This window comes from Epinephelus fuscoguttatus, linkage group LG11 (genome assembly GCF_011397635.1).
Source record: "Epinephelus fuscoguttatus linkage group LG11, E.fuscoguttatus.final_Chr_v1".
Classification (NCBI taxonomy): domain Eukaryota; kingdom Metazoa; phylum Chordata; class Actinopteri; order Perciformes; family Serranidae; genus Epinephelus; species Epinephelus fuscoguttatus.
In genome coordinates, this window is record NC_064762.1 from 42060386 (window position 1) to 42182281 (window position 121896).

General features: G+C 40.7%; 2 protein-coding genes across 6 annotated transcripts; one reads left to right on the forward strand and one right to left on the reverse strand.

The window, feature by feature from the left end:
* Positions 1 to 33021: 33021 nt before the first annotated feature.
* On the reverse strand, positions 33022 to 89498 carry meis2b (Meis homeobox 2b). The gene is made up of 13 exons (XM_049590703.1): positions 89189 to 89498; positions 88622 to 88854; positions 87977 to 88118; positions 87707 to 87757; positions 87453 to 87503; positions 87207 to 87353; positions 76592 to 76706; positions 61281 to 61420; positions 46352 to 46428; positions 43861 to 43919; positions 42587 to 42676; positions 41925 to 42021; positions 33022 to 33699 (listed from the first exon to the last, which is right to left on the reverse strand). Exons 1-12 carry the CDS (start codon positions 89198 to 89200, stop codon positions 41963 to 41965), a joined length of 1176 nt encoding a protein of 391 aa, XP_049446660.1. The 5' UTR covers positions 89201 to 89498; the 3' UTR covers positions 33022 to 33699; positions 41925 to 41962.
* A 1317-nt stretch (positions 89499 to 90815) lies between these two features.
* On the forward strand, positions 90816 to 99298 carry LOC125897406 (uncharacterized). 5 transcript variants are annotated; one of them, XM_049590730.1, is made up of 8 exons: positions 90816 to 90891; positions 92543 to 92685; positions 92845 to 92936; positions 93425 to 93454; positions 94905 to 95888; positions 96405 to 96563; positions 96840 to 96932; positions 97486 to 99298. In XM_049590730.1, exons 5-8 carry the CDS (start codon positions 95511 to 95513, stop codon positions 97765 to 97767), a joined length of 912 nt encoding a protein of 303 aa, XP_049446687.1. In that variant the 5' UTR covers positions 90816 to 90891; positions 92543 to 92685; positions 92845 to 92936; positions 93425 to 93454; positions 94905 to 95510; the 3' UTR covers positions 97768 to 99298. The 5 variants fall into 5 exon arrangements, with proteins under 5 accessions (XP_049446687.1, XP_049446686.1, XP_049446684.1 ...); XM_049590729.1 differs by lacking the exon at positions 93425 to 93454 and having other exon boundaries at positions 92540 to 92685; XM_049590727.1 differs by lacking the exon at positions 93425 to 93454.
* Positions 99299 to 121896: the final 22598 nt, after the last annotated feature.

The window sequence follows — 121896 nt, forward strand, 5'->3', positions numbered from 1 at the left end:
TTAGTGGAATTTCTTGCTTTATCAATGGGGTTGGGACCATCAGTTGTGTTGTGCAGAAGTCAGGTTAATACACAGCCGACAGCCCTATTGGACGACTGTTAAAATTCATATTATGGCAAGAACCAATCAGCTAACTAAAGAAAAACGAGTGGCCATCATTACTTTAAGAAATGAAGGTCAGTCAGTCCGGAAAATTGTAAAAACTTTAAATGTGTCCCCAAGTGGAGTCGCAAAAACCATCAAGCGCTACAACAAAACTGGCACACATGAGGACCGACCCAGGAAAGGAAGACCAAGAGTCACCTCTGCTTCTGAGGATAAGTTCATCCGAGTCACCAGCCTCAGAAATCGCAAGTTAACAGCAGCTCAGATCAGAGACCAGATGAATGCCACACAGAGTACTAGCAGCAGACCCATCTCTAGAACAACTGTTAAGAGGAGACTGCGCGAATCAGGCCTTCATGGTCAAATAGCTGCTGGGAAACCACTGCTAAGGAGAGGCAACAAGCAGAAGAGATTTGTTTGGGCCAAGAAACACAAGGAATGGACATTAGACCAGTGGAAATCTGTGCTTTGGTCTGATGAGTCCAAATTTGAGATCTTTGGTTCCAACCGCCGTGTCTTTGTGAGACGCAGAAAAGGTGAACGGATGGATTCCACATGCCTGGTTCCCACTGTGAAGCATGGAGGAGGAGGTGTGATGGTGTGGGGTGTTTTGCTGGTGACACTGTTGGGGATTTATTCAAAATTGAAGGCACACTGAACCAGCATGGCTACCACAGCATCCTGCAGCGACATGCCATCCCATCCGGTTTGCGTTTAGTTGGACGATCATTTATTTTTCAACAGGACAATGACCCCAAACACACCTCCAGGCTGTGTAAGGGCTATTTGACCAAGAAGGAGAGTGATGGAGTGCTGCGGCAGATGACCTGGCCTCCACAGTCACTGGACCTGAACCCAATCAAGATGGTTTGGGGTGAGCTGGACCGCAGGGTGAAGGCAAAGGGGCCAACAAGTGCTAAACACCTCTGGGAACTCCTTCAAGACTGTTGGAAAACCATTTCAGGTGACTACCTCTTGAAGCTCATGGAGAGAATGCCAAGAGTGTGCAAAGCAGTAATCAGAGCAAAGGGTGGCTATTTTGAAGAAACTAGAATATAAAACATGTTTTCAGTTATTTCACTTTTTTTTCTTAAGTACATAACTCCACATGTGTTCATTCATAGTTTTGATGCCTTCAGTGAGAATCTACAATGTAAATAGTCATGAAAATAAAGAAAACGCATTGAATGAGAAGGTGTGTCCAAACTTTTGGCCTGTACTGTATATATATATATATATATATATATATATATATATACTTAATCATGGAAGTCTCTAGAATCATCCAAACAACAAAAATATTACACTGGATGTATAGTTTTTTCTGTATGCAATCATTTGTCCAAGCGGCAACTATTGTTGCCAGTGGGCACATACCTTGTTAGTAGATAATAATGTTAGCTAACATTACCAACATTCAAAAGGGCTAATATTTGGTAACAATACAGTTTTTGATAGTATTAGCTTTAACATTTGGTAACCAACATTACTAGTGTTTGGTAGCTAGTGCTAACTAACTACCTAGCTAACTAACTGGCTAGCTATTAGCGCTGCCAATGTTAGAGCTGACTGTGTTGCGCTGTGTGGTAGATTAGAAGGACTGAATGATGTCAAATACAGGGAGAACATCTTTAACACTATTGTACATGAACAGGGATATAGAATTGGAATTGTCTGGTAAAAAAATATCTATTTCATTATTATCATTATTTATTGCGTTAATTTCAAAAAATGGTGGCCCCAGTGGCCATGGGAGCAAACTCTTTCGTGTTTTCCACAGAGATAAACCAGGAAGATTAGAGAGGTATACTTTGGCAGAGGTTTTGGACATCCTTGATGCAGATGATCCCTCTGCAAAAATCACAAGTATTTCAGTTGTGCCAGAGTCTGAGAATAATGCCCGCCAAACAGACTGTGACAGCGATTTTTCTGATGATAATGATGTGACCTCTGATCCCAAATGCCTACCATCTAGGCTGCTCAAAGGAGACTGCTTTGTGTCTGATGGTGACACGCAACTACCCATCATTGATGATGGACAAGAACCTGAGTAGCTATGTTTCCATCCAAAAGTGATTCGAATCATTGGGAAATGCGCATTAAAAGAAATACGAATCCTGTGTGTTTCCATTAAATGTACGGACTTTGGTGAAAACTACGAACTCGCACGAGTTTTCCGCAGAACCAAAAACAAAACAAGTCTCGCATTCTTCTTCTTCTACGTTTTCTGGTGGTTGGCAACCAGCTTGTAAATGTATTACTGCCTTATTAAGGCTAGAAATGTTCTTATTTTGTCCTCCGTCCACACAAGTCTTGTATTGTTGTTTTCCGCAATGTTTTTGCCTTGTGAGTGAACCAGAAACACCGGAAGCAGTTGGGGTGAAAGTGCGCTACGTCAGACTTAATTCGAACATAACTGTTTCCATCCCCCGTTTTGCGAATCAACATCTTTTTCTTATCAACCAAAACCCGGCTATAGCGAGTGTATTTTAGTTTGTGCAAATCAGGGGATTTTAATTTGAAATTTGGCATTTCCAAGTTTTTTGATGACAAAATTCATGAATTCAATTGTTCTCATACTCGTTTTAAATAAAAAAAAGTCTTTCTCAATAAAGACAGCTGAATTACATGTTGTTTTTTGTGCTCTAATTTACTTTTCACCATTAGAGGGGTAGATACAAGGTATGTGCCCATTGGCAACTATAGTTGCCGAACATTCAAATGAGATTTTCTAGAACAGAGAGCACAAAATGGAGGAAATAACTTTAGAACATGTTCATATGGGACTCAGTTAACATGATTATATGCATAAAAACATTGAGAAAAAATTGGGCACAAATGAGTTGAAGTAGCTTCTGTCACAAAAGTCTTCATAAACATCAGACTGAGTGAATGTTTGCATAATCTCACAAATGTTTTAATTTCTGAAAATGACAGGAACTTGTTCGTAAGCCTCAGTTGTATTATTTCATCTGGTATCGTACCTAACACCAAGGTGAAGTTCAACTGACTGCACTATACCCCATTGGTCTTTGAAATACTTCTTCCATTTGGTATCAGAGTTCAATTGGCTAAAAGGGTTTTCCACACTTTTTAAAGACCTCTTCTATGGCTGACCTGCATCAATTGTTCTCTGGGATTACGTTCAATATTTGGTCCTGAGTATTAGATTGCAGATCTTTCACAAATTCCTGTAAATTCTCAATAGTAGAAAGAACTACAGCTTGGCTACAATGGAATCACACATATCTTTCTTATGACTGGACATTAGAGCAACTGTTACAGCATTTTGGCACTTAGATGAAGTTGAGGGTAGTTCATTTATGAACTGAGAATTGTTAAATTCTTCTGTGTCATAGTTGGAAAGGGTTTCATGAGGCACACATATGTTATCAGTTAAAGCATGTATCTTAATAAGATGTCTCCTAAACCCAGAATAACTAATGAACTGCAAACAACAACTTGTCCCACCATGTTTTAGTCTTAGACTTTTCCCTGGATACATTCCATGAATTAGTTTTAGGTGCCTGAACAAAAGCAAAAGTGTGCCAAAGGATGAAGTACAGAGGAAACAATTTAACATTTTGGCTGAATAAACTAGTTACTGCTTGTTTAACAGTCTTGCTCTCAGCTCTTTGATTCTTGGGGTTTCTTCAGTTCTACCTCTGTCAATACTGTACACAGTTGTCTGCAAAAATGTGGACAGGTTTGGAAAGAGAATCATCATACTTCAAACTGAAGACAAAATGAGACTTAAATAGCTCAACAAAAGCCCCCAGGGACATACATAACTGACATGGAACAAGCTTTTTGTCCAAGACAACGTAAAAGGCGAAAACCTGCGCTTTTGAAGTCCCTGTGGCAAGAAGATATGGCTGAGAGCCTCCTTTGGTGGTCATCAGATGATCCTCAAGGCACTGACATCACTGAAACACAATAAAAACATCACCTTAAATAATTTGCTTAAAAAATGTTAAAATCACCGCAGTATTTTAAATGAAATAGTGTTATTCACAAACCTTTTGAAGTTTCACCAGATGATCTGTTGCCTCTTCAATGCTTGGGCCGTTTTCTTCCAGTTGGTTGTGGTGTGAGAAGATGCAGCAGGACAAGAAGAGATGACATATCACTGTCCTACTCTGGAAATAGAGTAAATAACACTAGTTATCTTAAAATGGCCTGTTTTGTGCAACTCTATATTCTGTCATAGCTTGTATTTGTTTTATGATAATCTTTCGAAATAAGAAAGTAGAAGTGTGCTATTTATAACAATGTTTGTTACAGACCAGAACATTATTTATGTTAAATGTTAAATAATAAACTTTTATGCAAACAGATTTCAGTTATTTAATAATACAGTTTGTTCTTCTGGGAAGTAGTCAATAAAATTCTTCTGCATCCTGGACATTTTTTTCATTTTGATGATGTACCTGGATCATCAGTGGTGTCAGATCCTTCATTTAAAGTAGATGTCAGATGTCGTTTTAGAAGTGAGGTCTCCTTTAGGTTCTTCGTCTCCTGGATGACTTTGTCTTTAAAACTGGTGTTCCACTTTTGCAGGAACCTTGATGTGGCCTGTTCTCCAAACATCAGTGAGAAGTCTTGCAAAATCTAATTAAAAAGGAGAGGGCAACTATTTCAGCCACCTAATGTAAACCTAATATTTTAATACAACTTTTACAAATTAATTTTTAATACCTACCAGTCCTTTAGTGCAGAATTTGTTGACGGTATTGGAAGGTTTCTCTCATCTTCTGGAAGACTAAGTCACGGTCTGTTGTGTGGTGGAGAAGAGATATGGCTTCCATACAGTCATCTGACGTATTGTGGTAAGCGAGTTGTGTCATTTCCGGTGTTTCTGTGGCAGCGTCTCTGTACTGCTCTGGTGGATTCTAGTAGCCTGTTTTCTCACTTCAGTTGCTTTAACGTTGCTTTAACGTCTACTTCAAGTCTTAACCCACACTAGTTCTGTTTAAGCACTTATAGCTCTCCTCCTTTCTACGACTTTCTCGCTAATCTCTTAGCTGTTGTTTGCACGTTACTAGCCTTGGTAGCTACATTAGCTTTAGAGTTAGCGATGGTTTCTCCCTCTGCTCTCTCTTGCTCGGTGTGCCAAATGTTCAGTTATGCCTCTGCCTCCTTTAGCGACAGTGGTAATTGTAATAAGTGTAGCTTATTTGCTGCGTTGGAGGCGAGGCTTAGTGAATTAGAAGCGTGGCTCCGCACCATGGAAAACCATTCAGTAGCTGCGGTAGTTAGCCAGCCCCCTGTAGCCGGTGCAGAGCCACATAGCATAGCCTTAGCCTCTGCTAACTGTCCTCCGGTAACTCCCGTTCAGCCGGGAGGTTGGCTTACGGTTCGCCAGAAGCACAGCTCCAAGCCGAAGCCCACAGCTCACCACCAGCCTGTTCACGTTTCCAACCGCTTTTCCCCACTCAGTGACACACCCGCTGAGGATAAAACTCTGGTTATTAGCAGCTCTATTCTGAGAAACGTGAAGTTAGCAACACCAGCGACCATAGTCAAATGCATCCCTGGGGTCAGAGCGGGCGACACTGAATCTAATTTCAAACTGCTGGCTAAAGCTAAACGTAGATTCAGTAAGATTGTTATTCACGTCGGCGTCAATGACACCCGGTTACGCCAATCGGAGGTCACTAAAATTAATATTGCCTCGGTGTGTGAATATGCAAAAACGATGTCAGACTCCGTAGTTTTCTCTGGACCCCTCCCAAATCTGACCAGTGATGACATGTTTAGCCGTATGTCATCATTTAATCGCTGGCTGTCCAGGTGTGGGTGTGGGTTTCGTTAACAATTGGCAAACTTTCTGGGGAAAACCTGGTCTTATTAGGAGAGACGGCATTCATCCCACTTTGAATGGAGCTGCTCTCATTTCTAGGAACCTGGCAAACTTTATTAGTAATTTAAATCCCTGACAACCCAGAGTTGAGACCAGGACTCAGAGTCGCAGTCCTATACACCTCTCTGAGCTTCTAGTTCAGTTACCCAGCCATAGTTTTCATAGTTTTATACAAACGGTGTCTGTCCCCCGACCACCTAAATTATTTAAATCTAAAATTAAACAAAGAGGAGTTGTGCATAACAACCTCATAAAAATTAAAACCTCTTCTGTGACAGAAAGACAAAACAGGAGAATTAAATGCGGACTGTTAAATATCAGGTCTCTATCGTCTAAAGCAGTGTTAGTAAACAAATTAATATCAGATAATCATATTGATTTACTCAGTCTCACTGAAACCTGGCTGTGTCCAGATGAATATGTTAGTCTAAATGAGTCCACTCCTCCCAGTCATAATAATACCCACATTCCTCGAGGCAGCGGCCCAGGAGGGGGAGTTGCAGCCATTTTTAACTCTAGTCTGTTAATCAGCCCTAAATCTAAACTAGATTATAATTCATTTGAAAGCCTCGTTCTTAGTCTTTTACATCCGACCTGGAAAACCTCGCAGCCACTTTTATTTGTTATAGTGTACCGTGCTCCTGGCCCGTATTCTGAATTTGTATCTGAATTCTCAGAGTTTTTATCCAGTTTAGTTCTTAAATCAGATAAAGTTATTATTGTAGGCGATTTTAACATTCATGTCGATGTTGATAATGACTCCCTGGCTACCGCGTTTATCTCATTATTAGACTCCATTGGCTTCAGTCAGGGTGTACATGAACCCACTCACTGTTTTAACCATACCCTTGATCTAGTTCTGACGTATGGAATTGAAATTGATAATCTAAAAGTCTTTCCACAGAATCCCTCGCGATCGGATCATTATCTGATTACTTTTGATTTCTTTTTACTCGATTACACGCCACTCAGCAACAGTTACTATACTAGATGTTTATCAGATAGTGCTGTCGCAAAATTTAAGGAAAAGATTACTCCGTCATTAAATTCAATACCAAGTCCTCAGTAACAGAGGTTTCCTGTACCGACTTTGATCATTTTGTTGATAGCGCTGTAGGCTCGCTGCGAACAACACTTGACTCTGTAGCTCCTCTTAAAAAGAAGTTAAAAAAGCAAAGAAAGTTCGCTCCTTGGTATAACTCTCAAACCCGTAAGTTAAAACAAATATTGCGAAAATTTGAAAGGAATTGGCGATTAACAAACTGGACGAATCTCGTTTAATCTGGACAGACAGTCTCAAAACTTATAAGAGGGGCCTCCGCAATGCCAGAGCAAACTATTACTCAGCATTAATAGAAGACAATAAGAACAACCCCAGGTTTCTTTTCAGCACTGTAGCCAGGCTGACTGAGAGTCAGAGCTCTATTTAGCCTTGTATTCCTTTAGCCCTTAGCAGTAATGATTTTATGAGCTTTTTTAATGACAAAATTCGAACTATTAGAGGCAAAATTCATGACCTCCTGTCCTCAGATAGTACCTATCTAACCTCAAACACAGCTGTAAAACATAATATATATTTAGATTGCTTCTCCCCAATTTCTCTTCAAGAATTGACCGCATTGATTTCTTCATCTAAATCATCAACGTGTCTCTTAGACCCCATCCCAACTAGGCTACTTAAGGAGGTCTTTCCTTTTAGTTAACACTCATATATTAGATATGATCAATATATCCTTATTAACAGGCTATGTACCACAGTCTTTTAAGGTAGCTGTAATTAAACCTCTACTAAAAAAGCCCACCCTGGATCCAGAGGTGTTAGCCAACTATAGACCAATATCTAATCTTCCCTTTATGTCAAAGATCCTTGAGAAAGTAGTCGCAGACCAGCTGTGTGATTTTCTCCATGATAATAATTTATTTGAGGAATTTCAGTCAGGATTTAGAGTGCATCATAGCACTGAGACAGCACTAGTTAAAATTACAAATGACCTTCTGATTGCTTCAGACAAAGGACTTCTCTAAGTACTCTGTACTTGTTTTATTAGATCTTAGTGCGGCGTTTGACACAATTGACCATCAAATTCTACTGCAGAGACTGGATCACTTAATTGGCCTAAAAGGTTCTGCACCGAGCTGGTTTAAATCTTATTTATCTGATCGTTTTCAGTTTGTTCACGTTCATAATGAATCGTCCTTACATACCAAAGTTTGTTTTGGAGTTCCGCAAGGTTCTGTCCTCGGACCAATCCTATTTACTCTATGCTTCCTCTAGGTAACATCATTAGAAATCACTCTATAAATTTCCATTGTTATGCGGATGATACACAGTTGTATTTATCGATGAAGCCAGAAGAAAGTAATCAATTAACTAAACTCCATAACTGCTTTAAAGACATAAAAACCTGGATGAGCACCAATTTCCTGATGTTAAATTCAGACAAAACTGAAGTTATTGTTCTTGGCCCCAAACAACTCAGAGACTCTTTATCTGATGACATAGTTTCTCTAGATGGCATTGCTCTGGTCTCTAGCACTACCGTAAGAAACCTTGGAGTAATATTTGATCAAGATTTGTCTTTTAATTCTCATTTAAAACAAACCTCACGGACTGCATTTTTTCATCTGCGTAATATTGCAAAAATTAGGCCTATCCTGACCCGAAAAGATGCAGAAAAATTGGTACACGCTTTTGTTACCTCAAGGCTGGATTACTGTAACTCTCTATTATCAGGTAGCTCTAATAAGTCCTTAAAAACTCTCCAGCTAATTCAGAATGCAGCAGCACGTGCACTAACAGGAACTAAGAAACGAGATCATATTTCTCCTGTTTTAGCTTCTTTGCACTGGCTCCCTGTAAAATCCAGAATTGAATTTAAAATCCTACTGTTAACTTATAAAGCTCTAAATGGTCAAGCTCCGTCATATCTTAGAGAGCTCAAAGTGCCTTATTATCCCACCAGAACTCTGCACTCTGAGAACGCAGGGTTACTCGTGGTCCCTAAAGTCTCCAAAAGTAGATCAGGAGCCAGAGCCTTCAGCTATCAGGCTCCTCTCCTGTGGAATCATCTTCCTGTTACGGTCCGGGAGGCAGACACCGTCTTCACATTTAAGACTAGACTTAAGACTTTCCTCTTTGATAAAGCTTATAGTTAGGGCTGGCGCAGGCTTGCCCTGTACCAGCCCCTAGTTAGGCTGACTTAGGCCTAGTCTGCCGGAGGACCCCCCATAATACACCGGGCACCTTCTCTTCTTCTTCTCTCTCTCTCTCTCTCTCTCTCTCTCGTATTCTATTACTGCATCTTGCTAACTCGGCCATTCTGGATGTCACTAACTCGGCTTCTTCTCCAGAGCCTTTGTTCTCCACTGTCTCTCAGATTAACTCATATCGCAGCGGTGCCTGGACAGCGTGACGTGTGTGGTTGTGCTGCTGCCGTGGTCCTGCCAGATGCCTCCTGCTGCTGCCATCATTAGTCATTAGTCATACTTCTACTGTTATTATACACATATGACTATTGTCACACTTGTATACTGCCAGATATTAATACATACTTTCAACATATTGTACCACAGTAGCCAGAACTATAATATTATTACTTTCAATAATGTTGTTGTAAGCTACTGTCATTACCTGCATCTCTCTCTCTCTCTCTCTCTCTCTGTGTCTCATTGTGTCATACAGATTACTGTTAATTTGTTATGCTGATCTGTTCTGTACGACATCTATTGCACGTCTGTCCGTCCTGGAAGAGGGATCCCTCCTCAGTTGCTCTTCCTGAGGTTTCTACCGTTTTTTCCCCCGTTAAAGGGGTTTTTTGGGGAGTTTTTCCTTATCCGCTGTGAGGGTCATAAGGACAGAGGGATGTCGTATGCTGTAAAGCCCTGTGAGGCAAATTGTGATTTGTGATATTGGGCTTTATAAATAAAATTGAATTGAATTGAAATTGAATCTACCGTTTGCTGGTCACCTGTGGTAACTACAGTGCGTCCTGAGGATGTGGGACCTACTTTAAGCATCACTTTCTTCAGGGATGGAGAGGCTGTTCTCGACTGACTGAATATCACTGTGTTGGACACAATATGCACATTTATGATGCTTTTAGTGCTAATACACAAAAAAATAAGGAATCAGCAGCTGTTATTGTTTTAAACATGGACTGCAGTGCAAACTTACATATCCCTTGCTTGAGTATGGGTCCTTCAAAGCCGGAAACCGTGACACAGTCCCAAGGGCATGGAACTCCTTTGTTGCTTTACTAACATGACTCCTGCATAAGGAAAAACATCATTTCTAAGGATTGCTGTGTCCATTAAAAAAATGTAAAAAAGTCAAGTCTTATTCTGTGTTTGTTTCCATGCTTTTCATAGACTTCAGCTCCGCTTTCAACACAGTAATCCCCCAAAAAACTGGTCCACAAACTCCACAGCCTGGGATTAACTACCTCACTCTACACATGGATTATATAATTTCTCACTGGCAGACCACAAAAAGTCAGGATAGGCAAGCACACTTCCTCCAGCCTCATTGTGAACACTGGGGTGTGTAGTGTAATGTACTGATTTACTGAAGACATATACTGTACCTTTTAGTTGACCTTTAAAAGATATGTGTTGAAGCAATATAATCTGTGCAACTGACAAATTACACATATTTCATGTATTCTTATGACACACACACTCACTGAGCACTTAAGCATTGTGGTGGAGAAGTACCTAGGACTCACTGTGAATCATTTCTAAAAATAGCATGAGGATGGGTTCAGAAAACACTAGTGGAAAATCAGGGGAATTACAGCTTGTCCTGAGAATGACCCTAGTAAGAGGAGGCAGTCTTAGATCTAGGAAAAACATTACTCAGCAGAAATATGACACCATTATGGTGGGGAAAAAGTGACTCAGCAGAGGTGGGATATCGTTACGATCAGAGCCAAGTGGGAAGGATTAAGGGAAAGAGATGACTCAGCAGAAATTCTACGATAAAAGAGCGAGCGCAAACAAAGAAACTTCAGTCTCGCTCCGGAGCTTGACTCATTGAGTTGTGATGTGTTTGTTGCCTGCGAGCACATTAAACTCAGTTGCATCTGATTCTACGTGTCTCCAGTGATTTTTTGACCTCTGAGTATTTGAGTTTTTGATATCTAATGGAAGACAAAGAAAGTCCGCTTTGGGAGGGAAGAGCGAGGTCGCGAGCTTTCTGGCACGGCTCGAGACCTTGACTTTTTTGCTTCTACATAATTTGGCGAGCCAGCCAGGAGGACGAGGAGGTCGGATCCTAAGATCGGGGGCGCTTGGCTGCACATCAGACGTACAGGTGGCCACCAGATAAGGTAAGCAGAGCCTTTTTTCTGCCTAAACCGGGTGCGTCTGAGGTGCAGTTAGCCACTCAGGTCGGAGGTATTTGACAAATTCCTCTCCTAAAAGAACCTAAAATGTGATGTAAAAATTACTAACTAATAACACAACATTGGAACATAGCTGATATATTGCTGGAGACAACTGAATCTAGTGCAACACAGTGTGTGTGTGTGTGTGTGTGTGTGGAAGTTAGAGAGATAAACATGGAGAGTGAATGTGGGAGTGAGTGAGTGAGTGTGTGTATGTGTGTGTGGAATGTGGGGGAGTGAGCTAGAGAAACCAAGCAGGCAAAAGAAAGAGTGAATGTGTGTGTGCTGAATGTACGGTAATAAATGTAGTGAGGAATGTAGTAAGAGTAAAGTATTTAAAGTATTAAGAGTATTTAAAGTACAATAAGAGAAGAAAAGAGTACTCAAAAGCACATACGTGGATACCGCTGCGAACTTGCCAACACTCCCTTTAGCCTGTAGGGCGGGGGTGTTGATGCCAGCCGGCAGGCTGCGTGGCGGAGTGCTGGTAGTAAATTCATGGATACCGCTGTTGGCTTGCCTAGTACACCTGAGTGGGTGTGTCTAGGGGAGACATCAGGTCTGCATAGGCGATTTACTCTAAAGAGATTAAAGGCCTAAAAGCTTCTGTGGATACCGCTGTTTTGAGGAAAGTGACCTCCCAGCCAAAAAGGAGGGGAGTCACGTAGACAGAACAGGTCTGAACGGACAGATAGCTGATAACGTTGCAACCAGAGAAACGAGAAAAAGACAAAAATAAGTCAAAAAGTTAAACAGATCGATCAAAAGTGTAAAATTGTAAAAATCTAACTGTAAGCTATAAAGTTCTTGTACATATATTGTAGTATATCTAGAAGTAAGTTGTAGTAAACACAATATAATCTATTCAAAGTAATGCATGAAGCGTTGTATAAAGTGTTGTAAATACAGTAAAGTGTTAAATAAAATGTAACTGTAAAAGACCGACAAATCATTGGGAGACTGACTTAACAGATAGTACAAAGGAGGGGGTGAGGAATGCAGCCAGCAGAGTGAGGAACACAGCCAACAGAAGTGGGCTTATGCAAAAGCAAAGCTTTGTTAAAATTTGATATTTTGGTTCTGACCTATTGGGTTAAAGGTCATTACAAAGAAAAGAAAAAGACATTTTGGGGCCTGAATGTTTTATCATAATCTGGTATCTGTGTTTGTTTTATGTGATTTGTTTCAAAGTTTTGTTACATGAGGTAGTTATTAACAGTGTCTCAGTGAAACAAAACCAGACAAGGGTAACCTAACGGTGTCAACAAATTGTCTGGGGACTGAAACCTAACGGTGCCAACGAAAAGTCCACGTTTCACTGATTGAACCAGTTGCTCGGGTGAACCCCATACAAACTGGGTGGCTGTATAGGGGACAATAAAAAATAAATATCTGTTACTTTAATTTAATCTTATAGATAAATAAAATAAGTTATAAGTATAGTTTCATAAATAAATAGAATAAGTAATAAAATTATAAATAAAATAAGTTATAAGTATAGTTTTATAATAAATAAAATAAGTAATAAAATAAAGGAAAAAGAAGTTGAGATCAAGCTGTTAAGAGCTGGGTGGAAGAAGGTGACAGCAGTAGTGATGAAAATTGGGCTGAGCAACATTGTGTGACTGATGGCATAGTAGATACCAGAGGCATAAAGAACACATTTCGTTAGAAAGAACCTACATAGACAACGAGGGTGAGAAGCAGTGGCAAGACGAGCAAGACATTTGCTAAAACTTTGGATAGTTAATAAATTTACCAACTGAAACAAGTGAAGGGCAAATTTCAGGTATACAGTGGGAGACGATTTTAATTTGTGGACTCCCCGCTCTTTAGATCCACTGCTGCAATATTTGTGTGATGGTTATAAAAACAGACCTGTAGCTTCACTTCCTCTGAACCAGGTAATATTTCAAGATTTAGAGAACAGAGTGGAATTTAATCCAAGATTGCAGATTGTTGTCGTGCCTAGAAAAGCTAATTTGGGAGGAGATTGGTCACATAAATTAGAACATAACCTCTGAAGAAAAATAATACAAAACTGCCTTCACAGTAGGGAAATTACTAGCACTGATACATACAAAAGAAACAGACGAGCAACCACAAAATTCCCAGAGTGAGTAAAGTTAAACAAGGCTTCATGGGAGCCAACCAAGGACAGATGGAAAAGGGTTTCTGACACCTATAGAGATAGTGATGACATAACACCCAGGTAGGAGAAACTGAATCCAACGCTGTGTGACTAAATGGCACAAAAGAACATCTAAAAATAGGAAAAAGAAAAAGAAAAAATCGTTGGCCTAAAAAGATGGAACCTTCAACCTGGCATGTTGCGACAAGGTGGATACAGAACTAAGACACACTGAGGCAAAAGACACTAAGGCGAGTTATAAGAAAAAGAACAAAAGGATTAAAATTAAAAAAAAAGGGAGGTATTGGGGTGGTTTAGACAGACAGGGGGTAGGAAGCAAATGGTGCAAGTAGAGTACTGTAAGCATCCACAGGACCCACAGGACTCACAACCACCGCAAATGGTGCAAGCAGAGCGCAGCAAGGACACACAGGACCCCCAGGCACCGACGGATGTGACACCCACAGCCCCACCCTGCCAGCATCACCACCACCATATCCACTAGACATATCACCATCAGAGACGGCACAATACCCACTACGCTCAGTAGGGGGGGCAAGAGCAGCAACAACAATGGTCGGCCAAGTGGAGGGAAGGTTCTCAGTGACCTTGGCCAGGGATATAAGACCGAGAGCAGATGAAAGAAGACGCTCCCCACACGCAGAACACTGACAATGCAATGCCTCACATTACCACTACTGTTATCCACAATGAGCAGGTGGAAACAACGATAGCCAGAGGCCCCGAAGGGGCAGGGTCGAGGCGAACCTAGGGGAGGACCAGCAGGCTGAGGAGGATGGAGAAGGGGACCGAACCTTCCTCCAGGACCCCAGCCACCACAACAGCAAACCTATCAGCCGAGCCGCACAATCAGGCTCCCAGGAAATGAATACAGGATTTCCAGGAGTGAATCCTGCAGCGCCTAACAAGCTGTGCTGGGGTTGTTACCAGCCCGGCCCCCGACGCAAGGGAGTGTCCGGTCAACCCATGGGAAGGTCCAGCAGAAAACTGGCTGAAAACGAGACAGGGTGCCCATGATAGGGTTGCCCGGAGAAGCCTGAAGGGGAAGTAATGTCACCAGTCATTTCATTACAGCCACACAACGAACCAACTATACCTGTTGTCATCCACGAACAAGCATATTCCTGTATGGTGGACACAGGGGCTACATATGGAAACACACACAAAAAAAAAAAGACTCTATACACCCCCTCTCTAAGTCATCCATCAAGACCATAGGCTTCTCTGGGAAATCACAAGTCATACCAATGACAGAGCCTGTTTCAATGCTCATCGCTGGTAAAGTCATCTTTGCACCCCTACTCTACTCAACTCATACGCCAGTGAACCTTCTAGGCAGAGATATATTGTGCCCTCTCAAAACTAAGATCATGAGTACTCAAGATGGACTATATTTAGACTTCTCTGACAACCCCCCACAAAGCATGATGCCACAGCTGCCCGGGAACACCACAGAGACATCACAGGCGTCAGGTCTACTGGCTCCAACTGACATCAGAAGAGTCTCACCTCAAACAGACATGGACTCAGTGGGAACCATGGGTCAGGTTACATTTTGATACAACACATACTCCCAATCTGCCACTGCATTGCACGCTCATGTATGACGCGGACCAGACTCATGTACATTGTAAAGAATGCAGGGACACAGGGCAAAAAATAAATAAATAAATAAATAAATAAATAAATAAAAATAAAATAAAAAAGAAAATAAAAACCATGCCTGATCATTAGTGAAGACATGTATTCAGTACCTCAAGGTGTGGCGGCAGCCATCTGCCTCCCAGAAGAATTAGTAGGATGGTCACAGGTGCCAAATTCTGCACCACACGTTACATTGATGATAGCAGAAAGTTATGAGTCTCATCATCTGGGTCCAATGGTCAGACGTGCACTGCAGGTGCGAGAGTGGTTACCCACCAAGAACAAATACATCCACATTTCAGATGACAAACAATACATCAGAATCTCAACTAAGACAGGTGATGAAACAGTCGCAGACAAGGTACATGTAGATGGTACTACTCCCACACAGACAGCAGTCACAGAAGAACACGCACAATTGTTGAGTAAAGTTCCACCACATCTATGGACAGCACATAAAACTGATGTAGGATAAGATCAGCGCAACCTGTTCGCATCACACTAAAACCACATAATAACCTATCATACCAGAGGCAGTATCCTCTCCAGTAGCATGCCAGTGACGGTATCCAACCCACAATTGAAGGCTTGGTAAAGGCTGGAGTTCTGGTCAAAACTAGAAGTCCGTGCAAAATGCTCATTTTTCCAATCAAGAAACCAACTTCTTCAGAATAGTAGCTAATGCAGTGGTGGAAACAAAGACGCCACATATGCCAGATTCACACACGTTGCTTTCAGACCACCCGACACACAGTGGTATACAGTCATTTATTTATGTTTTGTTTCTTTTCAGTGTACCGCTACACCCAGACTCTCAATATTTGTTTGCGTTCACTTATGAATGTCAGCATTATGACCTAGCTAATTTGAACGTGCCAAGCACTGTATTACAGTATGCAGATGATTTGCTTGTCTGTTGCCCTTCAAAAGAATAATGTCAAAAGATTCCATTGCAGTGCTCATAGCATTAGCAGAGGGGGGACACAAGGTTAGTAAAGACAAATTGCAGTTCTGCCAGCAGTCTGTAGAGTACTTGGGCAGACAGTTGAGTGGGGATAAAGTGCATTGCCCCATCTCAGATAGAGGCAGTAAGTAAGGCTTCTCAACCGCAGACGGTGGGCCAAATGTTGTCTTTTCTCGGCATGACAGGATACAGTCGGCCATGGATTTGTGACTATGCTATAAAAACTGCTCCACTCAGAGCTTTAGTAAGAGCAGCAGGACAGACAAACAACACAGCACAGCTGTCCTGGACGGAGGAAGCAGAAGGTGCGTTCCAAGCCTTAAAAATAGACATGCAGTCCGCTCCAGCGTTAGGCACTCCTAACTACTCCAAACCTCTTTATCTCTACGTAGCAGAGAAATCTGGGTTTGTGCGTGTCGTCCCAATGTGAGACACACCCACAGGTAAATAACCACTAGCATATTATAGCACTAAGCTCGATAACATAGAGGCCGGTTTGCCTCCCTGTTATCAGGGCTAGCCGCAGCTGTCTTTGCATTTCAAAAAGCATCCTCGTTAACAATGGGACATCCTGTAACTTTGTACACCTCTCACCAGCTTTGGCCCTGCTGACAAGTCCCAGATTCGTTTTGACACAGGCCAGACGCACAGGATATGAGGTTATCCTGTCCACTCCTGAGCTCGACATTCAACGTTGTACCATCATTAATCCAGCCACCAAAATGGTTCTACCCACAGAAGGTACACCACGACGGTCTTCATGGCACAGACAAATTTATGCACACTCGCAAAGATTTACATAATCAGCCCATTTTAACTGACCTCACATTGCTCGTTGATGGCTCCTGTTTTCAGGACGCCACAGGTAGTCATGCAGGTTATGGAATTGTACAGCTCAATAACGATCAGAATTTTGTGACTGTGCGATCATGTCATAATCAATTTGCTCAGTCCTGCTCCCAGCTTGCAGAGATAAAAGCTCTAACAGCAGCATATAGATTCGCAAAGGAAAGTCACTGAATGCATATACAGATTCAGCATATGCATATGGAGTGTGCCACATCCACGCAAACATTTGGAAACAGAGAGGGTTTCGTGGAGCAGACGGCACCCCAGCTACACATGAGGAGGCCATTGTTGACTTGTGGGAGGCTGTGCTCCTCCCCGAGGCCCTAGCTATAATCAGATGTCCAGCCCACCAAAAGACTGATTCATTGGTAGCCAGAGATAATAACCTAGCTGATAGCTAGCAAGATAGCAGCCAAACAGGCAGCAATGGGTGCAGTAATGGCACCCATGTTAACCATCCAAGATTGTGAAACCCTCACTACCATGCCTTCTCTTGTAGCCGCAAAACAGAGTAAGTGAAGCTGAAAACGACTGTGGATCAAGCGTGGCGCTATCAGAACACAAGCACGGGGGCCAACAAATGGTCTCTGGCGAGACAGTCATGGCAATTTTGTACTACCAACCTTGTTGCTGCGACATGCTATAATTTGGGTGCATGGTAATGACCATTGCGCAAGGGGGGAGATCCTACGGAAATTGCAAGCAACATGGTGGTCACCATTCATGGCAGCCACGGTAGATAGAGTACTAGGCGAATGCGAGATCTGCGCAAGATACAACATCAGGAGAGTTTTTACAGCCCCACTGGCGCACATACCACCTCCAGACGGTCCTTTCAGACACCTCACGTTAGACTACATAGGCATGGGAGCACAATCCAGAGTAAGAAAAATGAGATACGTCTTGGTGGTCATATGCGGATACAGCTGATGGGTAGAAGCAACAGCTACAGCCGATCAGATCATAGAACACTTGCACAATTCCCCTGCCGAGAAGTCTTCCTGAGATTTGGGATGCCAGATACCATATCATCAGATAACGGAAAACACTTTGTATCTAATGTAATACAAGAAACACTGAAGCAACTAGGCATCAAACAAAAGTTCGGCTGTGTCTACTACCCTGAATCACAGGGGCAGTAAAAAGAGCAAATGGGATTCTGAAAACAAAAATAGCAAAAATAGTAGTAGACAGTGGGGACAAGCTTAACTGGGTGGATGCTTTACCGCTTGCACTAATGTCAATGCGCTCACAAGCTAGCAGAATCACGCATCTAACACTGCATGAAATGCTTACGGGTTCACCCATGCCAATACCATATTTGAGGGGTCCCTACGAAGGGCCCCCATTGGAGCAACTGCAAAATGAAATGTTTGACTATTTACGAAGTCTAACCCGTATCCATAGGGCTATCTTCCAGCAGGTGAAAGGCACCACCGAGGACAGAAGGGTCGAAATCCCAGAAGACCTTCAACACATACTTCCTGGAGAGTGGGTGTACGTCAAGGTGTTCGAAAGGAAGTGGGACCAGCCACGCAGAAAAGGTCCATACAAGGTCATATTAGCTACACCAACTGCCTTGAAAGTTGAAGGTAAGGATGTTTGGTTCCATCTTAACCACTGCTGCAGAGCTAACAACCCAAAGAGGGTGTCGACAGAGAGCACCTCAGAGGAAAACACCCCATCCTCCGTGGCTGACGATGAACCTCATGAGTCGCCACCTGGTAGCCGCAGGGCTGATGATGAGGGTCCAAGCGCAGAGAGAACAGAGAGAGGAGAGAGAGGAGAGGCATGAAGAGAGCAGGGAGAAGAAAGCAGCAGCTCAGAAAAAGGCGAGGTCAGAAGCATAGAAGGGTTAGACGCAGACCCAGGAGACTCAGACAGAAGCAGAACAGACTCAGGAGACTCAGAAAACAGAGAAGGAACAGCCCAGGGAACAGCCCCCAATAGACCAGCACAGGGAAAGGTTGAGAGCACAGGCAACATGGGGGGAGGAATTAAAGTGGGAATAATAATACTATTAACCCTATTGCTCATCCTAGTAGGAGTAGAACAGAGTGAAGGGGCAGAACCAGACAGACAAGGCCAGGCACAACTAGGCGAGTGTGCAGTAGCACTAGGGACCATGGCCGCAAAACAGGGCAAGATACCTTACAGAGAGATCATGCAGTTGACTTACTATAAGTCACATGCTTATGATGGTGTGTTAGTGGAAGGTCCAGGAAATGTTAGGTTGCATGGCCGGTCTATAGGACCACAATGTAGTGTAGAAGGGATGGTGACAGCAAGAGTCTGGTGTGATAATGAAAAATGTGCCAATGTAGACACCTGGCACACAGTAGAGAACTGGCTTAGCAATGGATCAAACTAAAACCGAAACCCCATAGAAGAATCAGAAATATGCCGGTACAAGACACCGAACTAATTAGAAGTACCACATGGAGATCTAATATGTTTTATCAGTGGTTAGAGTACTCCGTCAAGCAGGTAACTAACAGCTCGTGCATAGCCTGCCACAGAAAATTAGGCCTACCTAGAGTTAGGCCCCTCCCCATGAATACAGGCGAAGACGGAAACCTGACTTAAGCTTTAGAAAACATACGAGATTAAGAGACCAGCAGGTACAACACTCTAATTGGAACACAAAACCTCATCAATTCTTGACTGGTTAGAAAAGTTCTCTGTTGGAAAAATCTCCTATGATCTATAGGAGTAATATTTGGACTTGTTCTATTCTTTTGATAATTTGTTGCCCTTCCCTAGTACAGATCCTGATAAGAAGGGCCATGAGAACGCCACGGACAATTTGTTATGCTGATACAACAGCAGGAAAAGCTCCCCGAGAAAGGCGAATTGTGGAAACTAGATAAACTGTGGGTAAGATCCTATGCACCCAAAAGATTGAACAACGATTTATATGAAACCATGACTGACAATATGGACGTATGTGAGAATATGGCTGATAGTATAAACTTATATGAGCCAATGAAGGGGAACCTGGAAGGGGAATACGAGGTTGTATAGAGGGAGAGCCGATTCAGGGTAGGAAATAACCAAATAATTGGCAATAGATTAAGGAAAAACCTTGCTGTTACCAAACCCATACTAACAATCAACTGATTAACATTATATAGGTTATCTATCCTACGGGGCAATTAGGAGGAAAAGGAGGGAAGTGAATTGAACTAAACAATGTCCTTTCCAACACATAGATAGGTGCAGAGCATGGCCAGCAGTTGGAGATCCCTGTATCCAAAGCAGCAGAATCCAGGGTTGGCCTACCAAGAGCGCCCAGCCATGCCAGAGGACCAGCCCCCATTTGAGCCCAGGCTAGGGATGACCTACAGCGACAACTGGTCAACCACCATGAGCTGCAACAGGAGGTCGAGATGCTGAGGGACCAGATGGCGTCCTACCGGCGCCTGCGGATGACTGGCACATCCACCTATGAGCCCGACGGATAGTAACTAGGCAGCATTAACAGCAAAGATAACTATGTACCTTGCTTACTGCGACCTGTATATGAGAAGGTTATTGTAATTAATCATGCATGCAATGGGAAATGGCAGCAAGAGCACCCAGTATAACTCTTGTATCCACACACCACTACATTAATAACATTCAGAGCAATCAGATTACGGGAATTATTACCGAGACTGTTTTATGTGTGATGTATACTGATAATGGTTCTGTAGTATGGGACTTTTCAAGTCCCACAGCAGGGAATATATATTTTTCCTCTGTTATGTTTTTGATTCATGTTGATTATTGTATGGGACTATGTAGCCCCAAAGGGAGGAATGTAGTATAATGTACTGATTTACTGAAGACATATACTGTTTTAGTTGACCTTTAAAAGATATGTGTTGAAGCAATATAATCTGTGCAACTGACAAATTACACATATTTCATGTATTCTTATGACACACACACTCACTGAGCACTTAAGCATTGTGGTGGAGAAGTACCTAGGACTCACTGTGAATCATTTCTAAAAATAGCATGAGGATGGGTTCAGAAAACACTAGTGGAAAATCAGGGGAATTACAGCTTGTCCTGAGAATGACCCTAGTAAGAGGAGGCAGTCTTAGATCTAGGAAAAACATTACTCAGCAGAAATATGACACCATTATGGTGGGAAAAAAGTGACTCAGCAGAGGTGGGATATCGTTACGATCAGAGCCAAGTGGGAAGGATTAAGGGAAAGAGATGACTCAGCAGAAATTCTACGATAAAAGAGCGAGCGCAAACAAAGAAACTTCAGTCTCGCTCCGGAGCTTGACTCATTGAGTTGTGATGTGTTTGTTGCCTGCGAGCACATTAAACTCAGTTGCATCTGATTCTACGTGTCTCCAGTGATTTTTTGACCTCTGAGTATTTGAGTTTTTGATATCTAATGGAAGACAAAGAAAGTCCGTTTGGGAGGGGAAGAGCGAGGTCGCGAGCTTTCTGGCACGGCTCGAGACCTTGACTTTTTTGCTTCTACAGGTGCCACAGGGGTGTGTGCTCAGTCCAGTCCTGTTAACCTTTTTTATTCATGACTGTGCCCCCATCCACTCCTCCAATACTATAATGAAGTTCGCAAACGACACCACTACAGTGGGACTCGTCACGAACGGCGAGGGGACCCATTACAGAGAGGAGGTCCAGCATCTGGCTGAGTGGTTCTGCAAGAACAACTTGGTTCTGAACACCACCAAAATGAAGGAGATCAACCACACACACCCCCAATTCACATCAACGGTGAGGAGGTGGACACGGTAGACAACATTTGATTCCTGGGTCTCCACATCACCAAAGACTTCACATGGTCCCTGAACACCTTGCACCTGGTGAAGAAAGCCCAGCAAAGGCTTTTCTTTCTCAGGAAACTGAAAAAAGCTGGACTCTCCTCTCAGCTCCTTGTGAAGTTCTACAGGAGCACTGTGGAGAGTGTCCTCTGTCAGTGCATCACTGTATGGTATACCAGCTGCACAGCACAGAACAGAAAGGACTTGGCCTGGGTTTTAAAACAGCCCGGAGGGTCACAGGAGCTGTGCTCCCAGACCTGGATGCTGTGTATGCTGGAGGCCTACAGAGAAGAGCCACCAGCATCAGCACTGACAGAACCCACCCTGGATACCGCCTGTTTGTCCCCCTACCATCAGGGAAACGCTACCGAGCAATCAGGTCTTGGACTAACAGACTGAGGAACAGCTTCTTCCCCAGAGCTGTAGCCTCCATCACCCCCACAACCACCCACCCACCCATGCACACACAGTCACATGCACTACACTTCCAATAAGCCACTAAGGACTCAGCCATACACTGTAGCACCAGTGCACTTTAAATCTGCTGCGATATGGACACCTGTGCAATATCTGCCTTAATTTTGTATATCTATATACACTTGTATTTATATACATATATTTGTGTGTAAATATATGTATTTATATATATATTACAAGAGTTCATACCCACCCTTATTTATAAACACCCTCTGTATTTTCAACACTGTGTGTTGTTTTACTGTGTTTACATTTATTTTATACTTATTCTAGCTACAGATGCAGCCACTTCAAATTTACATTTGGTCCGTGGTGGGACCGTGACCGATCCGTGACGGGTCCTTGTCATCACCTTGATGGGCTCATAGCTCTAATAAGATCTCCCGCGATGAGGAAGAGAAAACTGGGCCGACCGGTAACGCCCCTAAGTTTAATTTGTGTAAAGACCAGTTGCAGTGGTCTGTCTGCCCACCAGGAGGAGCAGTGAGTGTCAAAGCCGAAGCGGTTTACTGCGCCTCTTATTACTGAGAGAGCTTCCCACACAGAGCATATTTGATGATTAGCAGGCTACCATATAAATATTATGCTTCAGTGTTTTGTTATTCAAAATAATTGCATGAAAATTAATGCGCTGTGGCTGGGAACTGAGTGATATGCAGCAAGAACAAAACTGCGTTTGAATCATTAGTCTTAGCGACTGGGTTTATCTGCATTGGTAATGATAATAATGTCATATAGTAATAAATATAGTAATATATATTATATAATACCATTATTATGGCTACGTAAATATAATTTATGGTGCTGTTAGAGCACTCCACTCTGTTTACAGAATGTGCGAAAGACAAGAGCATTTTTTTAACCTCAGCGAAAATGTTTTTCAAAGACTACATGCTACTACAAATATGGACTGAAGCAGAATCTTTAGTTAGATAAAAACAGCTTGTGAATATTGGAAATAATTACATAGGCCTAGATCTTTTCTTTTTATAATTATCATTATGACGTTGGGACTGTTCAAGGCTCTGCACACACTCTGCCTCACTGAGCTGCTGTAATTTGTGCAACGGATGCTTCATATAATAACATAACAATATAGGCTATTATTTATCGTGTTATGTCATCATGTCATTTCTGTCTTTACGTGGTCAGGCGTTAACAATTCTCCTCTGCTCTCTGTATGGCGCACACAGACACGTGCGCAGACACACCTGACCCTAGCCCGGCGCAGTTTGTTACCTGACATAGTTATTATTATTATTGTTATGGACAGTGTGTAAATAACCATCAACATGCTGCAGGCAAACAGCAGCGTAGCACAGCACTGTATGCACTTGGAGCCTGTGTTGCATTCAGGCGGTGTCACGTAGATAACAACTTCCAGCACTTAAGTGACTTTTTACTTTTATTTTTTTCAATAAAACTGTATTTTCCTAAATCTTGAGACACCCCATATGTAAGCTAGACAGACCTTTCACCTGCTCATTACTGTGCACAAATGTACGTAGTCCTAAAGAGCCCTTCTGGTGCCAGTAGATCAGAGTCCTGCACGGGTCCAGTTTTCAAGATCCGCCCTGACCCGACCCAGCGACGTACAAACCCGCACCCAAACCGCAAACCCGCGCATCAGGCCAATTAGTACCGCAACCCTGTCCGACCCGTTGAAACACGACCCGCAACCCGTATATAAAGTAATCATTTTGGGTCACATTGGCTGAATATTGAACAGCATATTGCCACAGTTAAGGTGCCAGTGAGTAAACAACAACCTGAAGTAAGCAGCTCTCACAATAAAAACCTTCAGTTCCATCATCAACCCTCTGTGTTCTTCTCCCATATGAGTGTAAAAGCACTCATTTGTTACGTTTAACTTAATGCTTTTAAACTTTTAATCTATGTAAAGGAACTTTACATGTGTAATAATATTACTTTCTGTCCAGAGCGACGTTCAGCAGTTACGAGCCGTCACGTGTTTTTAGAATCCATCGAGGAGAGGAGTAATCCATCAGGGAAACACTTCAGAAACATTATAAAGTGATAGTTGTACGTTTTATCCACTTATTTCTCAAATACCTAAATAATTATTTACTGTTTTGGAAGCGGCGCTTATTAGACGGTGGCAGCCATGTTGATTCTGTCGTCCAATCACAAATTGTGTTATTAGATGGTGACACGAGTGTAAACAGCTGAACCAGTGACCGTTGCGAAATAGCGGAGGCGATCCTCAGAGAGTAAATAATGACCAAGATAGTTATCTGTAGTTTACCGAACTAATGACTGATGTGTTTATTTAAAACCCGCGATCCGACCCGCATGTTATTTTTTCCACCCAGATCCGAACCCGGGAAAAAAAAAATTTAAAAAAAAAACCACATGCAAATCAGCTGTTTTTGCGGATCGACCCAGTGCAGGACTCTGCAGTAGATAGAAACATTCCAGCATGCTGTGCTTTGCAAGCCTACAAAAACGTTTCGCTCCTGTGGATTTTTTTTGTGTGCATGTTTCACCATACTGCAGGCTGAAATTGGCATTTCATCCTCACATGCAGCCATAACAACGGTCAAGCTGCACGTAGCCTGCGGAGTTTAACTGGAAAGCAGTGAAGTAGCCTTTAACTAAGGTGACATAATGTGGTCCTGTTTGTCTTGGAAGATGAGAGAGCTCAAACACATAATTAGCATTACCATGAACCTTTTCATTCCTTCTGAATGGGTGAATGTTGCTGAATAGGTTTCAGTCACTCAGATCATCCAAGTGCGCTATACAAACTTTTGATGCAAACATCAGTGTAGCCAGATCTCCCAAGACAAATAAGCAATCAGACCTGTGAAAACAAGCCCAAAACAAGGGAGGGAGAACAGGCTCTGATTGGAGGGAGAGCTAACCACGCCCACTTAGGAGACAGGAAGAGTAACCGTTTTCTTAACATTGGATAAGCCTACAGTTAGGTATCTCCCTTCATCCAATATCTCTGACATTAGAAAACAGATGGGATATCAAATATAGACTGATGTAGTACATTATATACACAGTAAACCTCTGGTAATTAAAATTTGCACACACAAATAAACATCATCCTGAATTCACAAATTCTTTGTTTATTATTGCTTGTTATGCACTCATCTAACTTTTTTCTTTTAGTTACAGGACTGACGTTTTCCTAACCAGAAAAAAAACACATTACCCTGCTCTGCCTCTGATTGGCACTTACTCCTTGCCATCAGGTTCAGAGCCAATTAGTAGCAGGATGCGGGTGGGTAAAAACTCTGCTGTCTCCTGTGTGTATGGGGAAAGGGGAAGGACAGAGGGAACAGGCAAGACAAACTATGCTACGTTTAAATAACATATCGAAAATATCTGCTTGACAACTTTTTATGGAGCTGGGAACAAGCCCAAATAAGCAACTACACTACACTAGAAACAAGCCCCCCCAAAAAAACGCGACCCGCGACTACCAATATTTGTAATCGACTTTACAGAAAAACAAGCCCAAAGTCGCTTATAATAAGCGGACTTGGCAACACTGGCAAACATTCATCAACACATCATCACTGTCGATGTCTGAACTACCTCATAAAAGGGACATTTTACGATTCCAGTCAAATCCAATCAAGCTTTATTTCTTAAGCACCTTAAAAACAACCACAGCTGAAACAAAGTGCTGTACATCAAGAGTAACAGTTCTTAACTCTAATAACAATTCTTCACATTATAAATCAAAAAAATGATTTTGTCTCGTAATGAATGTTATTGTTATTTTAAAATTTAAGTCTCTTAATGAGCAACTTTTTCGAAATGATTTGAGTAATTATTTTTAGGCACTAAGTTACTTTCAGAATGTTTCTCATTACTCTGAGAAACTAAATCAATATTTTTGGAGACCTGGGCCAGTACTAACAACATTTTAGGTTTTCCTTAATAACTAATGTGTTTATAACACTGATGCTGCAGCAGATAAAGGTGGTCATTTTGTTTGGCTGGGAGTTGGCTGGCAGTTGGCTGGCTTCCGGCTAGCGTGGGAAATTTGAAGTGGCTGCATCTGTATAGTTCTAGTTCATCCTCTATGTTTTTTACATTGTTTTATAATCTTAGCTATAGTTCTATTTGTTTATTATAGTTCTGTTTTTTTATTATAGTTCTAGTTTTTTATCCTTTTATCTTCCTTATTGCTGCTGGACTGACTGTCACCAATGAAGTTCCGTTGTATTTTTTTACAATAACAATACAGCCTCTTATGTTTTATGTTATGTTATGTCTTAGAGTTAAGATGCAAATCCCACAATTTTTCTCTCTTTCAGTATTGGTCCTCTGATATGAGAAACTTCTCCTGGACTGTAGCAGGACAATTAGCAAAGAAGAAGTAAACTTCCTCTAATTTCATGTTTCTTCTTTGCCCCTCGTTGTACCTTTAGCACTGTCTTGGCCATCTAACATTAAAAGGATTGAGAATAATAATGTTTAGTTGTTAAGATTACAATCATTTTAACCCCGGGTTTTCATGAATCACCAGCACTTTTTAAACAGGAATTGTGCAAATTTGCAGGAAAGCCCAGTCAGTCTTCTCTCAGCATTGGCAGTATAAAAGCAAAATTGGGAGTGCAGCAAAATGCCTACACCTACCTACTTTTGCTGATACAGAATGTGCCTTTTTCGGGGCAATGGGAGGCGTGAGCAAGTAACAAAACGTGTAGCTCAGTGTGTGACGTAAACAGTGACATGGGAGGGAAACCACGGCTGGTCTGTCCTTCTGCGATTCTCTTGTAAGTCAGCCCATCCTTCACTGTCCCCATCAGTGGTCTCTTTGTTTGTGAGGGCAAGGAGGGCACGCAATTCCTTGTCTCCCCAGTTGCTCATCTTTACAGTGTCTGTCAGGTTTGCATTTCCCTCTTGCTACTAGCTGCTCATTCCTGCTATCAGCTGTTTTCTAGTCCACTGCCAGTGGATCGCACTTGCGGCCTTATCAACAGCTCTTCCCACCAGTCATCAGCAGCCCCTCCTGTGGCGGAAGGCTGCCTCGTTCTTTTTAAATCAAAAAGGTTCCGCCAATATGTCTACGCTACGAGGTGGAAAATTGGGCACCTCGGATCAACTTGCCAATCCAGCTCTGTGTGTCTAAACGCTCGCAGCTTGCTGGCAAAACGGCCCAACATTTGCTGAAAATCTGGCAGTTTAAAAGGGGCTACTGTGAAACTGCTGTTGAGTTGTTAGCTAATGTAGGTTTGTGGTTACTTATGCTAGCGCCAAACACTGCTGCCTACACTTTACCAGAGCTCCACAGCGTACGACTAGCAACCTGATGAACCTGACTCTCATCTGTTATACTGACAAACACTCTAACAACAGATAGCCTACATATGGTTGCAATGCTAAATAAAGTCGTAATCCAGAGTTGTTTTATTTAATCGTAGCGTTAGCTCATCGCGTTAGTGTTACCGTTACTTCATCAACACTCTGTGTCTTCACCATCAGTGTGTACACATTAGTTTGCAGAGGGAGAACATATTTTTCTGGGTTCAACAGAAAAATGACTGCCTAAACTTTATCTCCTTTACAGCAGAGCGAGCAAAATGTCAAAGACCAAATTCAGCATACTCTGAATAATAGGAATACAGAGCTGCCTATGTTCAATACCAAATTCAAAACAAGCATACATAGCTTATTGTACCAACTTCAACAAAAATGCTATGTAAGCTGTAGGCCTACCTACTGAACATTTTATAATAGTTAAGTTAAAGGAAGAAGCAAAAAACAGGCTCAATCTTACCTCACTATGAAGTCCAATTTCAGATTACTGTGCGTGGTGTGGAGTCATGGAGCAACGGTTAAACAAGAACTCCAGGAGAGGGGTTAATTTACGCTCCTGAACACCCACTGAATGAACTCCAAAATATTACTCTGACAATTAGCATCTCTCAACACAAACCAGAGTTAAAGTTAAAGAATAAACTCCACAAATTTAACGCTTTCACACTTTTTTGCCAAACTACAAGATTTTTCACTCCAAAAATTTGCTGTGTAGGATTGGCTCTAGCTGGAAAATTAATTTTACTCATTTTGCTATGTCACATCAATCACCCATATAATCTACTGGTAAAGTTAATACTCTGATGAATGCTCTGTAATGAACAGGAATGGCTCTGTAGTGCAGGAAAGGGGAAAAGGAACAGGTGTGTCCACGGTGTGACTGCCATGATGTTACCTGCCTGTTTCCTATTCTGAAGGTGTTAAAGTCCTGGATTGAGGGCCGGCTGGCACCAACGATTCTGTCTGCAGTCCTAACTGTCCATTAAAGACTGTCCCTGTCCTGATTGGTGTTGATCTAAACCACACAGTGATGGATGTGTGGAGAACAGACTGGATCATTAATTAGCAGCTCCTGAGGCAGGCTGAACTTTCTGAACTGGCGCAGAAAGTATATCCTTAGCCTGGCTTCTTTTTATGTCGGACATGCACATGAAGTCCTGGAAAACTGTGAATCCCAGAAACTTGCAGGATTCCATAGCATTAGCGCAACCCTGAGGCTGCCACCCATGGCACCATCTACTCCATGATGCCATCTGGAAAAAGAAAATGAAGCAGAAAAACTGCATTTGGAACCACTAATAGGAGGGATAAGAGGAAGATGATGAGAAAGAGAAGAAGAGGAAAAGGAAGATGAAGGGGAGAAAAGAAGAAGGAGAAGAAGAATAAGAGGGGATAGAAGAAGAGGAAGAGGAGTTGAAGAAGAAGAACAACAACAACAACAAAAGGCAGAGGAAGAGTAGAGGAAGCAGAAGAAGAAGAAGAGGAAGGGAAAAAGGAAGAGAGGAAGAAGATGAGAAGAGGCAGAACAAAAAAAGAAAACAAAATATTAAAAGAAATAAGTTTCCACAGCTGGTATGTCAGTAAAAGTTATCTGTGAATACACATTAGTTGTTAATGTGGATCATTAGTAGATCTGGATCATATTAGTGGCTTATAAACTGTCTGTAGTGCTGTGTACATATTTTCACTGAAAGAGACAACTGTTTCCTTGTTGAGTTCACCATTTGATATAATGCAGTACTCTGCCTTAATGCCACCAGACTTTTAAAGATGATGACAGGGTGTATTGAGAAAACCGACACATCACACATGGCCATCAGCTTCCTAAGAAGCCTAGACACTGCCATCTTGGCCACTTTCTGAACTCTGACCTTTGACTTCCTGTATATATTGGTCCAAATAAAGCTGATGTGAAGGCCTCTATCCACACCTGATTTTCCTTATTCAAGATTTAAACAGCAAGTGCGCTCAGCCAACCACCCTTCCAGGGAGTAAACGTCCATCCACTTGGGGGGCTCAAAGAGTGACCTGTGATTCACAGGGAGAGGATATACAGTACATATTTTTAACTGTGTTTGACAGGGCTGATCCAGAGCTTTGGTCACACTATGTCTGCAGACATTACCCCCATTCCTTCTGCCTGCCACTAAATGCATAGTGAAGTGATCAGGGGGAGCTCGTGTAACTGAACACTTTCCACTTGAACAATTACTGCCATTAGTGCAGGAGGGAAATAGATGGTGAGCAGATTTCAATCTCTGCTCAAAACAAGACGAATACATTGTTTTTCACTGACTGAGGCAGTTTGTCATGACATGATTTAGATTTAGATCTCTGGAGGTCTGCAAGGGCAGACAGATGGACAAATAAAACAGAAAGAAGAGTGACCCAGAAAACAAGAGGCATATACACAGCATGTATTAGGTAATGGAAGTGGGTGATGTCACCAGGAAATATGGGACAGCGGCTGTGTAACCATTTACTTAAGTACTGAACTGAAGTTTTGAGGTACTTGGGTTTTTTCATTTTGTGTTACTGTATTCTTCTTCTTCACTATATTTCTGAGGCAAATACCGAACGCTTTACTCCTCTACACATATTTGCAACACATTCTCACTCCAACCACATTACAAATAAACATTTGGTCTTTCCAAGTTGACATATGACGTGCAAGTTACCCTGAGTGTGTTGGTTGTTTACATTCTGAGATGGCAGCCTGTTACATACGTTGTGTTTTCAAAATACACTTCCTTGTGAATGATTCATAGTGCCAACTCGGAACTACACCTGTATTCAAAGAAGAACTCACATTCAGTGATGCCAGTTACTCTAGGCTATATGCCCTCAAAAATGAAAACCCATCTCTGTCATGACTTTTTTTTTTGTTTGAAAATAGTCAGTAGTCAGTAGCAATGTATAACGTAGCATGCTTATTTTGCATAATGGTACCTTACCACTTCATCTGTCCATGATGTCTGTTTGAGAGCATGTTGAGTGTCTGGCTTTTTCCCAGCAGACAAAATGACGTATTACGTGTTGCTAACAACATGAACAATGGCTGCTCAGATGTCCCAGTAAGATAGTGAGCAAGTATGAGCAATATCAGGAGCCCGAAACTGAAGCAGCAAAATGGAATTAAGCCACCATTTATCTCAATATTTCAGCTTCAGCTCCGAGCTCTGCATTGTCAATAGTGGAAAGAGGAGATTGTTATTTCAGCGGTGGCATGGCAGAGGCAGTGCCACCTGGATGCCACCAGGTTTTTTAAACTTCACTTGTAGTTCCTGTGAAATTATTTTCTGAGATGTATCCCCGGCCTAAATTCAGCTTCAAAGCCTCCTCTCCGGTGAGTAAAATGATGCTGGAGGAACGGTTTCTTTATCTCTATAATATTTCTACAATATGAAATTTTGAGAGTGTGTGATGATCATGAAGTGAAGTACAATATTCCTGCAAATCACAAAGTATAAATGTAAAGTCAAATGTATTTGATATTTTGTGCCCTACAGTTTTCTGTTATATTCCTGCACTGCTTCATGAAATTTGAAATGCTAGGTTATATTCTCTGATAGCTTGAACGCCCTGCTAATGTTAGGAGGGACTCTGTGTTAACGGCAGAATTTGTGCATCATTATGATGCAGCTTTCTGTCGGAGCTCTGACCCATATTTCAAACGGATAGGCGCTTGTTTCCGGCAGCCTTCAAAACGCATTTATCCTCAGCACAGTCGGCAGGGCTGAATGAATTAGGCCTGTTCGAGCGGCGCTCTTATGCGCTCCCAGAGAAATGAGAGAATACCATTCCGCTTTGTATTGCTCTTTATTTTCATCTTCCTCACATTAGCCGGGTTAAATTCTACTATTTGTTTGCAGAGAGGAAAATGAAGGTTATTTTCAAAATAATGGATCCATTAATGGATACAGTTTTAGTAATTATTTTTATCCGTGGAAAATATGATAGAAAGAGGTCCATGACTGTTGCCGTTTTCACAACCTAATTATGAACTGGAAAAGCATTTAAAACAGACCTATTGTATACACGCAGTATAAGCCTTCAATAAATGTTCCTTTGGTTTGATTAGTGCTCAGTATGCCGCTGTGTTTTACTGCGTTATTTGCTTCGTATTTTTTCACATAGGAATATCGGTAGGAGAAAAATATTTCGTTTTTATGGTTCATTTTTATATTTTACCTAACTATACCTAACGAGAAAAAGTGGAAATGATTTGATAAAGACCCGCGAAGAGGCCCGCAGCTCACACTCACCAGGACCCAAACATGATTTGCTTACGTCTGATTAGCGCAGTAAGTGATTACTTCCTCTATGTGACAATTTAAAAGGTAAATATGTTTGAAGAATATTCTGAAATTTGACGACAAATTTCAATCATTTAAAAAAGTCGGATTCAACCAAATATGATGACCAGTAAAATAATAATTCTTATTAAAATAAAGAAATTAAATGAAAAATAATTTAGACAGTAGGCCTAAAGCTAAAAAACGAAATCCTCCGGACTGGAATGTATATGCGGCGCGTGATTGTTGTCAATTAAAATGAATATTTATCAGTGACGATGATGAGGGCGCATTCGGCCCTCTGCCGCTCTACGACAGTCCGCTCCGGCTGCTGCTTCCCTCGTCAATACAAAGCGCAGAGGATCGTTACAGGCTGACAATGATAAATGTGCCTTTATTTATTTATTCTTCCTAGTTTCTGTATTTACTCATTTTCTCATGTGATGCAGAAGGCAGTCTGTCCTGGAAAACATCGGGAGCCGAAAGTAAATATCAAAAAATCATCAGCGTTTGATTGAAAACGAAGGGATTTATTCCATTCTAAGGAAACAGGACTCACCTTTCATTTTTCATTTCTCTACATCTTTTTTTCTGTCGCCGTCACAGACACACGCACACAGCAGCACAACGAACCACACGGAAACAACAACATGAAGGAAAAGCTGCCGCAGCCTCCGACTTCGCTCTCGTTTTCTTGAACTTTGTAACTAGGCCATCCATCATTCCTGTCACCATCAATCGAATAACGGGACAACTGCAATCCCATCTCATATCGAACCAGAGCCGTCTACGTGACCTGCTCCACCAACAAATGTCGTTGCCTTGTTTTTGTTTTTGTTTTTTAACGCAATTTCTCCAGCACCTTCACTGAGCATTCTGGTTGGGAGCTTTAAAAAGTGAGCCAGCAGGAAAATAATGAGGCCGACCTGCTCTGCACTTTCAAACACTGTGATGAATCCTTGTTTCGTCTTCCTTAATGAATTTTTATTTTGGTTTTAGTGCAGACTTCTTCTCTGTGTTTTGGTGCTAAAAACTATTCAAAACATTGTCAAAAAATGGAACTCAATCCGCAATCAGGTCAGATTCCCTCAGGAGTCTTTGTACCTCCAGTTTAGAAGAACAGGAAGAGGAAAGCAGAAGAAAGAGGTGCAGTGCTTGGAGAACAGAAACAAACACTCGGTTAAAGTTGGGGTTAAAAAAAACATGTCAGTGAAGCTCACTCTGACATCTAGTGATCACAAGCGCAAACATGGAGAGAACCAGCTAAATAAAAAAGCACAAATCTGTACAGCACAACAATTACAACGCTCACCGAGTCCTCATATTTAAATCAAAAAAAGATATTCAGTGTTTTTTTCTTTTGTTCTTTAAAGGAGAAAAGTGTGTGTGTGTGTGTGTGTGTGTGTGTGCGTCTTTGTATAATTTATTGGAGGAGGATGGGCATATAGCGTTTGGGGTAAAGCTAAGAGGTCAAATAAGAAAGAGAGGAGAAAGTGATCTTCCCTGTGGTCCGCCATTGTAGAAAAATAAATAAATAATTTAAAAGGAAATGGAGCAGATGTGTCAAACTGCTTCTCTTCACTATGAAGTCCTTTAAGTCATTTTATTCTCTGTGCAGCCGGTTAAGCTTCGAGTCTCTGCTGACTTTCAAGTCAAAAGTTTGTGGGCGGCCTCTGGTGCAGAGCATTGGCGTTTCCATGGTGATCCTCTACATGCGCGCACCGTGGGGCTCGGGCAAGGTGAGGTGAGGTGGGAGTGGTCAAGTGGTGTACGGTCAGGTGGGTTCGACGTGGCAGCTGCAGAGGCAGTTCTGGTAGGCCTACTGAGCTCCACAGACAGATGGGAGAAGATCCCTGAGCCAACCATGGAGGCCTGGACACACAGACAGAGGAAAGGGAACAGAGGGTTAGGACACAGAAGTCCAAAGACTTAAAAGACTTTCTAAAAAATTATTCATGGGGTTAGTGGATAATAGTTAAAATAGAGAAGTTTCTCAGCAAAATCAATAACATCAAGCAATAACATTTTTGACATTTTGCATGGAATTTAAATAACCTACAATATAATAAAATAATCTGACCACTAAGTATCACCACAGCTTTTGGATAAATTGTGTTGGTTAAACTCAATAAAATTCTTAAGCTCAGAGCAAATAATATTGGTTGTACTAAAATAATTGGGCTTGTCAGATTATAAAATACTTAAGGCCAGAGTTGGAATTGCTTAAAACGATGCATGCAAATTGCTTAAAACGATGCATGCAAATTGTTACCTTTTTTTTTTTTTACTTATACTGTGTCATGCAATACAACTATAATTGCCTGGTCTTACACATGAACACAAACCACAACACACACACACACAGTACATTTCAAACAGTAAAAACAGCACTACCAAAAATGATAAAAAAAAAAAAAAAAAAGGAAATTCTAATTTTTTTAATTTTATTTTTATAGCACATTTCGACAACAAGGCAATATCTCCCACAAAGTCCAGAGACAGTTGATAAAGCACACGGGCTGCATAATTGAAAATGACAAACTCAGTATATTTGTATATGAGTTGTACCAAGTTCAAACAAAAAGTTACTTTTTTCTTTGTTTTACTGAAATAACTTCAAAGGCCATACGTATAACAATGATCTATGTATTCCCCTGAAAAAAAGATTAAAGTCTACACCTAGAGACATTTCAGACTATCCTGACCTCCTCTCTGGGAAACACAAGTTGAGAGACATCAGATTAAACACTTATTAATGTCCACGTTTCCCTTTTATTCTGGGTTTTCTGGTTAAACATCAAAATGAACATCTTTGATAGTGTGCATAGTCTTGTCAGACCATTTCACAAACACTTTTCAGCCATCATATTTTGTCAATGCCAGAAGAAAATGGGAGTCAAATCCACCTCTCCCAAATCCCACAGTTTACATTATTAGCAGCTTTCTCTCACTTAATAGAAATCCATCAATAATAACAGTATGAACAGCAACTCTTCAGTAAGCAACTTTGAGTCTTTGGCCCTTTTAGATGGGACAGATAATTTAGGACTATATTTCTGCTGAATATGTGTAAGTCTGTCATGTTGTTAATATAAGTCATGGGGCAGGATCCCGCCTATTAATTCTGACCTCATACTTCAGAAGTCTAACTTCACTGTGAACCCCAATCCATTCGTGACACAAAATTTTAATGTAGAGGCTACACAAATGTCCCAGATTGTCAAAACAACATAGAAAATGTATGTTTACTTAACTCATTCCTTGTGAGCTTGACATAATGTTTTTCAAGTCAACAATTTTTTTTTTGTTGTAAAACATTATCATTGTGTACTTAACATATTTTTTTAAGTTCAATAGAATTTAAAAAATGTTGTAAAAATGTGTAGTCATTTTTTATGTTCATATGACACAGAATTAATGCTCAAAAAAGTTATGTTAAACTGACATAAAATTCAAATTTGTGCTCAAACTATGCATATTAATTTTTTATGTAAAAATCTGGAAAACATCAAGATTTTCCTAACTGAATTTGTTCATACTCTGCGAATAAGTTTAGAACTACCTTAGACCATACAGGCACAAATGATGAAGGCCCGGCTCTTACAAAATGTAAAACACCTTTGAACTAAATGCATAACATAGGCCCACTAAAACTGCATTCATTACAAATGGCTTTAATAGACAATGACATTAATTTACATTAATTTTCCGCAATATTAATTTACTAATTCATTGGCCAAATGTATTAAAAACAAACAAACAATGAAACTGACACCCTTCCATCCTTAAGTTAATCTCATAATTAAAATATTTAACAATAAAAACTGTCCCAGTCCCAGCTTAGAGTGACTTTATAAGAATATCGATATTGACATGTAACAGTTTTGTTTTTTCTTGTTTTTATTTACTTAGTCTATAATGATCAGCTACTCCCACTTATTTCTAGTTGTGCATATATACAAGGTATATAAAAGATTCTGATTTACCTCCAAGCAGGTGCTAAGATGGCATATGAAGCCTTGCTGGAGGCAGCCTGTGTCTTCAGGAGAGTGCACATCTTCAGAGACTGACATAACAGGTTTGAAGAGAGTGAATAAAGGCTTATCAAGGTGTGAGAGTATGCTTAACACAAATAACAGGAACGAGCCTATCAACTTCAAATGCTTCAGATTCACCAACGTGCATGTTGGCACGAACAAAAATTGGCCGGTGCGCAGGCCTCATGAATCTGACTGTAATTTTTTTGCTTATTTTCTGCATACAGTATTTCCATGCACAAATTAGTGAATGGAAAAAAAATCTGGTCCTCTAATTAGGATCCAGGAGTTAACATAAAAAAGTGAAGCTTCCAAGTTCCAAGATTTTAAGTTGTACAAGTTCCCTGATTAGAAGGTTTGAGACTAAGTTGGGAAAAAGATGCAGGTGAACAATACTGGAGAAGACATCTGGACAAAGTTTGTCGTCTCTTAGCGCAGTCGTTCATGTGAAGCTAAACTGCTAAATAGAAGCTACCAGACCACTATTGGACATATTGGACAACAGGTACTGTATATTTCACATACAGTACCTGTTAGCAGGACAAACTGATCTGCTCTGCATAACACACCAGGGTTCCCTCACAAATAGACAAGATGTACATTTTTATTAGCCTTTGGAAGCCTTCTGAAACACGCTGAGGCAAGTCTGATGGAATTACCAGAATTGTCTAGAGCAGCCATGATCAGCCGGGGTGGCGGCCTGGCAGAGATCTGCACTCTACTGAGTGCACTTTTCTAGTTTTAAGGAATGGATTGAGATGGTGACAGAAAGGGTTTAAACAAGTTACATACAGAGAAAAGAGGAGAGAAGATATTTTCAAACAAGTCTGGGGCTCCTCTCTGGCCCTATGACAGAGAATGTCTGACAAAATTTGTACTGGCAAGGGGGAGAATGAATTGGTAGATTCTGATGTAACTGGCACTTTTTCTTCCGTTCTTTTGTCTTTATTGGAGTGTTTGTGTGTTGCCCATGATGGTGTGTCCTGCTGAAGCTGTATTCAACAGGTGCACACAGCCTGGGTTCATTAAAATGTCTGTGTTTGTGGAATTAGTTCTGTTTACTTTTAAAAAAAGAGGGGACACTAAGCATGTTGTGAATGTCATGAGGTGTTCTGTAAAAATGAACCATTTCCTTTAATATGATCACTGCCTTCAAGAGCTCATGTATTATCTATTAGAGAATATTCTATCAAGGGCTTAACCGTGAAATTCTAAGTTACCTGACAACAATTTTTACCTTCATTTTGAAAGAGGGAAGCAGATAAAGTGAACCTCTTCTGTGGGACTGTTTTCATCATGATTTTAATGTTGAATTGTTTTAATGAGCAAGGTGGGTGATGTTTCTTTTGAGCTCTTTATTGGTTAGATGTTGATATAAATATACTTAAATGTTAAAATGTGTAGGCTTTCAGTTTCACAAAAGAATTGTAACTGCTAGAGGGTGAAAGGTAAATTAAGATTTTTTTTTTTGTCAAACCAGTGTGTCAATTCTGCATTTTCTTCAAAATTCTGACTGTCTCAATTCTCATTTTTTCATCTTAAAAACTTATTTTGGTCTTAATCCTTTTTGCATCATATTGCATCTTAAATGAACTGATGTGCAGTATAAAGCATATGGTGGAGTCAGCTGTATTGTGCAGCAGAGTAAAATAGTGCAGATTCAGTCATGTATTCCATAATGGTTAAATGTTATGTCTCAGGCTTTATCGTGCATGGAAAACCCTCATATTACTCCAAACATGGCTCTCTTTCTTCCTGCAGTCCTGAGGAGATTTACTGCCGCAGTCAGCATACGCTCTCGCCACAGATCAAATTAGGGGAAGAAAAAACATCCGGCTCTACTGAGCTATTACTGAAACTAGTCAATGATCATTCAGTGAGAAATAATTTGATTGAATACTCTCCAAAAATATGAAGGCAGCGTTTCTTCAGGTTGAGAGCCTGATGTCTCTATGCAGATCTAGATATATATTTTATTTATTTTTTTAGATGAAGCATCACAATCTGCTCTTTGAACTTCATTAGCAAAGCCAGGGGAATTACCAGACAGGGAAGAGGGAAAATTGGCCTCAGTGAAAAAAATGAAGCAAATGCAGCTCCTATTTACATATAAAGAGCTCTATTAATCAAGGTAAGTGTCATTACAGCGTGGCTCATTGAGCAGTGGAGAGTGGGTGTTAAATAAAATTCTCTGTGCTCGGGTGCCTCCGGCAGGCGATATGTCTTGATTTGAGAACTGTCAGCAGGGCTGGGGAGCTGATAGAGGCTGGTGGAGGAGGAGAAGGTGGGGGAGGGGGAATAGTACCCCGATTCTTAATCAGATTGCCAGGGGAGAGGAGATGGAGGAAAATAAAAATGGAGGAAGAGGAGGACAGAGCGATGGAGAGGGAAAGAGGAAGTGATGTGGAGACAGGGAGGAATGTGCTTCACACACAGTCATTTTGATATTTTTCTTTTTTATTCTCTCCAAAGTCAAAGATGCACACAGCTGACTTCAGAACCAGTCTATGGACCAGGTGGCACAATCTTAGCTCTATCCCATATGCTAAAAGCATGTGTTTTCTCAAAACAAAGTGTCCTCTCGCCCTGAGCATTACTCACAGCACTACAATGGTGCTTTAGCATGTTTTCTCTCAGACAGTGTCTTACCTATGTGAAAGGAAAATGATTACAAATTGGGTTTCATTTTCTTAGTTATGTTTACCATTTCTATCACTCATAATAACAGAGCCCGGTCTCACTCCAAAATTGTCGAAATCTGGCGCGTGGGCAGTGACTTGCAGCATCAGAACAAAAAATGGCATCCTTAAACGCTGGCATGATAGGGGGAAACACGGTGGGACAAGGATGAAAGTTAAGGCTGTCAAAGTCCATGTGGGGCGGGCAGGAGGGGTGGTGGATGGGTCCAACAAACACTGACTTTCACCCAAAAGAACGGTGTTTGCATCCTTTATGATTCTAAAGCCAAACCCTGTTCTTTTTTCCTAAACCTTACCACGTGCTTTTGTTGCCTAAACCTAACCACGTGCTTTTGTTGCCTATAAACCCAACCATGTGTGTTTGTTGTTGAAGGGAAAAAAAAAATAAAAAATTGCAGTGTTGTACCAATTTAGTGCGTTTATTTTGAAAGAAACTGTATGTAAATGTTAAATTTCTAAAAAAAATTTCTAAGAAATTAAAGTATCTTGAAAGAAGACAATGCATGTAACAGTCACTCACGCTGACAGAACTGTTCCAGAATGTCAACAACCAGTGCACCCATATGTCAACATGGAAAGTCTATGACCAAGCATGTCAATATGTGATGAGATCTGAGTGAGAATGTGTTGGAAAACAGTGTAGAAACTCCCTGATCAACTGAGCAGTTATATTTGCTGAATATAAAATTAAACATCGCAGAGATGCTGTTTCAAACCTTCTCTACACTGTCAGGACTAAACTGTGATAAAGAAATAATATATTTTTTAAATTTGCCAGCTTACAAAGTAATTTACATGGACTAAAAATCTAAAAATATTGGAATCTCACAGTTAAAAACACAATATGTGTAATTTTCAACTATAGAACTTCCCCAGCTTGCTAAAAGCTTCCAAATTCCCAGACGAAACCCCCTCTGTGGTGAACTAAAAAAATGGATTTTGGAGGGTGGTAAATAAAACACATGCATATTATTTAAATTTTAATTACATATGTTATTCAGTAAGTGAAATAATTAATTATCAGTAAATTATACATACTCTGCCTCTTTGTTAACAGTAACAACTGCAACATAAATATATATAAAAAAATACACTCTACGATATTGTATTATGCTCTGCACTGCAGGCTAAAGTCAGTTTCATTCGTGGGAGTAGAGTGTGTTGAGCTGCACTGAAACACTGCATACTTCTCCTGGTTCTCTGTTTGCCAGGGGTTATCATTTGAGCATGGTGTGGTCAATTAGTCAATTACCAAAGCTGACATGATCAGTATTGTCTCCAGGCAGGAAGATGTGCAGTGGTTAGCACAGTCACCTCACAGCAAGAGGATTCTCGGTTCAAACCCACTGGCATGACCAGCCCGTGTCAGCGTGCCTCTCACCCATGTTCTCGCACAATGTGAGCTAAGACAGGCTCCAGCCCCCCTGCAACTCTGAACTGGATAAGCAGTTACTGAAAATAAATTGAGTGTTGCCTCCTGTGTATGACAATTTTTCAAGTCAGGCTAACCTTCCCTGAATTCATTAAATTAAATTACCTGGTTAGTCATATTAATACGTAGATAAATAATTGTCTACTTACAATCAGGAGCCAATATTACTCACTTTTTATAAGCTACCAGTTGTATGAGGTATTAAAAACATTTGGTTGTATTTACCTAATAAGTTTTAGTGTGTCATAGCTGTTAAATTTAGGTACTCTTTACTCAAGACATGAGATTAAGGCCCAATCCCAATACCCCCCCCTTGTCCACTACTCCTTAGCCCTTGGCCCTACCCCTAGCCCTGGCCCACTACCCCTTGGCCCTCGAAATGAAGCAACGAGGGGTAGGGGTTGAAATCTTTCCCTACGAATTGGGACACCACTCACTACGTCACCATGTCAGTTATGTTCACGCATACGTAACTATTTTAGACAGGAAGCCGTGAGCATTCTACATTTCCAACCGGCATCTACAATGGAGTCTCCAGTTGAGTTCATCCTAGCAATTGCGTTTGCTGTATTCATCGTGCTTCATTTGATGAACGACAGATGACAAAATGATATGTACAACAGGGGACTTCTGCTAGCTAGCTAGCGAGCTAACCAGCTAACATTAAGAGGCAGCATAGTTATCCTAGCTGGTGTGTTATTGTAATGTGAAAAATCCGACAATTTTACACAACAGGACAGATGGCAGACGCCAGATAGTGCAAGCTAGCTAGCTAGCTAACAAGCAACCTGAAGACAGTAACGTTAGCTAGCTGGCAAGCTTTCTGTCAACTCCAATCTAGACATTGTGAATAGCAATAAGAAATTGTTATACTGTTCTCTACACAAATACACAGTTATTCGAAAACGTTTTTACAAAAGTTCCATGTCTATTATACGTACATGTATGAACTTTTTTCCCCGTTTCTTGCTCGGTGGTAGCCATGGTGACGTCTACCCCTCGCTGGCAAGTCAGCATCTGAAATACCTCACTCCGAAGGGCTAGTTTCATACCCACTACCCCTCGTTATGCCCCCTACCCCTACACGCAAAAAGGAATTGGGACACCCCTACCCCTTGTGGAACGCGCAAATCTAGGAGTAGGGCCAAGGGGTAGGGCTGGGGGGTCGGGGGTTATTGGGATTGGCCCTAAATGTACTCAAACAAACTGAGTGCAAATTGTAACCTCATATTTATTGAGTAGATTCTATAGATTTGTTTTAGCAGTGGTGACTTTGGCCCTGTGTTGCACTCACCAAGTTAACTGAAGAGATGCGGGACAAATATGACATGGTTACAAACAAAGTTAATAAAATCAGCTGCTCCAAAAATCTATAGACTATCTTTATTATTCTAAGCTGTTATTATTACTGATAAAAATAGGGTAAAAATAAAGAAAACAAGCTGTAATTATCATAAGGTTTCCCTTAAGAACCAAATTTTAAATAACAATGTACCATATTGCCTTAAAATCGAACCACAAAGACAAAAGCAAAGACTGATGTTGTGAAAGGACTGCTGTGAATCTATATTTGTTGAGTTAACACGAACGTCATGACAGCAAACATCCAGGTCACAAAGTCATTTTTCAAGTCTAGATTAGATTGTTAAGGAAGGGGCAGTGAATGGGGGATTTGGTGCAGTCCAAAGACATGCAGATTGGGGACTAGGTTAATTGGTGACTCTAAATTGTCCGTAGGTGTGAATGTGAGCGTGAATGGTTGTTTGTCTCTATGTGTCAGCCCTGCGATAGTCTGGCGACCTGTCCAGGGTGTACCCTGCCTCTCGTCCGATGTAGCTGGGATAGGCTCCAGCCCCCCCGCGACCCTCAAGAGGATGAAGCGGTTAGAAGAATGAATGAATGAAGACAGACAGAGACTGGATTACTTACTTCACCCTGTCTTTTAGGCTTGCCTCAGTGGAGAGGATTTACATGTAGTGCCACTGCCCATCCATGCCCATGTTCATACCCATGCCACCCATTGGTCCTGGAAAATGTATAAACAAGAGCAACAAGATGACAGACCACTCAGAATATGGTAGAACTCTGAGGTTTCACAGAGAACATTATTCTCTACAGCTGCTGGCCAGCAAAGGTGTAAGTAAGATTCAGCATTGATGCTAACAGAAAGATAAAAATGCCTTTACTACAAAGTTAAAGGTGGTATAAACATATCTGCCACATAAAGGACACACTACTTCCTGCATTGGCACCAAACAATACATCATGCAGTGTATAACTGTCATCATTATAAGCATAAAACTTTTATTTCAAAGTGATTAACATTTAAAAAGACCAACCACAGGCTGTTGCCTTTAGGTGATGCTATAATGGTCATGGAAATGGTGCAACCAGAAAGATACAGATATATGTAAAAACAGATGAAACCTACATGGATTGTGTATGCACATAGAGGAGCACTTCAAGAAACATTGAGCTCTTCCCTAATTTAATCAATTGTTTGAAAGTCAGCTGACTACAGGCAGAAAACAATTAGGCCCTATAGAAATTTTGCCCTTGATGATCTGATAATTGTGTGGGTGATTGCTCACCTCCAGGTCGGAGACCCATGTGCTGCTGCCCATCAAGAACAAAACCTCCCATTGGCTGGCCATCTGGACTGTACGCTGTGCCCTGACTCACTGTGAGAGGAGGAGAAGCAAGACTGTGAGAGTGAGCTGCCCAGAGTTCCCACTCTGATCACTCTGATGCTGTACACAAAGTCATGCCCACATCCTGCACCTCCTTCATGCAACCCATAGTCTTTTCTGATACATATTCTTTCTCACTTTTCACTGCTGTTATCCACTCTGCAGCTGCAGTTGATTCGGCAAGAGATATCAGGAAGACACTTTGCATTTAATTTCACCTGAGCAGTTTGTTGAATGAAATGAAGTACCGTAAAACTTCACGTAAGAGCCCAGGCTATTTGCTTAAGTCAGTGAACTCAACAGGCAAATATTTGGTGGCGTCTTTATGGGACAGGCCTTTAATTCCTTTCATATAAAACTGTTGCTCAGCAAAGATGGGAAATACTCAAAAACTAATCAAATTGATTATTTTAACCAATATGAATATTACTGATTATGAATATTAAAAAAAAGTCTTTGAATGACATATAATTTATGAATCATTCATTTGATCTAGGTCTGACAGACAGCACTTCAGAGAGAGAGAGAGAGAGAGAAAGAGAGAGAGAGAGTTACTCATTTTACAGCACTCAAGGGTTACGGCAACCCAACATAACGACACCACTTTATCCTGTTAAGACAATACTCACAACTTGGAATATTTTTAGGAAAAACCCTTTTGACTGTTTTCATCAGTGGACCCTTACAGACTAAAGAGATAGGAATAACTCACTTTATGATTGCTTCAGAAGTAGGGAGTCACCACTATTTTTTCATCTCTCCTGTTTACAAGGCTAGCAAATCTCAATAAATTACTGTCTTTTTGGTGCTCATGGTTTCAGTAAAATTAACTGAATGATTGCATCGTGGAGAATCTAACCAAGCTAACACTGTGTAGCATCTCAATACTGACAAAAGTTCAAACCTTTGTATTTGCATGCATGATCTAAGCAGCTAACTAATGTTAGCTCAAGTGTGTTGCCAACAACCCTGTTATATATGTCCAAAGAACTTCGGTAAAACAAAACTGCTTGACAACCAGACCAGGCTTCTAATTGAGGCAGGGCCTTTATTTCTCAAAATGTGTAGTCACACCAGGCTAGGAAACAGGGACTGGGTGTTTACTTGGAACTAGGCTTTTAATTGAAGTTTTACAGTATTAGGTACAGTGAACAGTCACTGAACTGCAGTGTTACCTGCTCTGTTGGACTGGTCAATCATAGGTTGGACTATCCTCCTCCTTGCATTTATAAACCTGAAAAAGGAAGAACAATATCATGTCAGCTATCATACAAAAAGGTACATTTTTAGTGGAGATAACACATTCATGGAAAAACAAAAATCTTATAACACATCTACTATGTACCGAAATTAATCACTTGCTACTGTTAAGCACTCCTGACTTTGGAATGTATAAAAATGTTAGCATGTTAATAAGGATAATTGATAGAGTTGGTAAAAACAGAGATTCCACTTCTTCTGATAATGATGAATATTAAAAAAATAAAAGAAGTTTCACATTTTTTTTTTCTTGAATCTTTAAAGTTCTTCTAAGATTTGCATCTGTTCCACCCCACCCTTCCCTGTACCTCACTGGTCTCCTTGTCATGATTTACTGTTGAGTAAAGAATGCTCCTCCTTCATCTCAAGTATACAGCATTAACAAAAACTGTCAGTTTCATTGGGCAGCTTTTGAAGAACTGGAACACTGTGTGTCTCCAGGGATTTCACTAATAATCTAGTTTATTCCTAATGACATAATCTGGGGCCTTATCTTAAAAAAATGTATTGATTTGGGTTTAGCCTTGTAGCCCTAGGCACTGATGATGAGGTTAACTGCTTTGCCAATGTTTTGCCATTGACACCATGCCTTAAATCCATCAAACAGGCAGTGCTGGGAGCTTGCATGCTTTGACATCTGTATTGGATAGAGCCTCGAGTTAAGCCTGTGGTCATCTTGCTCATGGATAAGCGGTAGGGGGCTGTGTAATTAGGCCTGTTGGAAACCTGATACATTTAAAAGCAAACTCTTAGGAGGATTTGAGAGGAAGATAAGAGCAATGTAGCAATGTAATTCTAATTAATCTAAGTTTAAACCCCGTCACAGGCTGCCCCCAAAATGATGACATGCAGAACTGTGCCATCTGAAACTAAATCCATATTGTGTCATTTTTTTGATTGGAGCTGTTTCTAGCTAAGCGGTCTACAAAAGCAGCTAGTCTGGAGCATGTTTTAATCTTTCTTTTGGCCGATAACTGATACCGGTATCAATATATCAACTTTTTTCCTCTACCTTATTTAAGTGATCATCAAGTCTCTTCTGTGGTGGAACTGACATTATATTATGCATGTACACTCTTATCTTGATGGCCCACCAGCAGATAAAGACATGAAATGTGATACTTTTCAATGTATGTAATTTTCATTCATTGTGTAAATTAAAGGTAGGGTCTGGAGGATTTTCCAGTTGCTGTTTGTAAACACACATTCAAATTTGGCCCCTCCTATCAGGCTCAAGTCTCCTGGGTGTACGGAGCCTGGAGGTACGAAGAAGGCTTCACAGAAGAGGTTCAGGCAAGGCTCGCACTGGTGCACGCTCGGACACGCTCGGGCACGGCACCTGTGCTCTCTCATTGGCTGAGGAAATCTCTGCCCAGAAGCGGTCCGAGCTCACAAAAACATCAAAATACAGTTAAAGGGCAGGAGCTCTGCAAACAGAGTCACCACCACACGAGTGGAAGCCCATAGGTGATGATTAAGCAGGATTTCATTTGTATATGTCTATATTTTGTTTTGTTTGAAAATCTTCCAGATCCTACCTTTAAAAAGTTAGTTAATTCCAATTGTTCATTTTAGAGCCAGTATCGGCCCATACTGATGATGTGCCAATGCCAACCTGCATTCTTATTTAAAATGTTATCATGTAACAAGGCAGTGCTACTAGACATGGTCTAGGACAGTTTAATTTATGATTATGTAATTTAGCACCAGTTACAAGGAAATAGAAAGTTTAATTAGTACGCTTTGAATCAGTTCATTGAAATAAATTGAAAAAGTCTTTTTGTCAGTGCACAACAGGTCAGCTGATTCAAAAATGTGAAATTTACAGGCAAGCACACAATTCAACATAAATGAATGATACAGCTTAAAGAAATTGAAAAATGGATGAATATTTTTTTGGGTTTAACATTTATAAACTCAACAAAATATACTCTAAAAAACTATAAGGAATTACAGACTTTAAAAAAGATGTGAGCTAAAAATATATTTGTCCAATATGTCCACAGGTACTTAGGACTCGGTACTGTCCGAAAGGTATCTTTGATTATCTGTAACTGAATGTACTGATATCAAACACCTGCATTAGTCTGACAATGAAGAAAGGATTGATTTGATGATCATGAGCCAAGATTTAAAATTATGATAAGCACATTTTTTTTTTAATTTTTTATGACAGTGTGAGATAGCCCAACTGCCAGACAGAGTAAGTCAGTGCTTAATCAGTATGTATGTGACGTCCATGTCTTCAGTAACTCCAGACTGAGGTTAGAATAGAATATGTACTCTCAAGTCTTTTTTTTTTTTTTTTTTTTTTTAACAAAATGCATTTCACAAACCAAGACACATGGTTTTGTGCATGTGTGAGTATACGTAAGGGCAGTTAAATCTGGTGTTGGAGTGACTTACCAGTTGTTCACTTGAAGGATGGTGAGGCCTGTGTCTTGTGCTAGCTGTTTTTTCTGTTCCTCTGAGGGGTACGGGTGCTGGAAGAGACAGAAAGATAGTTCAATCAATTATAGCTGTCCAAGTAGATTTTCATCTGTAGAGTAACAAACCTCTTGATCTTCTTTAAAATAATAATTCATTGTGGTCATCACTATACGCTGATTTTCCATTCAGGTATAAAAATCTGCTTTCAAAAACGTGTTTTGTGTGACATCTGATTATTATTATTTTTTTGTTTGTTTGTTTGTTTTTTTTGTTCATGATCTGGAATGCATCCCATGTCCATTAATTTAAGTGTAAATAGTAGAAACATATGAGAAGAATCAACACTTACTCTGGAATCTGCAAAGGTTCAGACCAGCGCAGGATGACAAAAAAGGGATTTCAGCTCTGAACCTTTACATCTAAAAACAATCGCCTTACCACAGAACTACTGAGCTAATCAGCTCACCATGTACAAGCATAAAAAATACCCAAAAACATGCCTAGAAGGTTTTGACTAGATAAATTATGAATTGAATGATGTTCTGTTTACTTGAGGTAAATATATACCATTGGTATTACTTTACACATATTGCACATTTGAAGATTGGCAATTTGAGTTTGGAAATTGATAAAGGAGCACAAAATATTGCATGTTAAATTTTTAAACACAAAGATTTACAACAAACGTGCAGCAACATGTAGATGCACACACCTTGTGTGCATCTGCAGGCACAGGTAGTTTACTGACAACCTCCCAAATCCCTAAATTGAGAGTGGTGAAGTGTCCTAATCACTGCGCCACCAAGAATACATGGCTTTTAACCTCTTTAACCCTGTAAGACCCACTGTTGCAGAATTACAACAATTTTTGTTATCCCCAAAAAAATTTTTTTTTTTTGTGGTTCAACCACATTATCATACTCATTTGGTCCTATTGTTCAGTCTCAGAATGCTACTGGGTCATACATTTGTATATAAGGCCTGCCCTCAGGTCAAGAAGTCACACAACCTCCAGATTTTTGAGAGAGCATCATCCCCTCGATTTACTGGACTGGATTTATCTGATTGAAGTAAGTAAAATGCTTTAAAAACAATTTTTTGTGTTTATTACAGTGTCTAGAACATGTCCATATGTCGTCATTGTGGAAAATGTGCCTTACATTTTATTCAATTTCAATTCAATTCAATTTTATTTATAAAGCCCAATATCACAAATCACAATTTGCCTCACAGGGCTTTACAGCATACGACATCCCTCTGTCCTTATGAGCCTCGCAGCGGATAAGGAAAAACTCCCCAAAAAAACCCTTTAACGGGGAAAAAAAAGGTTAGAAATCTCAGGAAGAGCAACTGAGGAGGGATCCCTCTTCCAGGACGGACAGACGTGCAATAGATGTCGTACAGAACAGATCAGCATAACAAATTAACAGTAATCCACATGACACAATGAGACACAGAGAGAGAGAGAGAGAGAGAGAGAGAGAGAGAGAGAGAGAGAGAGAGAGAGAGATGCAGGTAATGACAGTAGCTTACAACAACATTATTGAAAGTAATAATATTATAGTGATAGTTCTGGCTACTGTGGTACAATATGTTGAAAGTATGTATTAATATCTGGCAGTATACAAGTGTGACAATAGTCATATGTGTATAATAACAGTAGAAGTATTTAGAGCTTGTTTTGTAATTGTTGCAATATTACAACGTTGGGTGAATATGGTAGTCAAAACAACCCTGTTTTGAGAGGAATGTCTTGAGAGGAACTTCAATTTAAATTTTCCCAATATAACTTTAAACTACACATGATTTACACATTCTAGCCTTATATTAGATTACATATTATTGTATTAGAAACTAGTGTGCAAAGATATATTGCCATATCTAATCATTTTCATTTACTTGTTTTCATTTAATGATTTCTAACCACCTTCAACACTCAGTATTTTCCCCTTATCACAGAAAGCAGGACTTTCTAACAAAGAAATTCTGTTTGTACATGTCTGCCCTTTGTCTTGGCTATTGATAAGAAAATGTTCCTATCAATTCATAGTCAAAGCAGTTGTGGGGGATGCTTGGGGGAGGACAATTTTTCCATTGTTCTGGAACAGGTGTTGATGTTCAGGAATGTAAGGTGTTGTTGTAAGTTGGAGGCTACCTGCATACCTATTAGTATGATAATCAGAGTTTACAATTGGTCAGCTATACACTATTGTGTGACCAGTTAAATGTGTGAATAGGTTACTTCAGTGCAATGTGTAAACACTTCATACTGAAATCAATCTCCCCACCATCCCCTCTTTTTCTGTAGGTTATCTAGAATCTAATAAGCATGTGTGCTGTTTATATATACATTTGTTTCAATTTTATTTTTTCCATTTCAGAATGCGACCAGCAAGGAGAGATCCTCGGTACAGAGTGCAGGATGTGATTAGGATCGTCCAAAATGGAGAGAGTGATGTGGACATTGAGTTCGACGACACTGATGCGAGTGACGAGGAGTCAGATAACGATGCCTGTGTGGACAAAGAAAACCAAGAACCTACTGATTGCCCAGCCAATGTGGACATTGAGCCCCAATCAAATGAACACATCAAGCCCCGTGACAGATATCGCTGGCAAAAAAAGGATTTTATCAGTCCCAATACTGATTTTTCTGGTCTAGCTGTCACAGACGATGCAACTTTCCTCCACACACTGCTGCAATACTTCGAAAAGTTTGTCTCAGAAGACATGATTCAAGGCTTCCTGAATCTGGTGATACCGAACAAACATGGCATTGTTTTTCTATTATTCCTTATGGATTTCGCACCAAAGCAACCTAAATACACAAAGTCCAAAATCGCGATGAGTGGTGACAAGTCACGTCGTGCCGTTTTTCGAGGGGAAAAGTGAAAGGATTACTCGCGATCTCATGCCGAGCCGTCAGTGGACACGTAGCTGGTTTATAAAAGGTAGGAGTCTCACTCCTACCACTATTTTTGGCTGAGATATACCACCTAGAAAGTAGGATCACAACTTTCACGTTTCATATGGCTTTATTTGGTGATATTTTATGGTGTTTCTCTCATTAACAACATCAGCTATCATAATCACGCCTGATTTCAATAAGGTACGATGTTTGAAGCTGGCTGAGTGTTGTTTGATCACTGATAGTACTGTTTTGAAGCGGAGTGAGCGCTCTGTCATCTGGAGCTCCGCCTGGATCTTTTCATGGAAAAAACTCTGTAAAATGGTCATACTTGGAGCAATTTTCTTCAAACTTGGAACAAATGTTCATTGATAGTGTGCCTACAGTCCCACTGTGTTATTTACCTGCTCAGATGAAGCCACAGAAAGTTATTCATCCTGAAAATCATTTTTTATTTTATTTTAGGCAAAATTTTCAAATTTTTACTGACTTCAGAGGCCCATTAGTCTGTCTCTGTATTACCTAGAGTGTTTCTAACACTTTCACAAGAAACTTCAGAGAGTTTGCTTTCTGGCAAGACCTCATGCATGCATGTAGTCAGAGCAGTTCAGAGGCTACAGTCATTTTAATTTGGGTATGTCATTTTAGGCGTTTTCGCTACAAAATACTCACCGTACAACTTGTTGTGCAAAACAACAACAACAACAACAACAAAAGTGCATGGTTACGTTTGGCCGACACATAGGTGGTTGGGTTTAGGAAAAAAGGACAAGGTTTGGCTTCACAATCTTATGGGAAGCAAACACCAGCCTCTCGGGTGAAAGTCGGTGCCTGTTGGAACCATCCACCACCCCTCCCTTTTGCCCCCTTAACTTAGGTCGCTGTCCCGCTGTGTTTCTGTGATGCCGCCTGGCGCTGTTATCATGAGCAACCTGCCGTGTATCATGCCTATGTAAAAGGACAGCTTTTTTCATTGGTGTCTGACACCAAAAGTCACTGCAAAAATGCTGGTATTCTATGACTTCGGAGTGAGACCAGGTTGTCCACGACAGTGTTGTCTTACCATGTTGAACAGTTAACATAAACAATGTGTGGATAGAGTGGTTTACACAGTAAACAACAATAACACTGGACTTTTTATAACTAAACTAGCATATGGGGGTGTTACGGCCTTGAGCCATTGGCATTGTTTCTCCACTCTGCGTGTGTGTTCTATCCCGCTGTGTTGCAGCAGAGTGTCTCCAGCGGGCGTGTCCTTCCAGCACCTGGATGGATTCCCCGGAGACTGATTGGTGCGGCGGGTTGGTGCAGGGCTTCGCCATTCAGAGGGCGACGGCGCGGGGAAAGGATATAAAAGGCTGGTGTGCCCTGCAGCCGCTGGCAGACACCTTAGAAGCTCTATTTGTGTGGTTCAGCTTTCTGTATAGTGTGAGCGTTAGCTCTTGATTTGTGTATTACCCGATTTGCCTGATTTGACTGCCAGTCTCACAGCTGAATCATCAAATTGTTGGTAAAATGTGGTTATGAAACAGTATCATTACATTTGGGCAATATGGTGCTGCTGAATGTCTAATTTTACATTGAATTGCTTGGTTTCTCCCAATAAATCATGATATATAGTGTTTTGGTATACATTTATTGATTGGAGCACTCACATACCACTGGCAAAGCACTAAATGTTTTTTGAATGTACGAACAATTCTCTGTCAAAATCAGCAGAGGAAGGTGTGTAGAAACAGCTGCTCTCACTCTTTTTCTCTTTCTCTTTCTGAGGAAGTCTAAAGTTCTTTTTACAACCATGAAAAGCAACTGACGTGTAATGTCAATTCCCTGGCTTCGTTTCAGTACAGCACCACACCAGACACACCCCTTTCACACAACAAACTGTGCTGGATGGCTCATGTCTTATTATAAATTATAAAACCAAAAAAACAATACAAAAACATAATTCAACAACTGAACAATAGGCAAGACTTGACCAATCTAATTCAACTATGTAAATTCTTAGTCTGGGACACGTCACTAGTATCACAGTTAGTAGCTTTAGAACATTTACCGAATATTTTATATCACAGTATGGGCATGTGCTGCAAAAATTCAGCTCTGCAGGATGTACAAGTGATTTATTTAGAAGTTTGCTTTGTGAAATATAATTTTTACATTTTTAATTTGTTGCAATAAGCAATCATTACCAAATGTTATGTTTCAACTGAGTTCTGACCCTTGATCATGCCAACTGAATTTCATACTTTGTGTGTGTGGCCTCTTCAGAGAGTTCAGAATATTTACCTCTATGTAAACAGGGATTCTCTGTTGCTTGGTACAGTAAAGTCACATTCAACAACAGGTGAAGAGATAGAAATTAGAGATATTAGGCCACATTTTAAATAACTCAAACATTTCAAGAATCAGCGATGTAATTTCAGAATGAATGGTGTTGTTTCTGGAACCAAGGAAGCGCAGAGTTCTGCAGAGCGAGCAGCATGTCATCCACAGTGAGCCTGTGTTGCAGTTCATTGACTGCAGTTAATACTGGATATACAAACATTACAACCGAGCCCTTTTTCACTTCCATGGAGTCAACAAGCTCGAGTGGAGAGCCTACAGGATAAGCGCAACTCTGCCATTGCAAATCCAGGTGTGTAAGTTTGCAATCGGAGCTTAGGACACTAATAACGTTACCACCAGCAAAATACCTCCCCTAATTAAATCAATGCTCTACTTTATAACAGTGATTGCGGTGATTAGAGCAAGTGACTAATGCGCCTGTTTGGAAATTAATACCTCCACTTAATGTATTTCACTGTGTTTCTTATCATGAGTAGATGTGACAGATGATTTTTTTTAGGGGCCCCAGGCATACGCCATCTTGCTTTTCTTTACAATCTTTCTCTAAGTGGAAATGTTGAAAGTCTATAAACAGTGGTAGAGGAAGTGCTCAAAACTTTTTGTCTGAAGTAAAACTATTCACTGTTAAATAAAGAACAATGATAACAAAAATAACAGGGCTACAGCATTGTGCACCGCTACTTGGACACCACCAATAAAAAGAAATGTCAAGGCTTTAGCCAAAAACAATTTGTATTCAGTCAGGAACACATAGAGCAGATTTGCCCTCAAGTGCAGGCTCTTGTACTAAAAAAACCCCTCCCACTCAGGAAGTGTAGGCCTACTCATATTCTGTGCCAGTCTCCCTCATGCACAGTTATTCCTGGAAGTGAGTGCACAAGTTGGCTCCATGACTGACCATGGTTTGGCCCCATGGTTTGGTGAACACTTCACGCTAAAAGCGCGTGCCATTGTGTGACAGTATTTGACATTGCTTGACAAATGATCGGGTGGGATATAAAGAGCCACAATGGTGGCCTTTGTTTAGGGTCCTGATAAGGTTAGGCCCCCTGTCAACCCCCAAACCCTTCTTGCCTTGCTCTCTCTCCCCCGTCCTCTGGCCCTGATCCCTTCGCTGGCTCTGTGCGTGGGTGTGTGATTGTGTGTGATTGTGTGTGTGTGTGAGACAGTGGGAGGAGGGCGGCAGATGGTAGACAGAGGTGATCCTTGTACTGAGAGCAGGGTCGTGGGCCAGTCCCCATTCTGCCGCTGTCAGGCCAGCAGCCGCCTCCTGTGGTCACCGGTGAAGGATGAGCTTCCAAGCACTTCATTTTTAAACTGCCTTTCAGACGAAGTGCGCACACACACATACTCACACACACACAAACATGCATATGTCATTAGACTTGCATATGCAGACACTCATAAATGTGCATTCATCCACAAAGAACCTAAAACAAGGGCGTACAAATGCAAATACACAGATGTAAAGCACATGAACTGTACGATACAGCAGTGATTCCCAATCAGGGAATCACAGACAAAGAAAAATACACATACAACAACAATCAGTCAGTGTCTGCAGGGTTTCTCAGGCTTTTTGTGGGATTGTTGCAGCCTATAATTCCTGACTTCATGACAACTTTTCTAAAGAATTGTGACAGACATTGTAATGATTTTAGGCTTTATTTTTTGGACAATGAAATTGCAGGAGCAGGTAAAATTGCTTAAATAGTTTCTTAGTTTCCTTATTGTTGTATAGCTCATTAAAAAATGAAGGGAGCATGTTCCAATAAGAATAAATCCACACTGCTCAGAGTCATGGTGCTTACTACACTAACATTACCACTAACCATGTATATTTAATGAATTCACCTTGATTCTTTCAACCCCTGCAATGGATGTGGATGCAGCAGCCTCTGTCATGGTGATTTGTCTTGTCTGTTGTTCACATGTTTCAGTCATTCCCCTGCTGCTACACATGGTGCAAAACAGTTTACCCACCAGTATCAGTATCAGGAAAAGGCCTTGTCTTTAGCTGTAATTTTGTTGGTAAATGTGAGATGTTCCTGTTGCACATCTGCATCTTCACAACCAGAGACAAGGAAGAGAGTTTGGTTTTTGTTTTTTTTTCCCCGTTAAAGGGGTTTTTTTGGGGAGTTTTTCCTTATCCGCTGCGAGGGTCATAAGGACAGAGGGATGTCGTATGCTGTAAAGCCCTGTGAGGCAAATTGTGATTTGTGATATTGGGCTTTATAAATAAAATTGAATTGAATTGAATTGTATGGGCAACTGCTATCACTGGTGTAACTCACAGGCAACAACACTGGTTGTTTATAAAGTTGCACTGATTGGACAAAATTTCAAGGTCACACAGAATTCATGGGGATTGGTAGAATATGCGTTAAATGTTGTGATCGCGACATTGCAACATCCTGGAGGTGCTGAATAGTGAGAACAGGATAGACACAAACACTCATGTGTACTGAGGATGAATTTAGGGGCAACTTGAAGCATCCCTCCCAACTCATTGGCTGAAAGTTGAGTGACAAATTACTCTAAACTCCGCCCTTAAACAAAGCTACAAACCACAGAAAAGGTCTCTCCTGTCTGTCCCTCTGCAGTCTCCATTTCACACACCAAACAGTTACATGATGTTCACTAGGCGGAGTCTTGCTTTGACTCATTAACTATCACCTACAATTTTTAATCAAATGAAAACATATCTCAATGCAAAGATCAGTAATCTCATAAAAACAAACACTAATTAACATGAAATACATAAATATTGCAAAACATAAAATTCCCAGAACTTAACAACCGCTGTCTTGTCTTAACAAGTACTTTTTACATGTTCTGCGGTAGTTAGGATCCATGATATAGTCAATTTTATTACTTTTTAAATTTTCATTCAATCAGTGCATTGTACAACCTTTACGGTATGTAGATTTTACAAATATATAACCAATGAAAATAGTAAAATAAAGCTTGTGACTAAGGCCTCTAGTTTCCTGGTGTGATGCAGGGTGGCACAGGGTGGCGCAGGGTGGTGAACCCCGCACAGAGCTAGTTTCGAGCAGCGCAACCCGAGGCACGCTCAGTTTGGTGGTTTGGCAGACCAAGGTGCACTAAGATGGGTGTGGTGGCGCAGCAGGGGGAGGTGTCGACACGTCCAGCTTTGCGCAGTGACAGTTTTGTGCCAAAAGGCTTTGCCGAAGGTGCGCTAAAAGCTCGCCAGCTGAAACCAGGTCTACTGTCAGCGCAGGCAGAGCGCAGCCAGTGTAAGCCAAAGTTTGGCTGACCGGCGGACAGTGCACACACGTCACCAAAAACTCACAGGCAGGTTTCCAGAATGTCAGGCACATTAACAATGCAATAAATATCCATACAAACCACTATTCAATGCAACTATCTGCAATCAGCACATAAATGTATCTCTATATCGACTGTCCCGTCACATCTGATGTCAGATCAAAGGGGATTGGCAGCATTTGTAATGGAAACCCAACCTGATTTGATTAACACAGCTGCAAACTAATGAGTTCACATCCCTCTCTGCCAACCACAAACAGCCACAGCATCAGATAGGGAGCATATATTCAGCATCTGTCATCTTAGAAAAGTCAAAAGAAAAGAAACAGAGTGAGACTGCGAGAGAGAAAGAGAGAGCGCACACGCACAAGTGAAACGCTGTCAACAAATTGTAAGTTATGTTTGGTGTCTTAAGGGTTTACGTGCTTTATGTGATTGCCGATACAAATGTTAAAATGTTCTTGCTTAACGTGATCTACAAAGATGGAGTACATTATTGCGAGGAGGAGGACTTAGAGAGGGTGTACCATCAAAGGACATCCTCAATACCATGAGTTGCCACTGGGGAAAACTGACTGCAAGGGTGAGCAGTGTTACTGAGGGCCTGAATGCAATGCAGTCATTCTAATCAATGACGGACAAAACACAATTCTCGCCATTCGCTGGTCAGAAAGCTTCATTTTGGTAAAATATTAATAATATAATGTATATATAATGTAGCAAATATATGTTGGGCAGTTCCAGTTCAGAAGAAAAGGTTTTTCACTATTTAAGGTTTATGTTTTTTGTTCACAGGTTGTAACACACATCACATATGTTTATATGAATGTTCATAGTGTCAGTGTTCCAGGACCATGGTTGATAGGACACTCTGAACCTTTGTACTGTCAAACTACAATTATTGCTTCACAGTTAAATGCCTCTGCCAACCACTCAAGCTGCAGCTACAGTTTACATCCATGTCTGTCCAGACTCATGTGTAGCCATGACAGTAGACAATGCCTCAAATATGGATGTTGCTGCAAAGAAGCTAAACATTCTAAAACATGGATGCTTCATATGCATCCACCCAGAGGATCTATAGAATGAGCACAGTTTCAAGATAAATATCCCCAATTCAATATCTGACTAAATCTTTTGTTCTATCCCTGAGATTTGACATGAAATAATGGACAGAAAGTGTTTTTGCAGAACATTATGAAGCTGGCCTTTGGCTTTTTGAATACATAATGCCATCGCTTCATCAGTTTATCAGTTTAACATTTGTGTAAAATGTTGTCATAATTAATGTATAAATTCTTCAGTTATGGTCAAAAATGTATTTTGTGAGGTCACAGTGACCTTTGACCAACAAATTCTAATCAATTCATTGGTGAGTCCAAGTGGACATTAGTGCTAAATATTAAGAAATTCCTTCAAGAATTTTGAGATGAGATCTTGAGATGTAGCATTCACAAGAATGGGACAAATGGAAACTGAAAGCATAATGCCTTGTGCCGTGGCAGTCACTGGTGCAGAGACATAAAAATGTATCAGTAAATGGATTGTGCTTGCATAGCGCTTTTCTAGTCCTCCAATCACTAAAAGCGCTTTAACACGACATGTCACATTCCCCCATTCACACACTGGTGACCGATGCTCAGTTTTATTTATAAAGCCCAAATAACAATTTGCCTCACAGGGCTTTACAGCATACGACATCCCTCTGTCCTTTGGACCCTCGCAGGAGAAAAAACTCCCCCAAAAAAACCCTTTGACAGGGGAAAAAAATCCACCCATGCTACCATACATGGTGCCACCTGCTTCTCAGTAACCATTCACCCACACCCACTGGAACAGCCATCAGGAGTAATTTGGGGTTTAATATTTTGCCCAAGGATACTTTGACATGCGGGCTGGAGGAGCTGGGAATCACTATCTAAAAAGAAATCAAAAGCTAAAGGAAAGCTAATCTCTCCCCTTACAATTCAGTCTTAAACTCCAAAACACACTGGATGCTCACCAAACTAGCATAACTAGCAGGCTGGAGGATGATGTCACTTATTGAAAACTGGCTCAGTAGTTAACTTGTCACTACAACTAACATTGCTGCTCTCTGAAGGGAGTAGTTAACAGCATGGTAAGAGATTTTAAGTTTCCTCGCAATTTCTCGCATTGAATAGTCTTCTTTTCTAAGCACAACAATAGACTGACAGGTCTCTAAAAGAAGTTAATTCTTTCTGGCCATTTTGAGCCTGTAAACAAACAAACAACTGCTGATACTTAAGATACTAAACTAAACTAAAGAATGCCATGCTCCCTTTTTGCTCCCTTATTAGTGCAGGTTTTCAGCTGCTCAACACAATTGCAAGAGGGGTTTTCTAATAATAAATTAGCCTTATAAAATGATTAACTTGGATTAGCAGCCATACCAGGAGATTGATACAGAGGACTGACAGTTAAATGGACCTGCATTTGTCTAGCACCTTTCTAGTCATCTAGTGACCACTCAAAGCACTTTTTACACTAAGAGTCACGTTCACCCATTCACACACACACGTTCATACACTGGTGGCCGAGGCTACCATACAAGGTGCCACCTGCTACTCAGTTTTTAACACACTCACACACCGATGGAACAGCCATCAGGAGCAATTTGGGGTTCAGTATCTTGCTCAAGGATACTTTGACATGCAACCTGGAGGAACCCGGGATCGAACTGGTGGTCTTTCGATTGGTGGACGACCCGCTCTACCTCTGAGCTACAGCTGCCCCAGTTGCTGATAATAGGCCTCTATGCAATAGATCATTCTTTAAAAATCACCTGATTAGTATTAGTATGTTTAGCAAACTATGCTAGTGACATAAGTGACATATATCACGTGACACCACATTACGTTTATAACAAACACACTTAAGCCAATCCATTATGTTTTTTTCTCTAAACCTAACCCTGTACCTTTGTTGCCTAATCTGTGGAAGGTTTACCTAAATACAAAGATGTTTTTCACTGATTCTAAGTAGTGCTGCACGATTAATCTAATCGCAATTGCAATCGCGATGTTGGGCTGTGCGATTACATAACCGCAGAAAAGACTGAGATTTGCCATTTAATGTAGGCTAAATAAATGGTAACATGTGCCTGTGGACGTGATTGCCTCTCCTATAGTGTGTGGAGTTTGTTGACATCACACCCACAAGCTATCCTGGTGTGTGCAGCATGTATGGTCAGGTGACCACGCGGCGTGCAGCTGTGACCAACATAGACGCTGAAGAACAGCATGAGCATGACCATGAACAGGCTGAGTTGGTGGCGAAAAAAAAAACCCAACGTTACATGGTGATACTTTGGATTCAGGTACGGTAACGTTGAACAGAAAGACGTACTGTGTAAAAGTTTAAAAGTTAAAGTCGCCACGTGCTGCGGCAACACGACCAATCTACATCAGTACTTAAGACAGCACAGAGAAAAGTAGGAAGAATGCATGCAAGAGAAAGCCAAGCTGAGTAATGTTAAAGACAAAGAGACAACTGAAAGCCGCCAGAGCCTCATAAAGAAACAAAGTACAATTATGCAAACATTTGTAAGTGTCACGCCATATGACAAGACCTCAAAGAGACACAAGGATATCACAGTCTCCATAACAAACTATATAATAACAAATGAAAAACTGAACAATTTTGCTCGGGTTCGTCCCACTTGACATGCTGCTGTGTTGTGTTACAGCCTATTTCACTTGCTGGAATTTGTCATTTACGTGACAACACCTGAACGCAACACAGGCAACTGAGTGTGTGTACGGTGCTGTGCTGCGCTGCTGTGCGAGTAGCGTGTTTGACTGTGCGTTAACAGCAGTCTGTTGATGGTTATTTACATAAAGTACTTTGCAAGTTAAAGGACAGTGTGCAAACACCTTTTTTCTTTTTGTCTGGACTCTATGCTCCTATGCACCTGTCCACAAAAGTTTTTCAGGGTGTGCATCAGCCAGATTTTTGGTTATTTACACTGTCCATAACAATAACTATGTCAGGTCAGGTCAGTGCCCCCCTGATATAATGTAGGGGAAACACTGAATCAAGCAAGAGGACTGATGATACCGATGATACCATTTATTTATTATATTGTAATCTCAATCGCAAATCGCGATATTGTCCACCATAATCGCAATCACACATTTTTGTCAAATCATGCAGCACCAATTCTAAGTTTATTCTAAAAAGAGACTGTGTGCATTAAACAAGCAGCAACTCAACATTTCCTGTGAAAATAGAGGTTCATTTTGAAAAGACATAATGTGTGTGACGAGAGTAAATTGAAATGCCATCCCTGAGCTTCCAAAAGTGACACTGGTGGAGTGCATACAGTGTCATTATTTGACTTGTAGGGCCACAGACCGAGTGTTGGTACTTAATGAGTTGGCATGAAAACAGGTTGATTTATTTATTTTGAGGGCTCCACCTTCTTCTCAACCTATTTTTTTCATTTTGCTATAGCAGTTCCTTTTTTTCCCTGTAGCTATCCATGTACTGACAACCATCACTTGATTACTTTCATAGTGGTGGGGTAAAGTCTGAAACATGTGTCTTTTGTCTAAACCAACTTAGGGACATTTGTCTGGTATGGATGTTGCAGAACCTGAAATGAAAGAGCAAGCTGTGTTGATTCTAGTAGAATATGTCTGATCATGAGGAAAAGGGATGAGACTTCTGAGGCAAAATGTGCCTATTTGGTACTAAACCTTCTGCAGAGTCAAAAGTTTCGAACAAAAACCTGTGGCACAACAAGGAGAACTATGAATTTTTTATTTTTTTTTTACTAAATTGTTGAGGATTTTTTTTACATTGTTTAAGTGTCTCAAATGCATGAATGTCACATGGAAAATTATATACGTCATCTCATATGAGAAAACAATAATATTTCAGCTGACTTCGACACAAAACCTGTGACTTTCACTGGAATCCAGGTTTGGAATCAATCCTTGAATGTGGATAAATGCAGGGTTGCATGGCAACCAACAGTTATGACCAGGCTAATGGGCCGATAATGAATAATATGATGAATCAAAACCTTTCACAGCTGCTTTCTCTATAGCTTCCTCAGAAGGGGATCTTTTAAGGGTCTTCAGAATGGACAACAAAAGCAGGGGGCTACAGCTCGCGGTGGACAGAAATACCCCCCCCCCCAGCGGCCTTCCAACTGCGGGCCTCACACTGCAACATCTGACAAAACATAATCCCGCTCTTTTCACACCCTCAACGACTGATGAATGCTTGATCGCTTGGGTGTTGCAATAGGCCTTTCAGGGGCCAAAGCCCCCTTGCACACTTTTCATAGACACATCCTGCCATGGCAAACACTTGTGCTTAACAAATTAGGCCTGAAAAGGGAATGGGGAACAGAGAGGGGATAATTCAATTATCCTCCTTTTTCATCTGGAAAAATCTAAAGGTGGGCTTTGGAAAGGAAGGGATTACTCCGAGTACAGGACCTGTATGGGCCTTTTACAACCTAAACAACTTAGGCCCTATAACACATCTAAGAGCGGGAGTGGTAGAAAAACTGATGAGGCAACAGCAGTGGTATCTTTTGGACCTTGGATAAAAGGTAAAGCGCTCCTTGTGTGGACTTGCTCACCCCCTCTTACAGAGATTCTAATGTTGATTTCTGTACAAACCCTAGACTGGTATTTCAAAGAACCAGTTATTTTCAAGGACCTTTAGGCAGATTTGTCTTTGCTTTCTTCTCTTACAAGAGAACAAGGATGAACTTAGTTACAAGGCGCCTTCTGGAAATCTAGCCTGGGCCCATTCCTGGCTGTTAGATGATGGAAGGAGTGGGGTTAGACAACATTAATGTGCAGCATTACAGTCTGTTCTCATTCACGAATACCTCCACTCTGTCAGTGATTTTGGCGTCAGACACCTGACACCAAAAGCCACCTTTGCAGGGGTATGATACGCCACTGGACGGCATCAGGTTGAAACACTCCATGTAACCACATACGGAGCTGGAAAGTCCCTGTAGGGTGGGCAGAAGGGATGATGACGGGTCCAACAAATCCCAGACTTTCACCCGGGAGCCCGGTGTTCACTTCCCATATGAATGTAGAGCTAAACTATGTTGTTTTTTTCTGAAACTGACCACATGATTTTGTTGACATCCCAGTGTTTGCAGTGAAATCCCAGAATGTCAACAGCAGGTGCGGGAGGATATCTTGTGCGTAATATGTAGACATGAAAGGCTACTGACAAAGCGGCGATATGTTATGTCCTGGGATGGGAATGTGTTGAGCCTTAAGAGAAATTGCCTGGCAGTAAAAACAAAAAAGGCATAGACTTGTATAGAAAAGCAGCTGAAAAGAATCCAGGTTTCCTTACCGTAAGGTGTTGGAAGAGCCATGCTCTCATTATATTTGTGGCCACTTTAGGGAAGATGCCTCGTTTCTTCTGCCTCTTCTTGTCCTGGTCATCCTCGTCTCCTGTGCCTGGTGATGCCAGGCTGTTGTCAAGGGCGTCTCCTGCAATCAGAGACAAGAGGAGTCACCTTAAGCCCTGTCGCCTGCATCCCCCTCTGCCCAAACGTTCCGTGTAAGGGCAGACAGAGGAAGACTGCATTCCTCTGTGGCACAGCAGCACAAGATTCCTCCTCCTCTCACCTCTGCTTGACTCCCCAGCCATTGGCTAATGAAAAGGAGTTTGTCATGTGGGAGCTCAATAAAACCAAGAGCTATTAATTCAATCTGAGCCACACATTTGACATGAGGTAATGAGTGCAGGAGCTGAGCGCCTGACATGAAATAATGAAAGTTCAAACTGCAGTCAGATTCAGTGCTATGCATTGTTATTTATATGTGACCTCCCTGTGAAATAACAGTGATCATGTCCTTATAAGAGAAAGGGGTAAAAAAACAAAAACAAAAGCCTGGCGTGTGCATGAAAGATGAACCCTGCTGTTGTTGGACTGTCAGATCTCATGTCTGGCTATGGATCCTGCCATTAGCAGCATCCTTGTTTGATATCAAAGCTGGCGTGGATCGAGGCAGGAGGCTTCCTTTAAGCTGAAATTTCCGCCCTGCTAGCTAACTCACTCCATCTTGCAACACAAGGGGCACTCTGTTCCCTCTCCCTCTCTGCCATTAATTGTGCATCAGCCGAGATGATTTACTTTTAACAGTGGTGGTTATTTTTCTTGCCCTCGAGGCAGAGAAGCCTTGAAAGCTTGCCTGGAGGGCATGTGAATAATGCATCTGAGAGACTCCTCCCCTGAGGCGGGACAGGAACCCTGCTTTTCCTAAGATTTGCCCTAGCATGTCTTTTTGTTTTTAGAGATGCATCAATCAAACACCCCTATACGAGCCAAATTCATGCATAAATATTTCAGCTAATGAATATTGACATTAAAAAGGATGTGTTCTGGGGTTGTGGGCTCTGGGGGTTGTGGGAGTTTTGACGGATGGTGTCCAGCTCTTAGACACAGGCAGGGTATAGGGTTAACACTGCTTCTGTTCACTACACTTTGTTTTGTCCTTCACCTTTCCTACAGTCTGTGCATTAAGTTACTTCAACTTTTTTATTTACAGCTTGAGGTCAAGAATAGGTCTGTCATCTCCCTACATACCTCACAAGAATACTGAAAGGAATCACATATCAGAGACATTACAATTCTTAAATTGACATATAGTTTGACCATCATGAAAAACATGAACAGCTTCTACCAACAGTTACTGCATGTCCGTTTCTACTAATAGGTTCAGGCAAAACCAAAGAAAACAAAATAACCTCCAAATTATCTTCAAATTCCATCAAGACATCAGCTCAGACCAACAAAATGTTGAACTGAATGAATAAAGAAAAAAAGAAAACTGTTATCATGTTGAGTTATCAGAGTATAATCTTCCAACAAAATTAATCTCAGCCATTTTTAAGAAAACTGAAGACCAAATTATTTTTCAAGATCTAGCTCTTTAAGAAAAAGGGGCAAGTCCACTAAATATATATTTACATTAATCAAATAGTGTCCTCAGTAACAAACTTTGACTTGAGTTTGATATCTCTACTGTATCAAACTCACAGTCCACTGTAGTATCTATCTTTCATCTGTAGATCAGAGTGCTACAGTTCATGTGATTACAAAAATCATCATAAAGAGTATGAGAAAGAAAGAAAGAAAGAAAGAAAGAAAGAAAGAAAGAAAGAAAGAAAGAAAGAAAGAAAATAGGAAAGCAAATAAATAGGAAAGAATAAAAGAAAAAGAAGAAGAAAAATAAAGAATTAAGGAAAGACGGAAAGAAAGAAAATGAAAAATAGAAAAAAGAAGAAGAAAGAAAGAAAGAAAGAAAGAAAGAAAGAAAGAAAGAAAGAAAATGAAAGAAAGAAAAATAGGAAAGAAAAAGAAAAATAGGAAAGAATATAAGAGGAAAAAAGAAAGAAAGAAAGAAAGAAAGAAAGAAAGAAAGAAAAATAGAAAAACAAAAAGAAAGAAAGAAAAAAAATGAAAGAAAGAAAAATATGAAAGAAATAGAAAAATAGGAAAGAATATAAGAAGAGGAAAGAAAGAAAGAAAGAAAGAAAGAAAGAAAGAAAGAAAGAAAGAAAAGAGGAATAGAGGACTGGATTGTCCTAATTATATCTAAGGAAGGCACGCTGTTTCCCCTCCACCCCTCCCTGCTGCACCTCCTCTCCTCTCCTCACCCCTCTTTCTTGTGCTCCACAGAGGGGAAAGCCGCAGGGCAGATCCTATGCTACACTAATCGCTACTGACTGTTCCCCAGCAACTCAGCCAATCTAACCAGTGTGTGACGATGCAGTCTCAAAGTCATACACGCGTGCAAGTCTCCCATGCCCCCCCTTACTACTCCCACCCAGCCCCCTACACCCTGTCAGTGTCTGAATGCGTGACAGAGAGGAGGTAGGTGACGACGGGGGGGGGGGGGGGGGGGGGTACTGCAAGGATGGCTAGAGTATTGCCCCGGGCCCAAGAAGAAAACACATAGAAAAAAACAGCACCTTAAGATATGAAGAGTCCTCCTATCCTTTCTAACCCCTCTCCTCTACTGCTCATATACGCTCTTGTCTGCTCAGTGTCTGTTCTTCTATCTCCTTATACAGTTTAGGCCATTCCAACAAAGCTTCATTGTTTTTTTCTTTTCTGCTACTCTCCTGCTGAATTCACAACATTCAGGAAATCTTCACTGCAGAAATCTCATCTTACTTTGTAACATTTCACTAAGTTTGATAATGAAAATGTTTATATTGTATTCTAACACTGGAAACTGATACCTTAACCTAATTAATGGTATTTCTTTCTCAATAGAATTGAGGCTAACAAAACTTGAAGCTTTGCCAAAGGGCTAATCATTTTGTATACCAGACTTTTCAGTCTCCCTCATTGCTGTTGTGTTTTTTTTCTATTCCTTCTAATTATTTATTAGTTATTGATGTTTTTTTCATTCAAAGTCTAATTTTTCCAGATACTGTAAATCTCCTGAGGTCTATGTACTGCATGTGTTTACTGGGGGTTGGATATTATTAACATTTGAAACTGTATAGGTTTTAAATGTAGTTATGTTTTTTCTATCATCTTCTCCACAGTCTGTGCTCTCTCTTGCTCAGGGGCTGTTATTGCTCAGGAAAGCGGTCGGTGGATGACGTCCATAAGACAAAGTGCAGAGTGGCTAGCAGAACTGATTGCAGCTCTCCCAGTTGCATCAGTGATGCAAAGCCAGTGTGGCCTGTCTAATGAGCTCAGCAGGGCCTGATCCATCATCAGTGACACCTTGGGGCTCCTCCCCTTATTAGAAATGATAAACAACTCTAAATGGAAGAGTCTGGAAGATTTCCAAGACATAAGGAATCCTCTGAGTGAAAATGTGAACATGATGATTAGAAGTGGTTGATGGAGAGATGCTGTTTAAAGCCAAGCAGTTTGCATGCTGGCAGCACCAAATGGCAGTGATATGTAATGTCCAAAAATTCTCCCTGCAGTGCCCAGGAAGGCACCGACAAGCTGCACAAGCAAGCCTCTATTGAATAAAGACGATTTCTAGGGTGCTGGAGTACTTCCTGAATGAAGGAGGCCATTGCATTTCAAAGTGAATAGTCCACACTTGACTCTTGGGCAAGGTGCACAAATGTCTCAAGAACATAAATATAGGTAAAAGTGTTGTTTGGGCAAACTGAACATTTACAGGGGCCTGATATTGACATTGGCTGCATTTCCCAGTAAAGAGCGATCTTAAGACTTAAGAGCACAGTTACGAACGTCTTTGGAAAGAAGGGTCGCTAAGATACGAGTGTTTTGCCAGATGTGTTCTTAATGCCCTTCTCAGGGTTGCTCTTAAGATCACTCTATTAAGCCCGAAAGTCCCCCAAATGGGGGAGAGAGCGACTTTGCAAGCACAGTGTGAAACAATACACTGATCACGAAGAATATAGTGAAGTTGCACATCAAATTAAACAGCAGAACCTGGGCTACAAGGCTGTAAAAACCCTTTTTACATGCCCCAAACACAGCTCAAACAACAACTAAATAAACAACAACAAATCCAACTCCATACAGCACCGATATCCCGACCCACTCGGTATATTTCAGGCTCTAACTCGACCACACTTAATGCAAAACACACGCCGTTGATCTCAAATGAAAGCTGAGACTCCGCTGTTTCCACACATATGCGCCAAAGCACTCTACCCTAAAGCATCAGAGAGCTAGAGACCAAAGAACAACAACAGAAATCTTTTTGCCAAAATATATTTGTAATATCTCTCTTACCTTGTTGTTTTTGCCGTGAAAAGCGCATTCTGCTGTAAAACCACGTTCATTCCCATTTACCGGGATGTTGTCCGTCATTCAAATGAATCCGGGCGGAAAAACTTGCCGGGTTCCGGGGGAAGCATAACAATGACCACTCACAGCAGCCAACATTGCCCCACAACGCGTTCTGCTGACTCGGATTGGCTTACAGTGCTGTCAATCTCATTTTGGTGGGTATAGCATCATTCTATTGACTCTAACGAATCAAACGAGGTGTCAATCACTCAAATCGGCCAAGCCGTCAGAGATACAGGCCTCCGAAGCTCAGAATAGAAACTCAGTTTCAAATGTAGTAGGTGTGTATTGGTCAGTTTGGAGTGGGAAATAGAGGAAAAAAACAAAACAGACAGTTGTATGTGTATATCTTAAACATCATTAGGGATTTAAACAAAAAATGAAAGATATAGGATTGCACATGACAAAAATCACATGCAAACATGGTGCAATTTGGAGAGATCACCTGAATTTTCTATACTAAAACCTCTCTTATATTCTTCTGCTTCACTTTATCAGAATCAACCTTTGCAGAGATAATGTTCACATATTGTACTATGATTTGATAGAGGTTTAGAGCTGCAGCTGCATCATTTCAAAGGGATACTCATCCTGAAAATTATTTTTTTTCAGGCGAACCTCAAAATGTTTCATTTGTGCTGTGTGCCATCTTCATTTACTCTTCACATATAACACATATACTGATATTTACACATCTTAACAAATCTCACAAGTGTTGAGTCTCCCTTTACCATGACACCAAAAGTATTCAAATAGACCTTGTGGTTACAGAGATATATTCATTTCATTATGGGTATGCAATTTTCGAGCAGAGGCCTATAGGCTTAGCTATGAAGCTAACAGGAGTTGTCCACTAACGCGGTACTGAAACTAAATCAATCGATGTCAGGCAAATCGGTCACCCACCACTTAATCAGCTCTTAAGTCACACACAGCGCTACTACCTAACGAACTAATTCCCTGCCGCTCGTGTGTATCTGTGTTCTAATAATTCTAATGAAAAAGTAAGACGATAAATATTTGTTAATGACATGTTTTCATGACAAAAACAAGACTACAACTAAATAAGAAGTAGTCCTGGTAAGAGAATCATGAAGAAATGTATCATATTTAAACCAAAAAACAGATGCCTTGCTGAGGCTGGTGCGGTCTCCCACCACCTCCAGGAAGCTCCCCACGCAGCGTCGCCAGGCACTGCACCTCCAGGCTGGGGAAAATTGCACTGGGTTGCCCTCCGGATGTGTGGAGACACTAATTGATGAGGCGTTGTATCTCAGCACGGGGCAGCCGGTACTTCATTTGGACAGCGCGGTCTGACAGCACGTGGAGTGGGCTGAAGTGCTGACGCACAAATGCATTTACATATATGGTTTGGCTTCACGCACGGCGACGCTGTTGGTTAGCAGAGAGAATGTGCTGTAAAGCAGCCATGGTATCTCACACGTGCGATGTGGCAACGCCTTTACATAGAGTAGTGGGTGGAGCATCCCTTGATGAGGTTCCAGATGAGCTCAATTACACCAGTCAGTTGCCTGATATCTGAATGTCACAGGTTTGGAGGGTGGATGTGTTTCTGTTGTGCCCTGACACATTTTTTGGATGCGGTAAACTATCTGACTAAAAGAACAGACCCAGCCCCTGTTTACATCAAAGGGGATGCTGTGGAGAGGGTCAGTGGAATTAAGTTCCTTGGAACTTATATGTCCACCAACACCACTGCCCTGGTTAAAAAGGCACAACAACACCTGTACTTCCTAAGGACCCTGAGGAAAGTCAATCTGCCCCAGAAACTGCTCCTGTACTTTTACACTTGTTTTGTGCAGAGTATCATCACACATGACATCTTGGTGTGGTACAACAGCTGCTCCGCGGCTGACAAAAAAGCCCTGAACAGAGTCAGGAAGTCAGCCCAGAAAATAACACACAAGCAGCTACCATCACTTTCCGAAATACATCACACCAGATGCCAACAAGGAGCACAGAACATAATTCAGGATATTTCCCACCCAGGTCACATTCATTTCACACTGCTGCCTTCTGGGAGGCGCTACAGATCTATTCAGGTCTGTACCTCCAGATTGTCCCTTAGCTTTTATCCCAGTGCTATCAGACAGCTGAACTTGCACACACACTGACTGACCTACTGCTACTCTCCCACTGATCACACTTTAGAGGACCGTGCAATATAGTTACTTATGTTTATCTGCCGATCGCTGCTTGACTGTGCAATATATATATTTATTTATTATATTTATGTGTATTTATTATTGTGTTGTTGCTGTCTTGTTTTAAGTATGTTTTTCTTTTATCATTCTTGTCTCCTTTTAATGACCACATGGGGCCTGCAATTTTAATCTCATTGTACCATGTATAATGACAATAAAGGCATTCATTCATTCATCTCATATGTGCATGCAGATGTGGGATATGTGCGGACAAATTATGATAAATGATAGTCTTGCTGATTCATTTTATTTGTGTGCCTGATGTGCACAGCACATACACTTGTTATTCCTCATACTTATTTTTCGTCTTATTATTATTTTTCTTCTGCCAGATTTCAGTGCATAACTTGTGCCACAGGTTTGAGCGCACATAGGGTCTTCATAAAACATATAGATTAAAGATTCAAAGTGTTTATTGTCATATGCACAGTAAGGACACGTGTTTCCCTGCAGAATGAAATTCATTCTTTTCTGTCACCAATTAATGCTAAACAACATAAATAACAAAATATATATGGTGCGCACTGTTTAAATATCTCAATGCTCAGTGATCTGGGAAATGCAGCCATTGTGCTTAAAGCTGACAAGACTGCTGTGTTTTTACAAAACAAATATCATTGTCATTGGCCGCATTTCCCAGTTAAGAATAATCTTTGGACTTAAGAGCGCAGTTAAGAACATCTTTGGTAAGAAGGGTCGCTAAGATAGGAGTGTTTCCCAGATGTTTTCTTAATGCCCTCCTTAGGATAGCGCTTAAGATCGTTCTTTAAGTCGCTCTTAACAGGAGCTAACCACTACCACGGTGCTGAAACTAAATCAATTGATGTTAGGCACATCAATCACCCACCACTTCATCAGCGCATAAGTCACACACAGCGCTGCTACCTAACGCACTAATTCCCTGCTGCGTGTGTTTGTAATTACAGGTAACAGGTGTATCCAAGTAGCAATTACATCAGTTTACACAGATATAAAATGACCTACGGGTATAGGAGCACACATTAAGACAGAATGGCAGAAGCAGGGCACAAGCGGGCCAATCGGTCATCTGCATTTACCCCAGAGGAGATGACCATCCTGGTGGATGAGGTATGGCAGAAGCGTGACACACTCTTGGGCGGAACAAAAGGGAAAAAAAAATTTAGTGGCCAAGAACCGCATTTGGCATGCCATCGCTGAAAAAATGGCTGCCTCAAGCCCCTGCGGCCTGCGAGACTGGGTGGCGGTGAGAAAGAAGTAACAGGAGTTTCAGAGCCAAACAAAAAAGAGGGCTGCAAGTGCCAGGCGAGAGAGCCAGGGCACAGGTGGTGGTGGACCTGGTGACACTACCCTCACCCCTGACGAGGAGAAGGTCATGTCAATAATTGGCAAGACCGCCTCTGAGGGCATCGAGGGGGGGATAGATGTCCTGGGGGACGAGGGCCTCTCGTCCCACAGTAACTCGGGTGAGGATGAGCCATCTGGGAGTGGGGCCAGAGCAGCTCAACCAACCTCCCTGCCCCTCAGCATCAGCCTGCCCGACGAAGACGTCCCCTGCGCACTCTCAAGCTCAAGGCCTGTCCCCGTGCACCAACCCGCACCAGCAAGGCCTGGCATCCGCATCCGGGGTGGCCTCACCCGGCGGCCCTCTATTACCACCTGCACCTGCACAACCTCCCTTCATTGCAGGTGATGCAGAACCCATGTGACGGGAGAGGTCCCACCGCTTTAGGCTATCTTATGTTTGAATAAACTTGGTTTCCTTTTCAACCATGTGTTGTGTGAATCATTGCACATTTTAAAGTAAGGGTGTCAAATCTACACACAGATGGTCCCAGGGAATTGATATAATTTCATGATTTATTCCTAAAGACTACTCATGACATATGTAAAGCGAATACGTTTGCACTTGACTGAACAGATTGTAGATGTTTTACATTAAAAAAAATAAACCTCATTGTCTCTGTGCACTGCCTGTTGGCACCTACGTCCTGTCAGACTCAAACTTTGCTTTTGGGCACTTAATCATGATGTTTTTTTCTGACAAGATCTTGCTTTTGTTGTATTCACACTCAGATGTACGTCGCTAAAAGTGTCTGCTAAATAAAATTTTAACATTGTAAAGTGTGCGTAATGTGCGCCTCAAGCATGACGCACATGCCTCTTCCAGCCTGATATGCACAGCACATACAGGAACACACTTGTTATTCCTCATACTTATTTTTATTATTATTTTTCTTCCACCAGATTAAGGTGCGTAACTTGTGCCACGGCTTGGAGCGCACACAGGGTCTTCATAAAACATATAGATTCAAGATTCAATATGCAAAGTAAGGACACACGTTTCCCTGCAGAATGAAATTCGTTCTTTTCTGTCACCAATTAATGCTAAACAACATAAATCTGAAGTATGAAATAGATCAAAATAAATACAGTGCGCACTGTTTTAACATCTCCTTGCTTAGTGTAATATTAATAATGGGCCTGCCGCCGGCTGGATCTGTGAACATTTAATCTCTAAGAAGGCTGTTAAGAGTGGGTCAGCTTGATCTTACAACTCCTTCTTAGTGAAAGATCTTAGCGCTAAGAGCGATCTGGGAAACGCGTTTTTCTTTCATGGGAGGCTTAAAGGGACATTGTGTAACATTTTCAGTTGTTTATTGGCAAAAATTGATGTCTGCATTCATAAATATGTCATCACTGGTGTACTATTACCTACACCAATAATCTGACTTATTCTCGTAAAAGGAGAATTTTGGATTTGTTTGTACAGTGTGTGGGTAAGTCGTCTGTGGGGTTCCATTACGTTTCGCCATCTTGAGAATACACCCGCCAGCAAGGGACATACAGCACCGCCTTCGGCGTTTTCGTTGAGAGCCAGGCCAGCACTGCGTGACTGAGGAGCCGAAGGAGAGGAGCAAGAGGCGCTTCGCTACTACCCTGGAAAATTTGAAACAAAGTCCCACTCTGAGCATAATGCAGGATCATGCATATGCAGCATCATGGGAGACGGAATCCTTGTCATCAAGAAAGCGCAAAAGGGAACAGAAAAGGCAGCGTGACCGGCGAATTAAAAAAACGAAGGCCCACATCAGGGTAGCCTTTCCCAGGTAGAGAGAGCTGCTGAGGGAGAATGGTAATGCAATCACAGGCCAGCACCGCTGTTGGCTGTTAGCTGCTGTTAGCGGCCAGTCGCTAACAGCCTCATCCCTCTCCTCGCATCACTGTGTTGCTGTTAGCTGTTAGCCGCTGTTAGCGGCTGCCTGGGAAATGCAACCCCAATGCTGACCCTTGTTTTTTTAATTCGCTGGTCACGCTGCCTTTTTGATTCCCTTTTGCACTTTCTTGGCGACGAGAATTCCGTCTCCCGTGATGCTGCATAATACATGATCATGCATTATGCTCAAAGAGTGGGACTATGTTATGCAGCAGTAGTGCCGCTGGCCACTAACAGCTGTTAGCGGTGCAGTAATGCGAGGAGAGGGATGAGGTGTGTGAGGTTGAGCCACTTGTCAGTTGTCAAAGGACAAGACGTGATTGGTTTGTTTCAATTTACATCCGCCCCAACAGTCCTACGTTGTAAACACAGCCAGCATGGTGAGGAGGGGGTTTGTCAACTCGCATCGCGTGTGTCTGTGTAGGAGCCTGAATGAATACTCCATGTAGTATTGGATGACATGGTTTCATCAGTGTTATCATAGCTTTTTGGTACACAGCGGCTACAGTTGTTGCAATACGTGTTTGAAACAGTGAGGCACTAGAGTGCGCCATCTGTTTGAATACAATATATGATTTCAACATTAGCTCTTAGTTGGCAATGCAATTTCTGAGCATTCAAAGCATCAAATTGATTTAATATTGACATATAATAAGTTCTGAAATATATTTCCATATCCTCATACTTCAGGGTTGTGTTAAATGCTCAGTGGGTACAGCGTCAAAAAAGTAGCTCTCTTCTTCTGAGTGACTGTATTTCACTGTATTGTTATTCGTTTTTGGCTGGCCCACAAGAGAGGAGCAAAGTCTGTGACTGAGTGAAGGCTGCCACTTCCTATTTCAACCTAAAAATCCCCTAGTGTTTCATACACAGTCCAGTTATATCCTCAGTTTGGCTTAGACTTGTTAAAACATTTCTTACATCCAAAGCATGGCAGATGCTAAAGCTGTGACGTCACTGGAATGTCAGCACTTCTACCTCCCCACATTCCTTTCTCCTGACTCTAGGCTCTGGATGTGACAAAAAGATGCAACACATCCTGGTCCTTGCATTCCATTTCTCAAGATGAGTGTGCAAGATATTTCTGAGTTACTCCTACTGTTTTTTGTTTTATTTGGGTCTTTGTGATGGACATTTCAAGCCTCTCCCTTATCCACCCCCTTTTAAACATTCCTTGAAGAGATCAGCCCCTGTAGCTGTGGTCAGCAACAGTCACCTCTGGGGGTTGAGCTATCAAAGAGATCCCCTCTGCATATCACAGAGCTTACAAGGCAACAACCAAAGCCTGGGAGCTTCCAGAAGAGGAGGCAGCCATCACCCAAACCACCAGCCACACTCTGTATGGATCATCTATCTGTGGTTAGCCAGGGCTGAAAGCCACATCTCCACCACTTAAGTGCTCCCAAATGACAGTGGATTTTAAACGGTTTCATCAGACCATGGAAGAATTACTAATGATGTCTCGCTACAGTGCGGACAGCACCTTCCTGTGTTCTGTTGGATTCCTACTGAATTTTAAATTTAATAATTATTCCGCCAAAGGAGTATTCTGAGAGCTCATGATCATCTTTAGCCTTTTTTCCACCGCAGGAACTTTTATCAATTACCCAGAATCTTGAAAAACCTCTGCGTGTTTCCACCAAAATTACCTGGGTAAAAAACTTTCCCTCACCTGCAAGTAGTAGTGGGGTAAGACTTTTTAGATTACCCGGAATTCTTGAGGGGCGGGGCTGTTTACAGAAGAACGCTGATCGGTGGAGCACACACGCAGCGTTCCGCACTTCCTACGGTACGGGCAGCTGCTGAAAACTTTTTTTTCATCTCTACAGGCTTCACTTCATTTGTGTTTTGATTAAGGCTGGGTACCGACACCTGGTACTAAAGTAGCCCTGGGGCTAAATTATCAGAGACCGTATTGTTGATAAGTGCTGACGGTTTTGGTTCTTTTGTGCCGGCGGTGAATTCCTCCACACACAGACTTCAGAGCACATTGAGCTGGATGTGTGTGAAATTCTAAGTCAATCAGATTAGCGATGTGAGGGGTATGTCCTTTCCAAAATCACAGGTGGCAATTATAGCGTCACTATGTGGCAAATTGGGGTCATATTTCAAAATGGGAAGCATTTCCAGTTATTGAGCCTAGCTTCGTGTTTCCAGCTCATTCCAGCTCACTGCAATTTGAGCCAGGGTTTGAACCCTAATGATGGCTGTCTCTGTGGTCACACTCACATTAGTGCACCTAAAGTGGGATTTATACTTCTGCATCGATTCTATGCCATAACCTGCACCGTAGCCTTATGTGTGCCTCCCCAGAAATGTAACTACACATTGTGGCGACGCAGATCTCCTGTCTATTTTTGTAAGCTGAAACCATTTCCCTCAGTGGTAACAAAGCTTTGATTTACTTTTATTTCACAGATAAGAAACAATAAATTGTGAAGACAGTAAAGACCCCAAACAGAAGCATTTCAAGTCCTGTGTGTGATTTATCTTGGCTTCATATGAGTAGAGGAAATCTCCACTAGCACAGGCCAAAATGAAAAATGCCATAGGCTTGTGCTAATAACATAAGCATGTTGTATTTGTGGGGAAACTGTGTCCAGAAAAAAGAAGCCAAAGTTTTTTGTCTGTGAATCCTGCGAGTTATAACAAGGCTGATTTGTGTAGTTGTGTTTGACATTGCCCTTATTAAGCCATGTTTAATGTGTGTTTTGGGTGTGTTTTGAAACAACTAAACTTTACAACACCTTACAGAAACTCTACCACCGACTAGAGTTTTGGAGGTGTAAATTGCAGAGTGACATAGACACACCATTGCACAAGTCTAAATGCTCTCAATGGGGTAGGCTATAGTGTAGGCTAGGCTCCTCATAGAGCTGACACACAGGTATAAATCCACCTTAATGAACAAGGTGTGTGTTCTTCCAAGTACTGAACTCATTATTAACATGTAATGATATCTCTGTGACAACTTTATTTCAACTCTATGGAGGCCATCTACCTGCCCCAAATAGCATGATCTGTCTCAAAATGTCCTTTCTATCCTTTCAGGTTGTGTGTTTGACTCTTCCCTGGCATTAAAATAGACTGGAAATACGGCAGAGAGGCCTGGGGAGAAGCAGCAGGTAGCATGCAGCAGATCCTGCAACAGCAACCACAGCTCTGATCATCCTGCCCTCTTCTTTCCTTTGTTCCTCATACATAAAGTAGTCTGTCCTTACATCCCTACAGGGGGCATTCTGCACTCCCATCCCCTATGCATTATCTCCCAGGTCAAAAGGCCACAGACCTTGGGTTTTCCCCCACTGTTGTTTAAAAAAAGCTGAAAGGAAAGACACAATTCACACAGTGGCCTTTCTCAACTAGCCTCAATATTTCTGGATACTGAATTGTTTAAGTAAGATTTTTGCAAAACAAACATGTCCCACTATCTGCGTATCTTAGGTGTACCTATGGAAGTTGAGAGGCTCATTAAAAATATTTAAAGTGCTGGGTATAAAATAAAGGGACGAGTCTTGATCTGTTTCTGATTGTCTCTTAATCCTCTGAGTTTCTCTTGTCTTGCAAAGCATCCTCCTATTGTTCTCAGCAAGGCTCTGCTCCATGATGCCTGGTGGGCAGAGGGTGGAAAGTTGCTTTAAAGTCCATTCTATTTTTATTGTGCCCAAAGGGGAGAAAAACAAAAACAAGTCATAAAACCCTTAAAGCCTCCTATTAGGACATTAAGCAGAGGAACACCAGGGTGATATAAGAAGGCCCGGTGCTGGATAGCATCAGAGAGAGACAGCAGCACACAACAACAGCGGCAACTGGAAACTCTGAAGATCTCTTCATCAGCACTAACTGACCAATTGAGACCCACACTGACTGTAAAAGTGCCATGATGACATGGGGAAATCAACATAAATTGCCCTTTTGATGGTTTTTTACTTGAAGTCTAAATCAGTCACATCTGTGTATGTTATTATTACATGTATACATGTACATGTATATTTTTCTTACTGTCAACAAATCCCATAAAAGGGCAAAACCAATGATGCATGAGTTTATCTCTCAATCAAACCTGTAGCTGAGGTCATAAATCAGATCCAATATTGTTTGTAGATACCAGTTAACCCTTTGAACTCTGCAATAGACATGGTCCACCAGTGTCTAAATTAGTATTTATGCTTATTGTGATGTCAGTTCTCTAGAGTATCTTCAAATGCTTCATATCCCTAAGATCTGATCTGTACAACCTGAGCTAAAAGATTATGCAAGTCTACATGCCATAATATTTACAAAAAGTATTGAAAATGTGTCAGTGAATACAAAAATAGTGACTTTTTTCAGATTCTACAAAATAAAAATACAAAAAAAGATCCAAAAGATATGAGGAAACAAAAAGAAAACATTTCTTAAACACTCCGTAAGTTATCTGAACAATGTACATTTGTTTTTGTTTTCTCCTGGCACCACACACAATTTGGCACAATAACGTCATCACATCAGCTGCAAAAAGAGTAAATGTTCGAGACATTATGGTTTTTATTTTAGGTCAACAGGATTATGCAAATAATTTTGGATGTTCTGGGAAATTCCAGTGAAAATTATGGTGTAATTCTGGTAAAATACTATGTTTGCACTGCCATAAGGTAAGGTGAAATAAGATAATGACTTGTTGATGAGGAAGACAGAGGTCTTTCCTTTCTGCTACAAAAAGAATGAATACTTGAATGTGAATAGAATAGAATGAATACTAAATGCTGTTTCAAAACATTATTTTCACTACCAGGGCTAAATCCTGATGTGATTTATTACTATTTCTTCATTTAGTTGGTGTCAGATGTAGTCAAATTTACATATACTGAATCTAAAATAATTGGAATCACCAAGTACAGTACACACCATGTGTAATTTCTTTCTATAAAGAACACCACCAGGTTGCTAAAACTCTCAGAAAAATTTCAATTGGTTCATACTGGCTCACAAATAAACAGCTGCATTAATAAAGTAGATTAAAACAAAACGCTCAGTAATGTCCTGGTTGGACACTAGTTTTAAGTTAATGTTACTCAAACAGGAAGCAGCTTGTGGGAGACTTTCTTCAGTGGCAGAGTGATGCATATTAGGGTTACAGTCAAGGTAAAAACCTGTACAATCAGTACTCACTAAAATTAGATGATCGTTTTTTATCAATGCACTCAAGATAAAGTGATTAGATTAAAAAAAAGTGCATGGACTTTCTTGAAAGGATCCATCACCTCACCCACCCATACACATGCACACACACACACACACACACACACACACACACACACACGCACACGCACACACACACACACACACACACACACACACACAGTCCCCAGGCAGCAGTGCCCATGCCTGAGAGAGAGGTCACAGGAAAGTCAAAGCTTTGATATGAAAGAGGACGCAGGAGGCCTGAGGATGCTCTTACCGAGTTCACTGGTGTTGTCGCCACTCTGAGAGACGTGTCCCCCGCTGGACGGTCCTGGGGTGCCCACAGAGGGCGTGGAGTGGGCGTCATCCATGTCTCTCCAGGACGCTGGGTTCTAAGAGGTCAGGGAGAGGTCCGCACACCAGGGGACAGGAGATAAGGAAACAGAGGAGATGAAGAAAAAAGATGAGGATGGTCCAGCAGGTCCGGTATGAGGTCCATTATGCAGTTTCCCGAAGACACAAAGACAGCTGTGTGGCACGATTAGCATTGTAGACAGCAACAAAGTTATCAAAAAATGTGAGACAAGAACAACATTACCATTCTGTCCAAGAGGGAGGATGAAATTAAGTTACAGTAAGAGTTTATAAGATAGTTTAGTAACCCTGTAGCATGGGGACACTCCTGTGTCCTGGCTCTTTCTGTGACCCGTGTTGGGGGGAAAGCCTGTATTTATTGCTCCGATTGGCTGGCCACTCAGGCAGCCATAAGCCCAAACCAAACAGCAGATCTCCCTCTTCAGCCTCTCTGCGTCAGCTGTTTGCCGGATGGTGATCAGATGAGGAGCTCAGCAGATGACAACAAGAAGCAGAGGGACAATGGCACAGTGTGAATGAGGCCTCTCAATGATGGTCCATCTTTTCTTATCCAGCCACCCAATAATTACAACTCCTAAGTACATACAGCTACTCAAAGAGGCGCCATGTGTCTCCACGTTTATCAATTTAATGAAGGTCTTGTCTCCCAACAAAGTGTCTGTGAAAACCCAATTAACAGGAAGGGAGGGTAGTGTACAGCCAGGAGACTCTACATTTACCATCTACAGTAGCTTCTTTCCTCTCACATTACTCACTGATAAATTCCTGCATCAAATGACCGGCAGCAAATATAATGGCATGACAAACATTGTTGTATATTGTTGATGTTTGTTCAGCAAAATTAGGTCAAACCATTACAAAGTATTATTATTAAACCATTATTAATCTGCCAGCTTGCTGCAAGGTTTGAGTTCAAGTTAACATAGAATGTATAGCGAGGAGGGACTGAAACACATACATAAATACTTGAATATATGGCATTCAACTAGACGATTTGTACCAGTGAAACCAGGGCAGTTCAACTTGATGAGGATTTAGGACAACTGACAATTGAAATTGTCTACAATTTGCACAATAACTAATTACACATGGCCAGCTGCTCAAAACTGATGAGCTGATTCTCAGAGAAATGATCATAAACATTCTTTCATTGCTTAATCCATCTATTTATCAAAATCTGTCAGACGTATATGTACATTCCTTATCTATGACATGGAACAAACTGGCAAATTACCTGCCAGGTGACAGTAATAAACTACGAGTCAAAATCAATCGTTTGTTTGTTTGTTTGTTTGTTTGTTTGTTTGTTTGTTTTGTTTTTCTGTCACTAGATATTATAGTTGAATTTAGGTTGTGACATCAGCTGACCAAAATTCATTATCAAGATGGCTATGCAAATGTCATATTGATATAGAATACCTATGAAGGGATGACATTGATATTTTGTTGGTTTTAAGTTGCATTTTTTAAATTACCAAAATCCAGTGTCTTTCAAATGTCTCATGCAGACGTCACCTTGATGTAGAATAACGACATCTAGCCATAAGGTTGGAGAACAACAACCAGCGCCTGCTAATTGCCACAATATTAACATCCACACTACGTGAAATTTTCTTTTTTTGGAGTCAGCCTCAAGGGACTGTTTAATGAACAGCTGGGTGCCAGCTGGGTTTGTGGCTGTTCACTGCATACCATTTTAAATAAAAGCTCAAAGATGTTGTTTTTCTTTTTTTACTTACAGTACATGTAATACATTGCTACACAAATACACTTACTATAAATACAAATGTGCATGCCCAAAACAGAGATTTGTGCATAAGGAACATTTCCATGGTTGACCAGTATGGCTCAGCAGGGTTACACAACAACTTTTCATTTTGGTGGCATTTTGGTGTGTTACTACCTTTTGCAGACACAACAGATTGTGATGCACCATGACATAGTTGTGACAATTGCACTGACATGTTGAGACTTAAGAAAAGAAATGATGAGACTTTAAAAAAAAGAAATGAGCCAAAGCAAGAGTTTATGAATTAAGAAACAGGCAAAATATGGAAGTAAATTCTGCTTAACTGGCTTTGGGTTTTTGGGTTGATTTTAGGGTTAAAAAGATTTGTCTAAGAGCCTATGTGCCCATGTAAAGTGATTTGATTGATTTCATTCAAACCACCAATGTGTGTTACATGTCAATTCTCTGCCCCCTACTCTCCAATAAAATGCATTGTTTGGGTATTGCCCAATGATGATAGTGGAGATTTTTCAGTGATTTTTCTGAACCAGTATGAGGGGTGTCAATAAAGCATTCATGAAATGGATATGTCACATGATGGTCTATCTTACTATATAATGACGAAAACTCTGTCTGTGGGTGTGTCTGTTCCATGTTTTTCTACTCACTGACATAGCCAATCTATGTGAAACTGCACATAGGCATTGAGGATTGGCATAGGTAGAAGGTGACAAAACTACTTTTTCCAAAAATGACACTATTATTAGTATATTCTTTTACAAAGTCGATGCATTCACCCCACGAGTTACTATATCTGCTTGTCAAGTGCCACCGGTGTGGTATGACGCTGTGCCGCTGCTGGACTGCAACACAGCTGCGGTGGTGGAATTGTCTCTCCTAACTCCCTTATAGTCAATATGCTGGTTAAGATAACAAAAAAGGCTGACTTACTTATATTGTGCTTAACTTTAGTGGATCGTAACATATAAGGTATGAAATTTATCTACAGATGCTCCGGTTTAAAACAAGACCAAATGTTTCTATAGATCTCAGTTTTCGATGGCTAAGGCCAAAATGTGGCTGGCAACAGACAGTAAGTCCTGTTGTCTTTAGCCTGGAGAACATCTGACTCATTTAAGAGAAGTGGGGAGCCAGCAGTCAATGAAGGTATTATACAGTCAGTAAACAGTTTTTCAACTATCATGAATGACCACAACCACGAGAGATGCTAGAGCATGAAGTCATACATGTGCACACAAATTGTTAGGCTGGTCCAGAAGTTTGTGAAATTAGCTGCAGACAGAGAGACAGACTGCAGGCAGACTGATGCATGTACTCACAAACAACCAAATGCATGATCCCTACAGGCAATGAATGTCAATTTTCTAGTAGAAAATTACATTAAAATAAAATTATTTTAAAAGGTAATTAAAATTGGATCTTGATGAAATACAATCATACGGCCAGATTTCCACATGCTTTGAGAAAATAAAATGTGAGGGCTCAATATACAAAATTTGGTGGAGTGGTTGGTATTGTCGCCCCACAGCAAGACCCATGGATTCATGGATTGAACCCTGGGTGTGGGGTTTGAACCTTGGGATGGGGGAGCCCTTCTGTGTGGAGTCTGCATGTTCTCATCGTGTCAGCATGGGTTTTCTCCAGGCACTCCAGCTTCCTCCCACAGTTCAAAGACATGCAGGTTAGGTTAATTGATGGCTCTAAAATTGCCCACGTGTGAATGTGAGTGTGAAAGGTTATCTGTCTCTATGAGTAAGCCCTGTGATAGTCTGGCGACCTGTCCAGGGTGTACCTCACCTCTTGCCCAATGTCAGCTGACACAGGCTCCAGGCCCTCCGCAACCCCGAACAGGATAAGAAAATTAATGAATTCAAAATGTATTTAGGATCTTTAGCAGGGAAGAAAAGCTCAGCAGTAAGGAGCTTCAGTCCAAACCATCAGTATGAGCCTTCACAGTGTCAGTTGAGTGAACAAACACAACCAGGCCAAGTAAGCAAATGTAGACTCAAATGATGTTTTACTCATAAGCATACCTGCACACTCATACACATGTGAATGCTGAACAGATCGTGGTACACTCAGTGGTTAACATGCATATACATTACACCACTCTGCATGTCTCTGTACCCAGAGGAGAGAAACACATCCATTATGCAGCAACTGTAGAAGAAAAGCATAACAGCAGGGAAGTGTCCTGTCAAATCAACTGGTGGCCTTACACACACACACACACACACACACACACACACTGTGTGAAGGAAGCATATTCTCAAGAGCAAAAATAATGTTCATAAAGTCACTTTTCACTGAAGCTGCAGGCAATAATTTGTGCCAGAATTTTATATTTACAGAATTTATGTTTGAAATTGTGGTAGTGGTCACTGGTGCCTGACGTGCTGACGTATTGCAGTAAGCGAGTTGTGTCATTTCCGGTGTTTCTGTGGCAGCGTCTCTGTACTGTTCTGGTGAATTCTAGTAGCCTGTTTTCTCACTTCAGTTGCTTTAACGTTGCTTTAACGTCTACTTCAAGTCTTAACCCACACTAGTTCTGTTTAAGCACTTGTAGCTCTCCTCCTTTCTACGACTTTCTCGCTAATCTCTTAGCTGTTGTTTGCACGTTACTAGCCTTGGTAGCTACATTAGCTTTAAAGTTAGCGATGGCTTCTCCCTCTGCTCTTTCTTGCTCGGTGTGCCAAAAGTTCAGTTATGCCTCTGCCTCCTTTAGCAACAGTGGTAACTGTAACAAGTGTAGCTTATTTGCTGCGTTGGAGGCGAGGCTTGGTGAATTAGAAGCGCGGCTCCGCACCATGGAAAACCATTCAGTAGCTGCGGTAGTTAGCCAGCCCCCTGTAGCCGGTGCGGAGCCACATAGCATAGCCTTAGCCTCTGCTAACTGTCCTCCAGTAACTCCCGTTCAGCCAGGAGGTTGGGTTACGGTTCGCCAGAAGCACAGCTCTAAGCCGAAGCCCACGGCTCACCACCAGCCTGTTCACGTTTCCAACCGCTTTTCCCCACTCAGTGACACACCCGCCTAGGATAAAATTCTGGTTATTGGCAGCTCTATTCTGAGAAACGTGAAGTTAGCAACACCAGCGACCATAGTTAAATCTATCCCTGGGGCCAGAGCGGGCGACATTGAATCTAATTTAAAACTGCTGGCTAAAGCTAAACGTAGATTCAGTAAGACTGTTATTCACGTCGGCGTCAATGACACCCGGTTACGCCAATCGGAGGTCACTAAAATTAATATTGCCTCGGTGTGTGAATATGCCAAAACGATGTCGGACTCCGTAGTTTTCTCTGGACCCCTCCCAAATCTGACCAGTGATGACATGTTTAGCCGCATGTCATCATTTAATCGCTGGCTGTCCACGTGGTGTCCAGCAAACGATGTGGGTTTCGTTAATAATTGGCAAACTTTCTGGGGAAAACCTGGTCTTATTAGGAGAGACGGCATTCATCTCACTTTGGATGGAGCTGCTCTCATTTCTAGGAACCTGGCAAACTTTATTAGTAATTTAAATCCCTGACAACCCAGATTTGAGACCAGGACTCAGAGTCGCAGTCCTATACACCTCTCTGAGCTTCTAGTTCAGTTACCCAGCCATAGTTTTCATAGTTTTATACAAACGGTGTCTGTCCCCCAACCACCTAAATTATTTAAATCTAAAATTAAACAAAGAGGAGTTGTGCATAACAACCTCATAAAAATTAAAACCTCTTCTGTGACAGAAAGACAAAGCAGGAGAATTAAATGTGGACTGTTAAATATCAGGTCTCTATCGTCTAAAGCAGTGTTAGTTAACGAATTAATATCAGATAATCATATTGATTTACTCAGTCTCACTGAAACCTGGCTGTGTCCAGATGAATATGTTAGTCTAAATGAGTCCACTCCTCCCAGTCATAATAATACCCACATTCCTCGAGTCAGCAGCCGAGGAGGGGGAGTTGCAGCCATTTTTAACTCTAGCCTGTTAATCAGCCCTAAACCTAAACTAGATTATAATTCATTTGAAAGCCTCGTTCTTAGTCTTTTACATCCGACCTGGAAAACCTCGCAGCCACTTTTATTTGTTATAGTGTACTGTGCTCCTGGCCCGTATTCTGAATTTGTATCTGAATTCTCAGAGTTTTTATCCAGTTTAGTTCTTAAATCAGATAAAGTTATTATTGTAGGCGATTTTAACATTCATGTCGACGTTGATAATGACTCCCTGGCTACCGCGTTTATCTCATTATTAGACTCCATTGGCTTCAGTCAGGGTGTACATGAACCCACTCACTGTTTTAACCATACCTTCGATCTAGTTCTCACGTATGGAATTGAAATTGATAATCTAAAAGTCTTTCCACAGAATCCCTCGCTATCGGATCATTATCTGATTACTTTTGATTTCTTTTTACTCGATAACACGCCACTCAGCAACAGTTACTATACTAGATGTTTATCAGATAGTGCTGTCGCAAAATTTAAGGAAAAGATTACTCCGTCATTAAATTCAATACCAAGTCTCTCAGTAACAGAGGTTTCCTGTACCGACTTTGATCATTTTATCGATAGCGCTGTAGGCTCGCTGCGAACAACACTTGACTCTGTAGCTCCTCTTAAAAAGAAGTTAAAAAAGCAAAGAAAGTTCGCTCCTTGGTATAACTCTCAAACCCGTAAGTTAAAACAAATATCGCGAAAATTTGAAAGGAATTGGCGATTAACCAAACTGGAAGAATCTCGTTTAATCTGGACAGACAGTCTCAAAACTTATAAGAGGGGCCTCTGCAATGACAGAGCAAACTATTACTCAGCATTAATAGAAGACAATAAGAACAACCCCAGGTTTCTTTTCAGCACTGTAGTCAGGCTGACTGAGAGTCAGAGCTCTATTGAGCCTTGTATTCCTTTAGCCCTTAGCAGTAATGATTTTATGAGCTTTTTTAATGACAAAATTCGAACTATTAGAGGCAAAATTCATGACCTCCTGTCCCCAGATAGTACCTATCTAACCTCAAACAAAGCTGTAAAACCTAATATATATTTAGATTGCTTCTCCCCAATTTCTCTTCAAGAATTGACCGCATTGATTTCTTCATCTAAATCATCAACGTGTCTCTTAGACCCCATCCCAACTAGGCTACTTAAGGAGGTCTTACCTTTAGTTAACACTCATATATTAGATATGATCAATATATCCTTATTAACAGGCTATGTACCACAGTCTTTTAAGATAGCTGTAATTAAACCTCTACTAAAAAAGCCCACCCTGGATCCAGAGGTGTTAGCCAACTATAGACCAATATCTAATCTTCCCTTTATGTCAAAGATCCTTGAGAAAGTAGTCGCAGACCAGCTGTGTGATTTTCTCCATGATAATAATCTATTTGAGGAATTTCAGTCAGGATTTAGAGTGCATCATAGCACTGAGACAGCACTAGTTAAAATTACAAATGACCTTCTGATTGCTTCAGACAAAGGACTTGTCTCTGTACTTGTTTTATTAGATCTTAGTGTGCATTTGACACAATTGACCATCAAATTCTACTGCAGAGACTGGATCACTTAATTGGCCTAAAAGGTTCTGCACTGAGCTGGTTTAAATCTTATTTATCTGATCGTTTTCAGTTTGTTCACGTTCATAATGAATCGTCCTTACGTAAGTTTGTTTTGGAGTTCCGCAAGGTTCTGTGCTCGGACCAGTCCTATTTACTCTATATATGCTTCCTTTAGGTAACATCATTAGAAATCACTCTATAAATTTCCATTGTTATGCAGATGATTCACAGTTGTATTTATCGATGAAGCCAGAAGAAAGTAATCAATTAACTAAACTCCATAACTGCCTTAAAGACATAAAAACCTGGATGAGCACCAATTTCCTGACTTATTCAGACAAAACTGAAGTTATTGTTCTTTCATCTGCGTAATATTGCGAAAATTAGGCCTATCCTGACCCGAAAAGATGCAGAAAAATTGGTCCACGCTTTTGTTACCTCAAGGCTGGATTACTGTAACTCTCTATTATCAGGTAGCTCTAGTAAGTCCTTAAAACTCTCCAGCTAATTCAGAATGCAGCAGCACGTGTACTAACAGGAACTAAGAAACAAGATCATATTTCTCCTGTTTTAGCTTCTCTGCACTGGCTCCCTGTAAAATCCAGAATTGAATTTAAAATCCTACTGTTAACTTATAAAGCTCTAAATGGTCAAGCTCCGTCATATCTTAGAGAGCTCATAGTGCCATATTATCCCACCAGAACACTGCGCTCTGAGAACGCAGGGTTACTCGTGGTCCCTAAAGTCTCCAAAAGTAGATCAGGAGCCAGAGCCTTCAGCTATCAGGCTCCTCTCCTGTGGAATCATCTTCCTGTTACAGTCCGGGAGGCAGACACCGTCTTCACATTTAAGACTAGACTTAAGACTTTCCTCTTTGATAAAGCTTATAGTTAGGGCTGGCTCAGGCTTGCCCTGTACCAGCCCCTAGTTAGGCTGACTTAGGCCTAGTCTGCCGGAGGACCCCCCTATAATACACCGGGCACCTTCTCTCCTTCTCTCTCTCTCTCTCTCTCTCTCTCTCGTATTCTATTACTGCATCTTGCTAACTCGGCCATTCTGGATGTCACTAAATCGGCTTCTTCTCCGGAGCCTTTGTGCTCCACTGTCTCTCAGATTAACTCATATCGCAGCGGTGCCTGGACAGCGTGACGTGTGTGGTTGTGCTGCTGTCGTGGTCCTGCCAGATGCCTCCTGCTGCTGCTGCCATCATTAGTCATTAGTCATACTTCTACTGTTATTATACACATATGACTATTGTCACACATGTATACTGCCAGATATTAATATATACTTTCAACATATTGTACCACAGTAGCCAGAAATATAACTATAATATTATTACTTTCAATAATGTTGTTGTAAGCTACTGTCATTACCTGCATCTCTCTCTCTCTCTCTCTCTCTCTCTCTTTCTCTGTCTCATTGTGTCATGTGGATTACTGTTAATTTGTTATGCTGATCTGTTCTGTACGGCATCTATTGCACGTCTGTCCGTCCTGGAAGAGGGATCCCTCCTCAGTTGCTCTTCCTGAGGTTTCTACCGTTTTTTTTCCCTGTTAAAGGGGTTTTTTTGGGGAGTTTTTCCTTATCCGCTGCGAGGGTCATAAGGACAGAGGGATGTCGTTTGCTCTAAAGCCCTGTGAGGCAAATTGTGATTTGTGATATTGGGCTTTACAAATAAAATTGAACTGAATTGAATTGAATATTTGAAAAGTTTCTAGTGGAAATATTAAAGAATGTAATTGTTGTGTGGTAAAAATAACAATGAAACAGCATTTCAGTCAGGGTTTCTCAGCCTTTTCTGGCAGCTGATCCCATCATATGCCATCAAGGTTGCAACTCCAAATTTCCCATGACCCCATGAGTTGCCACACACATTTGCTTAAGGCTCATTCTGTATTACATTTTCAAGAGACTGGAGGGAGCCTTGAAATGAACTAAACAGAAATAATGATTTATTTTCAAAAACACAGCATAGCATCACCAAATTCTTGGCCCTATGCATAAGCAGCCCCCCGCCCTTCCTCTCTTGATCCATCTCTCTCTCACGCACCTTTTAAATTTTTTCACAAAGTCATTTTTTGTCTGTCCCTCTCCTTTTTTTCTTTTCTTTTTTGGATCCTTGATTTCCCTGTCTCTGGAAAGACATGACAGTGTTTGTGCTCCAGCAGAATACGCAGTCGCTCACTAAGGTTAAGCTGCATTTATAGACAAATCCTAATGCTGGGCATGATAAACCATCCTGCACTTTTAAGGGGTGAGAGGGGGCTCAGAGAGCTTCCTCTTTTTTTATACCAAGTTCAGCCTTTTAACCGATTTATTCAGCCAGTTTTTATTTAGTTATAGCACTAATTACTTTGAAAAAAAAATTGCAAACAAAACCAAACTTTTCATTCCAGGTTGTCCAAGGGCCCCTCTCACACTGGGGCCCTGGGTCATCCCAAACACAGAACTTGTAGCTGCACTTTGTGCTCTGAAGATCATCATCATCATCATCATCATCATCATCATGGCTGACTTCTTTCCTGTCTAACTGAAAGTATCATTTACAGACAAAATATGATTTCAACAACAAATCTCTGTCCATATTGTGATTCTTCTCCATGGAGCAAACCTCTGACCAACAGCAGACAACAGCAGCCCACCAAAAAGTCACCAAAGCCAGCCAACAACCTCCATCCCATTAGAAGAGCTTCATGACGTTCAGTGAAAAGGCTGCAGGAACTCTAAACATCCTGTCATGTTCACTCTGTGCACGACTGGATACGAAAATATCTTGAAATGACAGGCAAAAGGAAAAGCTCCTGTTGAGAAACCCATCAGTCTCCAGTGATGCTCACATTGCAACATAAGTTAGAATAAGTTGTGAGAAATTCCACCAAACTAGGGTTTTTTTCCCTCAGATTTTTTTTTTTTTTATCATAATTGTTCTTAGAGGCCTGAAAATGTCACCAATAATTGATTTTATAACATTTGAAAAAGTCAGCAAAAAATTAGCATGATCAAAACATAATTCATCAGAATTATTCTACTCTTGGGTGGGCCCCAACCTGTGGTGACCTGGTCTACAGCATACAGTACAGCAGCTATTAGCTGCTTGTGTGGTAACTTTTTAAAGATCAAATACAAAGAAAAGAATTCTTGTGATGATCTCGTCCAGCCTCTGCTATTCTTCATCTGACACATGGAGCTATGTATGAGAGCAGGCAGGCTAACTCACATGATCTGCAAGGTTGGTGGATGATCCGGAGAGGTCGTCGAAGTCCGACTTGCAGACGTCTCGCTCCTCTATGACCAGGTCGATGGGCATTTTTCCTTTGAGGCAGCTAATGTACCGGTGGCAGAAGTTATCACACAGCTCATGGACCTGTGGAATCCAGACTTGCAATTACATTCTCTGAGATTTAACTGAGCACCAGAGAAACAAATTGTTGTGTTAAAATCAGTTAGGCTACATACAGCTCACCTTCTCTAATTCCAGCAGATGAAATCGTAGGACTTGAATCGCCTGAATCATCTAATAAATAAATAAATAATATACATTTCACTTTTCAAATCACCCTAAAAATGCATGATAATAGAACACGCCATGATTTTAGAGACGCACAGGGTGCCACTGTGATAATTTCGACAGTGCGTATTTGATAATCACCAACATAATAGAAACATTATTTTAGTTTTATTACAAAAATATGAAACAAGAAAGAAAGAAGTGCCCACCAAGTTATCCAGCTCTGGGTTGGAAGAAAATAATGGTTTCTCTGCACGGATCTAAAGAGGGAATGAAAATGAAACCAGTCCATTTTAAAATGTTAAAATGAAGAGGGGACTCATTGAATTAAATTATAATTAGGCTTTATTTAATTCGATCTCAAAAAGTAAAAAGCTGGACGTCAAACTACTGCAGAACGGCATTTGGCTGAGGGTTATTTTCTTGAATCTTTATCTAAAATGTCTCTTTGCAGTATATTCAACTGTGTGCTCTCCTACCTGCTTTGCAAATACGGCTATGTCTTCATTGAAAGAGTCGGAGGAGCAGACGTCTCCTCCCGCCACCCCGGGCTCTCTGGGCGTGCAAGTCGCCAGCTCGCACTTCTCGAACACCAGAGCCAGCAGCGGGAATAAGGGGTGGCTGCAACACAGGCAAACACAGGCTCGGATCATTCCACCTTGTTAGGCCTGTACATGAACGATAAAAGCCGCGCGGCCGATAACATTTCGCATCAGCCCCGTTTAACAAAAGAAGATAAATATTGAGTTATTCCTTCTTAATTTAAGGGAACAAATTCAGCGCTGCAGTGAGATGATTTCATCTGTTTCCAAAGCAAACAACCTGCTCGCACATTTTATCAAGTTTCAGTGCTCTTTGAGGAAAGGCCTCTTTCCTCTTGTTTCAAGAAACCAAACAAAATTATACGATTTTAAATTAATCGAAAGACTGTAATGACTCTCATGAGCGGAATATTATTATAAGGTCAAACACAACAAAATGTCTGCTTAAATAAATATTATGAACCTTAGTGCAAATTAAATAATAACCAAATACATTTAATGAATACATATTTATATCGCCTCACAATAAAAATCTACACGTTATTATTATTATTATTATTAGTAGTAGTATCATCTCCACACCCGTAGATTTGGTCCTTGTCTCTCTTTAGTGCGTCGTTGACGGCGCTGCCCATGCTGCTGGGCATGATGTTGTGCGGCGCGTGGGCTCCGTAGTGCTGGGTCGGGTGCGGTGGTGGCCCGTGGTTCAGGTGGTGGACCTGGGGCAGGGGCCGGGGGGCGTGCGGGTCTCCGTACATGGAGGTGGGGACTCCGACTCCGTCCATCGCGCCTCCGTAATGAGCCAGCTCATCGTACTGAGGTGAAAGTTGAAGATGACATTAGGGCATGCGACGACAGGACAGGTAGAGGAGGAGGGGGTTAATGAGAGGAAAACCTGGGACACTTGTATTCTCCTAATGTGTTGATTGTTTTCAAAAGGACTACATAGGCCTTACACTTGGTATCTTGTCAAGACTGGGGCATTTCTCCAGCCTGTGATTGGAGTTGTATAACCACTTGCTTAATTAGCTTTTTTAGGGGGGTAGAAATTCACATCATATCTTGTATGTATGCATGTATATAAAAACAACTTTGTGCAATCAGTTTTAATAACCAAAATTCAACAATAATCGGTCAAATTAGATTTACCCTTTGCGCCATCTCCGTGCGCAATTTCCAGATGTGTAAAGAAAAGTTTGATGTTGATGAGTAGGTATAAATCGACGACTTTGAAATCCAAGAGGGAACTATAATCCTGTCCTGCTGTATGGCATGGAGCAAATCAATTAAGACTGAAATCAAAGCGAAGTGATCAGACACAGCATCTGTCCTCACGTTACCACGAGTGCCGAAAGGCGCACAGGTAATTGGCAAACTGCTTTGCTGCGGTTCTTCAGCGGGAAGATTAGTGATAATCTGTCACTTGTGAGTGTTTGATGTTAGTTCCGAGGATCAGTCCTTTCATAAGAATGCGCTGACGGTCCGCGGTTCAGTCCTCAGCACTCACTCTGTCCTCGTGCCCATGTCTCTGTGCGACACGCTCACTGTCCGCAGTTTATAGGCTACACGCTCTGTGATGTGCAGGACACGCTGATGACGGAACATGGAGGAGCAGGGCGGGGGCAACCAGCCCGTGCGTATATGACAAGTTACAGTGCTTTTAAACGCTGCCTTCCGGTCATTACTTTCAAAATAATATATATATATATATATATATATATATATATATATATGTGTGTGTGTGTGTGTGTGTGTGTGTGTGTGTGTGTGTGTGTGTATGACGAGCAAATTTTCAGACACTGAAAATAACAAAAAATTTTGACAATACTTGTTTTTGCTTCCATTTTTCACAGATTTCAGTTCAGTATCTCAGAATTTTTCATGCATTAAATAAATATATTTGCCTCAAATTTTGGTCACAAATTTGTTAAAATCCATTAAAACCCTAGTGAGGACAATCCGCATGCAGATAAGCTTCCTTAACACGTTTCTGACAGTTTGTGCAGAAATTCATTGTAAAGCAATTATTGCATCTGTAGGACTGGTCTCAGACTATCATGTAGGTAATGCTGGTGGATGTGAAGGTCCTGGTCCAGGTGTGGTTACATGTTGCAGTTTTGAGGCTGGTTGGAGAAAGCTTATGGTCCTTAAATAAAGATCCAGTTCACTAGTAACAGCTGGACATTCCTGTCGTTGGTATGCTCCCTCAAAACTTTGGACATCTGTGTCATGGTGTTATATGATCAACCTGCACATATTAGACTGTCCTTTTATTGTGACCATCCCAAGGCACACCTGTGTATTAATGATGCTGTTTAATCAGCATCTTGATATGCCACACCTGTGAGGAAGAAGGATTATCTTTGAAAAGGAGAACTGCTCACTAACATGGATCTTGACACATTTGATACCAAAATTTGAGAGAAATATATCTACTGAGCGCATGAAAAAGTCTCAAACCCTTAATTTAAACAAAAGTGCTGTGTTTAAATTTGTGATCAGTACACTGTAAATGCAAACAATGTCCTGACTAAAGATGAAATAGTGCATTTAACTTAATTCATACTAGTTTTTTTTTTTTTAATTTTGCTTGCTTACACTGAGTTTTCTGTACTTTTTACCCACAAACTTGTTTCATTTAAGTATGTGTACTTGGTTTTTCTGAGTGTGTAGCACGGTTTGTATTGTGGGACTTAAATTACAGAACTGTGCGCTCCTGTGCGCATGCCCATTTCCGCTTAGCGCGCATCTACAGTACCCAGAACTCCATGCTCCACTGGAACCAAACACGGACAACTCACGCAAGCGGTACCCCAGTGCTTTGAAGAAGGGTGGCTCTAATGTTGATATCGGTAAGTGTAACGCTTATGTTGGTAATCTTGTCAGTTTAATTTAATTTTTGGAACGAGAGTTGTTGAGAGAACACAGCCAACAACTCCAACTTATGTCAGGCATGTTAGCATGTGTGCGAGCGCGCGTGTGTTCACAGAGCAGACCTTGAAAAGTTAGCAGCAGCTCAACATGAGCGAATCGGAATAAAAGTTCATTGGCTCGGTCTAAAGGCCTGGAGCTAGCCCCAGTGTAGCTGTTAATCTGTAACATGTCTCCCACTGTTCCTGCACCAGCCCTGCCGTCATAGATAGCTGTTAGCTGCCGGAGTAGTGCGCTGCTAACTTACATTAGCTGTTGTGAAGTTAGCAGTAACTTAACGGGCTGTGGGGGCAGGCAGCACCTGCCGTCTCCGTGCTTCATTTCAAGGCAGCAGAACGTTACAGTGAATGCAACGTTTTTGTTCCTATAAGCGAACCTTATTGCAAGCTTAAAACGATTAGTCCAACACTGTAAAATATGATTGCCATGGTAACTTCTTTGTAATTGAATTGTGTACAAATAAGATGTTTTATTTTATTTGAAATTGGTGTAAAACCAGGTTGAATTGAGTTCCATTATTATGTGTTAAAGCACTGCTTGAAAAAATGAGTATAACACGAGGATAATTCATTTCATATTTGTGAGACATTCATACTTAATTCATTAATTTCATACTTGTGAGGCAAGTCTGTGACGATAATTGGTATGAAAGCAAAGATTTAAAAACTCAAGCAGGTTAATAATGAACATTGCTGTGATTATAAAAGCAACCTACAAATGGTATATCTTACATGACAGCTGAAATATTGAGTATATGAAAATCATCATCAGGTGTATGGACAAAAACTATAGTATAATGGTTGCTTACAGTACACTATTTACCTGGTAAATTCTGTTTATCTGCATGTAATCAATTCACTGTCAGCAAGAGACATAGCTGACTCTTGTTGTGAAAGAGAAGGATATTATATTCTTAAATATCATGTTTTTAAAACCTTAGCATTGTAGACTATGTTGGCTGCCACTACATTACACTCACGTGGCTGCCTTCCTGTTATCTCCGGGTGCTAATTCACAGCTAATCAGACCTTCCATAGTAACATAACCAGCAAATAGCAGAAAAAGACAGTTTGGTTGCAGCTGTTAATCGACTACTAGTTTGTTTGTTTGTTTTTTTAGCTCAGTAGGCTAATTTGTGAGATGTGATTGTATTGTCAGGCAGATGGGAGGCCCATAGAATTCATGACCAATAACATTAATTAACAGTAACACTTTGCATTTCTTTTCAACACTCAGCATCATGAGTAATAATGCCTCTGTCTTCAGTTGCAATTGTTCGTACAGCTTCGGTGTCTATTACAAAAAAGAGAACAGTGCATTATGTGTTCATTTAAAAAAAATAACTACAGATTCTCTTTGAACAACATCAATTGTTGACACAAATATTCCTTAAATATCAGCTCCCTATCAGGAAAGGTGTTGTGACACCTTCAAATTAAATTATTGACACTATGTTGAATACCTCCAGCTAAAACATCATTTGACTCTCATTGAATAATTACAGTATTTTGTTTAAATGCTGGACGCCTGCACTGTCTTGTGACTTAACCTAATCTGTTTTATTTTAAGCAGATAACCATCTTACCCAGCCAGACCAGCTTTCCGTCTCTGCAGCAGCTGCAGCTTTTCGTCCCACTACACATCCCTCACTGCTGCTTCGTTCATAAGAAGCAGCCTCTCTCTCAGCAGACTCAACCAAAGATTCTTCAGAGATGGTATTTTCACTCTAAGTAATTTTCATTTAATGTTTGTTCTTGTGTCTTAATTTGATCCACCATTACAAAATTATTACATTAAAACACTTTTGTAAGAAAATTATGATAAACGTGACGAAAAAAGGTTTTATAGACAACTGTTTGCTGTTTCCGAAACAGATTCAGACCGTGCAGGTAGAAGTTCACAAGTAAAGAAAGGGCAATCCTCCAAAAAGAGAGTCTTGGATTGTGGCCAACTGTCCTCCACTGAGGTTTGTTGTTCTTTATACAGCTTTGTTTAAGAATTCTTTTCATGGATTTTCTAAATGGTTATTCACATTATTGTGCTAAATTTCAAATTAATAATTCAAATTATTTTATTAATGCCATCAGTAAAATGAGACAAAGGAGAACATAACAAGCTAATTAAGTTCATTCACTGATATTGCAGCTCATCTGAAATATATTACATTTTCACACGACCTCAAAATTTAGCTTTTGGACATAAATCACACTGAATAGATTTAAAGACTGTACAATATAGGTGACTACACAGTCTTAATATATTTTCACTTATGTTTTTATTTCTATCACTGGCTTTAAACTTATAGAACATGATGACAAATAATAACAATGATAAATAATTAGTAACATCTCAAAGGGCAGGTTGCTAAGCCCAGATATTTCAACATTAGTCATTATGATAGGTAGTCACTGTCTCTTATAGTCAAACTTATTGTTTTCCTGTATTTTTTTCCAGTGTCTACTGGAAGAGGGATGCAGTGGACATGTAGGTTTTGCACTTTTGTCTCTCCCAAATGAGGCCAGCTATTAAAGCATTACAGATTAAAGCATGGTGGCTTCACAAGAACCTCCCCAATACCATGTCTTCATCAGCAGTGTATTTGCACATTCAAATCGTTTAATGCCCTGAAGGTTCATTTGTCCAGATTTCACTCTCAGATGACCAGTGAAAAAGATGATGTGCAAACATTTAATTGTCAAGTGTGTGAGTTTAATGAGCCCTGCAGTGAAAATTATTTTTTTTACACATTTACGCAAGCATCTGAAGTTGATGCAGAAAGTGCAGTACCCCTATCTGGATTGTGACTTTGAGACAAAAGTTTATTCTACTTTTAACACGCACAAAAGTAGGAATCATGACCAGAAGTATTCTACATCTAGTCTGCAATTCAAACCAGGAATAGCTGTGCAGCTTTGTGGCACTGAGGAGAGCACCTCTGTCCCAGGACAGGTATTTCAACTTTCAGAACCGCTGATGTTTTCTGTGGTTGAGGAGATACTCAGATGCCATTACCCTGATATTGATAATGCTGTTGTTAGGGAGGTAGTCTGTGCAGTAAAAAAGTAAAAAGTAAAAATACACAAATGTATTTTTGAAACACACATCAGCTGGAGGCTCGCTTTCAACTTCAAATAAATGAGCAACTTACATAGCAAAAGAATTTCCTGTCGTGGAACCTGTGGAGTTTGTCACTGACAAGCAGGGTCAAAATATAGTTTACATTCCACTGCTTGAAATGTTTCAGGCACTGTTGAGCAAAGATGATGTTTTAGACAAGGCTCTCACCCCCAGCAGCTCTAAAGCAAGTGAATACATAACTTTAGGGATGGTACCCACTTTAGTGAAAATGCCATTTTAGCAGAAGATGAATTCAGAATCGCCCTGGGCTTGTATATCGATGACTTTGAGGTTGCAGACCCACTAGGAACATCTAAGAAGAAGCATAAGCTGCGCGCAGTATATTGGGTTCTTGCCAATCTACATCCAAAGTACCGCTCATCCCTTCATGCCATACAGTTAGCTGTTTTGTGCAAGGTAAACACAGTTAAAGAGAAGGGGTATCATGAAGTCCTGCGTCCACTTATTCAAGACCTTGTATCACTTGAGGAGAGTGGAGTTTATGTTGAAAAGTTGGGAGCAAGCATAAAGGGGACTGTGCTGTATGTTGCAGCAGATAACTTGGCTGCCCATGTATTGGCAGGATTTCAAGAGAGCTTTATTGTGGAGAAAATATGCAGGTTTTGTATGGCCAAACGAGAAGAAATCCAAACAAAAAATGTCAGCTCAGGTTTTTACACACTGAGAACCAAAGATACCCATGACGGACAGGTTCAGGAAGTTAAGCAGGACCCATCTAAAGTAGCACATTATGGTGTCAAAGGCGGATGTGTGCTTAGTGAAAGCTTGAAATATTTTCATGCTGTGTTCTTTGTAGGACGATGGAACAGAAGTGGCCAATCAGAGTTGTCGTCACTGATGGTGATATTAGAAGAATCATTCTTGATGAGAAACCGAGCAACCTCGAGTCCTTTTTGGATCACTTTAAAGTTAAATTGGCACTACCATATGATTTCAAACTACAGTTTGAAGACCCACTGTTTAACAATGCCCTTTGCAACCTGACTGATGTGTCAGAACTGCCAGATCGAGCCATGCTGAAAATTATGAGTCTTGAGTTCCTCTCTGCGGTCTGTAGCACACTGTCATCATCACCAGGCACATCTGATACAGAGATACTGTTGACAAGCGACGAAAAATCTCAACTGATGAGGCAGGATCCTTGGCCCTCTGTATTTTATATTCCAGAATTCTCTGTGGATGTAAATTTCCGACTGAGACAGGGAGACCTTGCCTACATGAAGGATGGAACTCGGATGGATGTTTCTCGGGACATGAAACACGTGATCTTAGAGACACTTGCAGAGACGATGTACAAGTACACGGCATACACCACAGAGGAACACTGTTGAGAAGTGGCCTCTGCACTGATTGCAGAGCATCCCTGTCTGAAAGAAGCTGGATCACCCACAGGATATTGTGGATGGAAAATAGCATTAAGTTCAAGATGGGGAATTTCCATACAAAAATGAGAAGATCCGGAATGGCTGACGTCACAGTGAATGGCAACAAGCGGAGGAGGGATTTCCCTGATGGAGAGCCATCATGTAGTAACATAAAAAGGCCAAAAAGAAGTGAAACAAATTTCTTGCCAAATTTTCTTGATGGTGAAAATGCGGATACTCTCGAGTCAGTTAGAAAACAGCTTGAAAATGAAGCAAAGAAACGGCTTCCAGACTCAGCTGATGTGAAGAAAATGATGGACCAGACATTTTCTTTGCGACGCAAAGAAATCGTGGAAGAACAGCCTTCAGTCAAAAGGATGATGGAACGCTGGCCTGCGCTGTTCACAGAAAGTCAGGTATGGCCCATTTATGCTGCACTATACTGAACCACACCACAAGTAATCATTATTTTCATTGTAGATTACTCTGTTTCATTAGATGATCTGAATGATTAATTGATTCATCATTAGTCTGTAGAGTGTTCAAAGTTATGGCAAATGGTCATGGGAAGTTAGCACAGCCTGAAGTACCTTTAAAACATCACTAAAAGGCCAGTCTTTTAATTTATGACATTGTGATTTGTAAATTCCATCCACATTATTGATCATTTTCAATCTTATAAAAACCTAATATCTTCACCATGTTACACTATATGCACCTACCTACACCTGCCTACAAGAGGATTTGATCAAAACTCAGTCGTTTTTTGTCATTGCAGTTTGGTTGTAGACCTAACACATCATCAGTTTCTGCAATCTGGTCACTACTTTTTGAAAAATGTACTGTATATAACAGTCAAATTGACTATTGGTATTTAATGACTACCATGATGGAGTAAACAATCCTTTGGATGTGTTTTTTTGTTTCTTAAGGTGTTTGCCGAGTTCTACAGAGTTGCCCGTAAAAACCTCAAGAAAGACTTCTACAAAGCTCTGGACCACTGCACCCCTCATCTCATTGACATCTTCAGATCCAGAAAAGGAGTTGTAGGCCAGTCACTTGATCACTTCCTCCAGCCAATCAATATACAAGTAACTGTTGTTTCAGATTCTTCATCATTACCACCTTGTGTGTTGGTGTGCTTGCTTGATTCAACTAGGCCTACAGCTGCTACTACTACTTTGTTTAATAACTACTACTTCTACTGCTACAAGTAATTCTTTAACTACCTCAAGCACTTAGAATCCAATGTTGTAACTTGAGCACACACATATATACACAGAATTTTATATTTTTTTTTTTTTCAAAATTATTTTCCCTTTCGTATAGTTCTCTGCTTATTGTTTTTTTGTCATCTTTTCCATGAGGCCAGTGACATCACCACAACATGCACTGCTGTCCTGCAATGTCTGCCCCTTTATCTGGGAGATAATTCCAGCGAATTCTTCATCAGCTCCTCAGTAAGTACATTCATAATGATGATCACATGACCATCGTACAGTGTACATTTTATGACATCATCAGACCTCAGGTTCAGTTCTCAGATTTCAGAAAAAAACATTGTTAAGGTTCTGGTTGTAAAAAAGAAAAAACAAAAAAAAACTTTGTCAAAGCTTGACAAGTTTGAGCCAAATCTGAGCTTCCCAGATGAAGTTGTATAGCTATTTGTCCTCCAATAATTGATTTTGGGTGTGTTACTTTAACCACTGATTTCATGCCCTTTGCAGTAAAATCATTTTTCACAACATCCATTTTCTTAAAGGATACATGTTGGAAATTTAAATTTTTTTAATGCTTTTTGTTAGGCTTAGTGCTGAAATGCGGCCATTTCTACCTGTTGTCCATAGTCTTTCAAAAGAGCTCTGTAAGACAATATTCCAGGGTGCTGGTTTCTCCTGTGTGATTTTAAATTGTGATTCCTGCAGTCACTTTGATTATAGGAGTGAACACACTATAACCGTGGGTCATTACATCCTACCTAAATTTATTTGTGTTCTTTTATTTTGAATGCAGGATTCGCACACCGAATATGACTTCACCCAGGTGCCTGTTGGGGTTCTTTCAGTCATGACTGAGGACATGCCACCGGAGATAAACAGCATTGCAATCATCCTTGAAGGAAATATTGTCATGGATGAGATTCCCACACACGCTCAAGCACTTTGTCTGCTATTCGGCTTAATATGCACACTCCATCTGGATTACCCCAAAGGTATGAAGAACACATTTGACTTCATCCAGAAGATACTGTTGAGCCTTGGACAACAAAAGCTCAGCCCAAAACTGCAAAGATGAAAAAATGCTCTTTTGAGCTAGATGTAGTGGCTACAGACAGCTGTCTACATGAGTGTGATGTGTGAATGAGTGAGAGTATATGATAGGGCTGAACAGTTAAAAAAGACTGTATTGAATATTTTATGCATTTATTTTTACTGAATTGAAAATTATATTTTACTTTCTTCTTTTTTTAATGTTTTGATAAAGAAGCTGACAGGATTTTTTTTTGTGGCGCTGCAGAGGTCTCCATATTGTATTCTTCAGAAATAAGAAAACATGTTTTGTACACAACTCGGTGAGAATGATCCCTCCCATGAATCGTCACAGTAACTGTCAAAAGAACTGCAGTATGATTTTTATGTTTTTTTGGTTCAGCCTTAGTATGAGTGAGTTTTGGAGAAGGGGCTGAATGTATGTGAGGTTAGCTGTGTCCCAAAAGCATTTCATTCTCATCTGACTCAATATTTTGAGTGTGCAAGTTATTGCTGCCTCATAATTGCGGAAAGGGAGGAGCTACTTTGGGGCAGTAAAATAATAAGTTAATGAAGACCAAAAGCAAACCAAAGTTTCTACTGAGATACATGTTTTTTGTATTTGTTTGCTGTTTTTCGCATTTGAAGCTGGAAAGCATAAAAAAAAGTTTGAAGGCAGCAGAAGACATCCTTATGTAGGTTGCATTACACCGCCATCAGGTGTTGAGTAATTTCCAGTAAGTAAAAACCTTTGAAAATGAGCAAACAGACTGTGATGTTTTGTATTAGATTGGAGTGTGCTTTTGCAACACAGGTTGAGTATATATCAAAGTTGTTGAATTGCAAAGACCTGACTTATTTAGCTGCTTTGAAGATGTATGTACAAGTACAGTTCTATGTAATAATACAGTTTGAATTATCAGGTTTCAATCAGGTTTCACTGAAGTTTTCTCAGGTTTTAAATTTTCTCAGACTAAATGTTGGCAGGTCTGTTTGTTGCTGTGAGATGTTCACAAAAGTGTCCATTGAGAACTGAAAGCCTTCTGTTAGCTTACACCCAGCCCAATCCGCACATCTCACTCACACACTCATTCTCACACACTCAAGTCTCACTCATACTGTCATACATCACATACTCTCTGATTTTTACTCATACTCACTGACACACTCTCTCACTCACTCACTCACCACTCACTCACACACGCACACATGCGCACATGCACGCTCATACACTCAATCTCTCTCACAAACACATAATATTGAGGGAATAATTTAAAGAAAGGTGTAACTTAACCAGAATCTGAACCAATCAGCAAACTGCAAGGAAGGATTTGCCTCTAACTGGTTAGCATCATTTATCCCGCCCCCGCCCCCCCCGCCCGGGCTGAGGGCTGAACAATAAATATTGCAATATTAACAAAAATCACCATATGGCCAATATTATTCTAATAACAGGAGATGTATTTTTTTGATAAAGGTCAAATTACACTATTTTATTTGTTTTTATAGATTTATAATGCCCTCAGTTGTTCAGCCAAACTCTTGACCCTTGATGGGCTCTTTCTAGACGATTCAGAATGAACAGCATGTTGATTGTTTATGATATAATGTGTTGTTACTGTTGTTAATATATGATATAATATGTTAACGTGCAATGTTAACATTTTGCAAGTTCACAAATAAATAAAAAAAATTGTGGTTTTCGTGCCATTTAGTGAGTTGTTATTTTTAAGTTAGCCAAACTGAGGTACATTAAGTGCATTTTATTTAAAATTAAGTACTGCTCACTTACTTTGGCACTGTGTATTAAGTTCATGTGACTTATCTTTATTGAGTTCCTGTCAACTTCATTGAAGTGGACTACACTAAGATACGTTAAGTGTAGTGTATTACAAATTTCAAGTAATTCCCACTTGTTTTGGCAGAATATATTAAGTTAATGTGACTCATAGTATTTGAGTTCTAACAGCTTGATTGAATTTAACTATACAGAGATAGTGCTCACAACTTCAAAAAAAAGTACACCTTACTCAAACATAATAATTTCACAGTACTTGACACAGTTCAGTTCGTTTACTTTGTTTTCCCAAGGTAATCCGTTTCATAATTTTTTTTTAAGTAAACTTAACTTAAAATTTACAGTGTATAAGTCAGGGGTTGGCAACCTGAGGCTCTGGAGCCACATGTGGCTTGTAAGCCCGTCTCCAGTGGCTTGCTTTGGCTTTGACCAAAAAAAAAATAAATAAAAATAAAAACAAAATAAAATTAAATATTTCATCAACTCATTGTGCTTTAAACATCTACAGCCTGGCGACTTTTCCTCATATTCTTGCCAAACATTAAGAGCAGTGGCTAGTCTGATATCTTCCTAGCTAGGCTAGCTATGATTCCAAATCCAAATTATAGCTGCTACGCAGTGATGGGTCGCGTCCGGGCATTTTTAGGCAATTCTGAGCAACAAGCAGAAGAATTGGAAGACATTGAGGAATTTAGCAACGCAATCTGCCTTTTGCATCAGCTGAGGCTTGAACTCACAACCGCTGAGACTATGAATCAATTTCTATCTCACTGAGCTAATTAGTCAGTGACAATTCATGTGTAGCTTCACAGATTGACGTGCAGGTTTAGCAGCTGTCCATGCATGGAATTTATTTTAACAATGATTGATTTGCTTCATAAGTGAAAAACTGATGTTTAACTAGTTGAGCTATGCGCAAAGTGAGAAGCTTCAAATGGTTTCACACTGAAGTATTGACACTGGATCTTTGTGCAAAGTTTGGTTTATTTTCAAGCATGAGAAGGCAGATTTTCAAGCAGGAAGAAAACTTGTAGATGCTGCACAGTGATCAGTCACGCTCAGGCAATTTTAAGCAATAAACTGGAGCACAAGAAGATGTTTACATTACAACGTGGAGTCTGCACCAGCTGAGGCCTGAATCCTCAACCTCTGGAACCTAAGATGGTCATCTACCGCTCTGAGCTAATTGGCAAGTAGCAAACCAACGGTGGCTTCACAAAGTGAGTAAGCCATTCACTGTTGTGTAGGAAAGCAGCCATCCGTGCATGGAAAGGCAGATTTGAAACCACTGTCAAAAATTCAGTTATTAAGACAAAAATCTGAAAATACACATATTGCATCTAGACAGCATGGAGATGTTGGTAATTTATTTTAACAATGATTGATTTGCTCCATAAGTGAAAAACTGATGTTTAAAATTGCCATTTTTACATTGACTCCAATTGTTCATATTAGAACAAAATTCAAAATGCTGTCAAAAATTCAGTTTTTGAGAAAAAAAATTGAAATTTGCCACACATCATCTACCATGACTCTAGAATTTTGTCATTTTTTTCATGAACATTTAAGATTTATTTAGCAAGAATTTGCATGTATATGTTTACAGTACCATTTACAGTCAAACATTTTGATGCACTGTAGGCTCAATTTTTGATAAACCAAAAATCTGAGAAACATAGTTTTTGTAGGACAGTCTGAAGATGCTCTGTAGCAAGTTTGGTGTCAATTGAGTAAAAATTTGTGGGAGGAGATAGGTTTAAGAAGTTTTACAGTTTTTGAAAAAAACAGAGTGACGAACTTCATAATTTTTAATAGGTTTAAGTGTACAAAAGTTCCTTAGTACTGGGGCTACAGTTTGATGAAAGTTGTGAAGTTGTAGCACATATGGTTGATTTGTTATGAATTTTCAAAGTTTTGAACTTTAGACGCTTGCTGTAGCGCCACCATCAGGACTATTTGCTTGAGTTTACAGCTGAAGATATCTGGCATGAGACTGGACCTTTGTGCAAAGTTTGGTGAGTTTTCACCCATGGGAAGTATGATGTCCTCGGAAGAAGAAGAAGAAGAAAAATACCTAGGATTACAATAGTGTCCTGGCAGCTTAGCTGCCCGGACCCTAAAAAGTAAAGGTCTCTGAGGAGAAGAGAGAATTTAAGTGGACGGTCTTATTTGCTTTCACTGCCAACTCTGCAAAGTTAAAGTTCCAAATAATCATAAATAGTCCACTGCAGGGAAGCCACCATATGTAAAACATAGCAATGAATGGCCATTTAGACCTGTTAGTAATTGGCTAATGATTGTCTGATGATTGGCTAATTTGGACTTCTTAGGATGTCTTACCTTCATTATAAGGTTCAAATATATTTTGTGGCTCCAGATGTTTTTTATCATTATTTTTGGTTAAAAATGGCTCTTCTGATAGTAAAGGTTGCCAACTCCTGGTATAGATGATTCTTTTAGTTAATTTTAACACAAGGGAGACACTGTCTATATGAATATGAAATATATATAATAAATACATGAAGTTACAGTGTGACTTTATGCAGCATAATGTCCAGTGAGTAAATATGTATGAATGGACATGATGCATATCCAACTGACTGTTGTCAGGATCAGATCAGGAGTGTCCAGCTGCGGGATAGCTTTGTCACCACAGTACCCTGAGACTGTATCATGCATCCACAAGGTTGAAGCTGCATTGTCTGGAACTGGTGTTTGTTTGTCTGCCCATTTGCTAGCATTTATCTTTGTCTAATGTACATAGATAGATTCTACACCATAATTCATTTACAGAACAATAACACCAAAGTGTAATAATACTTGATATTGAAAACTTAAAGTGGCTGCTGAACATTTTCAAATGCTTTTTTTAGATTCTTAAAGTAGGCCTATTTTTCCTGCCTTTCATGAATGCATTGGTTTGATTTGATTTAAAGAGTCTACAGTGTGTATAAAAATCCATTTGCAAAATCAAGAAACAATCTAGATATCACAGTTATTATCATGTCACTTCTGCAGTGTAAAATATTTGACTGCACATTTACAGTAAATTACTGGCCACTAGTTGGCATCACTTTCACAGAAATTATGCTTGCAGATTACTGTGATTTAGCAGTATGCTCATACAGAATTGCTGTATTTCACTGTAATCACACAATTAAATGTGATATATGACTATGATTTAGCAGCATGTTTCTGTAAAATTACTATATTTACCTGCATAAATTTCACAATAAAATTCTGAATTTGGTTAATATATCAAAGTAAAAGCGTGTCAGAAGGTGACAGTGATGCAATTTGTTGGTAAATATTACAGTTACATATTGTAACTTCCTGGAAATAATTTGCAGCGTATGTTCATCATTGTTGCATGAATATGCAGTGCTATCTTCTCTGATGAATTCAAACTTTAAATGATGTTATATATAATGTGACATGTGATCTGATCTGTTCACTGTGATGGATGAGGGTACCTGACTGACTGAAGTTCTTCATTTTCTGGAAAAGAACTGAAGGCATTGGCTGCTTGGAAGAAAACACCACCTTCCAAACACTAACACAATTGTGATGCACAGTAAAGATGCTTTTGTTTTGGAGATAGCCTTATCCATGTGAATAAACAGGGACTGGAACCTGTAATGCCTCCAGCTTTTAGTCCAGTGTCACTGGATGAGGCAGTTGGTGATGTAGATTAAGTGTAAGAATATCTGAATGTAATGACTAAATCCATAAACAGGCGTACAGCAACACTTGTTTGCATACAGTAGTGAAACTTCCTTTACCATCAACTAATAACAGTATATGATACATATATTCTATTCTCTTTCTGCCTTCAGGGAGGTCTCAGGTGCACACTGCCTTCTACATGCTACTGTTTCAGAGCAATGCTGTTTTTGATCACTTTTAGTTCCTTTTTCTACCCTGTTCTTTTCTTTTATAGAAGCATATGGGTGAGTGTAGGAGTGCCTTGAAATTTCATTTTTACTCAAACAGCAAAACAGGTCATTGTGATTATGTGTATGGACAATGTTGACCTGTGGTTTATGTGCTATCTCCCATATATTCACCCTTCAGTGATTTAACATGAAACGGCTTTAGCCTACTCCGTGTTTTTTTTTTTTTTTTTTACAGTTTTAATCGCCAGTGGCCTCATTTATAAAGCTTGCTTACGCACAAAACTGGGCTTGAAAGTGGCGTACGCCACGTACCACGCAAAGGTTGTGATTTATAAAAATAAACTTGGCGGGAGGAAGTGGCGACGCAGACGGCGAGGTGGAGAAGTGGAGTCAGATTTTTATTGATCGTCTCACACAAATTTAATGTCACGCTATATCCACCTTAGATCCTCATTGATTATCACTGAAATCATTGAAATTAAATCCAGCAGCCTTATTTTGCGCTTGGGGTGAATGATAATTGTTTCATAAAATCATTGTAAAATCCAACTCAAATCCTGAATTGAAAGTCTTTCTAAATATGTATTTAATCCGCACTGCCTCTAACGTCTCATTGTCCACTCTGTGAGTGCAGGAGGGGGAGAGGATGGCGCGACTGCATGGAATATATTTATTTATTTAACTAAATATTTCCAGTGCATTTATCATGTCTCGAAATACAGCCATTAAGCACAACCGTTACACTCATTTCATCAGCCCTACTTAGACATGTGCTGTTCCTGACAAAACCAGCATGAAGAAACGTGTTCGCCTATTACACTTTCATCTTTGAATTGTATTTAAAATTCCACGTTTTTTTTTGGGACAGGGATAGCACTGGTCCATGTTGTAATTCAGGCCAGGTGTCTGATCAGACTAATTGCCATAAACATGCGTAATTGCGCAAGATGGCACTGGCACATACTCCTTTTTGCCTCCACCTTTAATAAATGTGATTCTTTATGTCGCACATCAATGTCAAAAATCCTCAAATTTAAAAGCAACACATTAAATACATGTTGGTAAAGGAGTAGAAATATTTGGTCTACCTTTAGATCAGACCACTTTTTTTTTTTGTTCTGTCACTGTCCGTGCAGTCCCACAGACACAGCTGACAGCATCAGCAGCGTTGATGTGTTGCCACTTTTTTTCACTTTCTTATATTAGTGATCCCACTGCTGTGGCCACCAAATAAAATCTTTCTTCAGTCCTCCACCTCCCGTTAAAGGGTCTCTAGCTCAGTCTCGGAGATTTCTCACCTGTCGCCGTGACTCACACAACGAGAGAACACTCGCATGCTGTCTTATTTATATGCAGATCGCATTCATGAGGTGATTCGCATGACCATTTATGGTTGAACTAGGGCGTGTAGAGGGCGGAATATGAGATGGATCTGAGTGCGCACAACTCCAGGAGGTCTGTGATTTATAAAGAGAACATTGCGTGCAAGTGTGCGTGCGCACGGTTTTATAAATCAGATTATTTTTTGGCGCACGACATTTTCAGCTTTTGGGTGCATGTCAACTTTTAGTATGAATCCTAAGCACTCTTTTATAAATGAGACCCCAGGTCTGTTTTGGAGAGGAGGAAACCTCTGTGGATAATCCAGCTGCTGGTAGTTCAGTTTAGGACTATGATGCGCATACTTGAGTGATTGAGTGATGGTGCCATCTTGGGGTTTCTGAGTGGGAGCCAAAGGGTTAAGGTTAGATGGATAGAAAAGTAGGAAAGAGCAAAGGTAGAGAGAAAAGTAAGAAGGAGCACAGGGAAGGCAAGGAAAGATGTCTGTGCAAACTGAACTCTCCTAAAACCTTCTGCAAAATGAACACTATAGGAAATCTAATCAGAAGAAGTCTCAGCTTGTTGCAATCTGTGATCCTCACTGATAGACGGCACTTAATCCACCTAAATCTTACGCACTATTCCTTTAAGTTTCTGTTAAATCAGAGACTCTCTGTGCAATTTTCTATGAAACCAACAACTTCATTTCACTTAATTTATGCCAAAGTTTCCCCTTTATCTAACATTTATAGAACAACATCTGCTTAGGACAGCTCTCATCTGAAACATACAATTAAGAAAATGCTCAAAACAAGATCTAAACAAAGACTTTGAAGAGCTCCAGTGACAGGACAGATCTGATTACACTGCAACAAGTAAATGTTGGCTTTGAATATCTAACATTTGTACATTAAATGTAGTGCAGTGTTACTCAAATTGAGGTACAAGTACCCCTAGGGGTACTTTGGAGTCAGGCTGTTCCCACAGATTTTTCATATGTTATGAAAAGCAATGCTTATGTTATGAATACCAGTGCACTCAAATTTGTACATATCCCACCTCGAGAGAACTTTGAGTCATTTTAAGGTACGTCCTCACCATCTTTCTTTTCCTAAACCTAACCTCAGTAAATTTATGTTAATTATGTGGCTGTAGATTCAAGATTTAACATCATTTGTGGGATGCAAATTCATAACTGTTGTGCATGCATTTTTCATAGAATATCATATGAACCATTCTATGAGAATACATTGTTGGAATACTTAAAATGTAAATTTAAAACTTTCAGTTAGGCATGATTCCCATTCCCTCAATAAGAAACCATGAGTTTAATCAACCACATTTTAAGTGAACACTAATCAGTAATCATTTATGTTTAGGTTCACTATAAATGACAGATAAAAATCACATGTGGTTGAAACATAGCAGCAATACAACTGAAAACATGGAGAAAGAACTGAAAAAGAAAGCAGAAACAGAGCCAACAAAATGCCATCAGTCTCAGGAGGAATATGTTTTAATGGGATTCATGGTGATGGGATGAAAGAGAAAACTTTCTGACTTCAGATCATCCCAAGAAATGATGTCAAAACTCTCCACAACATCAGCCAAAACACTCAAGGCTTCTTATACAAAGGTGCTGGCATGGGCTAGCAACCCATGGTAGCAGTGGTGAGGCCTAGCAGCCTTACTACAACCAAAATTAGCTACAGCCAACATAGGGAAAATACCCCAAGAGTCAGCCAGAGCTGGGGTGGAAAATGACTCACAGGTGGATTACACGGTAACAGACATTGGAACGGACATGACTATGCATTGGATCTGGGACTCAGTGAAGGATAGGGGCACGAACCTATCCACCAGGGCTAGAATTAGCAGCAGTAAGGGCAAGGCGAGCGCATCTGTAGAGGATAAAAGTAGCACAGTCGAGAACAAGATGCTTCAGGTTTGTCCTTCCGGCTGACAGAAAGTAACATCAATAAAAGGCCTCAGAACTCATCAGGGAAGGAAGAAGTGTGTGGCAAAAAAATGGCAGAGTAGCTGCATTGATCAGAAGAAGTCAGTCGAGTCAGTTGGATGAAGTCCAGCGGCAGGTAGAAAACCACAGTTCGCAGGATATCAGTAACACTGTCACTGAGGAGGAGGAGGAGGGGGTAGTAAGAGAGGATGCAGGTGACACTGAGGTCAGTATGCCAGTCAGAGAGAACCGTGGATGATGACAGTAAAGAATGGGAGATAGTTAATAGAGATTTGTCATCAATCTTAAGCAGGCTTAGAGGAAATGCAATAGAAAGGTTAGAAAAGATGGGAGATATTATTTACTCATATGGTGCACAGAGGTTCAGGGTGCATGAGAGAAAGAGGTGTGAGAGGGTACAGTTACGTAAGTCTAGGCGGCGGTTAAGAAAGACAGTTTAAAAAGCGGTGGAAAAAGGCTACAGAAGAAGAAAGGGATGGAATTAATGTGTTGCAAGAGGAGTTGAGAAGCAGGCTAGCAGTTCTTAGAAGGTCAGAGCATCTCAGGAAAAAGAGGAGGAAGAAGGAACATGTAAGGTCAGCTTTTTTCATAGACCCTTTTAAGGTTGTTAAATGATTGTTCTAGCCAGGAAAAGGGAGGGCAGCTCAAAGCAGAAAGGCTAGAGGTTGAAGAATATTTGAGAAATACATATTCAGATTTAGAGAAGAATAGGATAGTAGGTTTTCCACTGGATATCCCTCCATTAGGAGGGAGAGAGCATGAGATGGATGTCAGGCCACCTAGGTGGAAGGAAGTTCAGGAGGTGGTCAGACTGACAAAGGCAGTGCAACTGATATCCTTAAATTTTGGTGGAAATAGCTAAGAACAGTTTTGGAGAAACAAATTATCCCAAGAGCATGGCGTAGGGCAGGAGGTGTCCTCATTCCTAAGGAGAAGGAGTCTGTGGACCTTGGCCAATTTTGGATGATTTCTCTCTTGAATTGTAGAGGGGAAGATTTTCTTTAGCGTAGTAGCGCAGAGATTAGCTAGCTACTCAGAAAAGAATAGCTTAATAGATACTATGGTGCAATACCAGGTTTTGCAGGGTGTTTAGAGCATACTAGCATGATCTGGCACCAGATTCAGGCAGCGAAGATTAAGAAAAGCAATCTGCATGTAATATTTAAAATACTTCAAAGTGCCACAGGTAATTGTTAACTTAGTGAAAGCATACTTTCAGGATATTAGGTTGTGTCTAAGTATGGCAGGTTTCACAACAGGTTGGCAGAGGCTAGAAATAGGCATCATGGCAGGGTATACAGTTTCTCCATTAGCATTTACTATGGCGATGGAAGTGATCATCAGGGCTTCTAAGTGGGTGGTAGGTGGGGAGAGACGGTAGAACGGGTGGCATCTTCCACCAGTTAGGGCTTACATGGATGACATGACACTGGTGACCACAACAATGCCATGTACAAAGAGGCTACTAGAGAAGGTACATAAGAACCTCAAGTGGGCCAGCATGAAGATCAAGCCTAGTAAATCTAGAAGCATCTCGATATGTAGAGGGAAGTTAAGTGATAGGAAGTTTGTCATAGATGATGAGGAAATCCCAACAATTAGGGAAAAGTCAGTAAAGAGCTTAGGCAGGTGGTACAGTGTGGAGTTGAATGATGAGGAACAGGTGGTGAAATTTAGAAAAGATGTGGCAGAAGGATTGGATAGAATAGATAAATCAGAACTTCCAGGAAAGTTGAAGTTGTGGTGTTTGCAATTTTAGGCCTTTTTTGGGGTATTTTTACTGCCTTTACTTTTAAGCTCATATCACAGTCATTATAAAGGCTATATACACATGCTATATCTTGTCTTTTTTCAGGACAATCTGGGCTATCCAGATTTGCCATCGCTCCATGTCCTTCTATGTGCCTGTATTTTATAGTAATTTTTATATCATTAAAAAAAAACAAATCCATGTTACTAAATTCTTACATTTTTACATGTATCTCACCATAGCAAGTTGGAAGTTGACATATTCCGCCATATACGAAGAGGAGAGACTCTCTGACATCTGGTAATATAAGATTTGCACATTTGTTGCCATGCCACCAAAGAAAGCAAATAATGCTGTTGAAGAAGACTTGGAGGAGATCAAGAATTGGATCATGGTGACTGTACACGGGACTTGCTGCAACCTGAGCATAATCAATATGAGCATATGGCATTTAATGGTTTTGATAGAACTGAACATAAAATGTATGATGTTGAAAATGATATTGATCCAGATACACACTTCTATAATAATATTGACATAACTTGTGAGTATTACACAGAAGAACAATTCAGTCATAGGGTTAAAATGGAAAACACAATGTCAGTAATACATTTTAACTGTAGAAGTCTCTGCAAAAACTTTTCTAAAATTAAAGCATTCTTACAGTTGTTTAAAAAAAAATGAATATTGTTGCAATATCTGAGACTTGGCTTGATGAGGAGAAAGAAGTTGATATGACATTAGAAGGATATAAGCAATTTACAGTAAATAGAGTAAAAAAGGTGGAGGTGTTGCAATTTATGTTGATACAACTCTGAAATCTAAAATGGTTAAAAATATGTCAGCTGTTGTGGACAACATTTTAGAATGCATAACAGTAGAAATAGAAATGTCAAAATCTAAAAATATCCTAATTAGCTGTGTTTATAGAACTCCTGGAACACCAATTGATATTTTTAAGGATAGATTAACAAACCTAATGGTGATAAAGAACAAATTATTTGTGGGGATTTTAATATTGATATTCTGAATCCTACAAATCATACAAATACTTCAGACTTTATCAACACCATGTACAGCAATAATTTATTTCTTGTCATCATTAAGCCAACTTGAATAACCCTTGATACTACTTCTCTTATTGACAATATATTTACTAACAAAATCAAAAACAAAGTAGTTGGAGGTCTCATGAAAAATGATATTACAGATCATCTCCCTATGTTTGCAGTTTTTCATAATCTCTTAGAATCCAAGAATGAAACCATAGCAAAAACGTATTCATACATTAGAAACAGATCCCCAGAAATTCTCCTGGCTTTTCAACAGGACCTTGGAATACAAAACTGGAGTTTCTGGCCTTGTTGGATAGGTTCAATAAAATTTACAACAAACATTGTCCAGTCAAGAAACGTATGGAAAAGACCAAATATGTTAATAAGCCATGGATATCGAAAGGGTTAGAAAATGCTTGCAAAAAGAAAAATGCCTTATACAAAAGATTTATAAAGTTAAGGACTGAAGATGCTGAAACCAAATACAAGAAGTATAAAAATAATCCAAGAGTAATGTGTGTGCAAAGCTGTATGACAGCTTTGTTATACATAATTTTAGTGTTACTTTATCATTTTTTTTCGCTGTGAAAACATTGGACTACCAACAAGTCCATAGAGAAAATCCATAGAGAAGAACAGGTGTGAATTTGGACACACTATGTGTCGTTTGGGCCCATAGGGTTAAATGTACCAAGGTCAGGACAGAGCTCTTGTTATCTGGGAGTAAGGATGTGGTAGTTAGGAGTGTGGTTCCAAATCCAATCAAGGGGAGGAAGTGGAACCCAAGATCGGCAGTTCAGGAGGCAGAGGCAGCTCTTAGGCATGCTGAGATTGTAGGTAATGTTCAGTTTGGCCGGGGAGGCCTGGGGCTTGGCTCAGGCAAACCGGTATGGAATAAAGCAGGTCTCAAAGATAAAAGAAAGCTGATAGTGGAACAGATACGTAGACAGGAGGAGGTATTAAGGGGTGCAAAGGTAGTGGCCCAGGCTAAACAGGGACAGTGGCTGAATTGGGAAAGTGTAGACAATAGGAAGCTTAGTTGGAGGGACCTGTGGAGTATGGAGGAGAATCATATTAGATTCCTGGTAGGGGCTACATGCGATGTGTTACCAACACCCCAGAACCTAAAACTGTGGGTAAATGGGGACCCATCATACCCATTGTGTTCAGGTACCGCAACCTTAAAGCATATTTGGTCAGTCTGTAAAGTTAGCTTGTCACAAGGCCGATATACATGGCGACATAACCAGGTGTTAAAATGTTTAGCTGCAGGCATAGAAGGGAAACAAAGACAGGTAAATGCAGAGGGTGTTAAAGATAGAAGTTTAGTAATTCAGTTTGTCTGTGAGGGGGAGAAATACAGAAGGGATACGTTAGTTGAACTGACAGTTCCTTGGCAAGAGTCAGTGGAAGAAGCCTATGAAAGAAAAAAGCTTAAATATGCAGACTTAGCAGCAGAAGCTGAGCAGCGAGGGTGGAAAACTAGGTTTTGTCCAGTGGAAGTGGGGTGTAGGGGATTCATAGCAAGATCAGCTGTCTCGCTTCTGGGGGAACTTGGAGTGCGGGGACAAAGTTTGAGGAAGACAGTGAAGGAAATGTCAGATGAAGCAGCCAAATGTAGCCAGTGGATCTGGAAGAGAAGAAATAATGTCAGTTGGGGGGCAGCAGGGGGAACTACTAAGCAAGGTACATAACTCCTTGAGATCAGGTGGAGAGATCCACTTCCTCTCAGGAGTAAATCCAGGAAGAGGAAGGTTATTTAAGTGTGGGAGTGGCCTATTTGAATCCCTAGCTTATATTGGAGTTATGCTATGTAGCATATGAAATAGGGTATGGTGAAAGTGCTAGGAAAGGTAGTATCAGCATTGTCTCTACCTGGAGCTTGCATGTACGGAGCCTGGGTTTGTTGAAGGTGGCGGTGCTGTTTGGGCTGAGAAAGCCATGCGCAAGTAAGGTAAAGGAGGTTGTTGGGTTGGTGTGGGGAGCAGTGAGACCTGGCATTAGGGGAGTGTCTCTGGGACGCCAGAGATCACTGTCTAGCCTCCTGGAGGTGTCGTGGGACAAACTAGACGAAACACTGGTGAAAGGAGGTTCCCACCCGATGACCCCAAAGACATGTTAGTTATCACTGCTCACTGGTCTGTATAGTTAAGCCTTGCCATAATAGCTTATCATAGGGCTTAGGAGGTTATTCACTGAGTGCTGATCCTTTCTCTAGAGCACAAACCTCTTGTGTTTATTTGAATTCAGTAATTTGCTCCTAACTAAAGCCAACAGCTATTCAGCCTACAGCCGAGGCCTTATTACTTTGAGCTGCAGCAGTATTGGCTGAGAATATGCTGGACAAAAATGCAGCAGATAAACTGAAAAGCACGCCTTTGTCAAATGACACCATTTCCCGCAGAATAGATACGATGGGAACAAATATTGTTGACCAAGTTTAAGAAAACTTGGCAAATCCTTTTCACTCACCTCGATGGATTGACAGATGTCAGTGCAAAGGTACATCTTATTGCTTTTGTGAGATACACTGATACTGAAGACATTTGTGAACTTAGACTTTTCTGCAAGATTTAGGAGGGGAAAACAATCAAAGAGGACATTCTTAGTGTTTGTAATATGTTCTTCTGTAAAAACGTTCCAAAGTGAAAACCTTCTGTCAGTGTCTATACTGACGTAACTGCCTTAGTGACAGGCCACGTCAAAGGTCTTATGGTACAAATTGGAAATGAAAACCCTGAGGTGCAGTGGACTCACTGTCAAACACAGGGAAGCACTAGCATCCAAGAAAATGAGTCTTGTGTTGCATGACATTTTGAACAACAGCATCAAAGTTATAAAGCTCATTAAGTCAAAGCCACTTAATGTGCAACTGTTTGGCCACCTCTGTGAAAACATGGGAGCTGAACACACACAACTGCGATTACACACATGTGTGCAGGCTCTATTGTGGGAAAATACTCAACAGGTGATATGAAGTGTGCACCTTTCTGTCAAAGCACAGATCTCCCTATGTCACCTAGTATGAGGACACAGACCAGCTTGCAAGCTATGCTACCTGGCAGATGTATCAAACTAATGACTGTGCATCTGTAGGGCAATGACTTCAGATTTCCAACACATTCTCACTCTGACCTTGTCACACATGGATATTTGGTCATGGACTTTCCTCATCCAGATATGACGTGCAAGGTACCTTGGGCACATTGGTTGCTGATGTTCTGGGATGCTGTGTCAACTTCAGCATGTCACATAATACACTTTCCACTTTCACAGAAAATGTACAGTTTGCATACAGTCTCTTTCAAAATAAATGCACTACGTCTGTACAACACAGCAAATTGACATATTTCAACAACAAATGCACTTGGTTGCACTTAGGACAAAAGAACAGGGTTTGGCTTTACATTCATATAGGAAGCAAACACTGGCCTGAATTCTTACTTTAATTACATGGAGAAAAAATCTGCATGGCTGGATTGGGTAAGAAAGCCATTTCTTTTGTCTGAAGCAAACAGAAGAAAGCTTCTTGTCCCATGTGACAAGAAGGCTCTCAAAACCATGGTAGTCAAGTAGGCAGATGGTGATGTGAGCTGGATTGCAGAAGAGGATTTAAGAGTACAGGAGGGTGACGGTGAGTCATTTAATCTACTTTCATTCTGTCACCAGTGGCCGATTTCAGTGATTTGGTTCATTAGTTTGTTCACTTTTTTCACAGTGAAATCTTTGAGGGGATTAAGCTACCTGACAGTAAAAAACTAGAGATTTAGTCTAAAGACATAAAAGTGCAGTGTTGTAAACTGAAAACAACATGCTGTGGAAATCACATTGTGGTAGGAACATTAACCCTTTGAACTCTGCGATCGAAATGATCCGCCAGTACCTACACTTGTATTTTTGCTTATTGTGATTTTGTGGTGTGTCTTCAAATGCTTCATAACCCTAAAATCTTTACAACCTGAAATGAAAGATTATGTAAGTCAATAAACCATAATAATTGAGTATTGAAATTACGTTATAAAAAAATTTCAACAGATTTCACAAAGTAAACACACTAAACATATTGATCCAAAATCGAGAGACATAAAAAAAAATACATAGTTCTTAACACTCCATAAGTTATTTGAACCATGCATACAATTTAGTTTTTGAGATATGCTGTTTTTTATGAGCAGAGTGCAAAGTTCCTCTGGCGCCACCTCGTGTAAATGTTACGAGTGCGCATTGATGTCATTTTTATGAGCAGAGTGCAAAGGCTGTCATTTGTTCCTCTGGCACCAAATGTGGCACGTTGACGTCATTATGAGTGTACAACATGACACGCAGGACAGAAGCCTTCTGCTGCAAGCAGACAACTATAGCTAATATGGTTTTCATTGTGGATCAATATACATAGGATTATGCAAACACGATTTCCCTTGCTATTACGGGAAAATTTCGACCTCGTTACTGGTAAATATTGTGTTTGTACTGCAGTAAGGTAACATAAGGTACTGAGTTGATGCCGGGCAAGACAGAAGCTTTAGCTTTCTGCTGCAAAAAGAATGAATGTTCTAGCTATTATGGTTTTTTATTCTATATCAATATATATCCAGTATTATGCAAACAACGATCTCCTGTGGCCAATACAGGGAAATTCTCTATAAAATTCTGGTGCAATTACAGCAAATACTACATTGGCACCGCCATAAAGTAAGGTAACATAAAATACTGACTTGATGGAGGGCAAGACAGACGCCTTATGCCAGGGCCACACTGCCTGCGAAGCGCAGCACACTGAAATTCAATTGAAAAATGATCGCTGCAGGGCCGGCGGTGGATGACACAATCGGTTAACATGGGCGCTGAAAGGAAACTGGCTTCACTTCTCGGCGCTTTGAGGCTATTCGCGGCACTTCCATGGGCAGTGTGGCCCTGGCGTTATCTTTCTGCTGCAAAAAGAATGAATGTTGTAGCTATTATGGTTCTTATTTTAGATCAATGTATATGCAAACAGCAATCTCCTGCAGCCATTACGTGGAAATACCATGTTTGCACAGCACGTATGGTATGGTAAGGTAACATAAGGTCATGACATGATGACACAGAAGACAGAGGCCTTAACTTTCTGCTGCAAAAAGAATGTGTTCTCATAGTTATGGTTTTTAATTGATCTATTTAAACAGACTCATGCAAACAATGATCTCCTACGACCATGGAATGTCCATTTTCAAAGGGTGAGAGTAATATTATAGTAAAATTCTGATGTTATTATACAATACTGCCTACATTACGATGCCATCTATAATGACTCTACTATTTCATAATAAATGTTGCCAAGTTTTATTGAATATTTTGGAATTTCTCCCACACTCGTTGAAATAAATAAAAGAAAATATAAATATGCAATAAAATTTCATTTAAATTCAAATATTGAATATCGCCATGAGCTTTTATTTTTCTGTTTTAGCCCAGTTGTAGTATCATGTTCTTTCTTTCTTATTCACACTGATGAAGTATTTGCTTGAAAAGGCGAAGATTTCTAGCACATTCTTTTTTTTCATCAAAAATATCTTATACTTTCCTTTGATATGCCCCATCTGTAAATTATTAAAAGCATATATTTGAATTATAAATACACTAACTATAAGGAAATAGGCAAAACATGCACAATGCCCCAGGCTACATCTCTCCTCATGGCATATCATTTCCATGTAGTCCCTCTCTGTTTCCTCCTCTCTCTGCTCTCTCCTCCTTTGTGTTTACCTCCCCCTCCTCCACACACATCCTCCCACCACCCAGCCCAGCCAATGTGATCTGAATGGAGGCTGATTCAGGGTGTCAGGCCCTGTCCTAAATGTAATAAATTACCATCGAGCCGCGGAATAGTGCATCCCTCCCGACACATCACCAGAGAGGGGGCTTGCGCACCACCATCCTTGACCTCCTCCTCATCTATCCCCCACCTCTCACTCTCTCTTTCTCACACACACACACACACACACACACACACACACACACACACACACACACCTCCACCCAGGTCTCTGCTGGCCTCCCTTTCTCAGACAGTTCTGACAATGCTAATGATTCTCACTGGGGCACAGGATGACTGGTGAAAGAGTTTGCGAGACCAGGGCTTGCTGACGAGCGGAAGGAGTGTAGATGGGAAATTAGTGTTTGTGTGTGTGTGTGTGTGAGAGAGAGAGAGAAAGAGTGTGTGGTAGCATGCAAGTATGCATAGATGTGTATTTTAAGGTGCGTGTCAGTAAGGCTGTTGTCTATTTAACACCAGCAGTGAATTGGTGTATGCAGAGACAGGGAGAGGGTGAGTGGGTCCGATCAATGATAAACAGCATGCATGTGGCAGGTCTAAGCATTCGCCTGAGCGTGGTTTCTGTGTGAGCTGAGCTGTGGTGATGAAATGTGCAGAAATGGTGGATGGGTAAAATCCCTGAACCACTGGTACAGCTGGAGGTTTGAGTCAATATTAGATTGATTACTTTTCTGATAAATCAAGCTGACTGTGGTCATTAATAATTATACAGTTTAGAACAAGTTATTGTCTTGATTGCCAAGCTTCTGTCATCATTTCAATCGGGTATGATAACATTGTACTAACCCTCAGCCTACCCCCCAGAGCCCAGTATGCCTCTGAGTTATTACTCATACTGGACAATTCTGCAGCTTATGTTGTTTACTTGACACGCAGCAAAGTGTACCATAGTAAAGCTAAAATTTAAAGTGTGAATGGTGGATGGGGGTGTAGCACATTTGACTTTCCAGCCCATTCTCATTCAAAAGTTGTCAAAAACTGCCACTTTGTTGGCGTTACCCCAAGAGCCCAGTGTTCGCTTCACGTATGAATGTAGAGTTAAATCATGATGGTCCACGTTTTTGTTACCTTCAGGCTGGATTAATGTAATTTCCTATTATCAGGTAGCTCTAATAAGTCTTTAAAAACTAACTAATCCAGAATGCGGCGGCTCATGTGCTGACAGGAACTAAGAAATGAGATCACATTTCTCCTGTTTTAGCTTCTCTGCACCGGCTCCCTGTAAATCCAGAATTGGATTTCTTCTAACTTACAAAGCTCTAAATGGTCAGGCTCTGTCATATCTTAGAGAGCTCATAGTGCCCTGTTATCCCCCCAGAACACTGCGCTCTGAGAATGCAGGGTTACTCGTGGTTCCTAAAGTCTCCAAAAGTAGATCAGGAGCCAGAGCCTTCAGCTATCAGGCTCCTCTCCTGTGGAATCATCTTCCTGTTTCGGTCCGGGAGGACCGTCTCCACATTTAAGACTAGACTTAAGACTTTCCTTTTTGATAAAGCTTATAGCTTATAAAATTGAAATTGAAATTTAATTGGATATTTATTTCTAAACCTAACCATGTACTTTTGTTGATGTCCCAGCGTTGGTCACAGCATCCTAAAACATCAATAGCAGACGCAGGAGGATACCTACATAATATATAGATCAATTTCAATCAATCAATTTTATTTATAAACCCCAATATCACAAATCAGAATTTGCCTCATAGGGCTTTACAGCATACGACATCCCTCTGTCCTTAGGACCCTTGCAGCAGATAAGGAAAAACTCCCCCAAAAAAACCCTTTAATGTGGGAAAAAAATGGTAGAAACCTCAGAAAGAGCAACTGAAGAGAGATCCCTCTTTCAGGACGGACAGACGTGCAATAGATGTTGTACAGAACAGATCAACATGTCAAAGTCCATCGACAAAGCGACGATATGTGACGAGTTCGGATAAGAATGAGTTGGTGATTGCCATGTATCAATACTGTAGATAGACATGATTTTTAAAACACTGATTAAAAGTGATTCTGAGTTTTGCAGTATCATCAAATTTCAACATTGTTTTGGGCAACTGACCCTTCACTAAGCCCCGCCCCTTTGTGGTGGTCTGTCAAACTTCACTCCCTGAAGAAATATTTGGAAAAACACAAAAAATGAAGGATTTCTGAGAGAAGTAGACAGAAGGGTTTCAGCAGTGTTTGAAGGGTATATACAGGATGTCAAACTGACTCTGCCACAAAAACGATGAAGATAATAAAAAGTTAAAACCTGACAATAGGCTACAGATCGAAGTGTAAAAGTGAACCACCACATAATCTTGCAATCAAGGCAGAAGACAATAAAAATATAGGAAACATTGCTGATTTTCTTGCTGATATTCAGCCAGCTATATGATGTTGTAGTGTGTGCAGATGAAGGTGTTTCGTTCCCCCCCATGCCACCACTGTCAGGACCTCCGCTGGTGGATGGGTGAGGAGCTCTGAGTAAGCTTAATACTGTTCATTTGCACACACTGTGATGACACACAGCTGGTTGAATATTGGCAAAGTTCCTTTCCCCTTCACTGGTTCCTGTAGAGAGGGGCAGGTCTTTCTTTACTGTTATAATCATTAAAAAGCAAAAGCAGCATGTGCATATAAACAGTATGGTATACCTTCCAGTCCATCATGGTGAAGAGAGAGCTGAGCCAAAAGGCTTAGCTTTCGAGTTACTGGGCCATCTACACCCCAACCTTCACCTATGGTCATGAGCCATGGTAGTGTGCAAAAGAGATCGCAGATACAAGCGGCCGAAATGAGTTTCCTCTATGGGGTGGCTGGGCTCAGCCTTAGAGATAGGGGGAGGAAGTCAGACATCTGGAGGGAGGTCAGAGGAGAGCCGCTGCTCCTTCATATCAAAAGGGGCCAGTTGAGATGGTTCTACATCTGATCAGGATTCCTCCAGTGTGCCTCCCATTACAGGTGCACGACCACCTGGTGGGAGGCCCTGGGACACACCTAGAACATGCTGGAGGGATAAATATCTCATCTGACCTGGGAACCCCCCAAGAGGAGCTGGACAGTTTTGCTGGAAAGGGGGATGTCTGGAGTTTTTGGCTCAGCCTGCTGCCTCCATGAACCGGCCCCGGGTAAGGAAATGAAAATGAATGGATGGATGGATGTTTTACATCATGATCAGGTGCAAATTTTTGGACCCCTGAAGACCTCTACAGCAAAGTTTGATGGGTCTGGGGCGTCGGTGGCTTAGTGGTAGAGCAGGCGCCCCATGTACAAGGCTGTTGCCGCAGTGGCGCAGGTTCAAGTCCAGCCTGTGGCCCTTTGCTGCATGTCATCCCCTTTCTCTCTCTCCCCCTTTCACACTTAACTGTCCTGTCCATTAAAGGCAAAAAATGCCCAAAAAAATATCTTTTTAAAAAAAAAAAAAGTTTGATGGGTCAACATGAGCAGTCAGAAGACCAGACAGGCTAAAAACAAACCCTAACAGTTTTTGTAGGTAGATGTGAAAGTGAGCGCACTAAACATCATAAACTTGAAGCAGGAGGTGGGTCGGTAAACTGTGATGCTTTTTTATGACAGACAGTTTGTGTCATAATTTTTGTTTCCATCTACCTTGCTCCAATAATCTAATCTGTTGGTTGGCTTCAAACATGTCCAATCAGCTGACTGCTCATGTTTCTTGACCCATCAGACTGTGTGTCACAGACATTGCCTCCTTCTGAAATCTCATAATCACTCAGTACATTTACATGCATGCAGTAGTCGAGCTAAGCTCATAGCTCGACTAATCTGTCAAGTCAGACTTCTTGTCTTGTCTGAGTATACATGCAGAAGAGAAAATCGAATTACTGACCGAAAACATCTGACTCCGCCTCGATAGGCAGCACTGTGTCCTTTTTGATATAGCGTGTATTGAACTAGTTCCGGTTGACTCGAACAGGAAGTTAATGATGAATGAAGATGCCGGAGATGGATTTAGTTTCCTTGTACGTCCAGAAGCGCGTCCTCTGCTTCTTGGTCGCCATGGTGTTTGTTTGTTTGTTTGTTTTTCCAGGAGTTACTGCATTGCTATATACTGAGCTGCTTCTATGTCATCTCCTTCTTCTTCGGGGTGAAAGCCCCTGAAAGAAAAAGTGGTGCATGCACAGAATGCCAAGTTCGACTCAGTGGATACATGCAGAAATAGTGTGATTTTCAATCAAATCATTTAGGTGTGTTAATTGAACGACGGATAGTCCAATTTTAGTCGGACTAAGCTGTTTACATGCATTTAAAAGTCCGGTTTTCTCAAGCTGCATGTACACATACTGAGACTGTTCAAAGATGGCTTCCTATTTCAGATGTGAATGTCTTCCTTGATTTTTCTACAGTTGTCCAGTCACTATTGATTAATGACCTTTAACCTCTTCCCAGTGGATGCTATTTGGAAAACTCAACTTGCCATCTGCATGTAGGCTTATAAGGATATGGCACTGTATCCTCCTTCATGATTCATCAAAGTCAGTACCACATCAGCTAATTTTACTGACACTTCTCCTGCAGCCTCTCTCCCAGCAGTCCTGCCTGATCCCAGTGTGCAGCAGTGATCTAATGATCATTAGTCTATTCTGATGTGCCTTCACCTATACGTATGCATACCTCTCACAGAATTTAAAGCAGTAATTGTTGAGCTTTGAAGAGAAGGCATCTTCCATCATTTCCATAAAGCATAAATCAAAGCTTACTTATTATAAATCTCTCAACTAATGCAGCTTGTAGACACCATTAATCTTTCTGATAATCAATCCTGTGCATACTATTTGTCATCACACTACATACTCCTATGTAGTGTGTACATACCTCTACATACCTCTGAACAACTGGGGTAACACAATATGTGTATAGCATGTGTGTCTGTTCTTTTGTATATTTCTATCAATTAACAAGTCTTTGATTATAAATTGGATTTCAATACAGATTCCTTCATCCGCTCAGCTGTTAATCTATCTTTTTCTTTGCATCAATTCATTCAATTCTCACATCATGTTTTCCATAAATATAACTTTAATGTTGAGTTTAGTTTATCAGTTTCAGACTTTCCATCATCATTAGATAAGTAGGACGGGTCAGGTTGATGAAACTTAAATAGTTTATTATCAATGTCAAATGACCTAAATCCTGTTTCTCATAAACGCCACGCAGCCTTGAAATGTGTGTCACTGTCCTATGACCCTGTTAAAACCTCTGAGAAATTTGAAGCCTCATCTGCAGATCCTCGCGAGGTTTTATTAGGGATCGAGCCTAGAGGCAGAGGACTGCTCACAGAGCAGTCCTCGCCGAACCATATTGTTTTTGGTGTGTTTATTCTTTCTTTGTCCCGCCGCCTCTTTGAACTGGAATTTGACCCCCTAAACATGCTCAAAAACTCACCAAAATTAGCACGCACATCAGAACCGGTGAAAAATTTTAGAAAAATCATAACATTAACCCCTAAAGTGCCAAAATGGGCTCTCTAGCGCCACCTAGGCACACAAAAATGGCCGCTACAGCCTGTAGGAACGTCGTAGAAACATGAAAACAAAACTGCCGTGTTCGTCTCATGAAGACCTAAAAATCACACGCTGACACCCCTGACCTAAATCCAACAGGAAGTGAGATATTTGCCCTTTCAAAGTAAGATTTTGCCTTAAAACTGCCTTTCCTAAAAAATCTTCTTCTCATACACCGTTTATCCTATAGGCTTCAAACTTGCACGGATGACAGATCAACTCCTTCTAATCAGATCTTATTTATAACTTTTTCATTACTCGATTAGTTTGGATTTTATGGCCTCCTAAATGTGAGATGTCAGAAAAACGTCCTGACGATCTTCAAAAGCTGTCCCATAGGAAATGAATGGCAGCAGGGGGGAGAAAGAGACCAGTCTTTGGGCTTTTTCTAGCCTTTACAGCGTCTCCATACTTTGAGCTACAGACTCCATTCCAACTCTCAAATGTTGCCACAGGTCTCATCTATTCAGACCTGTTTTCATCTTTTTCATATGTTTTTAAAACATACTGTTTTTAATCTGTGCCTCTCAAAGTACCATGAGCAAAAGTGGAGAAATTGTCAGTTTATAATGGGTGTGTATTGCACGGAATGCTGTGAGCTAGAGTGGATAGGGCTCTAAAAATCGTCTAAAACTTTCGTCTTTAACTCGCTGCCATGGCCACAATTATCACTGTACATACACAATTTATACCACAAAACGTAGGAAAATGTGTCCTGCTCACAGATATGTTGACATGGAATCTCTCACATGTACACATTTTTGCTGAGTGGCTCCAAAGCGAAGGGAGCACCGTTTTTTTTCTCATCCACTCCCGTGTAAACTCAGAGGAGAAATTTCTGGAAACAGCTGGGGTGCAACACATTTTAAACTCGCTCCGGTGACCACATTTTTGACTGTAGAAATATAAAACACAACACGTGCATTCATGAGAAGTGGCTGTCTCCCACAATCACTTTATTTTCTTGATTGGACCAACAGTTTGGGTATGGGAAGAACTTGTTCGAGGAGTTCAAACCCATTATAAACAGCCTTTGCTGATCTGCTCTCATGAGCTC

Excerpts from the sequence above, each read along its gene's own strand:
- meis2b (XM_049590703.1), bottom strand. Across the intron at positions 42,677-43,860 it reads TGACCAGTCCAACAGAGCAG|TGAGTCAGGGCACAGCGTAC; the intron begins GTAACACTGCAG and ends CTCCTCTCACAG. Across the intron at positions 42,022-42,586 it reads CATGGGTCTCCGACCTGGAG|GACCAATGGGTGGCATGGGT; the intron begins GTGAGCAATCAC and ends TACATTTTCCAG.
- LOC125897406 (XM_049590729.1), top strand. The coding sequence starts at position 95,511 with ATGGAAAATAGCATTAAGTTCAAGATGGGGAATTTCCATACAAAAATG. Across the intron at positions 96,564-96,839 it reads TCCAGCCAATCAATATACAA|GCCAGTGACATCACCACAAC; the intron begins GTAACTGTTGTT and ends CTTTTCCATGAG. Across the intron at positions 96,933-97,485 it reads AATTCTTCATCAGCTCCTCA|GATTCGCACACCGAATATGA; the intron begins GTAAGTACATTC and ends TTTTGAATGCAG.